We start from the raw sequence: 140,200 nt of genomic DNA on the forward strand, positions 1-140,200 counted from the left end.
GTTTTACCTAAAATTACACGTACTTATCTCAAAGGTAGGCTAAAGAAAAATGTGTATTGTAATGATTTGATGAAAATTACTTAATAGCAGGACATAAACTGAGTACTCCTGAACTCAATTCATCATATCTGTTATATATATTTGTTTACGATAAACCTCTGGTGATGATGTTACTACATAGAGTAAGTCATTAATATAAATAACCGTAACGGAAAAAGGAATAACATTCTAAAATGGAGTTATTCATCATACATAATTATAGAAGTGTACAGGAATATTTTGAAAGAGAATAAGTGGTGAAAAAAATGGTTGTTTTATTTTATTTTTATTTTTTTTGTTGATTTGTTGCTGTGATTTTGTTTGGGTTTTTTTGTTGTTGTTGTTTTATTTGTTCCTTCTTTCTTTTTTGGTTGTTGTTTTTTTTTTGATGTTTCAAAAACGTCATTTCTTTAATGAATAATTAAGATCTGTTTTCAATTTCATCTATGTTCACATACAATATTACATTATTAAAATATGAATACAATTCAAAGAAATAACACAGCCATTCTAAAATAATAATAATAATTTTAGACATTTTAATCTTATAAACTGAAAAACTATTCGCTGATATCGCTGATCTACTATTATTTGTATTGTTAGTGTTTTGTGGGATGTGTGTGTGCGTGCGTGCGTGCGTGTCTGTGCGTGGTATTGTTTTTTATTTAATGGTTTTTTGTTGTTGTTTTTTAGGGGGGTGCTATAGATAAACAAAAGTACAAAAAGGTTGTAAAGGTTGAAAATTTGTTACCTGGAATATAAAACTATATATAAATATATCAATGGATGATAAATAACAACCAATACTTCACTTTCCTCGTTTAATAAAATTCGTCTAAGGTCATCATACAAAGAACATTCAACAAGAACGTGAGATTCAGATTCAATAGTACAACATAAGGGTCACTTTCTGTTATGTAAATCTACACGTCTAAATTCGAATAGGTCCAACACCACATCTGAATTTATTCAGAAGCTGCTCTTTTTTGTGGTGTTAAAAGCAATTAACAATATTTTTCATGACCAAATTGTGATTTGTACAATTTTTTATTACATCTACCAGAGGAACCTACGTGGCTATTAATACCTACAAAACAATCCTTATAGAAACATGTTCTATTGATGCTTTAGCATTTGCCCGAATTGCCGATCATTCAAAGCCAAAATGCGTGATCGGTAATTAGTAATACTGCCTCTGCAGTACAAAAGAGGTTGCTGGAATAAAAACGCATCACGTTCTCGTGTATTGAAATACGCCTCCATATAGCCACACTGCATCCAATCACGCTTCACACAATAGAATCGTATAACCTTGAACAAACTACGCCAATAGATTTGCTCTTTGCTTTTACTAACATCGGAAAAAAGTGTCCATAACATCAAACATTGAGGTAAACTACACCATCGAACAGCTAAAATGTCGTTATTTACGTCATACGTTGAGCAAAAGTCGCTTTATACATTAAAGATATAGAGAGAACTTGACCGGGGGGAATTGAAAGTGTCCGCGTAAGACAAAAGTCGCTTAATACCCGTGGTCGCATGGGCAAGTTAGGCTGTTTTTTGTGTTTTGGGAGAATCTTAAACAAAATAATTCAGATCATTGCAATCAATATTATAACGATTAAAAGAAACAAAATTTTGATTGAGGACGTGTTCCTTATATCAAGACATACATCATGAGAATTCTTGGTGTTCGAACCAACCCAGATATCAAATGCTGATGTACTGGGTGAGCTTTGTCGTTTTCCATTGTCTGTATTATATTAAGAGAGAGCTTTGAAACAATATTTTCAGATAAGGAAATGTCCAGGTTCACTTATGTTATTTTATATATATGCCTATATTAAAGCAAATATTACTTGACCAGTATGTACAAGAGTGGCGTGAAACCAATGAAAATAAACCAAAACTTAAATTTCACAGTTCGTTTAAGACAGAATTTTCTTATGAAAAATATTTGACTTTAGTAGAAAAAAGTTCCTATTCACAAACAATGCCTTAATTTAGATTGTCGTCGCATATTTTAGAAGTAGGAAAATTGTAGATATGTTGGAATTGATAGAAATGATCGTATCTGTAAATTGTGTAGTATTCATGTTGAAAACGAGCATCATTTTTTTACTCTGTTGTCCTATTTAAAGAGAGCTGTGTGGAAAATATTGTATAAACCTTTTTCTTCCCTACTCTAAATGAATTTTATTTTCTTCTTTCAACTTAAAATAAGAAAAAACTAAGAAATGTTTCAAAATCTACTTCATGTGCTATGAAATTAAGAGCAGAATTGCTTGCAAATATGGCTGGTCCTTAAAACAGATATAAAGTTAGCTGTTTAATTATTTTCAAATTATATAAATATTGTTAAATCGATCGTTTGTTGTATATACATGTATGTTTTGTGTGTTATATTTATATTGTATATAGTTCTGTTGTCTTGGCCATCATGAAAATTGTTGTAAATGGCTAAAGTCACTTTTCATACCGATTTAGCCAAATAAACTGTATATACTCGCATGACAGTTATTATTTGACCGCTAATACATTTTTTAAATAGTGAACAGTTTTAAACTGTGACATACTTTTTGGCTATATTGAAATTTGTTTTTGAATTTTACAGAGTTACAGAGCAATGTAAATGAAACTTTGAGTAATAGTTAGTTACGGCCCCACGTTGGGCGCCAAATGTTACAGGTTGAGAAAAATGTGCAGACTGACCGGGACTTGAACCCGGGACCCTTGAAATACCGTACCGCGGCTTTACCGACTGAGCTATTTGGCCACTTACACATTATTTCTTTTAATAATAAACAGTTCAAAACCGTAACATGCGGAAGAGATTTTTTTTACAGTTAGCAGTTTTAATTATCGTAATCGAAATGTATCCTTAATGGCAACCGCACAATCGATACATGTCATAGCATGTCACATGTCATAGCAAAAAATTGTAGCATAATTGTCAGTCTATTTTTGGAAAAAAAAGTTCCAGTTTTAAAAGTACACCCTTCATTTCAACTACGTTTTCTACTCATTTATATTATGTGGTGAAAATATTACCATTTAAAGTACTTTTATCTTAATTGCCTACTGTGCTTTAATTTGAAAGGGGAAACCAACAATGTGGTTTGTAAACATTTATATAGAAAATACAGAAAAAATAATAGAGATAGAAAATGATATAAAAAAATACATGAATTTTTATGGAAGAGAAAAAGAAATCAAATTATGATAGAAAATCAAAAAATAAATGTTAGTATAAAAGATACAGTACAGACCAGCTTTTTTATAAAGATAACTTGAATGTTCAAAGAATAAAAAGGAACGAAATTAAATTGTAGTACTTTTTACTAGACAAATTAGTTTCAACGAAACCAAAGCAATGATGATAAGTAAGTATTCATATACATTTAAGCTTTCATTTATCAATTTTATTTACGACAGTATGTCCTCGCAACATACATTTTCAATTGAACAAAAGTAACAGTAGTGTTGGCACTGTGTGAGTACTAATTTCAGTTTTGTTATTTTGGGTCACCTTTAAGCGTTGCATTTTTAATTTGATACATACCTTAAAAATAGCAATAAAAAGTATCAGAAACCAATTTCGTTAGGAAATGAAACCCTTCTGTTTTTAGTTTCCTTATCCCCTTTTTATATGGTAACATTTTATACTTAATTAGCAAACAGCATGATTTATAGGCCATCGTGAGAGCATTTCGGCTAACAAAAATGCTATCACCTGAAATAGCCACTATTAAACCGCAGCAGAGACAGCAGATAATAAATTTAGCATTTTGATATTTATTCCAGAAAATGTTTGTGACTATAATCATCCGATGGTTATATATTTGTATGGTATCGTCTGCGACCATTAATCGTTCGATACGGCAAATCTCCGATGTACTGTTTGGAAGAAATGACGGTCCGTGCTTTGTGAGAAATTCTGACCGTCAGATTAACTCAAGATCTTTGAAGGAAAGTCTAAAAGACTTAAAATCAAGAGCACAGGGATTGCAATATGAAGCTGAAAATTTTCAAAATATTGTAAGTAAATTGTTCTAAATTTTAAATAATTAATTCTAAATTAATCGTAGCATAAATCAAACTTTCTGCAAAATGATTTTTACCGTGGATATAATATTTGTAAAAACATATTCATGAATAATATATTAAGTAATATTTCATGAAAAGTTATGTAACGTATCAATAATGATTTTAACCTTTTTCAAATTTAGTACAAAATGAATATTATTCTAGTCACTTAAAAAAGTTTAATATTTAAATACAAAATAAATGGATATTCTGTTTTAAAGTTGAAATATCAAAATAAATCTTAAATGTCAGTGCTCCATCTCCTTAACATAAAGCAATGTTAAATGTATCTATCACTAGCTCGACTATTTGAAGAATAGAGAGAGCTATTGTACTTATCAAGACGTCAACGCCAGCGTCACACTTTGGTTAAGTTTTTACGTTCAAGTTGATATCTCCAAAAATACTGAATTAAATGCATTGAAACTTCTCAGCAAACTTATTTTAGAGCATAATTAGAGGTCCATGTCCAAGGCCCATAACTCATACATTATGACCCTTTTTCAACTTAAAAAATTTCACATTATCCAGTCTTGTTATATTATCAAACACTGAGAATAGTCTTGCGCTGGCTGCTTACAGCTCTTGTTTTACTTCGTACTTAAACTAATGGATCATTTATCATTTTAGCTGGCACATCGTAATTCTTTTTCGAACAGAACGAGGCAATATTTAAAGCAAATACATTGGATTAGGGATATCGAGAATCTTAGTGTTAGCGAAGAAATAGCAGATTTAAGCAAGGTAAAAAATAAGAATAGAAATTATACTTGATTACATTTGCAGACAAGTGAAAGAAAAACGAACACAATTTACTATCTTAAATATAAATTCAAAAGCATGGAAGTCTTAAATATAAATTCAAAAGCATGGAAGTCGGTAAAGACACATTATGCCTCAGAAACCGGTATTTTAGTTAGGTGATTATCGCCTACATAATATAGCGATGACTGTCAAATTCTTTGTCTTGAAAGTAGTTTATATGTTTTAACAAAGTAATATTTTGACTTTCAAACAAAATACTAAATCTCTATAACTGTACTAATACCAAAAAGAAACAGAAACAAAAGATGGGTTAGGCAACTGGCCAATGAGTAACATTTTGTAAACTATAACAGGTCATCAAGATTTCAAAATAAAAAGCTTTTGAGAATAAAAACAAAGCCATTTCTGGGGCATAATGGGCCATTACGGATGATACCATTAGCAATCGCCTAATGTTGAAAAACACTTTCATAAGAAGCGACGCTCATCGATTTTATTGTATCGGTGTTAAATATAAAAGAAGGGAAAATAAGAAGCAATGCAACCGTATAAAAAGTATATCTCAATATAAACAAGAACAAGTGTACGTGTTTTTTTAAGACTGATAACGAACTCTTGAATATACATGTAATGCAATCATATCTATATTAAATGTTTTCAGCTGGAGGAAGCCTTTAAATTACATTACGATTTACTATATATTCTTGGGGTGTACATCAAAGAAGAAAAATCCAGCAAAATTGTTTCCATTTCAAGTGAAGAAGTCACAGTAGAACGATTAAACGAATATGAGAAATTTCATTACCAATTAATGTGCAGTCTACAATCAACGATTCAAACTACAGGAAATGATGTCATCAATGGAGTAAATAGGGATATTCTTCATCCAATTTTTATAAACGTTTTATCTGGTGGTTCACTCTATTCCGTATATATAGCTATATATATTACACTGCAAGACAGTATTGCATTGGTGGATTATTTGAGCAAATTTTATGACGTCATGTATAAAATATTAGTAAGCAATAACTAGTGCAAAAGCATACTTGAAATTAAAGATATACAGTAACAGTTCTCAAAGTAAATATTTTGGAAAATATTATTAATTGCAGCAAGGTCTCTTGTTAATACATGTATAAAATAAACATGTTTTGACTTCACACAAAGTAGATATATTATGTTTAAAGTTCTACACTATAGGTGGTCACAATACGAATGTTTTATTGTCATTAAAGAAACCGGCAGGTTTTTTTTTGTCGTTTTTTTTTTTAAAGACCAATTTCGCTTGACATTTAATAGGAAAAGCAGCTACCCATACATAGTTGTTATTCGTCTTTTAATCAAATTAGGAATGTCATAGATTTTAAAAAATTCTGTGATTAAAATATTATGCCTCAGAATTCAGTATTTTCTTCTTCTTTAGAAAGGGCATTCAATTATTTACAGCAATACTTAATGAGCGAGTGAAAAATTTCCTTGATACAAACGGCCTTTTAAATGAGGACCAGGCAGGGTTTCGAACCGGTTATTCAACCACTGACCATATCTTCTCTCTAAAATTTCTCATTGATAAATTTAAGTCACAGAAAAAGAAATTATTTGTTTCATTCATTGATTTTTCTTCTGCGTTCGATAAAGTTTGGCGGGCGGGATTATGGTGTAAATTACGAAATATAGGAGTACAGGGAAAATTATACCAGATTATATTTAACATGTACCAGAACATAAAATCCTGTGTTTCAAAGGATGACCTAGTTTCAATGTTTTTCGACAGCACGTTCGGCGTAAGGCAAGGCGAAAATCTTTCCCCGATTCTCTTCTCTATTTACTTAAACGATCTGGAACAATCTCTCTCAAGGAATAATGATGGTATTGTCTTAGAATTAAATGATAATGAAATTCAGTTATTTATTAAATTATTTGTACTTCTGTACGCGGACGACACCGCTATAATGAGCGATGATGAGGCTAAATTTCAAAACTTATTAAACGATTTTTATGAATATTGCAATAAATGGAAATTAACAATAAATATGAACAAGACTAAAATTATAATATTTGGAACTAATAAACCAGATAGATACAAGTTTTTTTCAAAGATGAACCTATAGAAATAGTAAAGGAATTTAAATACCTAGGAATTTTGTTCTTTTCGTCTGGAAGTTTTCTTTGCGCTCGAAAATCTATAGCTAGCCAGGCTAAGAAGGCTATGCATCTCCTATACACTAGAATATTTAACCTTGACCTACCAATTGATCTGCAGATTAAATTATTTGACCAGACAATAGTACCCATTCTTACATATAATTGTGAGGTGTGGGGAATAGAAAACCTTGATCTTATAGAAAGGGTTCATACAGAATTTTTGCGAAAAATAACAAAAAGTAAACGAAGCACCCCGCTTTCCTTCCTATATGGGGACTTGGGGAGAGTTCCACTAGAAATTGTAATCAAGTCACGAATTATCCAATTTTGGTGCAAACTCTTAGCAGGAAAAACAGAAAAGATCGCGAGAAAATGCTATGAATATATGCTCCACTCAAATTCAAGTTTTAAGTGGATCGATACTGTTAAATCAATATTAGATTCCACGGGATATACCTATATTTGGCTTAACCAAAAGACTGTAAACTTAAAAAATATACATCATTTAGTTAAACATACACTGACAGACCAGTTTATCCAGAAATGGCACGGTCCAATGCTACAATCAGCTAAATGTTCAAATTATAAGTTGTTTAAAAGAGAATTAAAACTTGTACTTTAAAATCTTACCCCAAAATCTTCGTTTAAATTTATTCCATTTAAGATCAGGAAATAACAGGCTCCCTATTGAAACTGGGTCATGGCCAAATCCAAAAATTCCGTACGATCAAAGGAAATGTCCTTTTTGCACACAGTGCGATATTGGTGATATTTTTCACTATATCCTCCGCTGTCCACTTTTTGATAGTGAAAGAAAGCGATTTATTAAGCCATACTTCTATAGGCATCCAAACGTGATTAAGTTCGCAGAATTATTTTCCTCAGATTCAGAAACAATCTTGACACCATTAGCCATAATGGCCGGAAAAGTCATAAAATACTTTAATCTAATTCGATAGTCAAACCTTACTAGCGCCTTTTCAAAAAGTAAAGAGATACTGGTGCCACAGCTTTTTGAAACTTAATTTCAAAATAAAAAAAAAAGGAAAGAAAAAATTCCGTCTCGCGGATATAGGTCACAGACTACACGCGCATTAGTCTGTAAATATAAAAATAGGAGCGTTGCCTTACGTAACGCTTCATCGACATAACAAGACAAATTGAGATAATAATAAAAATCGTTCGGTGTACATTAATTTCGTTTCAATCAACTTTTCTCCGCCTATAAGTTTTTTTTATTTTATCATTTTTGAATCAATTTGTTATATTTGAATATAATAATTTTCTCACACTTTCTCGTAGCCTGAAGTTATATACAAAAGAAGAAACTTTAAATCAACTTTTCCTTTTCTTTATGAAAGGATCCTCACTTTTCTAAAATGCGATCTTTGCTAGCCTACTTTGTCCTATTTTTTACCCGAATTTAATTGTTTCATAATTTTTGAAATGTATCGTGTTGTCACTTTTTGTGAATTGATGAAAAATAAAGATATTTTGACTTTGACTTGACTTTGAGTAAGAATGTCATAGATTTTAAAAAAAATCTGTGATTAAAATATTATGCCTCAGAATTCAGTATTTTCTTCTTCTTTAGAAAGGGCATTTATATGAGTTTTATAACGTTTAAATAATGGTTAACAACATTTTAGGTGATTATTGCCTGCATAATATAGCGATGAATGTGAAATTCTTTGTCTTTAAAGCAGTTAAATGTTTAAACATAGAAACTTTTTGACTTTCAAACAAATTATTAAATCTCAATAACTGTACTAATTGCAAAAAAAGGAACATGACAAATGATAGTTTAGGTAACTGGCCAATGAGTTACTTTTTGTAAACTTTAATAGGACACCAACATAAACAGGCTTTTTTAGAAATAGAAATAAAAGCATTTCTGGGGCGTAATCTGCTTTTAAGTTTTGTAATGTATTTAACGTTTCTAAAATATGGAGGATAATAGATAAAAAAAAAGCATTTAATGAATATCGTCTGAATTAGAATTTTCAATACAATTTCTTGTATTAAAAGGAAAATAATTGTATCTATTCAACGAAGATAATTATAAACATTTTAAGTATGAAATTTAAAAAATCGTGTTATATCAATAGTAAAAAGCGAAATGTCATATAAAATACTAAACGCAACAGTTGTTATTTTTTAATGTCTCATAATAGCACAAAATTTAATATTCAAGTTAGTTTATACAAATTTATTTTAGTTTGATCGTGTTAGAAGCTATAAGCTTATTAATACACTCTCGAATCCGTACCTGGAACCAACCAGTACTAAGCAATGAATGTAAAGTATCTTGCTCAAGGAAACAACAGCTTGCACCTGACAGGATTTGAACCCACGCGGTCAGCATTTCTTAAATTACTAGTCCGACGCGTCAACCACTCGGCCACGCCTCCACTCAATATTCAAGTTCAAGACCCTTGTAGACGCTTAGACAATGTACGATAATTTGATTATTCAATTTTTGACAATTTGTCAGCCAACTGCCGTAAAAGTAGCTATGAATAGCTCGCCACTATGATAAAAATAACTTAAATATAAAAAGAAAACGCAATTGCAGCTGTGGTGTAGATGTAAGCATACTGGACCGGCAATCCGGAGAAATCTTGACAAAAAATATGGAAAATCTATGGAAAATTTCAAAATAAATGCTGACTGAATATCGGACTGACCTTGGTACACACTGGCCGCAAACGGTAGAGTCTGTTGCCGTCAACAAGCTAAAGGTTAAGAGAGCGGTCACTACCATTTCAAAATTTCGTTAATTATTTAAATAAAAGAGCGATAATGTAAAAGATATCACTACCATTTCTAAATGTCATTAATTGTTTAACTACTATTCTGCCGAAATTATTATAACTCATATGCATGTTAAAATAAAGCATTTGTGTAACAAAAATGACAATGTTCGCTTGTTGTAATAAATTCACAGAATCTTGTATAATTTATCTGATACTTCCTCTATCAAAAACTCTTTTCGAATAACTTAAGGCCTCAACAGACGGTAGGATTTAGTTGTACAGCACTAATTAGAGATAAGATGTACAATTTTCAAAGCAATACAACACTTGCATTCAGACGGTAATTCTACACTGTAGGAATCATCTGAGGTTTCCCTAAAAATTTGGATCCCTTTACATTGACCCTTTACATACTTTACTCACTAAATACTTTTTTCGCCATGAGTAATGATTGAAACATCTCCATTTAAAGAAATGAAAATATTTTTTTTTAATGTGAAGCCTGACCGAGACTCAAACCTGGGACCCTCGGAATACCGTACTGCGGCTCTACTGACTAAGCTATCCGGCCTCCTACAAACTACCTCCCCTCCCCTAATTAGAGAACAGTTCAATACCGTGATATAATCATTTTCGGAACAATTTGGGATTCGAACATACCACAACATACCACAACTTTGGGTCTCCTGAAGAGTTTTTCAACATCATTTTTACCCCACATCTATGTTTACCTTTAAGCCATACTTGTTCTGGAATTTCATTCATTACACCCATTATCAGGACATAATTTGGCAATCTGTTACTTGTCATTCTGGGCGGTCTGTAGAAATCTGTATCCGACAAGATTTTCAAAATAAAACATGTCCTATCCCTTACATCTAGACTTAAGGTTTCCGAATTCAAGAAATAGTAGCCTTCACACATTAAGATTTGCCTGTACATCTTAGTTTTAATTGGTGTTGTACTTCAAAATCCTACCGTCTGTTGAGGCCTTTAGTTTTACGGGTTTTTTTATATTCTGTATACAGAGTAAGTATATCTCAAGTAGACAACGTATAACACTTTAATGAGAAATAAGATTCACAAGTGTGTTCTATGACTACACGTTTAGTACTGGAGATAAACTCTTAATAAAGTTTCCTTTTAAAAGGAAAGGCTTGCTCAGTTGTGCCATCATCCCAACCCTTTAAAATTGTTTTTTTTTTTTTTTTTGTTTTAATTTCTTATCACAATTTTTTTAATTACGGTATTTGTATATCATAAAGGGTTTATTTAGTTTTTTGTAAAAACGAATATTTTTTTGTCAAAAACGATTTGAAATCTATTCTCCATTGTATAAAACTGATAAAGAAAATAATCAATCGTAAAAATACAAACATTGGCTCTCCCACGTGGAGATCTATCTATCATACTGAAGGGAAACAAGTGTGCGCATTTTATTTCCACTTTTTTCGCAGAGAGAGTCATTCGTTTTGGCAGTTGCTAATTTCATTTATATGGCAGCTTTATAGACAAGTAAATGCACTAAAAGACTTCGTTACGTGGTACCAATTAATAAGCTTGTTTCAACTATGTTACACCTAAAATATCTATGTACAACACAGGATGCGCTATCTGTAGATCAGCATGTGGTAAGGTTAATGATATGCATGGGCTATTTTTAGATTACCTCACCAAGACGTTGTAAAAGACTCAGTAGATCTAAATATAACTCGATCATGCACGAATATTCTGTGTGATTCGGTCACGATCTTTTGGTAAGCAGGACCGCCCTTTGGAGACGGAATACTACTACAGTAACCATTTTCTATTGTATAAAACTAATTAAGCCAAAAACCAATAAAAGAAACTAACTTTTGCGTCTTGAAAAAGAATTGAAACGGAACAATTTCGTTTATAATTTATTTCTTCCTTCTACTTACGCTTTAAACCGATAAATCAAGTAAAAATAGAAATCCTATTTATATAAACAAACTGGGATTACCGAAGTAACTAAAATAGCTTAGATTTCCGTAATATTACTTTGTCTGACGGAATCGCCCGAATTGTCACGATTGCAATCGGAACTGCCTCGGCTATTATCATTAATCCGAAGAGTGACGGAAAGGGCCGAAAAGTTGCGATTGACACGATTGCAGCGGAAAAAGATTGGTTTCCCGTTCAATCATGCACTAACAAATGTAAGCAGGAAACCACCTAACCGGAACAACTTTTCCAAAACAAATGGCTTAAGATTTGCCTGTACATCTTAGTTTTAATTGGTGTTGTACTTCAAAATCCTACCGTCTGTTGAGGCCTTTAGTTTTACGTTTTTTAATATTCTGTATACAGAGTAAGTATATCTCAAGTAGACAACGTATAACACTTTAATGAGAAATAAGATTCACAAGTGTGTTCTATGACTACACGTTTAGTACTGGAGATAAACTCTTAATAAAGTTTCCTTTTAAAAGGAAAGGCTTACTCAGTTGTGCCGTCATCCCAACCCTTTAAAATTGTTTTTTTTTGTTTCAATTTATTATCACAATTTTTTTAATTACGGTATTTGTATATCATAAAGGGTTTATTTAGTTTTTTTTGTAAAAACGAATATTTTTTTGGTCAAAGACGATTTGAAATATATTCTCCATTGTATAAAACTAATAAAGAAAATAATCAATCGTAAAAATACTAACATTGGCTCTCCCACGCGGAGATCTATCTATCATACTGAAGGGAAACAAGTGTGCGCATTTTATTTCCACTTTTTTCGCAGAGAGAGTCATTCGTTTTGGCAGTTGCTAATTTCATTTATATAGCAGCTTTATAGACAAGTAAATGCACTAAAAGACTTCGTTACGTGGTACCAATTAATAAGCATGTATCAACTATGTTACACCTAAAATATCTATGGACAACACAGGATGCGCTATCTGTAGATCAGCACGTGGTAAGGTTAATGATATGCATGGGCTATTTTTAGATTACCTCACCAAGACGTTGTAAAAGACTCAGTAGATCTAAATATAACTCGATCATGCACGAATATTCTTTGTGATTCGGTCACGATCTTTTGGTAAGCAGGACCGCCCTTTGGAGACGGAATACTACTACAGTAACCATTCTCTATTGTATAAAACTAATTAAGCCAAAAACCAATAACAGAAACTAACTTTTGCGTCTTGAAAAAGAATTGAAACGGAACAATTTCGTTTATAATTTATTTCTTCCTTCTACTTACGCTTTAAACCGATAAATCAAGTAAAAATAGAAATACTATTTATATAAACAAACTGGGATTACCGAAGTAACTAAAATAGCTAAGATTTCCGTAATATTACTTTGTCTGACGGAATCGCCCGAATTGTCACGATTGCAATCGGAACTGCCTCGGCTATTATCATTAATCCGAAGAGTGACGGAAAGGGCCGAAAAGTTGCGATTGACACGATTGCAGCGGAAAAAGATTGGTTTCCCGTTCAATCATGCACTAACAAATGTAAGCAGGAAACCACCTAACCGGAACAACTTTTCCAAAACAAATGGCTTGCAGCCGTGGCTGTGGCTGCAAGCCAAAAAGAACTGTTGTACTACTTTCTACGCATGCACATGTATACATTTATAAACAGTTTCATATAACATCTCCCTTCTTTTAATAAAAGAATTTGATTGTATATCTTAACAAACAGATATTAAACATTAGAATATGTTTTAAATATTCTAACATTGATAATATTATTGAATCCTTTTATTAGAAATCAGTAAATAGCTATTTCATGTATAAATGTAATTGAAAGCTATCGTTACAAACTAATCTATTCGTTTACACAATGATCGTTTCTCAGATATAACCATCAGTCAGTTAACTTCTGATAAGTATCATTCTGATAACGAGTACTAGGCTTTACAAATCTCCCAGACAGTGTTACATAATTACCACAAGTTGCGCTTGCCAGTGGTTTTGTGTTAACAGAAGGGTCACTATTTTGTGGGAAACTGTTATCAGGTAATTTGATTTTGTGTGTGCATGGTGAATCAAGTTCATTAGGGAGAAAATCGGTCACTTGATTTTCTTGTGTTTTAATTAGAATTTTTCTATTGCGACAGTAAATTGTGCCATTTTGTGTCTGTAGATTGTATGACCATTCTCCATTCTTTGAAGTAATCTTTCCTGGTACCCATTTTTTACCAAACTGAATATGAATTGGGCCATTTGCTTGAAGTGGACTTAGATTTTATGTGTTTTTATCAAAGTAATATTTTTGTTTTAACTTACTTTTTGCATTTTTGTTTTAACCACTGATGGACTAATTGTCTGGGGTTGAAGCCTTTTTCAGATATTGGAACTACAGACTTTGTCCTTCGTCCCATTAACAGATGATTTGGGGTCTAACCCTATTCTAAAGGTATGTTTCTGTATTTTTAAATACATATACATGGGTCTTGCCTTGAGTCTTTTGCCTTAGTTAAGGTTTTTCTTGGCAATTGAAACACCCGTTTCAGCCAATCCGTTTGACCTCTTATGATAGGACAATGACTTTACTATGATGTTTTTAAATCCCCATGACTTCGCGAACTCACCAAATTGTGCTGTCGAAAATGACGGTCAATTATCAGTTTTTGTATCACAGTAGTTGCATGCGTATCTGGCAAATAGTCAATTTCAAAGAATCGACTATAATAGTCAATTGTTAGCAAGTAATTCTTACCATTAGGAGTTAAAATATCTGTGCTAATTTTCTGCCACAGTCTTTCAGGTAACTCGTGACTATATAATTAGCGGTTCATTTGCATTGGAATTACGTTGCGATAGGTATTACACTGTAAAACAAATTCTGTGATTTGCTTAATCATGCCTGGCCAAAAGAAATTTTCTTTGGCCTCATTTTTGGAGAACCTATTACGCTTATAGCTTTGACCTTGGACTGGTCTGGTTTAAGACCATCCTTGTTTATTACATGAGCGAAAAATGGTACTTCTTGTAATCCAATTTTGCATCTATCTGGGTTTAATTTGACACCCTTTCACGTGCTTGCTCAAGCACGTGCTTTAGATTTTTATCATGTTCTTTCTGCGACCGACTACAAAAATATCGTCGACTGTTTCTGTTACGACCGATAGCCCTTCGAGAATTTCGCTTATTTTCTTCATAAATAAGCAACCGGATACCGATATACCAAATGGAAGTCTGAGCCATCTATATCTTCCGTATGCGTGTAAATGTGAACGTTTGTCAAGCTTTAAGCTCCAATATGCATGCTTTATATCAAGAATACTGAACATTGATGCGCCCTTCAATTTTGATGTAATGTCTTCTCACGTTGGTTTTAGGAAATGCGGTCTACGTATTGCCTCTTTTCAAGACATATTTGTAATGCCTCAGTTTTTGGCTTTTCTACAACGACAAAGGAATTAACCCAATTAGTAAGCTCATTGACTTTTGTGATTATCTTGTCTTTAATCATTCTGTCAAGCTCTGATTTTACACGTGCTCTTCAGGCATCGGGTATTCTACGTGGTGGGTTAATAGTCGGTACTGCTTTTTCTTTTAAGTGCAAACAGCACAAACAATACCAGAAAATAGGTCACTGTATTCATTCATGACTGTTTTTCTGGTCAGAAAATATTCATTTTTATCATCAGGCAGGGAGTGTTCTACAGGAAATGTGAGCTTAATTAGGTTTAGCTGCAATGACGTTTGTAAGCCTAAGAGAGGGGATGATTGATTTCTATCTACGACATAAAATATGTTTAATAAGATCAACAAGGAAATGCGACGTTCAAAACTTTGCAGTCACTGACTTATTCCTAAATAACAGGTCAACATGACTGTTCCCCAGATTGACCGTGTTTTGCCTATATATGAGGTTAATTTGCAATCAGGGGGCTCAAGCGGAGTGTTAAAATTCAGTTTTTGAAATTGTTGCTTGCGCAGAATGTTTTCTTTATTTCAATATAAACGCACACACATATATATATATTATTCTGAGAAAGAAAATGTGTTTAAACATACGATAAATAATAATAAATAAATGCATACATGGTATGATGGCAAAATTTTGAAGAAATATGTATACGTAAAATATATTATTTCTTAAAATAAAAAGGCATAATGATCATTTAAACATTTCAATAACTGTATCATTTAAGTATGATAAATAATCATTTACGATTTTTCCAACATTCACACAACTTTAAATGGTAAAAAAAATTGCATTTGTGTGATACTTGTATTACTATTCGAAAAATAATTTCTAATTCTTTTCATATATATACTGTGCTCCTCTTAGTTCACGGTACTTAACGCTTTCAACCCAGAAAGAAAACAACAAAGCAAACTTATGGTACAAAAATTGTCATTTGCTATAACATATAGGTATTTTCTGCTGTATGTCACAAGGAAACAACAATATATTCAGTCAAAGTCAATTTTAATGGACCAAACGATGACCATATGTTAGCCATTTTGAAAACAGCATGTCATCATTTAAATCGCGGTAATGGTGTTACATTTAAGTTTTTTCATTTTTCAGTTAAAATTTCTAATGTTATTTTGCTTGATTTTAAATATTAAAATTTTCATTACTTTGTAACTCAAAATTTATTTTTCAACAAACAAGAACATTTAGAAAATGATGATTGTATCAGACATACGCACAAATTTAATGGATTATTGTTGCTTTTTGCAGAAATTTGTAAAATGTTGTTCTCTTTTACGTAAAAATCAAGAGAATTAAAATATTTTGCACAAAAACCATGTTGTTTAGGTGTATGAATGAAATATGTAAATTCTGACCAATTTTGACACTGGTCTCATGAAAATATGTCATTACCGTGAAAAAAGTGTTGACGCGGAATTAGTGATGTTGAGTATATAACTAGTAATTAAATATCTAAAAATTTAAGTCAGTGTTTACGATACTGTTTTGAAAAAAACATCAAATGGTTTAAAGACATACTTGTATCATAGTTTGGGGACCTTTCCTATTTAAAAGTGTCAGAGTTAAATCGTATACATATACATGCACAGTGCGGTAACTGGAGTGCAGGTATCAGTTACCCGCACTCAAGATCATGCCCGTTGATTGGCTCATATTTGCTGGGGTTTACATATTGTGACGGCAGAGAAAGGGAAAGCGGGAGAAATATCATATTCAGATGCTCGTTCATTGGTAACTTCTTAACTACGCCCCCTCGTACAAATCAGATAGCGTCGTGTTTCGATGCTCATTCTATTACTATGCTCATCCTTGAATAAAATATTTTTATCACAGAAATATATTGAAATCTTTGAAATTCTCACTGAATATGACTAATTTGAATTAAAGAATGAATAAACTATGTATGTGAAGCTGCGTTCCCTATTAAAGGTCGAGTTACGTTTGTTCTTTCTTAAAAAGAAATTATTATTATTATCACTATATAATCATGTTGTTATGTAAAATTTTTAACATGACATATCTTTTTGTGTATAGTCAAAACAGGTTTACTTTATATCTACAAAAAAGAGACTTTGTAGCAATTATCAATATTTTCTAATATCAAATTTTAGCATAGTATATCTTTTATGTTTGTAATATAAACCATTTGAATTGATAACAAATTATACACTATTTATACCATATCTTTTGTAAATGCACGTAGTTTGCACATAAATGGAATTTCAAGCAAAATTATACGTTTGCTTAGTTGAAAAAGTAACCATTTATTCGCTTACAATAACCTTTTCAAGACGTCCATCCAGCTCTTTGTCTAACAGTTTGATCTACAAGTATATCAATGGCATGATCATTCAACCTGAAATATATAAGTAAAAAAACTACTACAAAGTAAATAAATTATATAAATTTTTGTTATAGTTATTACAGTATAAACTATGAATAACTATTAATTCATTTAAAGATTGATAAAATGAATTGATTGGGACAATTCTCCGCAATGAACAATGAAAAAACACGGTGTTGAATAATTCAACCTGCTTCAATGTTGCTATACATGTGTTTGTCTAATCATTGCTAATTAACAAACCATCCAGACAGGAAAAGATAGGTGACCATTTCCTGTGTGTGTTACAGGGTAAGAAAAATGTGCAGCCTGACAAGAGTTTGAACCCGGAACCCCCGGAATACCGTACCATGGCATTTATCGACTGATTTATCGATTTATCGGCAGCTTAAACATTTGTTTTTGAACAGTGAACACTTTTGAACCGTGACATTCTTTTTGCGCATAACCTTAATACTTGCACAGAATGTTTGCAGCACTGCCAGTGTCAATTTAAAATGATATTGGGCATTTGTTTGGGCCAAGACAAATTTCGGTTTTAACACAGTCTTGAGAAAATATAAGCTAGTACTCATCGTGTTAATTGAGAATCGATCAACTGCATTGCACAATTGTTCTTCAATGTCACTATTTCCCCCTATTTGATTGACACTTATACGTAGCATTTTTCTAAGAGTTGCACTGCATTGAAAAGTGATTCAGTGTGTTACACTTGGAGCATGTAGCCCCCTTTGCCAGACGGATTGTTTGCTGGTCATGTCGCGTGCCACAACGTCCACAAACATTTTGTGATCCATGTCCTTACATCCTTCCCTTCTTTGTTGGTCCATTTGCTGAGTGTTTCGTCCATACTGTCTCTTGGTCCTTACAGTGTCAATTGGTTGATGCGCGGCTGTCCCACTGTCGACATCTGTTTTTGGTAATATTGGTAAATTTTCGCAATTTGTATTGCCTTGTCTTATGCTAATTTTTCAACTTCATTTCTTAGTTTTTTTTACATACTGTGGAACTATTACATCCAAATACAATTCTGTCAATTCTGAGGTTTTCATTTTTGTCTGTGAACTGGCAATCTGTGACTTTGTTTCTTAGCCTTGTCACGAAAGTGTCAATTGAGTCACTTCCTTTTATTTTATTCATAAACTGATATCTTGCAAATATCAGATTAAGTTTTGGTTGCACGCGATCCTTGATAGGTGTTTGATCCTTGATAGGTGCACCATAATAGGTGTTTGCTTTTTGGCGTCTTCTGCACTTAAGTCCCATGCTCGGTACACTTCTCGGGTATGCTTTCATCACTAATCTATAGCAATAAATATGAAACTTTTCCTTCTTCTGATTTCGTTTTAAGTGGTCCAGAAAATATAAGTGCAACGTTTAATTTTAATTTTTGCCAGTGTTCTATTAAATTTGAGCTTTGGAAGTTCATTGCTGGGCGTGGAATGCCACTAAGATCCATTCTGATTGTTTTTGTTTAATTCGTTGTTAACTATAATATTACAATATAAAATTTATTTACAATCTTTTCATCAAATATTTTAAACATTCAGCAATATTTTTGACACCATGTAATATTATGTTGTTCTGTATGTGAGTATATCACAAGTAGACAACGTATAACTCTAATAAGAGACACAAGTGTGTTCTATGACTACAAGTTTAATACTGGAGATAAACTCTTAACAAGAACTGTTGTACTACTTTCTAAGCATGCGCAGGTATACATTTATATAAACAGTCTCATATTACACCTAGAATCGAACGTTATTTTCTGAAATGCAAAAAGCAAGTGAATATTACATGTATTTATTCAAACTTCCAAACTCTTTCGTATAACGCATGTTCAATACAGTATTCCACCTATTTATTTATTTATTCTTTGTGTATTCTATTTATTTATTTTTGTATTACTATTATTCTCTTTTTTTAGTAAGTACATGAAATACCATTACAGTTTAAGAATAAAAAATGTATACACCCCTATTAAATGGTGGCTCAAAATGATGAGGAAAATGTTCTACTGGGCATGGCATTCTTCGATTTATAAAAACGGATATTTTACCTATTAAACCTATGCTTAGCTTCTTCAGCTTTAATGAGGTCGATGGCTCTACAATGGAAGTGTCTAGGACTCTCATTTAAACAGATCACAACAATGTGAAAAGTCACTGTTTAGTAGGAGTGTTATAGCACGGATTAATATTACATTATTTTGAAATTGAACTTATGATGTTACCCTAATAATAAATTTCAAGTACCTGTTTTTTATATAAAATATGTAAATTTTCCGCGGATTATTAATTGCCGTTGCGGACAAATAGTCTGTACCTGTAAAAAATGAATTAGATATTTGTATTAAACAAGTATTTTTTTCAAAATAAACTTTAAATTTCCAAAATCGGATAATAAATGGAAAAGCTATATGGTATTTTCATTGAGGTGTGGTTTCAGGAAAAACCATAGCACGTTAGATCATGTTTTCACTCTTAACTTTCTTGTAGAGTTATTGAAATCACAAAAGAGTAAATTATTTGTGGGATTTATCGATTTTTCTCGTGCTTTTGATAATTTGCCGCGTGCTCAATTATTTCAGAAATAAATAAATACAGGAATAAATGGAAAAATTTTAAGAATAGTTCGTAATATGTACGACGGCATCAAATCTTGTGTACAATTGAATAATAATGTCTCGTGTGAATGTGGGGTACGTCAGGGGGAAATCTTTCCCCTCTGATGTTTTCCCACTTCTTAAACGATCTTTTGGAACATTTAGAAGCGAAAGGTAACACCGGTTTAACATTACAGTATGCGGAAGATGAAATTACTTATAATTTAACTATTCTGGCTCTCTTATTTGCAGACGACACCATCATACTAGCTAAAACGGCGCATGAATTCCAAAAATGTTTAAATGATTTTGATTTGTACTGTAAAACATGGAAACTCCAGATAAATACACAGAAAACAAAAGTTATGGTCTTTGGGTCAAATAGACGCGGCACCCGAAATATGAATTTTTCTATTAATAATGAAATACTCGAGATTACTGACGAGTATAAATACCTAGGTGTTGTATTTAGCCAATCAGGAAAATACAAAAAAGCGCGTGACCATTTAATATCACAGAGTAGGAAAGCAATGCACCTTCTGTATAAACGTATATTTAACCTAAATCTTCCTATTGATCTACAACTTAAGCTGTTTGATAATACAATTTTGCCTATATTAACATGTTCGTGTGAAGTTTGGAGAATAGAAAACAATACAGATACAGAGAAAGTCCACTTAGAATTCCTTAGAAAAATTACAAACTCAAGAAAAAGTACCCCGGCTTATATGCTTTATGGTGAAACGGGTAGATATCCAATAGACATAATTTAATATTCAAAGCAGAATCATAAAGTTTTGGAATAAAATTATACATAGCGATCAAAATAAGTATTCAAGTATTATTTATAACATAATGGTTCATAGTGAACACCTATTTAGATGGTCAGAATTTGTTAAGAATATTTTGAACAATACAGGTCACTCATATTTGTTTTTGAATCAATCTTCCATAACTTCCAAAAGTATACATATGTCTTAATTAAACAAGTACTCGTAGACCAGTTTATCGCTGACTGGAATGCAAAATTACATGTATCAAACAAAGGTAAACTGTATTATCTTTTCAAACAGCAGCACAAACGTAAATATCTTACAATTTTACCAAGACAGTTTTACTTACCACTTCTGAAATTTCGTACGTCAAATCATAGATTGCCGGTAGAATTACTCCGTTATAACAATACTCCATATAATGAAAGAATTTGTATTCTAGAATGCCAAACACTAAGTGATGAATATCATGCAATTATGTCGTGTAAATTGTTTCGAAATAAAAGGAAACAATTGATTCCAGAGTATTATTATAAGAATCCAAATGTCATCAAGTATAATCAACTTCTTAACACTACACATTTTGAAACACTAAAAATGTTAAGCTTATTCGTTTCACAGGTGCTAGTTGCATTGATTTGACCTAAAATGTGTTTGACCTTGTTATTTATACAATAAAATATCAATATATTAAAAAAAAAAAAAGAAAAAAAAAAATTTTTTTTTCACTGTTATATTATTATAGACAAGGTATGCAACATTCAGGTACGAAAATTATGGGTACGTCGGTTATCTGTGTTAAAATTTTTCACCGGGCGGTAATATCGTCGGATTTTTGCATGGAATCAATGCACAATATATTTTTCTATTACAATTTACTATTTACAGATCCCCAATTAACCACTAGTTAATGTTTTAAAGCCCGAAAGTAAGAAATCACCCAGGTCCGAAAGATGAGACCGTCATGACATGTACATTGTAAGCTGGTATTTACGCTTGAAATACATCAACAAAGAGATCAAACGGGTCGAACTCACTTGCAAACAACTGGATTTTACATACTTTTAAATGGTTTTATCCTCCACGAGTGGCACTAAGTCCTATGTGCCCGTATTTTAAGAAAAATTCTACAAGTATAAGGTAATTCCTAAATCGGAAGTGTTCTCCCGCAACACGTGCTTGGTTCCCTGTTCCGCTCTTTGTCAATGTATGTGAAACGGAAGCCGGAGAATACTTCCGGCGGGAATTACCTTCTAAAAATATCGTCTACATGTAGGATATTTCTTTAAATACAGGCTCATAGGACTAAGTTTGACTCGTGGAGGATAAAACCATTTAAAAGTATGTAAAATCCAGTTGTTTGCATGTGAGTTCGACCCGTTTGATCTCTTTGTTGATGTATTTCAAGCGTAAATACCAGGCTACAATGTACATGTCATGACGGTCTCATCTTTCGGACCTGGGTGATTTCTTACTTTCGGGCTTTAAAACATTAACTAGTGGTTAATTGGGGATCTGTAAATAGTAAATTGTAATAGAAAAATATATTGTGCATTGATTCCATGCAAAAATCCGACGATATTACCGCCCGGTAAAAAATTTTAACACAGATAACCGGCGTACCCATAATTTTCGTACCTGAATGTTGCATACCTTGTCTATAATAATATAACAGTGAAAATTTTTTTTTTTTTTTTTTTTTTTTTTTTAATATATTGATATTTTATTGTATAAATAACAAGGTCAAACACATTTTAGGTCATATCAATGCAACTAGCACCTGTGATTCGTTTCACATATCATGAAAAACTATAACTGATATTTACGTATCATATAAAATTATCGTTGTTTTGCTCATGTCTACTATGTCAAATTGCTTTACGATACAGTTTCTAGTCAATGGCATACCTTATTTCGTCACGTTTTCCCCGTGAGCTAATTCTCCCAACATTATTTATTACTCTTCATGCTTTACCCGTGACTCAATTCTCCTAACCTACTTATACGACACAAACACGGGCTCGATCGTCTGCACTATTAATACCAATGACATATTTTACTATTGTTGTTATTTTTTCATCTCTGTTAAATTAATTTTGCTCATTGTAAAAAAAGAAAACGAATAATATTAACAGTTGATAAAAGATATTTATATTTGTGTAAGGAAAAAGGTGTCAATAACTTTTTTCACTGGTATCCCGTCATTCTGTTAGTAATATCCAGTACATGTATTTATTTTATAGTAACTGGTACGCTTAATTTCTTATAGTACTAATCATTTTGGTTTAACCCACATGTGTTAAAATAGTATAGTACTTTTGTAATGTCTGTTGTCATGTAATTGTGACCATTGACCAAATAAAAGGATTTTGTTGTTGTTTGTTGTTGTTGTTGTAAAGTAGGTATCCGTTACGAACGGGCATGGTAAATTATTGATAGTTAAATGGGAGTGTCCGATCCCTGTAATAATAGTAACTGCTATGTTGAAAATGTAATTATCACACATATTAGAAGGCAGACAAATAGAACTGTAAGATCCATTCGATTAATATCAGAGTTACTTTTCTTTGGAAATGTAATATCTTTAAAAAATCTTATTCACAAAATGGTTTCAGAGATCTCCTTTCGTAGACATTTTAGTAAAGGAATAAATCGTCCTTAAACTGCATGTTATTATGGAAAAAAACGGTCGAAAACAATATGTATAAATATTCTGGGAGTTCATTTTGTCCATTTCGAAAGATGTGAAACAAAGAACAAAGCTATGAAAGTTTTATAAAGCAAAGAGACATGGAAATAAGTATATGTAGGAAATGAGATTGTAAATTACTTGTTTTTCTTCTTTTTTTAAATGCTTTAAAGGGCAAAATTGCCTTTTTCTCTGGTAGAATTTATATCACATGTGTGTAACATTATAAAAAATGTACGTTGTGTTAGCAAAATAAATGTAAGATTATTGGTATCAATTTATTCAGGAAAATATACATCAACACATTCTTTATTGTGACATATATCAACTTGCATATAAAACACACAAAAAATGCAACAAAAATTTATATTATATATATTAAGTGGTATGGTTAATGTTACACTAGGATTGCCCATTAAGCTGAAAGCATATTTCCAGTGTGGCCCAATTACTGTAATATTAATATCATATCAACACACAAAATTACATAAATATAAATCATATATGAATAATATTATGAAATGACAAAAATGATATATTTTTGCAAACATTGACTACAATCAAGTCACATTTATCGATATAATTAGACAAATACATTGTACACAATCAAACTAAAAGAATTCCGTGTCAACTAATACATTGTCAAATACAACATCAAGTTACAAAACAACAGTTTTATACTAAACATATTTTTCACTTTTTGTCATTTTCATTGTTAAAGTTTAACTTTCGTTTTAAATGTATGAATATTTTCGTTTGACTTAATGCTGTCTGGTAAAGAATTCCAGATTTTTGTGGCATTGTAGAAAAACGTGTGTGCAACATGAGAATCATTTTGTGGTGAAACGAAATTAAAATTACTAGATCTCAGATTTGTTTCTCTACTTATCTTTAAATAAGAAGAGTTTTTTTGTTAAAGTGTGGTAAAGGCTTAACTGCCTAACATTTAATATTTCAATTTATTTTAACCCGTACTTATAATTCGTGTTGGTGTTTTTATATAATTTGCTGATGATTGTTTAAATTCTAATGATGGAATATTCTTTGATCGAAACATTTTTTCTTTCTCAAGAAAGCATATTATTCAGTATATATATTTTATTTTCAAATGTTTTGATAAATTTGTTTCTAGATACTAGTAAGTATTCAAATCGGTTTGTTTAGGTGGCCTAATGTTCCAACAATCATATAGGTTTATTCCGTAGCAAAAGTATCTCAACAAATAAACAGTCATTTGTGTTGTATGACAAATCGTGTCTTTCATAAAAAGAAATATCATTTCTAATGCACATACATACTATTACTATTGCGGTCATTTTAGTACAGTATATTTTCGAAAGTTAATTTCGCCATCAAACACACTAGAGTCCAGCCAAGTTTCTGATATGGAAAATTGAGGTTGCAATGCAGTTATCAGCTATTGTTTTCGGTTCAGACATTTTCGGAATTATGGATCTAACGTTTAAATTAATGAAATAGAGACCTTTGTTATTGAAGCACTTGAATTAACAAGCCTGGTTTTTATGGCGATGTGATTTACAAACTTCGTAAGATTTTGGGTCATGGTAATTTTTCTGCTATTTTTACTAAAATTATTAAACGTTTTATTAAAAGAGGTTATGACCCTACTATTTTAAGACACTTTGCATGCTTAGTGTTCAACCCTTTTACAGTTGAACACTTCGATTTCCTCTTTTGATTACATCTGACGGACCAAGTGGGAGACTCTATGATGGACACTTCTTAAAGCCCTTTTGGACTGAATTGTCTTAATGTTCGTCTTCTGCCTTGCTTCGTCGGTCCCTTGTAGGTAATTGTCTTGTTGCTCTGTCTTCCTTTAGGACATTGAATACTTTTGTTATGGTCATTGGGTTTACTTTTGTATGTTTCTGCATTATCATTTTGGTGTTTTACTTATGTAACCTTTTATAACCGTAACAACTGTTAGAATTTCACTTGGCGGGGATTCATTTTATTTACACTGTCTCGTTTATAGGAACATGGTGGGGCTAAGAGCGAGGTTTGGTGCACTCCCAAGCAGTAATTGTGCTGCTGACCGTTCCAAGGCGGCGCCCCTCTGTGTTCCTCAGATGTATGTCTATGTTGTTTCATACTGTTTTGGTGACACTTTTGCTTGTGTCCCTTGTTGTTTTCTCGTCTACGGTAAGTATCTTCCCCTTTGCCCCTAATTTTTATTTCTTTATTTTTACCCCCTCCCCGGGTCTCCCTGTCCTCTTCCCCTGTGCCCTTTGGCTTTGTGGGCCTATTATTCAATCATTTATTTGTTTTCTTTGAATTCCTTATCAGTTACAAATTATTTCCTATTGTTCAATCATTTGATCATTTGTTTGTTTTCTTTGAATTCCTTATCAGTTACAAATTATTTATCATTTTAGTGATTAACATGTCCGTGCTCTGTCTTGTGTCCTATCCTGTTTTTGTTTGGGGTCCGCCTTGGCTCCTTGCCAATGGTTCTTTTTGCTGGGTCGTATGGGTTGCGTTCATTCCTTGTTGATCTTGTTTATCATATTTTTTAAAACGTTGTCCTGAGACGTCTGTTGTGGTTCGTTAATAACTGTCGGTTCTGGGATTTCATTTTGAATAATTTCGTCTTCGAAGAAAGAGACTGAAAAGCATAAACACAACGTTAGTACCAATAACTTTAGGAACCCTGCAATGTTATGTATAATGTCGGGTCCACTCTAGCACTCTTAATGTGCCATCTGGACATACATATGTCACACTAAACTAAGCGACATCACTTGGCAGCGCAAGGAGAATTTTCATTGTCTGGTAATTTGACCGGGTTAGAAGTGTGCCTTGAATATATATAAAATGATATAGAATTTACTGAAAATAAAATATTCTTTCTGTAGCAAAATGTAATTTAGCAAATAAAACGTTCTCTGCCATTTCTTCGGCTGTATTCTTTTTGCTCGAAGTAAATTGTTGATAATGTGATTATGAATTTACCATATGAATAAGAATACACCGCTTCTACAACAAAATCTGTAAAACTTTGATCCGCTGTGTTTTTCTATTGAACGGAAACATTTTGAACGCACATATAAAAAAGATCATCATAAAATTCTTCATGGTATTCATATTATTCCGTAAAGATTCATTTGATATAGATGATATTTACATCTTCAGACTTGTGTTCTCCTACGCTCTCGATAAATATATATTTACGTCGAAATTTTAAGGTTTTTTTGTAATTAAGATCCGTGAACCGATTAAGCTATGAGGGCTGGTTACTTAGGTATGCTTATATCATGGACATAATTGTCAATTTAAAGTCCGTGCTTACATCATCGATGACAAAAAAAAATCTAATTGACTGCCGTACAGTGACTTACTTTCGGCCCAAAATTCATAGCTTTGGCTAATACATCGCGGCACTCGCAGGTAGGTAAATTATCATTACATTGTGATTCAAAATTAACCCTTTAAGGGAATGACTGGTGACATGTCCGGCCGGGTTCATACTCGAAAGTGGAAGCTGCTTTCTGTGCCTTAACGAACGGATGAACCCTCATTTTAGTTCCTGTAGACTACAGAAAGGCATACAGAGTCTGACAATAATAAAAGTTAACGATACCTGAAATTTATCCCGAGACCACATTATAATTTAGTGACAAATTGTTCTATGGAGAATAAAAATCAAGTTGCTTGTAGCACTGTGGAGCCTTTCTCAAAGCGAATGTAAATGGTGGTATTCTACCAAGAAGAAAATCGTTATAATTAGTAGTCTGAAGCCTATTGGTTGTTTCCCTTAATAGTTCTTCAATTTGGAGGTACGTCATCAGAAAGACGGACGTGTATTGAAAAACAACAACATTCATGGAAAAGACAGTTTACTTAAATTACTTGTACTAAAGTGTTAGTGTAATAATGGAGTGAAAGAAAATTGAATAAATTTTATTACTCTTTTTTGAATTTATTTATCTTAATATCACAAAAATGGCCGTATTTTTTCAAATTAGATCTAGTTCCTGGTTCAAAATTTATATATTTTTGTGCTTATATACCTGTATAAAAAGTGAACATTATTTGAACAAATTTGCTGTTCACATAGAAGGCGGGGAGCGAGTAGCAAGAGATGTTGCACAGCTACATGGATTTAGACATTTAGGACAGGTAATAAACTATTTGTTTATTAAATAATGTAGTGATAGTTTGTTTATATATCAAAATCAGAGTATGATATAGAGTCACAGTACCTGTGCTCGACCAGCCCAGTGCTCGACCAATACTTCTATTTGTGTATGATTAATGCATAAAAGTGGAAAAACCCTGGGAATTTGTTTGTGCTTTTTGTACCTGACCTGTAACCTCTACACCATGTACAAGTACTCCAACTTTGGTAGAAGATTGGCCATTTTGCAAACAATATTTAACAGTACAAAAATACATTTCTATATTTAAAGTAGCAGTAAAACTATTTAAAACACTGAAATAATGGTAATTTAGGGCAAATGTGGACAATACTTTGTAAAATTGCCTTTACTCTAATGATTCCAATTGATTTCCATAGGAAAGGTGCTTAAAAATTATCAAAACCCTGCTGTCCATAAAAGGCAGGGGCTATGAACATGTAAACAAATATGGCGGCTGTACAGAATCAAATCGGGAACACACCACTAAAAGCGTAGACCATTTGTATATTACACCAAGTATCACACTTAAATATGTTTGCAGAGTGATTTTAGTAAAAAAATATGAGAATAAGTAATTCAAAACGCCCCAGTATATGTAAATTCCAAAACTCTTATAAACACTTTATTTGTCAATGTATAGCACTTTCTTCGTATCATATTTACTCTCATATTTACATCTATAGACACTAAAACATAATTTTTTAAAAATATTTTTGTAATAGAATTGTTGAACATAAAAAATTATATCTGTTTTTATAAAATAAAAGTTCTGATAGAGATAAAACCACCTGGTCGAGCACTGGTTGGGTTGCCTGAAAAATATAGTGGTTTTATACCCTAGATACAACTCCGTGGTAAATTGTATCCTGATCTGTGTAATTAAAAAGCTTTAGCTTATTGTGAGTTTATAAGGGCCAGCTTTGTTACAAAAATAAGTTTCCCAGCAAACTTTTTGTTCTGAAAGAGTTTTTACGTGATTTTGTAAAAAACTGGTTGAGCACTGGTACGGTGACTCTAATATGAAATTAGGCAAAGCCTATGAACAGGGAAGTCAGTTTTAAAAGAATTTGTTAATTTTTCTGTTTTAGAGGTGTCATTCTGTATTTCCTGCACTGCCTCCATTTTCACTCAATGATTATTATTGATCCATAAATTTGCGATTGTTCGTTATCTGAATACCCTGTCTATTATCTTTGAGTTACATTTAAAAATGGTGGCGCCCAACTGGTATCTATAGATGGAAACCGAAAATAAGCTATTTCCGTGAAAATAAGGTTGCGGCTACAAAAATAAGATTTATTTTTGAAATAGTGCATTTATCTGTTTAAATAATTAGGCAGAGCAACAGATAAGGTGCGTATTTACGCAATTAATTTTATAAAATACGCAATTGATTTTTTAACAATGTGTGTATCAAAACCCATTTAAAAAAATAAAATACGCAATTGTCTTAAAAACCAGTGCGTATTGTCATTTTCATCACCGCAAAATTAATTTGTCGTACACTCGTAGTTTTGGACAAATTATAACGATATGCATGCTATCCGAATATTCCAGAATCAATGCTAACTAATCAACGGTCTTCGACGGTCCTGGGTCTCCAAAGACCTACTAAGCTATACCAATAAAGCATGAGACTGTCGATTGTCTACTCAGGTCGATGGTCTTTACAGACCGGCAGAGACTGTTGATTTTGCGGAGACCGTCAATAAGTAGGTCCCGTTTGTATCAATAGACGCTTTGAAAGCAATATGGCATGGTACAAAAGGGAAAATGATTTGAAACAAAACAGTCGTAAATAATAAAAAATCAGTCAGAAAACGAACTTGTTTAAAAAATATTATGAAATATAACATGAGCATTTTATATAAAAAATAAAACAATTGTGAAAAGTTCTCATATGAGCGGCGTCACGACAAAACCAACATAATGCGTTTGCAACCAGCATGGATCAAGACCAGCCTGCGCATCCGCGCAGTCTGATCAGGATCCATGCTGTTTGCTATTATTTTCTCTACTTGTAAAAGGGTTGTTAAGCGAACAGCATGGATCCTGATCAGACTGCATGGATGCGCAGGCTGGTCTGGATCCATGCTGGTCTCAAACGCACTATGTTGGTTTTGTCGTGACGCGGCTCATATTATCTTTTTAAAACAGTTTAAATTTTATTGATATTGAAACCATAAATTCATATCTTCATAATTGAATACCAATTGATCTTGAAATCATAGGGTATCGAGTTTTGGAATACCCAATTAAATGGAGCCAATACCCAATTCCAAAGGAAATGATGGAGTAATACCCAATTCACTTTTAAAGCTTTTCTGTTGCTCTGAATTAGGTTAATTATATATTTATGCATTCTTTTAATGATATTGCAGCAAAATAAAATTGCAGAACCCAAAAAATATCTAAGAAAGTGCAGTTTGAGCCGAAAATACATACATACCAAAATAGCTCAAATTGCTGTGAAAAGCGAAAATAAGATTGGGTCTACGAAAATAAGATTTATTTTTGATATAATGTATTCAAAACTTATTTTTGTTGTTATTAAATGATTTGTATGAATAAAATAATAAAGATTGAAATGTTTTGTAATGAAATATTAGACATTTGTGCAGCAAATATGGTAGGATGGCAAAAATAAGACATGTTAGTAAATAATTAATACCTGTATGAAGATAATATATTTTTATGAAAATACTACATGTACGAATATAAGATCTGCAAACAATTAAACATGTATGAATTGATATTCGTACACAAATAACTGAGAATATGATCTATACGAAACAACAAACGTCTGATATTTCATTACAAAACATTTCATTCTTTATTATTTCATTCATACAAATCATTTAGGTATGTTGCTAGGTATTTCATGCACTGCTTACGTTTTTAATTGGAACACCTCTACAATTTGTTTAAGCCAAAAAATTGGGATTGTTCCATTATCAGAACACCTTGCCGAATACATACATGTATGTAACATAGAGTTACATTAAAATAGTAACATCCAGATACACAATGTAGAAATGACACTGAAAAATTGATTGATAGGTATTGAAATACATATATTTTTAACGGGTTTTTAGCTCGACTATTCGAAGAATATGAGAGCTATTGTAGTCGCCCCGGCGTCGGCATCCGCGTCGGCGTCTGCGTTGGTTAAAGTTTTTTGTAAAGTCAAATATCTCAATTATTACTTGAGATGTTCAATTGAAACTTACAATACTTATTTATAGTAACAAGGTACATCAGATTGACAAGTTGGATAACTCTGCCTACAATATTGACAGAATTATGCCCCTTTTTAACTTAGAAATTTTGGTTAAAGTTTTTTGTAAAGTCAAATATCTCAATTATTGCTTGAGATGTTCAATTGAAACTTACAATACTTATTTATTGTAACAATGTACATCAGATTGACAAGTTGGATAACTCTGCCTACAATATTGACAGAATTATGCCCCTTTTTAACTTAGAAATTTTGGTTAAAGTTTTTTGTAAAGTCAAATATCTCAATTATTGCTCGAGATATTAAATTGAAACTTACATTACTTATTTATAGTAACAAGGTACATCAGATTGACAAGTTGGATAACTCTGCCTACAATATTGACAGAATTATGCCCCTTTGGAACTTAGAAATTTTTTGGTTAAGGTTTTTTTGTAAAGTCAAATATCTCAATTATTGCTTGAGATATTCAATTGAAATTTAAAATACTTTTTTATAGTAACAATGTACATCGGTTTGCAAAATTGCATAACTCTGCCTGCAATATTTGCAGAATTATTTGCCCCTTTGAAACTTAGAAATTTTTGTTAAAGGTTAAAGGTCTTCAAAGATATTTACTTGAAACTTTACACATGCACTTAGGGTCATAATTGGAGGGTCATAATTGTATGTCACTGACCAAGTTCCATATCTCCATCTTGCATTAAGGCTGATTCATATCCCCTTTCTACTTAGTCTCTTGGTTAATGTTTACATGCAAGTTTTACATATCTCAATAACTATTAAAGATATTTATTTAAAACTTCTCATATGCAATTAGGGTCATAATTGTAGGTCACTGACAAAGATCCATAATTCTATCTTGCATTTAGGCTGATTTTTCTCCCCTTTTTTCAACTTAGAAATTCATGGTAAAGTTTTGCTTGTAAGCTGTTATCTCAATAACTACTTAAGGGTTTGTGTTTTTTTGGGACAATTTTATGCATTCATGATAACAAAGCAGTGATTTACTTGATAAAACATCTTAATAACAAGCCTTTGTACCTTTTCTGTCAAATTTATGTATTCATAGGTAATTAGTATTATTATACTCAATAAAACACCCTTGTTACATTTCCTTCCGAATAGTCAAGGCAATACTGCATAATTAAACTCTCTCTAAGGCCTATAACATGAATTTATAAAAAAAAATTAGCCCTTTTGTGAACTTAAAAAAATATACATTATCGAGGCTCTTTTACTATCAAGCACTTAGAATAGTCGAGCGTGCTGTCCTACCGACAGCTCTTGTTAGTCCCCTACCGGTTTACCGGAGGGGACTTTAGGTTTACCCTCCGTCCGTCTGTCTGTCAGTCCGTCCTTCCGTCCGTCCGTTAGCAATTTGGTTTCCGGAGCATAACTTAAGTTCTATTTGGCCCACAATGTTCAAACTTCATAGGATGATTGCCCATATTGGTTAGAAGACCCCTATTGATTTTTGGGTCAAAAGGTCAAAGGTCAAGGTCACTATGACCTTAAAACTGAAAACAGTTTCCGGAGCATAACTTAAGTTCCAATTGACCCACAATGTTCATACTTCATAGGATGATTGTCCATATTAGGTAGAAGACCCCTATTGATTTTGGGGTCAAAAGGTCAAAGGTCAAGGTCACTATGACCTTAAAACTGAAAACAGTTTCCGGAGCATAACTTAACTTCCATTCGACCCACAATGTTCAAACTTCATAGGATGATTGTCCATATTGGGTAGAAGACCCCTATTGATTTTGGGGTCACAAGTTCAAAGGTCAAGGTCACTATTTCCTTGATACTGAAAACAGTTTCCGGAAAATAACTTAAGTTCCAATTGACCCACAATGTTCAAACTTCATAGGATGATTGTCCATATTGGGTAGAAGATACCTATTGATTTTGGGGTCAAAAGGTCAAAGGTCAAGGTCACTATGACCTTAAAACTGAAAACAGTTTCCGGAGCATAACTTAAGTTCTATTCGACCCACAGTGTTCAAACTTCATAGGATGATTGTCCATATTGGGTAAAAGACCCCTATTGATTTTTGGGTCACAAGGTCAAAGGTCAAAGTCACTTATTACCTTGATACTGAAAACAGTTTCCGGAGCATAACTTAAGTTCCAATTGACCCACAATGTTCAAACTTCATAGGATGATTGTCCATATTGGGTAGAAGACCCCTATTGATTTTGGGGTCACAAGGTCAAAGGTCAAGGTCACTATTACCTTGATTCTGGAAACAGTTTCCGGAGCATAACTTAAGTTCCATTTGGCCCACAGTGTTCAAACAGCATAGGATGATTGTCCATATTGGGTAGAAGACCCCTATTGATTTTGGGGTCAAGGGTCAAGGTCACTATATCCTTAAAACTGAAAACAGTTTCTGGAGCATAACTTAAGTTCCATTTGGCCCACAATATTCAAACTTCATAGGATGATTGTCCATATTGGGCAAAAGACCCTTATTGATTTTGGGGTCACTAGGTCAAAGGTCAAGGTAACATTTACCTTAAAACCAAAAACAGTTTCCGGAGCATAACGGAAGTTCCATTTGGCCCACAATATTCAAACTTCATAGGATGATTGTCCATATAAGGTAGAAGACCCCTATTGATTTTGGGGTCACAAGGTCAAAGGTTCAGTTCATTATTAATAACTTAAGTATTAATCAACCTACAGCTGTAAAATTTTATAGGATGAACAGCGAATTCCCATGTCTTACAAATGCTTCATCCTTACTAAAAAAACAACACTTTCGGGCATATAATGCTCCGCCTAGCGGTGCTCTTGTTCTTATCTTCCTATGTTGAAAATTCAGGTTGCTATGGCAACAAATAGACTGAATATCAAGATTTCTGATTCTAGTTTTTAAGTTTTTTCACTATAAGTTCTTTTTAGTCCCCTACCGGTTTACCGGAGGGGACTTTAGGTTTACCGTCCATCTGTCTGTCCGTCTGTTCGTCCGTACGTCAGTCCGTCTGTCCACAAAACTGGATCCCGCGATAACGCAAAAAGTACTGAAAATATTTTAATGAAACTTGATATATGGATAGATGGCAGTATGGAGATTATGCACGTCTTTTTCTTTTCTTCCTATGTTGAAAATTCTGGTTGCTATGGCAACAAATACACTGAAAATATGGCAAATTTTACACATAACCTGGATCCCGCGATAACGCAAAAAGTACTGAAAATATGTTTATGAAACTTGACATATGGGTAGATGGCAGTCTTGAGATTATGCACGTCCTTTTCTGTTCTTTCTATTTTGAAATTTCTGGTTGCTATGGCAACATATAGGCGGAAAATATGGCAAATTTTACACATAAACTGGATCCAGTGATAACACAAAAAGTACTGAAAATATGTTTATGAATTTGACATATGGGTAGATGGCAGTATGGAAATTATGCACATCCTTTTCTTATCTTCCTATGTTGAAAATTCTGGTTGCTATGGCAACAAATAGACTGAATTTCAAGATTTCTGATTCTAGTTTTTAAGTTTTTTCACTATAAGTTCTTTAGTTCTTAAGGTATTTTCTTCAAACTTTAAAATATAAGTTGCTTGTCATCAACCACATCATATGTGACAAGGTTTACAACTCTAGCACAAAATTTATCAGAATTACCTCCCTTGAACTTAAAATTTTCATGAAAAAATCATTGTTTCTTTAATAACTTCTTTTTCTGAATGTATCTACTTCAAACTTCATATAAATGTTTCTTATTGTCACTCAACATTTATGAGTGTTCAATACTCTAGCAAGACTATTTCCAGAATTATGCCCCTTTTTAACTTAAACTTTTTTTTGAGAAAATTGGTAATTTTTACTCCAACTTCTTCAATCATGATAGGATTTTAAAAATGTTATATTTTGATAACAGGGATGTTTAAAAAATAACTTTAGAGTGTCCTTCAGTCCGTCTGTCTGTACATAAAAACTGTTTCCTGTGATCACTTTTAAAGAACTTTTTCAACAAATTTACTTAAAATAGGAACCTATTTAGTGAATGGCCAATGGCCCTTCAAAATGTTGCTTTGGCTCTTACCGGTAGGGGACTTATGGATTGCTTGCAATACTATGATAATTGCTTGTTTATTTTATTTCCACTAAGATATTCTATCGTAGTCATGTGTCTCACTGTTTATGTTTATGCAGTTTGTATCTAGTTCATTCAAAACTGCAAATGCCATGTTTTCATGGGTTTAAAATTAATGAGTGTAGTTTGTAAACGAGCTCTAGCATCGAGGAGCCAAAACGTTTCAAAGTCCAAAACGTAAAAATAGGAGGTTAAGTCAGAAGGTGGAATAATCTGAAATTAGCGATAGGTGCAGAAAATGACTGCATTACATATATGGCAAAGTTCCTGTTTACACTTTACAACATAAATTACAGCATTAAAACAAGTATTTAATTGAATTTCCAACCTCGTTTGAATGAAATTACCCTTACACATATGAGCCGTGTCATGACAAAACCAACATAATGGGTTTGCCACCAGCATGGATCCAGACCAGCCTGCGCATCCGTGCAGTCTGATCAGGATCCACGCTGTTCGCTTACAGACCCTATAACAAGTAAAGAAACTGCTAGCGAACAGCATGGATGCTGATCAGACTGTGCGGATGGGCAGGCTGGTCTGGATCCATGCTGGTCGTAAACGCATTACTTTGGTTTTGTCATGACGTGGCTCATATCATAACTTCAGAAAAACCGTCCTGTATCAAGAACGATGATAAGGCCATAATTTGGATGTTTTGATAAACGTCATAATGTGGTACTTATAATAACCCGGATTGTCTGTTTTCAGATTAAGAAAAGTCAAAATATGCATATTTTAAGTGATATTTTGATTTCTTACAACTACAATGTATTACATATATGTATGTCTTACATGTATGTTGGCGAATGATGTAATAGTTTTTCTGTCGTTGATTGACTGCTAAATGACCAATGAAAAGGCATCATTTTGTGTTTTTGTTAGTATGCAAATTTTGATGGTAGTCTGCGCATATATGAATACTAATTAATGAGGTAATTGGTCACTATACATTTATACAGCTCTATTAAATCAAGTCATGTATGAACCAAAATTACAATGACCATGCCGCCCACGTCTTTGTCCTTATAAATATATGACCTATGAATTTGCTCCTGTAAAATATGCATTTCATTATCATTATAGTGGCATAGTCCTAGAAGTTTTTAATGCAAATGCATTTAATAAGAAGAACAATTGACACAGAAAAAAAACAAACTTGTCTCTGGCATGGTAACGAACCACCAGTGACCTTTGTATGGCCAGATTCGCAAACTTTCGAAATTCTATTCTTAGAGTAATTATTTGTTTAATAACATATTCTTTATTCTATAACTTAATTATTTAAGAAAGAAAACATACCCAGTCATAAGTAATGTGATATTAGATTTTATTGTTATTTATAGCAAAATCTATAACTTCAACAGTATCTTTGTTACTTAAAACCCAACCAAAAAATAGAATAATAATGATAATATCTAGAATATACACTGCACTTGGCAAGTGTTTTTACATTTTGTAAATATACAATTGAATATGCATGTATTAAAGAGTTTAAACTTACATGTTCACATGTTTTGTAATTGTGTGCTCTTAATTTCAAAACTTTAAATTTTGGTTTTTGTGACAAATTTTTGTGAAGGCATTCAGTAAGAAAAACATTTAGGTATGTTTATTTACTATGGAAGATTACTTTGATTGTAAGAGAGACTGTATGCCCTGGAGTGAGGATATTGATTGCTTCCCGGTGTGCTGTCATAGCATTTATCATGGGTGACAAAACATGAAACACTTCTAATAAAATAAAAATCTATAGAATAGTCTCTTTTGCCTTCCAAAACAAGTACCGTAAAATTCCTATTAAACGCCCCCGGGGGCTAAACATTTTCCAAAAGGGGGGCTATTATTACAACACGTTTTTCCTAAATCCAAAAATCATTGAAAATAGATTTAGTGTAACATGGGTTGGTAATAACATTTAAATGTGTTAAGATTTTAAAGTTCATGTGATACATTTTTGTGTTTACTATGAAATGAAATGGATTCTGAAGGATTTGAATAAAATTACGGATTTATTAAAGAGTTCACCACTCATGAGCAGATTTTTTTCCATATCAAAAAGCCTGGGGGGGCTTTTATTAGGGGAGGGGCGTTTATTAGGAATTTTACGGTACATGTAATACTGTACATGCATATTGTCTAGTAAAGTAATAAAGGTCCTTCCTATTGAATAAATGCCCCCCCACTTCCTCTCTGAATTGATTCAGAAGTTCAAGTCCTGGCTATTCTGGTATTCTGGTAAGGAGGGTGGAGTTAGGAATGTAGTGGTGCATTATAGTTCACTGATTGTTGTTTTTTAGGGTTTTTTTTTTGTTGTTATCAATCCAGGTTTTGATATAATCAGTGTTTGTCGAGTATAATGACCTTAGTTGTATTCTTATGTTATACAGAATTTGTTTTTGTTTGATTGCGTAGGACATCATATGCACAAGCTAAAACTAAGTGGTTATGTTAACACGTCCGATTACAAATTTAAGGATTGCTGGTGTGTGGGCTTAAACCCAGTGTCATATGGGGCAAGCCATTGTTTCTGTGAGCAAGAAACTTTACACTCATGGCTCAGTTACACTGGTTGGTTTCAGGAACTGACTCGAGAGTGTTTCAGTAAACTAATTATAGCTTCCAAAACAATCAAATTGAAATAAATTATCAAATTGAAATAAATTAGTGTAAACTCAACTAAGACATGCTCTTGAAACATTTCCTGGAATAAAGCAGTCTTTACCAATCAGTGTAAGTTTTATGCTTATGGAAACAACGGCTTGCACCTGACAGAGCCATCAATCCTAGTCTGATGTGTTAAACACACAGCCAAGCCGCCACTTCTCAAATGATGTTATTGACTAATGTTATATAATTATGGTACCTTCCTCAGTTAATATATAATGCATGATGGTTAATATTGGGTTGCTTGTCCTGGGCAATTATCTACTGGTAAGTACTAATTTATTGTTACTTATCAGGTGTTATTAAACACATTTATTTTTTGTTCCTTGTACTTTCAGATCGGCACACTTGAAGATCATTATTTGTTTGAACATGAACATGTTCACCGTAGATCTGCAGAAAGGAGTGAGGAACACCATCAAAAACTGTCATCACACCCTCAGGTAAGCTGCTCATTTGTCACTAAGGTTGAATACAACTAAATTCAATGCACCCGTGCCCTATAGATTTTTAGCTCACCTGAGCATATGCTCAGGGTGAGCTATTAGGATCACTCTTCGTCCGTCGTCTGTCGTACGTCGTCCGTTGTCCGTTCACACTTTTCAAACGACATCTCCTCTGAAACCATAAGGCAGATCATAATGAAACTTCACAGGGATGTTCCTTGTGTGAAGCCTTAACAAAGTTGTTCAAAGAATTCCATTCCATGCAGAACTCTGGTTGCCATGGCAACCAAAAGAAAAAACTTTAAACATCTTCTTCTAGATAACCCAAAGAGCTAGAGCTTAGATATTTGGCATGAAACATCTTCTAGTGAGTGTCTACCAAGATTGTTCAAATAAAAGCCCTGGGGTCAAAATTGGCCCCGTCCCAGGGGTCATTGATTTTCCCTATATACATAGAGTAAAAAGTTAAAAATCTTCTATTAAAGAACCCAAAGAGCTAGAGCTGAGATATTTAGCATGAAACATGTTCTAATGGATGTCTACCAAGTTTGTTCAAATAAAAGCCCTTGGGTTAAAATTGGCCCTGCCAGGGGGAGGGAGGGGCAAAAGTCATTGTTATTCATAATTTGTGTATAGTAAAATCTTAACATCATGAAATATCTTCTAATGGGTGTCTTCAAAGTTTGTTCAAATAAAAGCCCTTTGGTTTAAACTGGCCCGGCCCTGAGGGCCTATGTTCAGGTGAGCGACCCCAGGGCCATCATGGCCCTCTTGTTTTTTGTCTTTTTTTGTTTGTCAGTTCTAAATAAAGACTGTCATGCACTAAAAAGAGGCCTGTGTAATTAGTCAGTCTACAGTTAACTCAGTGTTAATATATCACTGTCCTTGAGTTAGCAGTGAGCTAGCTGATCTAGTAATACAGGGAACACTGAAACTGTCAGACATGTTAGTCTTTACTATTATGTGTATGTGTATGAGTTCTTAGCACTGGTTAGGCTTCAGTTCTATATCTGTGAGTGCACAGCACTGTTCTGCCTTCAATACAATATCTGTGAGTTCTTAGCACTGGTCACTGTAGAAAATGTTGAAGAGTTCTCAGCACTGTTCCGCCTTCAATACAATATCTGTGAGTTCTTAGCACTGGTCAGCATTCAATACAATATCTGTGAGTTCATAGCACTGGTAGTTGTATAATATTAAATTGTGAGTTCTTATCACTGGTCAGATTTCAAAACTACATCTGTTAACTGAAACAATTTGCTTTATATATGCAAGTCATAGCATCAAATGATATATTTTATTGGCTCTAATCAATTCTAAATGCAGCACAAAAATGTTTTTTGTCCGTTATTTGACAATTACTGGGATCAGAAATATGTATGCACTGGTTAAGTATATATATCTTGGGAAAACATAATCATGTTATGAATAAATGCTTGAACTTTTCTGCTTATTGAAATTCAAATCATCCAATAGGCTGATAAGAAATGTCACTGTTGCATAGAATTTTATCAGTGACATGGAGTCCCGGAGGAATATTTGGTCTTTGGCAAAATTAGAAATACTGGCTGTTATGAAGTTGGACATTTGTTGGAAAAATTGAAAATGGGGAAAGGTTTTGATGGTAATATCATTTAGGCTGATTGAAAGCTTTTTGGTGATGTAGAAAAATTTGTCAATTAAAAAATCAAGGGATATTTTATTTTTGCATAATTTTGCCAGGATAATATAAACCCCATAACACACAAGAATCTAGTGCCCGCCAATTGAATTGATTTTTTTTTTATTGCAAACTTGGTATGATTTTTTTACGATCAAGTCAATATTAATTGGTGACGGTTTATTCCATGTATGTAAACAAAATGGTGTCTTCAGTCAATACTGTCAATACTTCTTTATTTAGAGTAGAGACTGTCATCTTAATTAATTATTGATAGTTGTTTTATTGTAGTGCAATAAATGAAGGAAGTATATATTTAGCCTTTATGAATTATTAATACTAGAGTCATTATTTTACGGTTTTCTATTCTTAGATTCATGGTTCATTAAGTTCATATCGTAACATTAAAGAGAGGAAAACTTTGGTCTCTTTAAGGTAATTGTCTTCAAGGTATATAACAACTTTTGTGACACTTTCCAGTTTCCAAGACATTGTTATTCTTCTTTGAAGATATGTTAATTAGAAAAGACCCATTCCAAATTTATTTTTTTCCATTATAATTTCATGAGTATTAAGTCAAATTTCAAAATCTGGCTTTTGTCAAGTTTCAGTCATTCTGCATTATAAGCTTGAAAAATGTCCAAATTACGCAACGGACCTGTTTCAAATATGACAGGAAAAACCTGTATAAAAATGAATGATTTACCACACATTTTCTTTATTAAATCTATGTATTTAACTTGGAAAAACATTTTATAGTTTTTCTTATCATTGATTAATGTTATCTGACATACATGTAGCAGAGAGTAATAGTGAATTTGTACTTTTTATAAACCTTCCTTGAAAGGAAAAAAACTTGCCAAATTGTCCTAAAGATTATCTCCTTTAAAAAAACAACAATCAAATTAATTTATTAAATCATCTCCCTTTTAAGATTTATATTAGATTCATTTGTACTCAAATTTTAGATATTATTAAAATTTATATTTGTATTCTGAAGATATACACAATTGGAGGGTTTACCGCAAAACTGCAGTAACTGATATAAAATAAAGAAGGACTTGTGACAGTTTTGCAGACAACCTTCAACATACATGCAGATCAGAGATTAACATTAATGATTATTCTTACCCGGAGATACATGTATCTATTTTTAGGGATAATTTCAAGATAACATTGTGCTGACTGAATAGAGAACAGTGCAGACCATGATCAAAGGGCATGAATCTTGGTCTGCACTGGTTGCAAGGATAAATTGTGTACCCTTCAGCAGTCTAGATGTAAAAAAAAGCTAACTAAAACATTTAAAGTGGCCTTAAGATTTGATTTTCTTCAGGTAAAACAATGCTGTGTAGTGTCAAACTAAGTAATTCAGCAATTTTATCTTTGATAAGTGCATAATATCACTGTAAGACTTCCTTAAAACAGCGTCAAGAGAGCTTTTTATAATGTGAAAGTTACGTTTGTTTCTAAAAATAGAATATCGGTAAACAAATCTACCGCCCTACAAATTTAAATATATAGAACTGACTGGCAGATTAGAGATATCTAGGGGTTTCCTTAGTGTTTATGTATTTTATCGACGGAAAATTTCATTTTCCATTTTTATTCCTTTGATTTGACATTTATGTGAAAGATTGATCAGAAATTAACATATTTAACCTTCAGAAAAACAGAAGGTGGCTTTAAACATTATGGCTCAACATAAAGATTTATACCTTTTTTTTGGTACCAGTCTGAGGTTATTAATAAAAAGACAAATTATCTGCCCCTTGTTAAAATTGATCGCAGTAATTATTTCCTCTTTATTTTAGAATGCTACATTTTCGTCATGTTTTATTTTAGAATGCTACATTTTTGTCATGTTTTAGTGTAAGAAGGAGAGATAAAAAGTTAACATATTTAACAATCGTGAGAGATCTGCATGTAAATACAATGAAAATAGTGCTCAAATGTTGTCATTACACAATGTTAATTATTGCAGTTTAAAGAGAACAAGGTGTAATTTAGTTGAAATATTCTCTTTGCAGTGACAATGAATGTGTCATTTTTATTGTGAAGTTATGTCACTTTCATGGCGGCTGTCTGTAGAATTCTTACTAGAGGTTGAACACTACTAAATGATTTCCTTCCCAATTTTATTACAAAGCAGCTCAACAACAATTTAACTCTTGTAAGTGGATAACAGCATGTATTTTGTTCAGAAGGCTGATACAATTTAAGCAAATAGGTTTATATTAAATAGGAGTACTTGTCACGATTAGCAAAAATGCAAACCATTTCTATAAAAACAATGATTAGATAACCATGTAAAACATTTAAAGACCGTATTGAAAGAATTCTTAGATTTTAAACTTTTATGAGAAGATAGCACATTTTGTTCGTATTTTGTTATTGACAAGAAGTACAAAACATATATTTGATTATGGAATACCATTGTCTGTTAGGACCATACCGTTCATAATAACATAGCATGCAATCGGAAAAAATACAACTAAAATACAAACAAAATGTCATATCTTATCATAAATATAAAACAAAAGTAATGTTTAAAACCATTATACATGTACTAAAAACCTTGGTTTCCGGTTAGTTAATTTTCTAACTGGGTTTTTGGCTTAAAACCGACCAAGGCCATTTAAATGAATAAGCATGGCACTCCTTATATAAAAGTGCATAAAATTATGATCATTGGAAGATAAACAAGGAACTACAATATCTACAGTAAAGCATGTTTATCATTGGTGACTGACAACTTCTTATAAAATTTATCATTTACAAAAGATTTTGTTCTTCCATGTCCTTTCCTTATTCGACTATACCCCCAGCAGAGCTATTCAAAAAGTGTCTTCAAGTTGTTAAATTAGGGTTTAAATTTTCCTTCTTTGCCTTTGTAAAAAAATTGCACAACTCGCCAAAATGTCTTTTGTCTTTTGCTAAAGTGTTTAATGTTTATCTTTAACAGTAAGGCACTCTGATTAACAATATATATATATATGAAGACATATTCGTTAACTAGTCAAAATATATTGATGTGCCAAACCTAGATTCTGAGATATGATTGTTCTGGGTCAGAATCTCGTGGAGGGGAGATATTGCCAATATACAAAAAAATGGCACAATATCTCATTACTTCAGTACAATTGGTTGGACCAAAATAATTTGTTACCAACTTCTCTGAAAATATTTTGAATGATTGTAATATGAACAACTGATGGTAAAATGTGTTAAACTTTACAGGGGAGTGGTGGCGTAGTGTTTTAGATGTCTGCCTCTCAACCCAGGGATGATGGGTTCGACCCCTTATTGGGTCACAACCATGTTTTTTCATCTGACACGAGTACTGGTTGGTTCAAGAAAGCGGACTTGAAAGTGATAAATATAAATTCGCAATCAAGCTTAAAAATATGATTAAACCAATGGCTTATAATATGCTATTTATGGTTTTATGCCAAATCTAATACATTTTGTACTGAATTGAATTGAAAAAACTAAAGAATAAGCTATGCACATTATGTTACCTTAGTGCAGTAATGGGTTAACTCCTTATATAATTCAATACAAGTTAACCCGTTACTGCACTAAGGTGACAATAAGTTTTGCAAATGAATATATCACGACTAGACTGTTTAAAGTGATAATTTAAGGAAATGATACCTTATTAAAGTGCAATTAGTGGACCTAATTGACGGGAAAAATGCACCAAGTATTGTAATCAATTTTGCAAGGACATCAAATGCTACCTTTCTTGTAAATGATGCTTCTTTTGATAATGCATGCTATTAAAAGTCTGTTTAATGACCTGTGAAAAACAACTTGACTGATTAGGGAAAAAACATTGCCTGTAAATTTAATAGGAGCTTTTTAGTTTACATTGTATGGTTAGCAGACAAATATAGCTTTATATCTATATTTGTCTTTTAGAAAATGTGTTTGTTATTAGTTTGGTATTATCATATTTATTTAATTTTGCTTACAAAGCAAGTTCTTACAACTTCTATATTCACTTACGAGTCCTCTTCCTGGAACCAACCAGTATTGGTGTCATATGAACAAACATGGTCACAACCCTATTAGGGCTCAAACCCATGATCCCTGGGTTGAGATGCAGACACTTTAACCACTAGGCCACCGCTTTTAATTAAATCTCTGAATTCAGCAGAAAGTGTTGACGGAAAAATGCACCAAATGTCACTGACAAAAGAGAATCATATACTCTGGAACGAGATGGAAAAATTTACAAATCTTTGCTGACAAAAGAAAACGCAAAGGGAAAACAATGTAACAATGCTGAAAAAGTATTTACAATCAGTATAACAATAACTTAATTTGTAAATATTTTAACAGAAAACAGAAAATTTTCAATTGTCTCATATTTTCGCGACCCAAAATTTTTTAATGATAAAAATTCTTCCACGAAAGTGATTAATTTAAGTTGCAAGAGCTTGTTTTGCAATCAAGCTTAAATACATATGTTTAAACCAACAAAAAACTATTTACATTTATGAAAAAGTTCTGTAATATAAAGATTATGAATGAAAAATACTTGCAGAAATGTTGATACGAGTGGTGATGAAGACAATTTTGTCACATTGATTTTTAATATGATTTTTTTTTTTTGAAGAAAAATATTAAATAGCAATACCACAAAGAAATTTTTACATCAATCTTGAAAAAATTTCATGAATATTTTATTGTAGTTTTTATTTTGGAATTTTTATGAGAATTTATTGTTTGGTTCTAATTGCTTGGTGCATGCTGGGAAATTGATAATATCATGAAATTACTGGTATTAGTTTGTCTTCTTTATATTCAAGTTTACCTTCATGTGGGAATTTTCTAGGAAACAATTTTCCCCATCGCAAAGGTTGAGCCATTGAGCCTGCTGGCTGCAACTGTCAATTTGTCTAATTGTAACCAGTGCAGACAAGTAGATCAGCAGGCACATCCATGTCATCTGATAAGGATCTGCACTACATGTTTGTTATACAGTACATTCTAACAGGCTTCACACTATTCTACCTATCAAACAGATTGAACAGTCAAGTGCATGATTACACAATATATACACAGCATTAAAAAGGAATGCTTACACGCGTCATATGAGCCGCGTCACAACAAATCCAACATAGTGCGTTTGCGACCAGCATGGATCCAGACCAGCCTGGGCATCCGCGCAGTCTGATCAGGATCCATGCTGTTCGCTATCAGTTTCTCTACTTGTAAAAGTGTTCGTAAGTGAACAGCATGGATCCTGATCAGACTGCGCGGATGCGCAGGCTGGTCTGGATCCATGCTGGTCGCAAACGCACTATGTTGGTTTTGTCGTGACGCGGCTCATATGATGTCAGGTATTACTAAATATCATCACTAAACCAAATGACATCAGGAAAATTACTTCTACGCTCAATCATAGTCCAACATATTCTTATCAATTTTCTTTTTTATTAGCTTGTTAGAATGGAAATAAACATTAATTTTTTCTTGCATTTTAGTATAATAATGCACATTTTATTGTTCAAATGCTTTGCAATTGATCACTCACTCAGGCCAGTATCAGCATTCGTGATTATATTCCTACACATTTGAACTCCAACGTACATTATTCTGCAATAATGCTCTGAAAATTGATATCTATTTCCTAAGAATATTGTTTGAAAATTACACTGAGAATGATCTATGATTTTGTCCCAATTGAAAGATGGAGTGAGTTCCATGTATGACGTTAAAGCTGCATAATGCTCCAGATGAGCCAAAATATTTGAAGAAAATCAAACTTTAGAAAAATGTACTAGGATTTTAATGAAAGAAAAGAGATTCAAGATTCAAGGAACAATTTATATGTTTTGTGCGATTAATGTGAAAAATCACTGCCGGTACTTGAATAATTTATTTTTTGTTATTCTGGAGGAAGTGGAATTTAATCTTTTTTAAGTTTAAACTTTTATATATAAGTAGAAGGCTATATTAGCATTAAATTTTATGAATTAAGAATTAAATCTTTCTTCCTGTTTATTTAAGTGTTTAATAGTCTGCCCTCCTTGAAAGGTTTTAATTGTGGCTGCCATAGGTGTGGCATTTTGAGATCCCAACAATATCTACATTAACTAAATCTCAGAAAGTCTGTGTATGAAAAAGTAATGTTTGTTGTAGAAAAGTATTTAAGTTCCACCTTTTAATGTAAAAGTTTACAGATTAAAGTTAGTTTAAAGGTTTTAATATTAGCTATGTGGGTACCAGTTGTAAACCAGTCTACTTGGATATGATGGAATTTCATTTATCCAGCTATGGAAGGCCACAGGTGTAATATATACCTTGGAAAATGGTAGTATTGACAAAGTGTTTAAAGTGCTGGTCTCTGAATGCCTCTTAATCCAAGGGATTGTTGGTTCAAGCCTCATTGGGGTCATGAGCTTCACTGGGGTCACGAGCCTTACTTGAGTCACGTCTGCGTTTCTTCATGTAACACCACTGCACTGAAAATATCTGTCATAATTATGTTGCAGCTAGTATTGAAATATCCATCCCTGAAGGTACCTGACAAGGCTTGTTGAGTTGCCTCCTGTGGGTAGGTGCGAGAGGGTCTGAACCACAAACATTTATGAGATATTTTTTCTGGTATATTCTGTCATTATTTTCAATGTTTTACCTCAGTAAAAAAATTTTTTCATGGAAATTGATATCATTTCATCCATAACTATTTTCTTACTACACATGGGTAGAAATATGCTGATAAATACTGTAAAATCAGTTATTAATTGCACATTACATGTAAATTATTTATTACCTTCCTTAAAATCTAAATACATTTCTCTCAAGTTTGATTCTCTTGAAATATTTTGGCTCATCTGGAGACATGCTGAGCTTTAAGAAACAGGCTAGAAAAACAGTCAAACATCCAACTTGGATTACTCATGTTACTTGCAACTTGAAGTACATTTTTGTTTTTGTTTATTTAAACAACAGTCAAGTAAGATATTAATCTTGTATAAATATCGAACCATGCAGTACATACAATGTTTTAATTTTGCTTAATGTTATTTGTATGGACGAATAGGATGTGTGAATCGGTTGATTGAATCAAGTTGTTTTTTGTTTCTGTTGATTTGTTTTGGTGATTTATGATGTATTAACTTCCTTGCGGATTTCATAATATTAAGGGAGAATATTTCTTTTGAAATTCAGGTTACAGAGCAAACTGATCTCTCAGTTTAGAAAATTAATAACTTTCTTATATTCAAAATTTTTTCACATTAATCTTATCTTTTTATTTATTTATTTTATTTTTTTCATTTCCCTGAAAGTCTAAAGAACACTAATTAATCAGAGATAATAACATATATAACCAGTTATTAACCTACTTCTATAACAAATTCCGATAAATAGTCTCTATCCAATGAAATTTTCTTTAAAATCACGCAGTTTTCACTTAAACCTGCTGATTATACTTCCCAAATTAGCAATTTTAGTCCATTCAAAGTTGAAGGGATTGAATATATCGAAATAAAACTAACATTTGTACCAACATTGTAACACCAACAGATTACACAAATGTACAGACTGGGCTAGCTCCACCCTGGTAGCAAATCCTCATCTCCTTAGATTCCAGCAGGTTTAAAGCTGCATGCCTCCAGATGAGTAAAAATATTTCAAAAAAATCAAACTTGAGAAAAATGTACTAAGATGTAAGGAAAAGTAAAAAGTTTCAAGATTCAAGTAATGTTTTACATATTATGTGCGATTAATGACTGATATTTCAGTATTTACAACTATATTTCTACTGTGTTACTAACGCAGTATAGGCTATTTATGCATGTTTTGACCACTATTTGGTAATTTACATGGTTTTTGAGTGCCGATGATAATATGTAAATTGCTTCCTTTTGGTTAATTCACATTACACATTCAAATACATTTTCAAAATTTTCATGAAATTATTATCCCCCGCCGATAGATCGAGGGATATTGTTTTGGCGTTGTCCGTCCGTCTTTCCGTCCGTCCACACTCACAGGAGAGTAATTATGTGGCTAGAGGGACAATTTTAAAAATAAGGTAACTGTTCTTTCTCTTTGATGTCATTCATTCCGTAATGCCTTTATGTGGCTATTTTCTTTTGTGTGGCTAAAAAGAACAATAGAGAGAACAATAGAGTAGCCACATAATTACTCTCCTGTTAGAACGTCCGTCCGTCCGTCCATCCATCCATCCGTCCGTCCGAATTTCGTTTCCGGACTAGTTCTCTGCAACTACTGGCTGGAATTCAACGAAACTTTATGGGAATCTTCAATACCAAGAGGAGATGCGCATATCGTCGGCTTGTTCCGGTCCGACACTTTAACTCAGAGTTATGGCCCTTGATTAGTTATGCAGTATGCATATAGAGTAAAAATCGTTTCCGCGCTACATCTCTGCAACTACTGGCTGGAATTCAACGAAACTTTATGGGAACCTTTAAAATCAAGAGGAGATGCGCATATCCTCGCCTTGTTCCGGTCAGACACTTTAACTCAGAGTTATGGCCCTTGATTAGTTATGCAGTATGCATATAGAGTAAAAATCGTTTCCGCGCTACTTCTCTGCAACTTCTGGCTGGAATTCAATGAAACTTTATGGGAACCTTCAATACCAAAAGGAGATGCCCATATTGTCGCCTTGTTCCAGTCAGACACTTTAACTTAGAGTTATGGCCCTTGATTAGTTATGCAGTATGCATATAGAGCAAAAATCATTTTTACGCGCTACTTCTCTGCAACAACTGGCTGGAATTCAACAAAACTTTATGGGAACCTTCAATATCCAGAGAAGATGAGCATATCATGACCTTGTTCGGGTCACACTTTAACTCAGAGTTATGGCTCTTGATTAGTTATGCAGTATGCATATAGAGCAAAAATCGTTCCCGCGCTACTTCTCTGCAACTACTGGCTGGAATTCAACAAAACTTTATGGGAACCTTCAATACCAAGAGAAGATGCGCATATCATTACCTTGTTTGGGTCAGACATTTTAACTCAGAGTTATGGCCCTTGATAAGTTATGCAGTATACTACCAGAGCAATAATTGTTTCCGTGCTACTTCTCTGTAACTACTGGCTGGAATTCAAAGAAACTTTATGGGATACGAAGAGGAGATGTGCATATAGTCGCCTTGTTCCGGTCAGACACTATAACTCAGATTTATGGCCCTTGAATAGTTATGCAGTATGCATACATCTCATTGGCATTTCCAGATATTACTATTTAACACAGAGTTATGGCTCTGTTATTGCCCTGAATATTTATCAAGTTCAAAGAATGTTACTGTTTATGCCATGATAAATATATAAATAAAGCCTTATGTCTTCAGTTGTTATGTTAGTAATAACCAGTACTTGGCGGGGGGGGATATAAATTCAACGAATTTGCTTGTTAACCCTGGAGGCGTGCTGCTTTAAAGGGTTAATTGAGGTGGAAGCCTTTAGCTCCCCCTCTTTGAAAGTTTTTTTGCCATGGTCGTCAAAAATGAAAAAAAAACTACAAACCTTTCATAAATTAGCTTAAATGGCAACCACACAAATAAAATAGTTATTCAGTACATGATATTTAAGTGGAACCCAGTAGAAGCAGCAGACGGAACTTCGTTTCACAGTCAATTATTCTAGGTTTCTGTTTTTAATTTAATCAAGTTGTTTTATCTCTGATGCTGTATTTTGAAAAGATTTTTTGTTGTTTATTCAGATTAAGATATTTAGAAGATTAAGTTTGGGGAACAGAAAATGTCTTGAAAAAAAATCATGAGGTCATTAGATCACAATCATCAATGTCTGACTTTCATATTACATGCAGTACATAAGTTTTTATCATATAAATGTAAAAGGTTACCATTAGGTTTTTAATTTGAAAATCCTGGTTATTTTGATTGGCAAAGAGGGATGTTGAGGTGGTCGAGCATTCAGACAGGCATCAAACGGGTGGTTTTAAGTCGATAACTACAAGTTAGGAGTGAGATATTGTAATCAAACTTGGTACATTGTATGTACATGTACTCATGTAGCAAGCTTATGTGAAGAGGACACTTAGGATTACTAAAGGACTTTGGCTCCCTAGGATCAAGGTCAAAGTCACTGTTACTATAAATAGAAAAATGGTTCCCGGTTTTAAAAACTGGTTTAATGGCATTACCATGTTTCCTAATTTACTTAAAAAAGCTTTTGATTTGAGTTTTACATTTTAGGTTGTTAAGTGGAATCAATTTATATATGTTATACATTTATGTATATAACATATTTTCAGACCATGTTTTATTTTTAGCTCGACTTTTCTATGAAAAGGGGAGCTATCCTACTCGCCCCGGCGTCGGCGTCGGCGTTGGCGTCACACCTTGGTTAAGTTTTTCGTACCACCCCACTTTATTTCAGAAGTATTACAAGTATGGCTTTGAAACTTACCATACTTGTTCACCATCATAACCTCCATCTACAGACAAGAGTACATAACTCTGTCAAGGTTTTTGACAGAATTATGGCCCTTTTTTGACTTAGAAAGTGTATTGAGCTTGGTTAAGTTTTTTGTACCACCTCACTTTATTTCAAAACCATTGGAGGTATTGCTTTGAAACTGACCATACTTGTTTACCATCACGACCTTCATCAACAGACAAGAGGACATAACTCTGTCAAGGTTTTTGACAGAATTATGCCCCTTTTTGACTTAGAAAATACATTGAATATGGGTAAAATCCACTTATTGCCTTAACCCTTTGAGATATTGCTTTGAAACTTTTAATGCTATTTCACATCATTACCCCCATCTGTACGCAAGAGAAGGTAACTCTGTCAAGGATTTGTTTTAAAAATTAAGGCCTTTTATCGACTTAGAATCTTGGTTAAGTTTTTAGTACCAGTCCACTTTTTGACTGAACTGTTTGAGATATTAATTTGAAAGTTGGAATACTTGTTTACAATCATGATTCCCAAACATGTCCAGGAGAAGGTAATTCTGTCAAATCTATATATTATGCTGATTGTACAAAAATATACTGCTTCCTTGGCATAGATTTCTTGAAAAATTATGTTATTATGTCATTTACCAAGGTGTTCTGAGTGACGTAAAAATACCTTATTCTCTCAAAGTGGGTTTAATACTATTAAATTTATTTAAGGCTCAACTCAGTTTTTTTTTCTTTCTTACCAGCCCTCTTTTGACTTAAACATTTCAAACTTTGCTGCAGTGTTCAAGGGTATCACACAATTCAGTAAAATAATTCTTCACTAAATATCTTAATGCTCATGGCCATTGTTCACTTTAAAAATACAGAGATTCTTGTATTGCCTTTTACTGCAAAAACTTTTTTTATTGGCAAGCAATAAAAAAGTCGAGCGCGCTGTCTTACGGACAGCTCTTGTTGTCAATTGTAAAGGCTGCAATTTGTTTTTAAGCTTTTAAATTAATTAAAGCTGTGAATGTTGAAAGTTAAAATGTTAAAATGATTTTATTTTACAGATTTTTTAAGTCATTACTTGTTGGTAACAAAAACTGTGTACATTGTACTTAATATATTCAAGTGCTTTATGAAGAGGCATAATTATGTGGTAAAAAAAACATGACTCATAGGGACTTCAAGAAATGTTTTTTTTTAACAGTACAAGATTCGTTATAAGCTAACTTCCTGTAGAAACCAGGTAAAACATTGAATCAAAGGTGTGAAATGTTGTTTCATAATGTAGTAAAAAAGTTGTCGACAGAAATTTCACAAATATCCTGTTACATGGTTATTGTAAAACATATGTTGTTGTCCAAGTTACAAAGTCACTACAACAGATATGTATGTAACCACACTAAGGGAAAGCGAGGCATTTGCCTTGGTTAAAATTTGAGAAGTTAATTAATTAGTAGGTCGAAAAATAAGTAATAGAAAAGACACAAGCCTTGGCCTATTCATAAATTAAATGAAATGTATTTCAATTTTTTTTTCAAAAAACATAAAAATTTTCTTGTTTGTTTTCCAAAATATAAATGTAAGATTTACTAAAATGGTATAAATATGATTAGATTCAGAATGACAAAAAGCTTGTCGTAGAGTGCTAAAAGCCCACCACAGATGTTCTAGGTAAAAAAAAAAAACACCCTAATTTGCCTTGGTCAAAAAACAGGTCTGGCTTCACCATTGAACTGAAAATAATCCATCTTAAAATAAACTACTACTCTTGAAGTGATGTTCTGTTATTTCATGTATATACTAGGCAATATGTCCGTCCTGTATACAGAAGCAACACAAGACAAAAAATTATCTCAGAATCTTACATTGTCAAAATATTTTGACTGTAAACTGCTGAGTTTCAGATAAAAATCTTTTGTATCTTTATAAATCTTGTATATTTTTCTCTTTTCCTCTGTTTTTTTTTGTTGTTGCTATTTTGTATTAAGTAAGCAACATCTTTATATTTAATCTTAGTTATAAAATATGCCTAAGAAAAATTAAATTGTACATGATTGAATACGAAACCGACATAACTCCAAAAAATTGTAATGAGCAATTAAGTTACAACACTTTTATAATATGCAGTTAAAACCTAGATTTCTGTACATTGGTATATTTTCTCTTCTTTTTGGGTTGATCCAGTCAAACCTGTGTGAAAGACAACCTGTGAATTAAGATCACCTTCAAATAAAGACCACTCTTCAACAAACTTTCATTGATTGATGATAAAATAAAACACAGTAGGCTCAAAATAAATTAAACATAGTATTAATGTAAAGCTCAAAATAAAGACCTCTTTATTAATAAAGGCCATTTTCAGTCTCTATTTTGTGTTTTGGATGGCCTTTGTTTACAGGTTTGCCTGTACAAGAAAAAACAAACAACATTTTGCTTTCTATCCAGTTATGCTTTTAAACATTTTAGAGAAATAAACATCTCTGAATTAAAAGGCATGCTTTTACTGTTTTAAAGGAAATTAAAATTTGTAATAAATGCAAATTTTATCATTTGCGACTGATTCACTTTTAGTGAATACATTATGCACAAATTAGAGAGAAACTTTGTTCTTTTTAGTGGGAGGAAAATCCTGTTATTTATCTGCCTCCTTAAACTTTCTGCAACAATTATTTCTACCCATGCGACCAGTGCAGACCAAGATCTGTTCGCATCCATGTCATCTGATCATTGTCTTTCAAGAAAAATAATAAATAGTGTATCCTGTTCGAAAGATTGTCAAGTCCATTTAAGATGTTATTAGCCTTGTAAAGTTAGTTAGCAATTATTTTAGATATATATTAGTAAATAAGTACATGTAAGTAAATAACTGTTTAATGGGGCTTACACAAATGATTTCCCAGTCTCCCATGTTGGACTAAGATAATTAGGTTAAGCCCTTCGAATTATGACAATTGTAATCTTTATTCTAAGGTATTTATGAATAGATAGATTTTTGAAGCGGAAGAGATTAATAATATCTGTCATATGTTGTGGTTTGTTACTGCCCAATGAACGGGTCCCCTCGGGATGGATTTTTCAGTCCAAACCAAAACATATGACAGATAAATCTCTTCCATTCCACTTAAGGGCAGGTTCCTGAAGAACGGGTAATATTTATCCAGCATCTGTAATGGTTTTTTCTCATTGAAATTATTGTCAGATTAACTCCAAGTTTGCTTTGTAGCATCTCCATTGTGACCATGTACCCCTAGGTTTCCCTTTTTTAGTATCTGGCATGCCTCCAGATTCATGCTAATTTTCATGAAATATATAAGAATGTATTTAATAGTAAAATATTGTGAAGTGAACGAAGAAAATAATTTACACATTGCAAACAGCATTTGAAATTCATGTAATTATAAATGAACAGATGCCAAAATAAACAAAACTAGACCTTACAGTGTTATTAACGCAGTAGAAATATATGGTTATAAATACAGAAAATCAGTCCTTAATCGCCCATGACATGTGAATTTTAACTACTTGAATCTTAAATCTTTTTACTATTATTAAAATCTTAGTACATTTTCCCAAAGTTTAAATTTCTTGAAATATTTTGACTCATCTGGATGCATGCAGCTTTAAGTGTCACAAGAGCTAAAGATAGGCAAACATTTAAAACCTTTTTGGATGGATCATCATTAAACTTGGACTCTATTATAAATTTTTAAAGAAATGAAGATGTTAAATAAAAAAAATGGAAACAGAGCTTTATTTACGAATTTACAGGTTTTTATTATTTATATATTTATAGGTAAACTGGTTTGAACAACAAACATTATTGACCAGAAAAAAGAGAGACTTTCTTCCGATCAAGGTTGACACTTCCGAACTTTTGAAATCCAATCATGTACATAGAAACCGACGTGAAGTGAACCGGCAGGACGTAACATTTAATGATGAGTTGTACAGCAAAATGTGGTACTTTGTAAGTATCTTTTATTGACAAATACTGTAATACCTGGCATAACATACTTTTGTTAGGGCACCCCCCTCCCCCCCTGTTTACAGTTATTGTGGTGGCATGGCCGAGTGGTTAAAGCGTCGGACTAGTAATCTAATGATTGCTGGCCACGTCAGGGACAAGGCGTTGTTTCAGTGAGCAAGAAACTTCACCCTCATTGCTTAGTAATGGTTGGTTCCAGGAACAGATTTTGGAGTGTTTCAATAAGCTTTCAACACAATTGAACTAAAATAAATTCATATAAACTTATGCTCCCACTTAAAGGGGTGGGGGCATAAAAATTTCCCGTTATCTGTTAATTCATCACATTGTCTTTCCTTAGACTGACACAACAGTGGAGCAGGGTGGAATCCATGTCTAACAGACTAATTTAAAGTTTCATTTTTTTGTAAGATTTTGATAAATGGGGCAATTCCCAAAACTCAAAAGAGTGTCTTTTTCCAGATTTTATATGCTATAGTTCTGGTTAATTTTGTGTTAGTAATGAACTCAGGACTTCAGGCATGTCACATCTGTCCAATTTTGAAATATTATTAAAAAAATATCTGTGGATTTCATCCTATTTATGTTATTGACTAAACAGTTGATAATTACTGACAGCAGAAAGAAAATTGGGGAGACAAATAATGGGGATAAAAAGCCGATATAATTGAAACCGTCAGTTATTTAGTTTCTTGATGAAATGTCAATAAACAGCTAGATTTTCTCTCATTTTCTGATAATACCATTTAAATTTGTTTTTTTTCCTGGAGGTGTTTTGTCCATATGAGAAATGAAATGTCACGGAGTGAGAACAATGTGCTTCCTGACACGGAATCGAAGTTCAGGGACCCTCACTGCCCATTTTGCAGATGCCTGGCCACTTACACAATTTCTCCCCCAATTTGAATAATTAGTTTTCAGAACTGAGGCATAAATTTACCAAAAATCTTGTATGAGGGTGTAAGCTTGTAAGGTAAAGATTTTTTTTATTTTATCAATTTTGCGTTTATTACTTACTAATCAGATCACATGACTCTGGTTTGTTTATAGAATGGAGGCGGGTTGAACCACACAGATATGAATGTAAAAGGGGCGTGGGCTAAAGGCGTCACTGGAAAGGATGTTGTCATAACAATTTTAGACGATGGTTTGGAGAGAACACACGATGACCTCAAAGATAACTATGTAAGTTGATTTACCTTTACACTATATAATGGACTTACCCTGCTTTTGATTTTGGAATGTTCCATTGTCAATGTAAGGGATGTTTTTAGCTCACCTGTCACAAAGTGACAGGGTGAGCTTTTGTGATCACTTTTCGTCCGGCCGTTGTCCGTCCGTCCGTAAACTTTTACTTTAAATGACATCTGCTCATAAACCACTAAGCCAATTTCATCCAAACTTCACAGGAATGTTCCTTTGGTGGTCACCTTTAAAATTTTTACAAAGAATTTAATTCCATGCAGAACTCTGGTTGCCAATTGGCAACCAAAAGAAAAAACTTAAAATATCTTCTTTTAAAAAAACCAAAGAGCTAGAGCTTAGATATTTGGCATGAAACATCTTCTAGTGAGTGTCTACCAAGTTTGTTCAAATAAAAGCCCAGGGGTCAAAATTGGCCCCGCCCTAGGGGGTCATTGATTTTCCCTATATGCATATAGTAAAAAATTAAAAAATCTTCTTTTAAAGAACCCAAAGAGCTAGAGCTAAGATATTTAGCATGAAACATCTTCTAAAGAGTGTCTACCAAGTTTGTTCAAATAAAAGCCCTGGGGTCAAAATTGGCCCGCCCCAGGGGGTCATTGATTTTCCATATATGCATAATTATAGTAAAAACTTAAAAAATCTTCTTTTAAAGAACTCAAAGAGCTAGAGCTAAGATATTTAGCATGAAACATGTTCTAATGGGTGACTACCAAGTTTGTTCAAATAAAAGCCCTGGGGTCAAAATTGGGGTCGATGATTTTCCCTATATGAATATAGTAAAAACTTAAAAATCTTCTTTTAAGGACCCAAAGAGCTAGAGTTAAGATATTTAGCATGAAACAAGTTCTAATGGATGTCTACCAAATTTGTTCAAATAAGAGCCCTGGGGTCAAAATTGGCCGAATAGCTAGAGTTTAGATATTAAGCATGAAACATCTTCTAGTAAGTGTCTACAAAGATTGTTCAAATAAAAGCCCTGGGGTCAAAACTGGCCCTGCCCCAGGGGTGTCATTGTTTTTAACTATATGTGTACAGTAAAAACTTAAAAAATCTCCTTTTAAAAAACCCAAAGAGCTAGAGCTTAGATGTTTAGCATGAAACATCTTCTTATGGGTGTCTACCAAGTTTGTTCAAATAAAAGCCCTTGGGTTAAAATTGGCCCTGCGGGGGGTGGGGGGGGGGGGGGAGAAAGGAAAGGGGGGCGAGATCATTGTTTTTCATTATATGTGTGTAGTAAAAACTTAACATCATGAAACATCTTCTAATTGGTGTCTTCCAAGTTTGTTCAAATAAAAGCTCTGGGGTTTAAACTGGCCCCGCTCCGGGGGACCTATATACAGGTGAGCGACCTCAGGGCCATCATGGCCCTCTTGTTTTAGTGTGTGTGTGTATTTGAGTTTACTTACACTCGCCACTGGTTCCCCATATGGGCAAGTCCTCCAGAAGAGTATATTTAGTCATTTTAGGTTTTTGGAGGAAAGAGCAAGAGCAGATACAGAAAGATGCCCCAATTCCAGAAGCTTCTCATTGTTTTTTTTGAAAATTTGTTACCTCATCTAGAGGCATGAGGATTTTTGTAATAATTGTAAACAAATTAAAGTGGAGATAAAGTGCTCCACCTATGACAAGTATGTACTTTTATATAAAATAAGACTGTATTTAAAATATTGAAGTACAAAAGTCTATTAAAAAAAAAACCCATAAAATTTCAAATTACATTTACCAAACAGGGCACTTTAAGTGCAATGATAATATGCCAAAGATAGTAAAGGAATATAATCGGAATTAAGTTGAAGTTTTTTGTGTGTGTTTCCTAGTAAATGGTTAAATGCTTTTTACACAATAAATAGAGGATATTGAATGAGTGTAAGTTTATAAATGAATTTATTAAAAAAAGTTGAATAAAGTTATATTCTATTCTATTGATATCACATATCCAAAATAAAGAGTGTTTAAAGCGAAAAAGAATAATTTTTCAATGACGCCCCTATAGTGTAACGCTATCATTTACCGCGTCTTTACACTATGTCTGTATAACGCAAATGACGTCACATCAAAATGTATGCACGGCTGTGAATACCGTTTTTACGGAGTCGCAAAAGCGGCACTGGTATGTGATAAAGATGATTAATGTGACAACAACTGAGGGAGTAAATGATTGAAATTTTTGCACACAAGTTTTCGGTCCAGCCCTTCATCAAAAAGGTACACACATCCAGAAAAAAAAAATTCAGTCCTTTCATGTCAAAACATCTCATCGGAGTCCCTTTAAGTTGTCAGTTTGTTTTTGTATCACTATGAAAATAACAGTTAAGTTAAATGGAGATGTTAAATTTTGATGTACACCCTGACACCCCAGATAAGTTTATTTGACAACAGGAATATTTCATCAAAAGGATGCACAGAGACTTTTTTCAATTTTCCACTTTCATTCAAATTTCACTGAAGTTTTGAAACATAATATAACTCTCATTTTCAAAGATTGTTTATTCTCCAAAGACGAAGTTTGTTTTGACTACAAAGTGAAAAGAAATGATTTTGTTACTACTATTTATTTATCCCTTTTAGTGTTAAATTTGTATGAAAGACTTGATTAATGTCCTGCTTTGAATATTAATGTAAGCATTTTACAATTTTAAGGGCATTGCATTGGTCTACCTGTTAAGGTGTCTGCCTCTCAACACAGGCATTGTGGATATGAGCCCTACAGGTGGGGGCTGGGGGTGATCATAAAAATGTTTCTTCATATGACACAAACACTAGAGGGCTCTATGAAGCTGATTCAAGGGTCACAGGTTCAAAAAAACTATAAGTTTTCTTCATTATCAAGATTAATTTACACTTTTACAGTGTTTTTAGGGTCCAATTTGGGGCTGAAATTTGGCTCCATTTCCCTCTTTAAGAATTTTCTTTCCCTTTAAAAAATCTCCTCCAATTTCCCTTCTGCATGGGCCCAGTGACCATTTCCATAAAAGTGGAAAAAAAGACACTGAATAAGTAATTTTTAAACTAATGGGGAATTATTAGATCCGGTATTTGAAAGCTAAAACTAAACAGCTTACAATGTTACTTCAAAGCAAATTGTACTTCTGCATTATCAATTAGACTTTTTTTATCATTATTTTTAATTACCTTTCAAATTTAATGTGTTTGTGTGTGGAAACTCCATAACTTTTCAATAGCTTTATGGCATTTAACTAATTGATTTTGATAGGTTTTTCTACTTTAAACAATTTTTAGAGGACTTAATGGCTGACATTAGTGATTTCTTTCTCTTATCTAAGTGGGTTCCAACCCGAGCTGTGCCATGACAAAACCAACATTATGGGTTTGCGACCAGCATGGAAATAGACCAGCCTGCGCATCCGTGCAGTCTGATCAGGATTCATGCTGTTCGCTATCAGTTTCTCTACTTGTAAATTTAAAGGGTTTGTAAGCGAACAGCATGGATCCTGATCAGACTGCGCAGATGCGCAGGCTGGTCTGGATCCATGCTGGTCGCAAACCCTTTATGTTGGTTTTGTTGTGACGTGGCTCATTTTTTGATTTTCCAATAATTAAACAAAGAGACTTTAAAAAGATAGGAAAATTTAACAAGTTGGTCTATGATGGTCTATGCTGGTCTATGATGTTGACAATGTTGGTTTGCCTAAAAAGTAAAAAAAATAAATAAAATAAACCAAAATTTATTATAATGATAGTTAATAATTTTCTGGACAATTCCAGTTGAAAATTATTACATTAAGTTTGTTCAACCGTATTATGTCAAAATTGTCATCAAAACGATAAAACTATTTCCAATGTTAAAAAATATTTAAGCCTATTGTGAACCGGTTTACCATTCCAGATTGGTCAACTGATGAATATCATCATAATTTATATGTGACTTGTTCACTCATTTTATACAGACTGGTTTACTTCAAAGTGATTAAGTTACTTACTTTCTCTAGACTGGATCACTTACATGATACAAACTGGTCCTCTAATTTCAAACAGACTGGTTTACTGACTTGCTTCCTTTAGACTGGTTCACTTGATTAAGGCCGCTATTCCATTTATACGTGATCAGTGGTCCGCGTCCGTCATCCGCATCCGTTACCGATTCGCTAATCAAAGAATATGTTGAATCTATTCCTTTTATCCGTTTACCATCCGCTTCCGCGACGGCATCCGCGACGTTTCGCAGGTTGAGCGATTTTTAACGGACGCGGACAGTCACTGACATGTTTCATCCCTACAAAATGCCTCGAACGAAACTAAATACTTTATCGATTTCAAAAGAAAATACTAAAGAAGTCACCAAAATAGTCTGGGAGAACCTATAAGTTTATGATGCAGCAATGACAGATTAAAAAAAAAACAACATCTGGTCTTCGGTTGCTAAAGAGATGTTATTTGAAAACCTAACTGATATTCAATGTTTGTTACCTAATTCTTTGATGTTACAACTGTTTTTGGTATTAGAATGAAATTATATCATATTCTACAAATAAGTATCCTCTGTTCGCTATACTTCAATTAAAAATATAGAGAAAATAACGTACCTATGGAATAAAACCCACGGACATGCCCGGACACGGATCACTGACGCGGGTCACGGATCACGTACTAATGGAATAACGGCCTTATACAGAGTAGTTTACTGAGGTATTTGCTGTTGACAGAATGATACAAGCTTGTTCTTATACAAACTTACTTTTACCAATTAACTTAATTGGTTCTTTAGACTGAATAACTAACCTACAAGAGACTGGTTAACTAATTGCCAGAACTTCCTAAGGAACAGCTCATGTTTATTATTTCAAGAGCTAGGGAACTGAATTATCTTAAAAATTAAAAATTGAAAAAAAAATATAGATGTCAATTTAAAAAACGGGACATTTTCTCTTCCTTCGTGCAGGCTGTCAATTGTTATACATTTTGTAATAATTTAACAAATTGGGACAAATAATCGTCAAAGGAACAAATAGATTATATTGTCACCTTAGTGTAATAACTAGATAACTCCTGTTAAATTTAGAAGGACTTTACCCTTTACTGCACTAAGGTGACAATATATAGTTAGAAAAAATATTAAGAATCACATAGATAAAATAGCATTTTATAGGAATATGTGACCATAACATCTAGTAACAAAGTGAACTATTTCTTGTATTCTTCTACATATGGTAATACAGTGTTATTATGCAAGTGGTATGGTGTGAAGTGAGATAGTAATTTGCTAGCTACGGGATATTCTAGTAATGAAATGTCTGGGGGTATCACTGTAATTGCGTCAGTTTCGTTCATTTCCTGTCTGCAAGGCCCTTTGCAAGATAAATTGCAAATTTTACGTCAATAAACTGGCTCTGGCAAATAACTGGATATATTTCTGTTAATTAGATGTAAACAACTAAAAAAATCTTTCATATGTATCTATATTTAAACATCTAGTTAAAGGAATAGAATAATTTGTTCCATTCTGTTCTAACATTTTTAAGGATAGAATAGAATAGAACATAACAGAATAGAATAGAATAGTACAGAACAGAACAGAATGAATTTTTGTCCTATTCTATTCTAACATTGTTAATTGTCCAGTAAAGGGTTACATGTTCCATGACTTATAAATCGCAGTAGTATATAAAATCTCCTCATAAAGTTAAATGACTTTTTTTAGTCTGTTATAAAATGAAACTGTGGTACATTACAGTTGACACATTCTGTTTTTTATCAACAATTTAGTGTATACAAAACTCAAATAAAATAAATCAATTTTTTATTGCCAACTATTAAGATGGTTATCTTAATTTGTGATAAATATTGAATGACAAAAGTACATGTAGCTAAAGGGCTAAAGCCTTATCTAAATAGTACATGTAACAAGTTGGTCACCCATTAAGATTTAAAGTTTGTTAGTTGAAAAACAAACTTGTTTATTTGAGACAGAAAATGTTCATGTACAATTGCATTACATCTAAATAACAGATATAACATTGTTTTTTATGCTCCCCGAAAAATTTCGGGGGAGCATATAGTCGGCGCCTTGTCCGTCTGTCCGTCTGTCCGTCCGTCCGTCTGTCCGTCTGTCCGTCCGATGTCTTGTCCGGAGCATAACTTGAAAACCCTTGGAGATAATTTGTTGAAACTTCATACAGTGGTAGAGGGCTTGAGGGGGAGTGCAGTGTCAAAGAACCATAACTCTATTTTGCCCGGTTTTTGAATTATCTCCCCTTATAGAAAAATCTTGTCCGGGGCATAACTCTAAAACTATAAGAGATATCAACATGAAACTTTGTAGGTGAATAGATCTCAATGTGTAGATGTGCAGTGCATAAGAACAATAACTCTTTTTGTCCTAATTTTGGAGTTATTGCCCTTTGTTTATTTTAATACTTTAAACTTTGTCCGGAGCATAACTTGAAAACCCTTGGAGATAATTTGTTGAAACTTCATACAGTGGTAGAGGGCTTGAGGGGGAGTGCAGTGTCAAAGAACCATAACTCTATTTTGCCCGGTTTTTGAATTATCTCCCCTTATAGAAAAATCTTGTCCGGGGCATAACTCTAAAACTATAAGAGATATCAACATGAAACTTTGTAGGTGAATAGATCTCAATGTGTAGATGTGCAGTGCATAAGAACAATAACTCTTTTTGTCCTAATTTTGGAGTTATTGCCCTTTGTTTATTTTAATACTTTAAACTTTGTCCGGAGCATAACTTGAAAACCCTTGGAGATAATTTGTTGAAACTTCATACAGTGGTAGAGGGCATTGAGGGGGAGTGCAGTGTCAAAGAACCATAACTCTATTTTGCCCGGTTTTTGAATTATCTCCCCTTGTAGAAAAATCTTGTCCGGGGCATAACTCTAAAACTATAAGAGATATCAACATGAAACTTTGTAGGTGAATAGATCTCAATGGATAGATGTGCAGTGCAAAAGAACCATAACTCTGTTAAGCCTTATTTTTGAATAATCTCCCCTTTTAGAAAAATCTTGTCCAGGACATAGCTGTAAAACTATAAGAGATATCAACATGAAACTTTGTAGGTAGATAAATCTCAATGGGTAGATGTGCAGTGCACAAGAATCATAACTCTACCTTGCCTAATTCTGGAGTTATTGCCCTTTGTTTATTTTTACTTTTTGAATTGTCCAGGACATAACTCGGGAAATCATAAGAAATATCATCAAGAAACTTTGTAAGTTGATAGATCACATTGATTAGAAGTGCAGTGCAAAAAACTGTAACAGCCTTGCCTAATTTTGGAATTATTGCACTTTGAACTTTTTCCACGGACATAACTCTGAAACTACAAGAGGTGTACTTTCCTGTGTCCAAAACCTATTCGGGGAGCATCACCCGGCTCAAACCGGGCTCTTGTAATGTTTAGGTTTTCTAAGTAAACAGTGAGATAAAAAGTGACAGGGGAAAAAACACAGTTAAAACATTTAAACCAGTTTTTCATAACAAAATATCTTCACAAATCAGCAACAAATTTTACGTTTTCCAAGATAAGATTAGAGATTATACTTCAGGCTGTATAAATCTTGTAAATCTGTCAGAAGTTTTTGTCAATGAGCTTGTGGTTTCATGCTCTTAGAAAGAAGGTTATTTTGTTTTGTTTTTTGGTTGGGTTTTACATTGCACCAACACATATATTGCGACTTTTCAGCGTAATACTGGTGGAGGAAGACCTCAGGTGCCACTCAGTGCATTATTTCAGGCACAAACAGGCACCGAAGTAGAACCACTGACTTTGCCCTTTACTGCTGTAGGTTCGAATCCCATCTGAGGATCTATAAATATGTTTTATTGAGAAAGGTATCATGATTGATTTACTCAGGTGCCTAATGGCTGGGAATAATGCATGGAGATATCCAAGGGTCTTACTTTTCATACTGTTTGGCACTCATACTCGTCAAGGAGATATATGACTTATCTGTCTTTGAGAGAGTTGTATAAACATTATTTGAGCCGTGTCATGACAAAACCAACATAATGGGTTTGCGACCAGCATGGATCCAGACCAGCCTGCGCATTCGCGCAGTCTGATCAGGATCCATGCTGTTCACTATCAGTTTCTCTACTTGTTATATGGTTTGTAAGCGACCAGCATGGATCCTGATCAGACTGCGTGGATGCGCAGGCTGGTCTGGATCCATGCTGGTCGCAAACCCATTATGTTGGTTTTGTTATGACACGGTTCATTTATGTTTTAATTAAACTTGATTCGGTTAACTTTTTTGCTGAATATAAGATTTAGTTGTGTATCTCGAAAATCATTTCTTGTTTGTAGGCAAATATAATTGTAACCCTGCTAGAACTGTAAATGATAAGCCATTGTCATCTGTATTATTAAAGAAATATTCTCGTCCATGCAGCTTGACCAAGATCTATACTGACCAGCTTCAAATTGTCATCTTAACATCCCTATAATTGATAATGAACAGTTCTGAAAATGGAAGCTGGGCAAGTCCATTTAAGAAATTTAGTAGGTTAACTGGATTTTACTTGTAATATATAATTTAAAATGACAAATAACAAGCAAAATATTTTACCATGAATATGCTTTGTTTTGAGATTATTTTTTTTTACCAAATTGATGTGATGTTTTGCCTCTGCTCGAATATAAAAAAAACAAAAATGAAGAATATTGCTCATTTGTTTAATTTTCTTTTTTGTTTGCCAAATATAGAAGAGTGTGAATGTTTAAGTAATGTTTTACAAGAACAGGAAATAATCATAGAGAAGGCTCTCTTGGTTAACACTTGTCTTAACTCTGTTCATACAAGGTTGCAACCAGGTGACAACATCTGTTGTTTGTACACTAAACAGCAAAAGAAAGTACGCACTTTATATTTAGGGTAAACAGGTTGTAAAAATTTTCTTACTGCCACCAGGGAACCCATGGGTTATAAAAGGTTATCAAAGGTTATAAAATTTTTTATCAGCTTAAACTCTGATCTCAGGTATTTGATTGGTCACAAACTGCCAAAGAAAAAATTGAAACAAAATACCCTGGTAGAGTGAATTCATTGGCAAACTGTAAATAAATATCAAGTTGTTATGACAGTTTATTAAATTGTTATACAGAATCAAATTTTTGATCTGTTCCCTGAGTGCTTACACTCTTGCTGGTAAGTGTAAAAATCTCTACTGTCCATGCAAAACTACCACTCTTAAAATGCCAAGTACAAAAGTAACATGATGTCTTAAACTTGCTGAGAACAGTTCTAATAACAAGCACATCAAAGGCAGAGTGATAAAAAATCTAAATCTGGTTTTATGAGAAAAAGAAGCAAAAATTTTAATGGAAGTCCATTATCTGCTATAATCGAGGGAGTTGTAATTGCTTGTGTCGGCTTCTCGTGCAGAGCCATTCTTTCCCTTTCCATAATGTCACTGTCAATAAAACTTTAAAATATGAAAACAACAAAATTTTAAAGCTGTAAAAACAGTATTAATGTGAAATTATTTTCAGTTTTATGGTGGATTGTTAAGTAAGTTTCTTGCAACATCATTTTGGAGTGTCTGCTTGCTGATGCTAAAAGTTAATCATTGATAAAGCAGGTCACAGTGTGGACCCCAGTTAGAGCTCAAATCCATAGCTTCTGGCTTTGAAGGTTGATAGACCTTATTAACTAAGCCATGGTTTCTCTCAAATTCTTTTTGACATGATAATAAAACCAATACTTTTGTTAAATGATCAGTCAGTTGGTCTGGATACTAAATAAAACTTAGACCCATAGCTTCTGACTGAAGGTTTGAGAGACCTGAACAATTATGCCATGGCTCCTCTCAAATTCTTTTTCCCATCTAAAATTTTTTCAGCCTTGATATTGAAATGTGATGATACCTACTGTATTATGGAGAACAGAAAAAAACACTGAAGAACAAATATACTTAGTTGCTTTAAATATAAAATACTTATAAATAAATACATAAATATTCACTAAGTACTATAAAACACAATTCTTAGAAGCAATTATCTTGCATAAAAAAGAATGTTTCTTAAAAACAATTGTGAATTAACACAGTACATTAACCCCACTTAACTTTGTTAAAAAACATGACCTTTCAAAGAAAGGATGCATTCGTTGTAAAGTAATTATTAGAAAAAGAGAAATCACAAGGCTTCCCCTCATGTAGAATTGGTTAATCAGCTTTAAAGTCCCATACTTCAAGTTCAAGTGTAAGTGTTAAGTGTACATGTAAAAATCAAAATAATCTAGCATTTTGCCTTTTATTTATAAATCACATAATAAAATAATCGAAAACCCACATGACCCACACATTTTTTTTTATTGAGATGACCAAGTAGAAATTTTGTGGGGAAGGGAGACCCCCTCGAGAGCCATGAAGATAATATGTCAGATTCTCTCTCTATATATTTATATAAATTGTTTAATTGATTAAGCCTGTAACTGACATACAATGAAAACTATAACATCTCTGTTGCCTTGGAAGCAATTTTATAAGCAGTATTGAATCTGTAATGCTGAAGTACAGTAATCAAAGTTCCTGAAGGACCAGAAAAATAGACCAATACTCAGATTAAAAATATGGGGAGACTTTTTACGTCAGCAACACCTTACAAATGTGATCTGATATGGATGTGGGCATATTCATTCTGGGGAGAGGGACAGTTTGCATAAATTTGATGGTTTAGAAATTAAGGACAATGAGAGGGAGGGAGTTAGTAAGTGTGCAAGGGAGGGAGGGAGAATGCAAGTGAAGGAGGATGTGAGGGAGAGTGTGAGTGTGAAAGGGAGAGTGTGCAAGTGAGGGAGGTAAATGGTAGACACTAAAAATAAGTGGAAATAGAAAAAAATATATAGGTGCAGCATCTCTTTTAAAAGTCATTATTGTCCTTTAAAGAATCTTTTGACTCAGATTCCCCTTAGTTCAGTGGCCTTTTCTTGGATATTAAATGAAACCATAGAAGTAACATCATTATAACTGTATTGAGATCTATTTCTGATAAAAGTCTTTTGTAGAGCAACACAAAAGAAAATAATAGTTAGAGTATTCAAGAAGCGATCCTTAAGGTTCTTGTAAATAATCATAAAAAAATAATAATCAGAACAATAAATTAGTAGCTACTGAAGAAAAGATACAATTTTCTGCGAACTGAGAAAAAAATCATAGGCACTGTAAAAACGTAGAAGCTTTTGATTTTATAGGCATGAAAATGGTTGAAACACAAGTTGTTTCATTATTTTATAAACCTGATTTTGATTCAGATTTAATCTGGGAGGCCATTGTGTTTTGTGAATAATTATTATTATATATCCTTATAAAGTACATGTAATTAATTAATTTTAGAAAATTTGAAAATGCAAAAATTTATTTTCTTATAGAGGCATGCTGTTTTAAAATCAAAACTGAAATATTGCAAGACATCTAAAGTGTGGTTGATGAACATGTTAAAGGAACTCCACTGAGGTCCAAAGGCCTAAAAACATAAAAGTTGAAAATTTTAAGTATTTAAAATGGAAAAATCTGCATAGGATAAAAAAAATACTCAGAATTAAAATAAAAATCAATTTTGAGCAGTTCCTAGCTGGATTTGAGTGAAAAGTGTCGCATTACTTTTCATTTTTAAGTTATTTTGCACAATAAAAATTATTATTCTTGAAAATCTAGGTTATGGAATGACATAAAAATTAGAACACAAGTTATTGGCCCAAACATTCATAAAATGGCACACAAATCTCAGAAAAAAAATTCCAGTCCCGTCATGTTAAAAATCCTCAGTCGCGTTTCTTTAACATTATTTTGTTATTTTCATTGTGATCATTTTTGACATTATTTTGTTATTTTCATTTTGATCATTTTTGACATTATTTTGTTATTTTTATTTTGATCGTTTTTGTTTTCAGGATCCCTATGCAAGTTATGATGTCAATGGACATAAACCAGATCCTATGCCTAGATATGACTACACAAATGAGAACAGGTAAATTATTCTATTTATAGCTTTTCCAGTGGGAGATTGAGGACAAAGGCAAGGGCATTAAGAGGGAGACGGTAGGGTTAAATGGAAATAGTTGACTAATATGTACTCAGGTGGCAGACTTTTTGGTTCAAACATGCATTGTATTTATTTAAGCTCGTTTGTAAAACAAGTTTTTGCAACTTGTATTAATCACTTTGAGTCTGCTTCCAGGAACCAGCCAGTATTGGTGTCATATGAAGAAACATGGTCATGACCCAATTAGCGCTCGAACCCATGATCCCTGGGTTGAGAGGGAGACACCTTAACCACTAGACCAATGCTCCCCTGGAAGACCTTTAAGGGAAAGAATCACATTTTGATTAGGAAATCAGAGGAATATTGAGGAACAGTACTAGACATTTATTTTATTATTCTATATAAACATTACAGTATATTTTCCAAGACATGAGAGAAGTACCTCTATCTTCAAGGTTAAATCTTTTTACCTGCTGACAATGATATTGATTAGCTTTTGTCACCAGTATAGAGCCAGGCCAGCCTGAACATTAGTGTAGTTTGACCAGCCTCTAAATACTGTTAGTAGCTGAATTTTTGTGTCGCCTCTACGGAGTAGTGGCGACATATAGGGATCACTTCTCCGTCGTCTGTCTGTCCGTCTGTCTGTCTGTCTGTCCGTCTGTCCGTCCGTCCGTCACAAAACTTGTCCGGACTACCCCTCATAAACTACTGGTGCAATTTCATCCAAACTTTACAGGAATGATCAGTATCAAGTCTAGTTGTGCATATTGTCAGCATTTTCCGGTTCAATGATTTTTGTCAGAGTTATGGCCCTTTAATAATTTTTAATTTTAAAGTTTGTCCGGACTACTTCTCTTATACCACTAATGCAATTTCAATGAAACTTTACAGGATTGATCTGTAGCTCAAGTCCTTGCGCATATTGCACGGGTTTTCCGGTTGAATGATTTTTGGCCGAGTTATGGCCCTTTGATAAAAAGGTGTTTTTTTTTCTGTGTGTTGCCAGATACACAAAAGCTTGTCCGGACTACTCCTCATAAACTACTGGTGCAATTTCATCCAAACTTTACAGGAATGATCAGTACCAAGTCTAGTTGTGCATATTGTCAGCATTTTCCGGTTCAATGATTTTTGTCAGAGTTATGGCCCTTTAATAATTTTTAATTTTAAAGTTTGTCCGGACTACTTCTCTTATACCACTAATGCAATTTCAATGAAACTTTACAGGATTGATCTGTAGCTCAAGTCCTTGCGCATATTGCACGGGTTTTCCGGTTGAATGATTTTTGGCTGAGTTATGGCCCTTTGATAAAAAGGTGTTTTTTTCTGTGTGTTGCCAGATACACAAAAGCTTGTCCGGACTACTCCTCATAAGCTACTGGTGCAATTTTATCCAAACTTTACATGATTGATCAGTACTTAGTCTAGTTGTGCACTGTCCGTCTGTCTGTCCGTCTGTCACAAAATTTGTCCCAACATGAAATTGGCCATTATGAGGCGACACATGTGATTACTGATCGCTCTTGTTGTATTTTGTTGATGAAATTCTAATCTTGGCAAATCTGTTCTATAAATTCATCAAGTAAAAGGGTGTAGAATCCTCAAATTTTATTATTTACCTTGCTTTAAATACAATGTAGTCACTTTCACTGCAATGTCGGTTACCCACGTAGCATTACATGTAATCAACTGATAAATGTTAATGGTTCAGCCATGGGTATCGAACGCTGATACAAGCAAATATCTTGGAAACCAGCAAATATTTTTTTAATAGATAGCGGTGAACAGAGGCAAATAAAATTCTTTGTCATATTTGTCATGAGAAAAAACTCTGGACAATTATATTACGATTAATAGGAACCGAGGGAATATATCTGTCATCGAGATAAAATACTCAATATGTAACAAATATATATCGTTTATGCAGTGATGACTGGCTGAGATAATGTTACAATAGTAACTTGTAGAGCACAAACAAAATATATTGAATAATTTATTACATCCATTATTTTGTTACCATCATTATTTAGTTGCAGGGAATATTCGTAATATGTGTATTTTATTTGTATTATGTAATGTATGGAATAAAACATGTATATCAATGGATTGGTGCATAAACAGATGTAAGTTCTTCATGATGCAAAATGAGTTACAGCTGTTTTGCGCCAAACCCACGATATGACCTAGTATTACCAAAAAAAAATGTTAAACCCGATCTTTTCAGAGAGAAATTTTGGGGACATCAAGGTGAAAATCTAAGGTTGGTCAGCCAAATGTATAGAGCCTGGTCAGGTTGCACGGGTATTGTAGGCTGGCCTGTGACTATATTCAATCACTTTCCTTACCAGCAGCGTATTCGCTAAGCTGGCTGGATAGAATTTCATAGGAAGGTGAAATATCTTACAAAATCATTTGTTTTCTTATGCAAAAAAAAGATATATAGTCTAACTCTGTATAATCGGCGCAACTATATTACCAACATACTCTCAGTATTTTGACATGTGCGGTCATGTATACAGTGAAGTTAAAAATCTTTGACCTCATTCAATAAAAAATGTAATGATTAGTCGAATTGGTTCTGTTTCACACAAATTATTAATTATTATAATTATTCATTAAATTCAATGTACACAAATAGGAAACATTAAGTACGCTGATAATACGCAGTCCGATGCTATACATGTATTATATAGTGGCTCCTTTTCTTTTAGATGCTACAGGTCAAGTGGTACTGTGTTTATTAATTTTTTCTTATCAAGTTTGTGGTTAAAGGCTCTTTTGTTCCAAAACAAGGTCATAGTGCTGATGAGAGAAACTTCTCTATAATTAAAATGTAGTTCTATAGTAATGTATAGTTACAAAATTTGAACTGTCATTTAATTAAGTGCAGTCCAAAGTCCATAAAAAAGGTTTTGGTTTTTTTTTGGTTTCTTTTCTTTTTTATGAAAATAAGTTATGAATTAAATCTAACAATAAACAAGTTAACAAATTGTTGACTTATCAACTGAAATGTTCAGAGGAAATTAGGACTAATCAAGGTGCACCTTCCCTTTGTGGCTGAGGGGTTGCCTTTACGGGTTGAGGCATCAAAATTGCAGCCACCATTTAACCCTGTGTGATTGTTAGAAGTCAATAAATTGGCTCGAATTTTTGGAATCTATGCATCCCTTAGCTCCAGCAGATGAGGTTGTTTTGACCTCTGGTGTTGCTTCGAAAGTTGTAACACCCGAGGTTTGTCAAAATTATCTTTCCTGTTTAGGCACCATATGACCTCAACTGTGTTGGTGTGCTGTTAAACCAAACCAAACAAAAAACAAACTCTAGGTGCACCTCGTATTATTACAAGATTAGGCAAGCACTAGATTAGAACCATTGTGCTTTACTAAACTTATCTTACATGAAATGATTCAAAGTGCCGTGATGGGGGTCAATTCTAAAATGGTGTGGGGCTAGTGATTCCAAGTAAAAAACCTTAACCACTTATTTTAAGGTGTAAGCAGACACCTGAATAGAACCACTATCATTCTGTTAGTTGGCTGGATTATAGCTCCTTTATACGAAATAATCTTAAATTGAGTTAAACTACTAGACCAATAATGTCCCTGTTTCACAATTTATAACAAATGAATATGTTAAAACTAACCTTTTTTGTAATGGTACATAGTACAGGTACGGTAATTATATTGTGTTTTAGTACTTGAAAAAAGATAAATTTAAATGACTACACTTGTCAAATACAGGAAAACAGATAAAAGTTGATAGTGATGTTTCTGTTAGCACTTTGATTTGGTTATTTCTCTCTTTTACAATCTACACAGAGATTTGGTGGTTAACTAAGTTAAGAAGGTAACTCCTCTAGACTCACCTGAAAATTTGGTTGTACCATAGATCCCCATTTTGATAGGGAATATAAATTAAGTTATCTCCCAAGTGTAAAGAAATACAGTGTAATCATTGCAGAACAGCCCTATAGAGACCAATAAGCTCTTTGCAACAGCAATATCAATTCTTCCCTTTGCAAGACTTTACAACATTATTTAATTTCTACGGAGCAGTACCTCTGAACAACAATCAAAGTTTTTTGTTTCCCAAAGGACATAAATCATCTCCAGGACGCCAGCAGGACAGACACCTTATTTCCGGGACAGTCCCGGATGTCAGGGACATTATGGCATGTGTGACAAAGATTGTTGCTTTGCAGAGATTATACTGTAGTTGTTGTGATCCTTACCATTTTTACACTTTTGGGAAAATTGTGGCCAGTTTATGTCTGCAATTACATGTAATTATATTGTGAAAAAGAATAAAATTTCAAACATTGTTGTATATGGTGCTATTTTCTTATTTGATTTCGCAGACATGGAACCAGATGTGCTGGGGAGGTTTCTGCCAAGGCAAACAATACAAAATGTGTGGTGGGCGTGGCTTATAACTCTAAAATTGGAGGTAATGAATTATTCAAAACATCGTATTATATTTCATTATATACTTATAAATGAAATATTGATTAAATGAAAGGCATTTTTTCATTTTCTGTATTTTTACTATAAAACTTAGTTTTTCACTGCAATAAAATATATTTTCCATATTTTCACTAATGTCTTGCCGGACTACATGTACTTTCTGCTAAATTCAGCCAATACACAAAATTTAAGGGGAAATTTTCAAAATTGTAATGTCAAAAAAGAGAAAAATGTAAACAATATACAAAAAAAATCAAGTTTTTTTATAACTACAAAATTTATTTTCATCTTGTGGTATGAAAATTATCCTATTTCACTTGTGGAAACTGCCACTCATGAAATATATATTTTCATAGCACTTGGTGAAAATAAATCCTGTATTTATAGAAAAAAACTTAAATAGTATCCTCTAAATGAATATGAAACGAAGAAGAAAGAAATATTTACATGCATATTATTGCCAGGAAGCATTTTACATTGAAAACAATAAATAGCATGAATGTTATTGTGAGACAGCATGTTAAATTTGTGTTTTTGTAAAATGTAGATTTATTTGGTCATTAAGGCATGTGAAGAAAAGCTGTTCACTGAGTTTCATGTTATCCTGACATGTAATTTTGTAGAATCTGTGAAAGCTAATCGTGTGTGTGTGTGTGCATGCATGTGCATGAAAAAGTAAGCAAACATTCGCCCTGGCCCCATATGCATGAGTAGCCATTGGTTTTCTTTTTACTTTCAGCAGTATATATCAGTATGTCAGTCATACACTGTCCTGACAGTGACCTGATAGGTCTTTCTAGATTTTATTTTTCAGTGATTACCTCTACATTCTCCACAAGTAATTATTAACTCTCCTATAATGCAAATGAACAGCAGAGGATAAATGCCTATACAAATATTTCCTTGAATGTGTCACAGACAAACAATAGATAGTCTGTGATAAGTTTTATGTATATGTATATGACTAGTCTGTGATCACTATATAATACTATATATATATATATATATTACGTGATATAACTTGATTGTGATGGAAAGCTTGAAATTTATTTGGGCCATGCTCTCTCAAGTCTGGTTTATGGAAATGACACAGTTTAGGTTTCATATGTAGAAACATGGTCTAAAGTCTAGGAGGGCTCAAACCAAATATCCCTGTGATTGTGACTGGAATTCTTTTATTTTTCTTCGTCATCATAATAAAGTGCATACTTACCTAGAGTACCTATTTACCAGATATTAAAAGATTTCATAAACCAAATGTTAATAAAGATTTCCGTATTGAATATTTTAGGTGTTCGTATGTTAGATGGTGATGTGTACGATGCCGTCGAAGCAACGTCTCTCAGTCATAATCGTAGTCACATTGATATTTACTCTGCCAGCTGGGGACCGGACGACGACGGTCGAGTGGTCGACGGACCGGGACAGCTGGCAAAAAAGGCGTTCATGGATGGAGTTAGATTGGTATAAATATTTATTATTGTTTTTATAGGAAGACTGCTTGGTCATTATTAGATTCTGGGGATTTAGGACACATTGTTGTTGATTTGTAATGAAGTACATACTTGCTTGCGATTTCAGTGTTCAAAATAAAGTAGACCAAAGCCCCTGTTAACTGTATGTAAATCATATTTTTGGCCATTCTATATTCATCTTACTTAGGTTTTCTAAAATATACGTAGAAATTTCATTTCTTAAATTCATACTAAATATTCATGTTTAAAATTTATGTGAAATATTATATCTAAATTCATGTAAAAAAATTAATGAGAACAAATTTTGTTTTTATAATTTATTTGAAAAGGATTATGTATAACTTACTTTGACTTTTGAGTAGGAACAATGCAGTGCTGTATCAAGAAACCATGTGGCTATGAGGCTAAGAATCATGGGTTCAAATTTTTGAAAAAGAAAATGTTGAAAACCATGTTTCCTTTCCAAGACTGGTATTGATTTGTCCAGAAAGTGGACTGTTACGCAAATAAGATAAAAAAAAATGGCTGATCTGTATAAACCGAGTAAAACAGATTGGTTTTAACAAAAAACAACAGTACTGTATACTTAATCTGAGATTGAAATATCACTGTTTTAGTCAATTGCATTGGACATGATGTGAATTGACATGTAGGGAAGTTGTTGAACACATGTAAAGAATCATTTCATATGACTTTATAATTACATATCAAGTCACATGACTTTATAATTATAGATCAAGTCACATGACTGATAATTATAAACATGTGTAAAGAATCAAGTCACATGACTAAATGATTATTTTAAACAAGACACACAACTTTATTTTTACAAACACTTGTAAAGAATCAAGATACATGATTTTATGATTATAAAGGAGAAAATGGTGAATACACATGTATTTTGAATATTGCTGATTATCATGCTTTGAGTGTACAAAATTTTAGGGACGGAATGGGAAAGGATCTATATTTGTGTGGGCGTCGGGAAACGGTGGCAACCAGAAAGATAGTTGTAACTGTGACGGTTACACAAATAGTATATTTACCCTGTCAATTAGTAGTATATCGCAACAAGGCAAGAAGCCATGGTACCTGGAGGAGTGTTCCTCGACACTCGCCACCACGTACAGTAGCGGAACTTACAGCGAGAAACAGATTGTAAGTGGCGTAGGCGACACAAAATCTTGCGTGTTACGTTGTTTGTGCTATACTGGATTACATAAGGATTTGGAGATATGGAAATCACAATGAAGAAGAAAATATGACATTTTGCGTAGAGATTAGTGCTTTGTTAAATTGATTCACACCAATTTTTTTTCTCACTTTTTTCAATGTTTCTGGTTTTTAAAATTCACTCGACTGTTAAGAATAAGAACAGAATTTTCGTGGCATTTTTGTGCTTTCCAATGTTTCCAAAACTTATGTAAACCAGTGTAAGTGTTGTCAGAAGAAAATTTTGTTTTGTCATAGAATATTGTATACATGTTTCATATCCAACAGGGTCGTAATGGCAAAGGTGCAATATTTGTCTGGGCGAGCGGAAATGGTGGGCGGCAACACGATAGCTGTAGTTGCGATGGGTACACAAATAGCATATACACACTGAGCATTAGCGGTGTTTCTCAGCGCATAACTAAGCCATTTTATCTTGAAGAATGCGCATCCACTCTCGCCACAACATTTTCAAGTGGTGGGGGTGCTGAGAAAAAGATCGTAAGTTCGAAACCCTGCACTGTCGTCGGCAGGTTGTGGGTCTTCACGGGTTGCTATAAAAATCTACTTCTCTAATCTGTGTTTCCTTTTCGCTGTTTTTTATAATCAGTTGTACATTATAACATTCTCACCTGTTAATAAATTAACTATTTTTCCGTCACTTTTGCTAACAAAAAAAAATTTTCACCTAACACACAGAGCAATTTCCCTAATGTATCCAGTACTATAATATAATAGTAAATTATAGTAGTATAATTTATTTTTGAATAGTATATAGTGATTATTTATAGATATTTCTTGGTTTATAGAGAGTGGGAAAGAATTCTAGACTTTTTAATGCAGCTTTTTCCTTGTGGGATAACTTCTTGAGATGATTCTTACAGATTTTTGATAGAATTTAAGTTAGAATTTTAGACCAGAAATAAAGGATTTTGTACATTCTTTGCAAGTTAAATTAAGATACTGTAATGGTATTTATGTTAAGAATTTTGCATTTTTGCATTATGTTCTTTGAAAAGAAAAAAAAGCTTATTTAACATGTAATCGGTCTAGATTATAGCTAAATATAATCAGTTTTATAAATATTTTAATCAGTAATCAAATTAGGATTGAAGTTAAACTAGAATACTATTGTAACTCATTTATTTAAATTTTAATCCTGAAACCCCTATATTTATTTTATAGAAAATGTTCAGCTTTTAATTTGGAACAGCCTATTGTAACTACTGAATTTATGAGACGGATTTGCCCAGCTTTTAATTTGGAACAGCCCGTTCATTATCTTAGTAACTCTAAAATTGAGCTTTCCAAAAGTATAGAGCCTGGTCAAACTGCAATAAAAGTGCAGGCTGGCCTGGCTCTGTACTGGTGGCAATGGCCAATCATTAATGATTTCAGTAGGTTAAAGCAGTATGCCTTCAGATGATCCAAAATATTTCAAGAAAAATCAAACTTGAGAAAAATGTACTGAAATTGTAAGAATTCAAGTAATAATTTACATTGTTATGTGCAATAAATGACTGATTTTGAAGTATTTATCCCCATATTTCTATGGCAATTGTCACGCAGTAAGGGCTATTTTTGCATATTTTGAGGTCCTTTTTGGTAATTTACAGGATTTTAAATGCCATTTGCAATGTGCAAATTGTATTTTGTGTTCACTTTTAAACAAAAGTTTGTATGAATTTGGAGGCATGCTTCTTTAAACGGATTTTTCAGTATCAAAACACTAAAATTTCACTAGCAAGCAACAGTGTAAAGAATTACCAGATTGCGTGGAATGACTATATATATATATATGACATAAAAAGTGAATATGTAATAGCTAAAAACAGTCAGAGAATTAAGGATTGAGTTACAACAGTATTCTTATGAACCTACATTGTACCAAAAAATATATAAGAATATTGCATAGTTTATACTGGGCATCTTTGGTCAGCCATATATATGTTAAAATTATAATTGTATTGACACGGTGGCTTAGTCATTTAAGAGTCACTGGCATTGAAGCAGATGGCCTAGACTACTTGTTTTATCATTCAAAAAATATTAGCCAAATACTTTAATGTACAAAAGCTATTTATACTTTTAATAATTAACCTTAATAAATGAAAATCACTATAAGGAAGAATGGGTCAATGACAGATCAAGGGGTGAATTTTAAGCACTGTCTTGAAAGAACTTTAAAATGAAAAAAAACATTGTTACATAGCACCATTGAGATGTCATAATTTGTTGCCATTTCTCCAACAGCAACTATAATTGAATGTTTCAAAACTGACTCTTTGCATTGCTCTTGCATCTATCATCACAAACTCTTAAGTCATTACCTTAGTGCAATAACTGGTTAACTTCTATTAAATTTAGAAGGATTTAACCCATTACTGCACTATGGTGTCAAATTATAGCATTTGTCAGATTTTCTTCTACAGCATCTGTTACAGGCTGATACTGCTTGCGTTCTCAGTTTCAACAATATTGCATTGCTAAATGATAACATATAATCCGCAACCAGGAAGTGTACTGGTAAAGCTTGGGCCACTTCAAGTCTGTATCCACTCTTCCACTTGTTTTGTTAAGTCTGAATGAGATTCCTGATTCTCTGGAAAACCGATTCCTGGATTCTTGACCTGGCATTCCAGTTGCTTCCACAGGAATTCCTGTCATCTCTTGTTCCAGAATTACTGATTCTTGCTCTGGAATTACTGATTCTTGCTCTGGAATTTCTAAATCTTTTAATAATAGAATATAATGTTAATATGGAATACAAATTGTAATGTTTATGAGAAATATAAAATATGTTTATGAGGAACACAACATATAATGTTTATGAGGAATATAAAATATAATGTTTATGAGAAACACAACATATAATGTTTATGAGGAATATAAAATATAATGTTTATGAGAAACACAACATATAATGTTTATGAGGAATATAAAATATAATGCTTATGAGGAATACAACATATAATGTTTATGAGGAATATAAAATATAATGTTTATGAGAAACACAACATATAATGTTTATGAGGAATATAAAATGTAATGCTTATGAGGAATACAACATATAATGTTTATGAGGAATATAAAATATGTTTATGAGGAACACAACATATAACATTTATGAGGAATACAAAATGTAATGTTTATGAGGAATTCACTAACTTCTTTATGAGGAAAGTAAAAACTGTAGAAATGAAATAAAATTATTTGTCTAAAGTTACAATAAGTTTTCCTTCTTTTCCTTTCTATCCTGATAAGACCTAATTTTTTCCTTCTACAATGTGATTTTCCCTTTACAATTTTGCTTTTCCTTCTGCTAAGGACTCTGTCCCTTTTCTTCCTAAATATGAAAGAGGCACAGAATTTATGAATTGATCTTTTCTGTGGTGGTATGGTTTTAAAATGCTGATTTCATAGTGAGTGTATTTGTTTTTCCCTAAATTTTTCTTTAAATCTTGCACTGGGGGTGAGTCAAGGTGATGTTCTGCCTTGCATGTTATTTGATCTATTTAAAAAAAATTTTTCAGAATCTGATATTTCTTCTCTTGAAAGGTTGGTGTGTGTACGTGTGTGTGTGTGAAGTGAAATAATTTGTTGTGAAAATTGAAAAGGTGACTGGAATACTTGTATTTAATTTTGTTATGAGCACAATATGGGACAATGAGATTTTTAGAAAAAAATTGCTTTTAATATTTTGATTTGTAATAGTAAATAGTCATGATGAGCATTTATGTTGAATTAATGTGAAATACCTTAATATACACATAGACTAGCGTTGTTTTTAATTTGCAGGCTTGTATTTGAGGTTTGGATATTCTGGTAGTACAAACATTTGTTCATAGAAAATATTTTCTTTTTTCAGGAAAAATTTAATATGTAATTTATTCTAGGTTAAATGGGTCACATCTTACTTTAAGTTAAAAAAGTGTCCTTAAAATATATTTGTTTGTAGTATATAAGATATTTATTCTGAATGAAACTGTAAAAAAGATTTTGAAGGAACTCCACTGAGGTCCAAAAAGCCTGAAAACTTAAAATTTGATTATCTTTCATGTATCAACTTAGGCATTTTAAACTGAAAACTATGCACAAAGAAATGAAGTAGTACACTCAGAATTGCATTGAAAGTCACAATGTGTGTGTAATTCTTAGCGTGATTTTAATTAAAAGTGTTTAAAAGCTTGACATTTTGCGTCAGTTTCCACAATTTTAATAATTATCACAGAAAAACAGAGTGAGCGAACGATCTAAAGTTTTGATTTAAAGTTGTTTTTTTCTATATCTACAATAAATGTTACACAAATCACCCCAAAAATTATCCTGTCCAGTCATGTTTAAAAACCTCAGTGGAGTTCCTTTAATGAAACCTCAGTGGAGTCCCTTTAATGAAACCTCAGTTGAGTCCCTTTAATGAAACTTCAGTGGAGTCCCTTTAATGAAACCTCAGTGGAGTCCCGTTAATGAAATCACCACATCTTGTTCCTTATACTCTGTTGCTTACTTTATATGATGGCAAAACCTGATCTTGTAATATTAAAAGATATAAGCATTGCTTATTGCAAACTAGCCAATCAGAATTCTTGCTTAATTTGCCAATAAGCATATTTGCTTTTAAGTATAAGTAACAAATATATTTTGTATATATAAGAGTATCAAATAATATCTGCAAATTTATGTACAATAGTTAAATGTTTTATATTACTAACAATTTTTTTTTCTGTTGATACCAACCCTGGTTCAAAGTGTAAAATGTGGTATTTGTTGGCAGATAGTAATGAAATAATTGCTCTAAAAGATAAATTGATTAGTGATTTTTATTGACAGGTATTGTAAGTATAGAGATTATTTTGCAGTGATCTTTAGAAGTCTTGAATATAACGGGAAGTTATTATTCATAATTACTTATAATAGGGAATAATTTTACACATTTTGTCATGTATGAAGGTATAAGATAAAAATACAGACAGACCTGTCTTAAGGAGCACTTTTGTATAAAGTTCATTGATCACATTCTGAAAAAAGGGTAAAGCTGACCTGGTAGAATATCAAGATTATTTAAAAAGAAAACAAATTTGTACAAGTTCATTGTCTTGTAAATTTCCATGCTCGGGAGTTTGTAATATTAAAAGATATAAGTGTAACTGTTACTTAATGCAAATTTTTAATACATTTAGTATAAGAAAACATGAGCAGATATTCAACTGCTGCATTTGTGTAAAGAATTGCCTTAAATTTGGAACAGTCCATTCAAAGTTTAAAACTGCATTCCTCCAGATAAGCCAAAATATTTTATAATTAAGTTTTGTGTCTCGGGTAAGGTGACTGTCAGGCTTCTTCCAAAGAAATTTGCAACATTTTCTGACTGAGCACTAACAATATTATTATAGAACTTATTTTCAGAAAATGTTACAAATAATCCCTTTTAGTGCAGCTTTCTAGCTGTTGAACAAGTTCATAATGATTGTCTTAATGGAAATGAGATATGTTTTTTGGTTGCCTAGGTTACCGTTGATCTTCACAACAAGTGCACAGAGACTCATACAGGAACCTCAGCATCGGCACCACTGGCAGCTGGTATCATTGCCCTCATATTAGAAGTCAAGTAAGTTCTTTCATAGAAGTCAAATAAGTGTTGCCAAAAGTCAAGAAAGTGATCTAAAAAAAAAGCTCTAATATTAGAAGTCGAGTAAGTGCTCTAATAGTAGAAGTAAAGGAAGTGATTAAATGTAAAAAGCTCTAATATTAGAAGTCAAGTAATTACACTAATATAAGAAGTCGAGTAAGTGCTCTTATATAAGAAGTAAAGTAAGTGATTAAATATAAAAAGCTGTAATATTAGAAGTCAAGTAATTGCTCTAATATAAGTCATCTGGTAAGTGCTCTTATATTAGAAGTCTTGTTAATGCTATAATTATTATAAATAAAGGAAGTGCACTAATATTAGAAGTCTTGTTAATGCTATAATTATTATAAATAAAGGAAGTGCTCTTATATTAGAAGTCTTGTTAATGCTATAATTATTATGAATAAAGGAAGTGCTCTTATATTAGAAGTCTTTTTAATGCTATAATTATTATAAATAAAGGAAGTGCACTAATATTAGAAGTCTTGTTAATGCTATAACTATTATAAATAAAAGAAGTGCTCTTATATTAGAAGTCTTGTTAATGCTATAATTATTATGAATAAAGGAAGTGCTCTTATATTAGAAGTCTTGTTAATGCTTTAATTATTATAAATAAAGGAAGTGCACTAATATTAGAAGTTTCTTATAATAGAAATGGAATACTCTTATATTAGAAGTCAGGTGCTAATCCATGTTACTTTAACAAACACAAAAAATCAAAGTTTGTTGGTGCATTACAAGTACTATTGTTTATATTTCAGTCCATCACTGACATGGAGAGATGTGCAGTATATAACGCTGATGACCGCCAGACCCTTGCCTGATGGTCAATGGGTGACGAATGGAGTGGGCAGACAAGGTAATTTAATCTTGTAAAAATAAAAAGAATAGTGCATGGTTCAAATAAACTCTATAGTTATGGACAATATGGGTGGTCCTGGTCAAAAGGATTTGGAAACATTTCAAAGAACTGTATATAGTATCTTAATGTTTCATATATCAAACTTGTACTTAGAAAATGTAACTATCATATCCCTTTGTCTTTGTTAGTCACTGAATATCTAAGAGCAAGGTAATTTCTGTAAGTGGCATAAGCCCATCAATATAGCTGCTATTTTCAAATTATTAAACTATTTCTATTGTAGTAAAGCAGCTAGTGTTCAGAGTTAGAATATTTCTATTGTGGCATATGCAATGAAGCAGCTAGTTTTCTAAGCTTTAACATATTGTTTCAGTGAGTTTGAGATATGGGTATGGTTTAATGGATGCTACAGCTATGGTTGAGTTGGCAGAGAAATGGACTGTAGTGCCTACACAACATATCTGTGAGGTACAGTCAGGGAGGGTCAGTGTGGAAAAGAACAAAATGTAAGACTTTTTCTTCAATCACATGTAACATTTTTGGGGTCAGATTTTCAATAATTTTTTAATATGATTATTAGAAATTTTAAGGAGCTGGGAACCACCAGATTTAATAACTCTTGCTATACTGGCATGCGAGCAGTTCCCGTACAGAAGCAGTACCCGTATTTTTCATTTAAACGCTTGATTTTTACTTGCATTCATCAAAAATTCATTTCAAATCAAGCAGATACATAAACGAGACAAAATCTAAGTGTCAGTTCGGCAGTACGTATATAAAGTCTCATTTTAAATCACTTTCACCTGTGCGTCGTCAAAAACGTGACCTTGTTTTCTCTGGGGGATTCCGTCCTTGCGCGCATGCGCAAAAATACTTACACGTGAGGCTTGTTAAAGGGTTTTTTCCACTAATACCACCTGTTTACAAATAAGTAGGCAATGTGATGAAAAACTTGTTTAATTAGCAGAATGTTGACCAATATTACTATATATAATAATTTTATGGCTTTGATGCGTAAAATATCATGCATACAAGCATGCTATTGCCTGTAAATGCGTTGGGGTAACGGTACCGGGTAATAGATACCCGCGTTTAGTCACCGCTCTATTTCCCTGAATTACATCTATTTTATCTTTTAGATAATGGTCTGTTCAACAATTGTAAATGAAAAAATAGGTCCGATATAATAAAAATTGTATAATTATAATGGGTTAGATTTTATGTACGGGAACTACTTCTCTTCATACAAAATAATTGATAATTTCGGTACCCCCATATGAGGCCTCATAACTAAGGGTTATTCTATGTTTAGAACATGATGGAATTTCCATGATTTGTGTGACGAGCTGAATATTGGTGTGTAACATTCAAATTTTGGTGAGTGAGCGTAATAAAAAATAATGTTTAAGTAACTACGATTTTTGTACGGGAACTGCTCGCATGCCAGTACACAGTGATAAAACATTATTATTGTTATTTGACGTGTTACAGCACAATTCCTGACTCGGGATACGAGGAGATGTTGGACACGGACGCATGTGCCGGAAACACCAACGAAATTAACTTTCTCGAGCATGTACAAGCTAAAATAACTTTGAAAAGTAAGCGTCGTGGAGACATTGTCATTCATCTGACCTCACCATCTGGCACGAGATCAACTATTCTGCCACAGAGACCAAATGATGGAGACAGGTTAGTATTTAGTTTGATATTGTGCTTAAGAGATTAGTCAATATGTTTCAAGTTAAAGATATACTATGCTCATCCTTGAGTAAAATATTTAGATCACAGAAATTTATTGAAATCTATGAAATTCTTACTGAATATGTCTAAATTTGAATTTAAAAATGAATAAACTATGTATAGGAAGCTGAGTTACATATTTCAGGTCAACTATAATTGGTCCTTTCTTAAAAAAAACTGCCAGTTTTATTAATGTCACTATACATTCATATTGTGATCACATGTAGTGTGTAGAGTTTAAACATAACATATCTACTTTGTGTAAGGAATTGATGATGTAAATGAAAGACATGTTGTTGACTTTAACAAAAATTTATATGGTGAATATTTCATTAAATTTTTGATAGATAGTAATTGCTGTATTTTAAATGGGAGAAACTATACCACAAATGATTTTACGTTTGTCTCGACTCAGGGGAAATCTGTAGTAGACTACATTATTATTCCTTATGAACATCTTGATAACTACCAAGAATTTAATGCTATTAGACCTACTGAACTACTAAGCAGAAATGTATCTGAACTAGGTATAGAACCTCGTATTATACCGGATCATTCTGTTATTTCATGTATTTGTAAAATAAGTCAATTGAATAATATATATAGAGGTTGTAGTGATAATGGGTAAAGTCAGAATGTGTTTATATTTACTATGAGACTGTGTAGTAATTATCAATATTTTCTCAATTGAAATTTGAGCATTGTATATCTTTAAGCCAATTATAGTGGGTGTCTTTATAAAGTTTATTATAAATTTGAATGAGATCTGATTCTGATAAGCTTTACACTATGCCCGTCGTAAACAAACTGAATGCTCAAGTTTGCTATTGCATAATGTAAATGGTTAGAAAAAGGGAAAAGAAATGTTTACATTACATGGCAAATGATGTCAAAGATGTGATGTCAATGAATCATATGATGTCATGAAAATTACTTCTCCACTCAATGCATGAGTAGTTCATCTTTTTGTAGTGAATTTCTTGTCAGAATGGAAATTGTTATCAATTTTTCTTCTGTTGAACATGTAGTACAAAAATGCATGGTCTATCGTTCAAATGCTTTGTAAGCTATGACTCAGATTTACGAGCCTTTGTGATAATTCTACAGCACATTTTAACTTGAACTATGTATAATTATGTCTCCCCCACCTCGGGGGGAGACATATTGTTTTTGCCCTGTCCGTCCGTCCGTCCGTCCGTCAGTCCGTCCGTCCATTCTTCGTTTCCGGACGATAACTAGAGTTCCTTTTGACCTACAGCTCTCAAACTTCATAGGATGAATGGTCTTATTGAGCAGATGATCCCTATTGTTTTTGGGGTCAGTAGTTCAAAGGTCAAGGTCACAGTGACCGTTGGTCAATTTCTCGTTTCCGGATGATAACTAGAGTTCCTTTTGACCAAAAGCCCTCAAACTTCATAGGATGATTGGTCTTATAGAGCTGATGATCCCTATTGTTTTTGGGGTCAGTAGGTCAAGGTCAAGGTCACACTGACCGTTGGTCAATTTCTCGTTTCCGGATGATAACTAGAGTTCCTTTAGACCTACAGACCTCAAACTTCATAGGATGATTGGTCTTATAGAGCTGATGATCCCTATTGTTTTTGGGGTCAGTAGGTCAAAGGTCAAGGTCACACTGACCGTTGGTCAATTTCTCGTTTCCGGATGATAACTAGAGTTCCTTTAGACCTACAGACCTCAAACTTCATAGGATGATTGGTCTTATTGAGCAGATGATCCCTATTGTTTTTGGGGTCAGTAGTTCAAAGGTCAAGGTCACAGTGACCGTTGGTCAATTTCTCGTTTCCGGATGATAACTAGAGTTCCTTTTGACCTACAGCCCTCAAACTTCATAGGATGATTGGTCTTATAGAGCAGATGATCCCTATTGTTTTGGGGTCAGTAGGTCAAAGGTCAAGGTCACAGTGACCGTTGGTCAATTTCTCATTTCCGGATGATAACTAGAGTTCCTTTTGACCTACAACCCTCAAACTTCATAGGATGATTGTCTTATTAATCAAATGATCCCTATTGTTTTAATGGTCAGTAGGTCAAAGGTCAAGGTCACAGCGACCGTTGGTTAATTTCTCCTTTCCGGATGATAACTAGAGTTCCTTTAGACCTACAACCCTCAAACTTCATAGGATGATTGGTCTTATTGAGCAGATGATCCCTCTTGTTTATGGGGTCAGTAGGTCAAAGGTTAAGGTCACAGTGACCATTGGTCATTTTCTCATTTCCACAGTGGGGGAGACATGCGCTTTTTTACAAAAGCATCCTCTAGTTCTACAATAACATGCTTGAAATTTAATATCTACATGACTGTAGATCTTGTATTTCCTTGTTTATTTTAGAGTCTGGTAATAATGTGTCATGCCCATCTGGTGTGTGAAAATTATCTACTAGTGAAAGTGTCTGCTGCCAGACTTGTTTGACAATGTAATTTGTCAAGTTTGTATGTTGGATAATTTATTTCTGTGAAATGACACTTAAATTGTGATGATATTGTGATGATATTCAAGGCGGAATTTGAGCCGCATCATGACAAAACCAACGTTATGCATTTGCAACCAGCATGGATCCAGACCAGCCTGCGCATCCGCGCTGTCTGATCAGGATTCATGCTGTTGGCTTACAAACCTTTTAACAAGTAGAGAAACTGATAGCGAACAGCATGGATCCTGATCAGACTCCGTGGATGTGCAGGCTGGTCTGGATCCATGCTGGTCGCAAACCCATTATGTTGGTTTTGTCGTGACGCGGCTCATTTTTATTTGTTTTGTTTTACAGAGTGAAAGGTTTCAATAATTGGCAGTTCTTGTCTGTGCATTTCTGGGGGGAGAATCCTGTTGGCCGATGGAAACTAGAAATAGAGGTACAGAAAAACAGCCGTGGCTACATCGGTGGAAGTAGTTATTCCGGTACGTAAAATATCCCTCTGATAAAGAAAGCAAGTGATTTTTTTTCTTATGTGTATAAATGTATAGTGTTAAATGAATGAAGTCACAAATCTGTGAAAGGTAATGTATATCCTGGTCTTAGTGGTTAAAAAATGTATACTTTGTTGATTTGCAACCATTTATAGAGCCAGACCAGCCTGCACATTAGTGCAGTCTCTATACTAGTGTTGGTAGCTCAATTTGAAACTGAAATCTCTTAAACTTTCAATGGACTCTTCCAAAATTAAAGTTTGGCAAATCCATTTCACAAATTAAGGAGGTTAAAGGTTAATTATTACTTTTTTTCACAGGTTTACAATCTACCAATGACCTGATTGACTGGAATTTGAGTCTGTATGGAACAGAGGAGAATCCTGTGAACCTAGTGAACCCGACGCCTCCTACTGGCCCAACTAAACCAGTTTCCCCAACAACAAAGGGGGTAAGTTTCATATCACTGAGATCTTAGATCAGATTTCTTTTGATTTTTTAAGTTTGCTTAATATGATTGCTTGATAAAACCTGTAAACTTTTACTTTTTGCAGTATTGTATTTTTACCAATAACAGAATATTAATATTTTCTTATGGGATATAACTAAGGCATCAGAGTAAGATGTTCTATGCTACGCTAACTGAAGCATCTTTTACACAGATTGATTCAATACTTTCTCTTTTTTTGCACTTTGTCTGATGCAAAGGAAGGTTGGTGGTTCAACTGAGGTCCCTGCTTGTGTCTGAAATCATGCACAGAGGGACCAGGAGGTCTGTCTTCCTTCACCAGTAAAGCAGGAAAGTTGCTGTATAGCCTTTACAGTGCTAGTGTGACTTAAAACTCCAACAAAATAAACGAGCAAACAAAATCTGGTCAAAATCCATCCAATTATTACAAAAATAATCAGTAAAAAAAAATTCTCAAGAGTGATTCCCACATGTTTATGGACTTATAATACCATAAGAATTGGTCACTCAAATGAAGCTTAATTAAAAAGGTTATAATAAAAAAAGATAAGAAAACAATTTCAAATGATATTCTTGGCAAGTAAAATAATTTACTACTACAAATTGTTTTAAATAGTCTTACAGTCTAATAATTTTAGTAACACTTCTGTATACAGTGTAGTACTGTTTGCAAACTCCTGTAGACTAATTTTGTAAATTGCACATAAAACACTTGTTCTATGAAAGAACTAGAAAAAGTATCGAAACACAAGGGTATCTGATTTGTATCACGAGGCTTGTGCCAAGTATAAATCAGATCAGTAACTGTTTTGATGTTATTTCTCTTTGATATCATAGGCAAAAATAAAAACATGTTCCCTGTCATCAAAATATGAAACCACAGATTAAATGAGCCAATGCATGCGGATCTGATTATGATCCTTTTCCATGTTATCATGATAAGTAAACCCTACAAAAAAAATGTAGCTAATCAATGATCATGCTATATTTTAATCCTGACAGACAGTGTGGTTAAACTGGAGTGTGAGTAACTAATACCTGCACTCCAGTAAACTCACTGTGCAACTGTGCATTTTTTGTATACAATTTAACACTGATACATTTTCAAGAGAAAGGTCCCCAAACTTATAATGATACAAGAAAGGAATAGTATAAAGGGTTCAATATAAAACTGTCATCAATGTCAGTTTTTTTTTTGCCATTGTAATAACAAAACCTTTTTATTTAACTTTTTAAAGGCCATATCATAACGGATCCTTTGTATTAAGGTATTTATAGGCCGTTTTTATAGCTTAGCTATTTACAGGCCTTTGTCATAACCAAACCTTTGTATTGAGTTATTTATAGGCCTTTTTCCACACGAAACCTTTGTTTTTTAGCTATTTTTAGGCCATTTCCATAACAAAACCTTTGTTTTAGCTATTTTTAGGCCTTTTTCATAACAAAACTATAGTATTAGCTATTTTTCGATCTTTTTCATAACAAAACCTTTGTTTTAGCTACTTTTCAGCCTTTTTCATAACAAAACCTTTATTTTTAGTTAATTGAATTTATTGTAGATTAATATAGGACAAATCATTTGGTGGGAACCTTTATAATTTAATTTAATCTTTCGTTTTTAACTTATTTCTTTCTACAGGCATCGGATGACCTAAACGGCCCTAAAACGGACAATTCTTTCCTGGATAGTGTTTATAGCATTCTTATCCCTGGGCTATCTCATAAACATAAACAAAAAGGCCATCCTATGCTTAGAAGGCCTTGAGAGCAAAATTCATACAAAAAAGACACTTTAATGATGTATTAGAATATCCCACCAAACTTAACATTTTATGTACTTAGAGTGTTTTCTTTCTACAAATTTTCTATGCTTAAGTCTTCACTATATTATGATATATATATATCCCACCAATTTTAACTTTTATGTACTTAAGGTGACAACAGACACTTTCCGTGGTACTCACATAAATGTAATTTAAACCAAGTTATTTTAGTAATAATTGTTATTTATTTAATCTTTATGCATTAAATGTCGCTGATCAGCATAAAAAATAACATATTTGAAAAAAAATGCTTTTGTAAATGATTGATTTTGAATAAAAATCCTAAAATTTTAAATCGTCATATCAAAGTCATTTTTTATTTTTTTGTCATCAAACTTTTGGAAAATAACCTTACTTATATTATCTGGGGAACAGTGTCTCAAATGTTTTCTATCTTTTCTCAAAAAAAATATTACGTAACGTCAAACATTTTATGCGACTTTTTTCACCATACATATTACGTAATTCAAGATAATTAAGTCGCTGATTGAGCAAACAAAAATCCCTGACACGGTTCCCTCCGTAAATGAATTTCCTTTCATGTGCTTTAAACCGCATGTTAATTGCTTGATTATTAAAAAAGTTATGCCGATTCAAAGTTAGTCCGACCCGCATCAAACGAAGTGTCATAAATCGGCTGTTCTCTCTCGGACCCCTACGTTTCACGCTAAATAATTGCATAATACACAAATATCGCACCAGAGAGAGTCACAAGTTGCGGTAACATACTCTAACAACATTTTATGACCCAGTTACATCTGACCAATTAAAAAGCTGCTGATTAATATCAGTTTATAGCCGAAATTTCTTCAATTCTTAACGTGATTTACTGTTCGTCTGGTATCTTTCGCACATGTCACGTGACTATCGATAAAATTTGAGGCACTCAGTGGGGGGAAATGGAACGCATTTGCGCACCGCTAGAGGGGTATTTAATTGTTTCCTTTTTGAAGTTTATTATTATTATCATCAGCATTATTATTGTATTATACCAGTGTCACTCTGCCTGTGTATTCGTGTATGAAATTCCGTTAAAATATAAAATAAAATAACAAAAAACTGAGCTTCTGACAGTCTTTTAAAGTCCATGGTAGATGTACAAATAAGAACAGGATATTATATATTCTTTCCACCAAATTGATAATGCTTCACATATTTTAATAGAAATAAAAGGTATTACTCGATCATTATGATATGGCCTTCTTGACTTCTATTATGAATATCATCTATGCACGGCATAGAGATCCAGTTTCTACCGGGATAGACAATAAATTCCATACTTTGTCCCAGATTTATTAGTACTGTGTCCGATTTACTGGCGAACAATTTATTTTCACTGAAAATATATTTTAATATCTTTTTTTTATTCATAGAGAAATAATCATCCTTAGACAATCTAAAATGGTTTAGAAATTTGTCAGGTACACCTTACCACAAGTCATATAGGCGTTCACATAAAAATGTTGTCTGTTTTTGTTGTTGTTTTACTCGACATTGATAGAAAACGAGGTTGAATGTAAAGTAAGCCCTTGAATCCGTACAAAAGTCTATCAACTCAATGTAATATCTATCAGATTAACGGGACAGACAAATTATTTTCACACATTATGGATATTTTAGCAACTACATTTTTATTCAACCCCGTATTTCAAAGTATAGTTCTAATAAATATGTCCTCTTAGCTGGCGATCTGAACTCACGTATTGCAGAATTATCTGATTTCATCCCATCTGATTCTTTCTTAAATGATCATTTTAACATTGACGACGAATCGGTGTCTTTCTTTGATAAATATAAAGTATTAGAGGAATTATCAATTCCTCTACGTAGATTGTCAAGTGACAAAAGAATGAATAATCATGGCATTCAATTGATCGAACTCTGTAGGAGCAATAACATTTTTGTTGTTAATGGTAGATTTGAAACTGATAGGCCCGCAAATTTAACTTTCAGGGATAAATCAATTATTGACTATCTCATGGCGAGTGTTGATGCATTTAAACTTATATCTGACTTTAAAGTTATAGAAACAGACTCGCTTTTTTCCGATGGACACAACGCGTTATATTGGACATTAAGTAACTTTGACACTAATTTTGACAAATCATATAAGAATGAAAATAAATCGCAAACTAAATCAAAACCGAAATGGCGAGAAGAGCAAAGCGACAACTTTGTAACAAATATTGACACTAATCATTTATCATACATACAACAGCTGTGTAACTCAACTAGTGCTCAGAATGTAAATGGAAATATAGAACTTATAACAACAGAACTTCAATTACTGTTTGAAAATTCATCAACCAAAACATTTCCACCATTGACTCGTAAAACATACCATAAGAATAACAAGAATAAGCCTTGGTTTGGACCGAAATGCCACAAAGCACGAAAAAATTATCACGATGCTAAAATTAGATATAACTTAAATAAAACAGACGATAATAAGTTGCGCTTAAAAAATAGCAGCAAGCAATATAAAAGAACAATGAACTATTACATAAACAAATTTAAACATGATAACTCATACAAGCTAAGAAAAATGCAAACCAAAAACACAAAACAATACTGGAATTTTCTAAAATCTATTAATCCAAAATCAGGTAGTAAGCCATCTCCCTCTATCAACGAGTTTTACGAGTACTTTAAAAATGTAAATAGTAATCCACATAATGATACACATATTAATTTAGATCAAACATTTATAGATAATTCAAATGTCTATTTAAATAAAGTCATAACGCAGGAAGAAATTCTAATTTGTATCAACAAATTAAATAATGGCAAGGCCTCGAGTCCTTCTGACAGTATAACAAATGAATATATTAAGAGTACAAAATCTATTCTTTTACCCATCTATGAACGTCTTTTTAACATAATTCTTGATTACGGACATTTACCGCCTGTTTGGCTGGAAGGCTGGATATATCCAATTTATAAAAATAAAGGAGAATCGAAAAGCACTAATTCTTACAGACCAATAACAATATTATCATGTCTTGGTAAATTATTCACTGCTGTCCTAAATTCAAGGCTTAACAATTATATGGAAGAATTCAATCTCCTAAATGAAGCACAAGCAGGTTTTAGAAATGGCTACTCTTGCTCGGACCACTTATTTACATTGCATACATTAATTGAAATTTTAAAGAAGCGTAAACAAAAACTATTCTGCGGATTTATTGATTTCTCTAAATGTTTTGATACTATCTGGCGTTTTGGGCTATGGCATAAATTACTTCAATATTTTATTAATGGTAAAGTTTTTCAAGTTATTTTCAATATGTACAATAATATCAAGTCCTGCGTTGTACATTTAGGAGAAACATCTCAATTTTTTACTTCAGTAGCTATTTTAACAATCAACGCAGCATGTATCTTAATAACGTTCACTTAGTTGATAACGAAAACAGTTTTGAAAGCTTAATAAATTCAACAAATGTGCACAAACTGTTGAATCTTTGTAAATTTATCCGTATAGTCTTGGCAAAATTTTAATTATATAGCATCCAACATGTTTATGATAATAGTTTTACAGACTTACCCTTTTTCTCGCCAAAATAATCCATAAAGATACTTCTGCAATACTTGAATACATATATACTCAGTGTGAGAACTTCCTCATATTGAGCGCGCGCATATCTATTTATATCTTTCGCCAATTATAAATTATCCGTTATAATGCTACCTGATTGAATTTTACCCGAAACAGCGTAATTAAATTACAAACTTATCGCTTCAAAACTCTTTCAAAAATATACTTATTTTATTTATTTTGTTTATTATTATTATTATTATTATTATTATTATTACTATTTTCCAATAGTGGTAATAATAACAATAATAATAAATACACCAAGGTCAAGATCTATATTGAAGCGTGACATACAGTAATCAAGGGAGAATCTCAAAATTATATTTGAACGTAAAGTTTTATTTATAACTTGATTGAAAATCTCTTAGCACATTCTTTTTTATATGTGTTTTTTTTGTTTTTGTTTTTATTAATATTTCTTGTTTTTCTTATCAAGATGAACTGTTAAATTATCTAGAATTAAGAATATCCGAATTTCCCCCCCCCCCCCCCCCCAGAAAACACACTGTAATAATTCACTTCACCATATTGTTTACATTATAGGAAAAAAATATATTGTGCAAAATTATGTATGTTTACTGCTGGAAAACTAATGTATTATATATGTGTTATATTAGAAAATCCTCATATTGTACAAATGTGCTTGAGTGAATAAAGATATCTGTCTGTCTGTCTGTCTGGTTGTGCGATTTGCCGCTATGCTTAATTATTTATGTTACGTACATTGGCCGACAATTTCTTAATTTATAAAAAAGGCTAAATGTTGAGATATTCATAAAAGATGTACGGTAGTTGTACGATACATGTATTACGAGAAGTATGGACCTGTAATTCACGGATATATGGAACTACCGATTTCCCTCATTGATGCCTCAACAGGGGGCGGAGCGTTATCGATAATCGACAGGTTACGCGAGTAGCAGTTACAAATAGTATAGGTACCGTTTTAAAACGTTTAAAAACACATTTTTTGGACTAACTGCTTCCAAAATTAAATCACGAATGTGTTCAGAAAAGGTTGATAAATCTACTTAGCAAAAAATCTCATTTTAGGTATTTTCAGTGATAATTGACTCCGTTGTCACCTTAAGATGTATTTTTTTGCTACAAATTTTCTATACTTTACTGTATTATAAAAGACAAAAAACTATTTGTCTCACAAACTCCAGTATTATTGTTATTGATAGTGGTATTACATCTTATATGAAATAAATGATTGACGCATGAATTGTTTTGAATTTATGCTCTTCAATATTGGAGGAATAAAAGATATAAGTTAGTCCAAGGAAATATTTAAACAAGCATTTTTACAAAGTAATAAGATTATTCTTTTCACAGTGATTTAACTGAATTAACTTCATCAAATTTTAACTTTTATAAGATCTCAGTCACTTCATCACCACAGAGTTAACTTTCTTTGTTGAGTATAGTGTCCAGTAAGAAACTATTTATTTGTATGCAGTAGTTTAAAGTCAAGAATATGTTTTCTAAGTGTATTTGATTTATCAGGCCAATTATCCTATAAGTCCAATTATCCTACAAGGCCTATCATCCTGCAAGGCCAATTCTTAAGTGAGAAAATGTCCGGTGTAATAGATATTCTCTGGAACCCGGCAAATGTGAGTTTTTCCCCAGAACAAACAATCTTTTACTGTTACAACTTGGTTCATTGTTCTGATAATAAGTGAAATTGGTGGATCACTCTATTTTGAAGGGAAGTGCATCATAAAGCTGTAGCGGTAAAAGTTTGTTTGTACCCAATTATTAGATTGGGAAAAAAAGACATAATTGAGCCATGTCACAACAAAACCAACATAATGGGTTTGCGACCAGCATGGATCCAGACCAGCCTGCGCATCCGCGCAGTCTGATCAGGATCTGTGCTGTTCGCTTACAAACCCTATAACAAGTAGAGAAACTGATAGCGAACAGCATGGATCCTGATCAGACTGCACAGATGTGCAGGCTGGTCTGGATCCATGCTGGTCGCAAACGCATTATGTTGGTTTTGTCGTGACGCGGCTCATATTTGCCAAGTTCCAGATAACATCTGTTCTCTTGGCAGATCACTTTTTGTTTAAGAGGTAGAAAAATAAGATCTCTTTGAATTAATACCACTTTTATCCACATCCCAAATGACCGGAAAATAATTAAAATCAAAGTAATGAAACATTCTTATAAAGCTATCTGTGGCAATTGATTAGTTCGAATGAAAATAGCGACATGGTAACATGTTGTTTGTTCAAATGAGCGAATTCTTTGAAGTTAATTTGATATCATTTACCATATAAAAAGCCCTTACCCACGGAAGCTGTCACGGAAAAGCAGGTAACATTTTCATCATTTATGTTACTTACTCTAATAAAGCAGCATGAAGACCTACCTAACTTCTGAGGGCAACATAATGTCTGTTTCCTCTGGTGTTCTCCCTTAAAATATAAGATCCGTGTCAGAACATACTATGGGGTCTTTTTAGCTTAAATGGTAAAGGTGGCGGATTACCAATCACCTGCCCTGTCTTTCACCGTTGCAGCAGTTTCAGTTTTGCCATGGCTATTGAATTCTTTGAAGTGAAAAATGCTACTGTACAATCAGAAATTTTCTCAAGAAATTATTTGTTCCCATTTAATTCACAATTATAGCAAAAATGAATGTTTTTTGGGGTTTTTTTTGTAAATATTTTCCAGGTGTGAGTTAAACAGCACTGACTGGTTCCAGTTTTTAAAGTTTAATTAAAATGTCACCCTGGCAGCCATATTGGTTATAAAGATACATGTGTGTGTACATGAATTATGTTTTATTTGCCAAATTACAATGGGGATTGAGTTAAATTAAGAATAAATTAAATGATTCTGTGGCTTAAGGTGCCTCAGGTGCTTCTTGTGCCTCAGGTGTTTCTTGTGCCTCAGGCACTTCTTGTGCCTTTGATGCTTGTTGTGCCTCAGGTGTTTCTTGTGCGTCAGATGCTTCTAGTGCCTGACAGGTGCTTTTTTGTGCCTCAGATGCTTCTAGTGCCTCAGGTGCTTTTTTGTGCCTCAGGGGCTTCTAGTGCCTGTGGTGCTCCTTTTGCCTCAGGTGCTTTTGTCTCAGGTGCTTCTAGTGTCTCAGATGCTTCTAGTACCTCATGGGTGCTTCTAATATATCAGGTGCTTCTTGTGCCTCAGGTGCTTCTTGTGCCTTAGGTGTCTCTTGCACCTGAAATGAGATAATGGTATCGGAGTGGTTCTTCCTCACTGGGGCTCTTCCTTTAAGAAAGCTAAAAAGATGCTATTGTTATTTCAAAGTTGAAACATGGCTTTAAATCAAAATTTCAAATTAGCAATAAGGAAAAAAGAAAGAAAATTTTTATATAAGATATTTCAAATAAATTGCAGCTGGCAATATTTGGACAACAACACTGGAAACAGACATTCCTTGATTAAAGTTAGGTCCAAAGTCCTTCTCTTGGCCAGAATATTTTAGGCTATAGTAATCATTGCTATGATTTGGGTAGGGAGATACTTATAAAATATGACACTACATTCTTCCAGAGGGCTTGATCTAACCTCCTGCATTTTGCTTAACATATTTTGGCTAATTTAGTGTTTGAATCACCTTCCTCAGGCTAGATATTGCTGATATTTGTATTGCAGATTGTTATATTGCAGATTTAGTATTGCAGATAAAGTATTGCAGATTAAATATTGCAGATCTGTATTGCAGATTTAGTATTGCAGATTTGTATTGCAGATTTAGTATTGCAGATATTTAATGGGCTTGTTGAAAGTTTGTACATCAAAGTTGAATGATGGTTATGTTATTAATCACTGAACTGTAAATTATATTACACTATTGTATCTAAATGTTATGTTAATTTTGAAAAATCTGATTGTTATAAATATTTTTATGGGTATTTCTTTCTCTTACTGTATTTCAATTAAGTTCAGAAAAGTAGCAATTATTTTCATCAATTTTTATAAAATTTGTTGTTGTTTGTTTGAATTTGACTGAACCTTACTTTAAAGCATATTATAATGGCCTTTATTCCACTCCAAAGTATGACAGTATGGACATTTTACTCTCAAGTGTGAAAATATGGACTATATTTCACTCAAAAGTGTTACAATTTTATGGTTTACACAGAATTTATTTTAGTTTGATTGTATTGGAAGCTATAAGCTTATTATTTTAATGTGAGATAACGTTATAAAAAAAGATTTGTACAATAATGTTGTCAACTCAATTAATTGTAAAAATGAATTCTCATCTCTAATCATAAGGTACCCATTTACAAAATATATTCTCTGTGTGGGTACTGTACAAATGGTTAAGTTAAGCCTAGGTCACAAATAAAAAAATGCCGCCGGGTGACTTCTGTTTCTCCAAAATATCGCAATATCGGCCGGCGGCAGTGATTATCGGACGGCAGCAGCTGAAAATTTTGCTCATCGGGCCGGCGCCTTCGAGTTTTATGTAATACTTAAAAGCTAACGGCGGCCGGACGATAATTTTTGGGGTCACTGAGTATAAATATCATGGAGCGGACATCGCTCGGTGGCCGGGCGGCTACCGGTTGATGATTTTTTGATCGGGCGATTTTTTGTTCTACTAAAACACCGTCCGATTTAAAAGGCGTCCGGGCGAACATCAGTCGGGCCCCGCCCGGTGCCTGAATAGAGACAAGTAGTCAAACGATTATTGCCCGGTACCCGGACGATTCATGTACAGGCACCGGGCGGTCATCGTTTTGTCATCCGGCGACCGGGCTGCTTGTGTTTGTTGTAATTTTAGCTTGAAGAAGTTGTTATCGCCTCAAAAATATATTTGTGAATTTCTTTTGAATACTAGTAAACATGAATTTTTTCTTCAATGTCCATGCGAATGTCTGATTGATTTTCGACTTCTACGGCCTCGATACTTGCCGTTGGTGACTCGGTGTCAACAACACGGACCATCTCCTTGGCCTTCACCTTGGCTTTGGCAGCTGACTTCTTTGCTGGCGTAATTACAAATGGCTGATTTATAAAGGATGTCATTAAATGTAAAATCATTGTCGCTCGGCGCCCGCGCGGCAACCGTCCGATTCACTTTTAAATCGCACAGGCGCCATACGGACATCGGGCAAGGTATCAGATTTAAAATCGCCCGGCATCCACGACATCAAAAAATCTGCCGATTTTATAAAAATTGTTTAATCGGACGGCGCCCGTTTTATTTGTGACCTAGGCATTAGCGATTCTGAAATACGGAAATTGCTAAAATATCCTCTAACGTAAATATCGACCAACCTGTCTTTCAATTCTACCCTTGTACGATTTGTTTATATTTCCTCATGCAAAATGTCTAGAATTTTAAAGTCACTAACTTTTCACCAAACAAAAATATCCACTTATACAGTCATTGAACAGTTTTTTCATAGGAAATGAAAGCTTGCATTTTGGTAAATCTGCATGGAGAAGACGTATTATGTTAACTGAGTATGATGATATTGTGCAGCATCTTTCATTCACAGTATTTATTTAAATTTCTGTACTTTACCCTTAACCATGTCTAGCTTCTGTTTTTTGGAACTGTCCGGAAGTTAACAGTATAGAGCCTGGTCTGAGTCAGCTTGAATGTACAGGCTGGCCTGGCTCTATACTAGCCAAAAAGGCTGATCACTTTCGGTTCCTGCAGATTAAGGGTTAATATGAGCCGCGTCATGACAAAACCAACGTAATGCGTTTGCCACCAGCATGGATCCAGACCAGCCTGCGCATCCCCGCAGTCTGATCAGGATCCATGCTGTTCGCTGTCTGTTTCTCCACTTGTAATAGAGTTGGTAAGCAAACAGCATAGATCCTGATCAAACTGCGCGGATGCGCAGGCTGGTCTGGATCCTTGCTGGTCGCAAACCCACTATGTTGGTTTTGTCGTGATGCGGCTCATACAGATATCTGATAATTGTGATGATTGAAAAGCAGTTTATTTGTTGACCATTGGTTTATATCCAAAAGTGCTTGGCTAGCATGGCACCACGGTGGACTTGAGTCCCCCCCCCATTTTGTTCTCTCAAATGGTGAAAAAATGCCTTATTTAAGCCCCCAACACTTGTTTTTGTTTGAGAAATGCTGTTAAAAAAAGTGACCTCTTTTTCGGCGCAGCCCCCCAACCAAAAGATACATCAGGGGGTTGCAAGAAGGGGGATGTGCCCCCTTCTGTTTAGGGGGTTTGAAGGGGGGCGGAGTCCCCCTCATCGCCAAGAAAATTTTGGACTTGTGAGAGGCTATAAATGACCCCAGATTGATCATAAGGTAACGTGTAACCAACGCTGAAAAGCATTTGACTCTATCTCAATCCATTGAGAAGTTGCAGCACTTTGAAATCAATTTTGATGGAAAAAATCAACGCAAAATAGTGATTTTTGGCAATTTTGAGATGTCCCCTCATTGCCATGGTAACAGAAAATTTAAGCCTGAGCATGTTGTTGCAAGGGCAATGGTCCAGTCAACATTTGTGCCAAGTTTGATTAGTGTTGAAGCAGTTTTTATAGTATATTAGCAATTTGAACTTGTAACGGGAGACTTTTCAATGAAAACAGCCATTTTTCACAAAATGCTCATGAAGTAATGGGTTAAGAAATAAAATACACTCTGTGCATTTTGTGCATTATTTCTGGGACAACAAAGAGCCCTCAGGTTAGACAGACATCTGTGATCCTTGCTGGGAAATCAGTGAATGGCCTCATTTGTATTATTGTCACTTACAACTGAATGAAAACTAATGTGGTAATGCCTAATTATTAGCTTGATCATATATTGTATAAATTCATGGAAGTTTGTTCTTTATTAAGAAATTAATCCTAGATGTTCACTTTAATAATTATTTTATTTCTTCAGATTTTTGAATTATTGTAAATTTTTATTTATATTTGTTGTGTAATGGCGAATATTTTATATTGTCAGATATATATTTCTAGTATTGAATACAATGTTCATGTATTTCTCTTATAGAAAGAGTTGTTGTTTATAGCCATGCATTTACCTATTGGTTATAGTTTGTTAGTCAGCATTAATGAACTTAAACCTGTCTGGCCAGGCACAGCTGGGCGACAAAATTAATGGAATAAATGCTGACTTAAAAACAAACACTTACCTTCTAAATGGTTGAAATTATGTTTTGAACATTTTACTCTGAGCAAGAATGATACTGGATAGTTTTAAATGACATTTTTTGGTAGATTACATAAACTTAATGCACCACGGAATTTGAAAGACGGAACTTGATTCCGTTGGACAAAATATCATTTCAACCACATAGCTTGCAAATTTGGAGTCTGTAACATCTTGGATACTAAGAATATAAACCTTTTGTTCAGGAAGATACATTTAAATCTAAAAGGCAGTTATAGAATTAGTAATTGGAAGCTTGTTGAGCCAGAAAATACTAATTATTCTGAATTTTTGATACTGTATCAGTTTCCAAAAAAAAGCACTCATTGGCCATATTGCTGAATCAGACTTGCTTTTTTGCCATAAGTAAAGTTATAAAGACTTAGTATATTTAGCTAACTGCTATTTTTATTATTATTTCATATTCAAATCTGCTTTTTTTACATGAAGAACACCTAACATGCTCTAAATCCATTTTATAATATTATAATAATATTATAAAACACAGTGTGCCTTTTCTACAGAAGAAAAAACATATTTGTTTCTAAGGCTTGAAGTGCCTATAATTAATTTTTTTTGTTCAAGGTGTAAGACTTTGCGTGGATTTATGTACAGATAAGTATGAGGTGCATACATGTATTGCTTTACCAAGGCAGCTAAAATGTCACCATATGTCCTGTCTAAAAAATTGTGACAAGGTTTATAACTAGCACCTTTATTTCAAGAATTATTTCACCTTTTGATTCAAACTTTTGCTTTCAAAATATAATAAAGATGTACTTGATTGACCTTTAACCTTTGTTATATTTTAGCCATGCCACAGCCAGTGTTTGAATGGTTGTTCCGGTCCTGGTGCACAACAGTGTACTGCTTGCAAAAACTACCAAATTCAGGATTCTGGGTAATTATTTTATTTATTTATTTTTTTTTTTTTTTGTTTTTTTTTAAATGAGAAATGATTTTTGTTGAAATGGACATTATCATACTCTTTCTCTTTTTTTTGCAAAAAAAAGAAATTCTAAATTATAAAACTTATGGTCGCACTAATACAACTACAGTTTGAAAAGTCTTTCGTCTGAGGAAAAAGAATGCATGCATAAATATGTCAAGAAGTGGCCTAGTGATTCATTTGGGTTTAAGCACTACTTTTGTCACTATAATAATTATGACGTTGTATGAAAAAATTCTGGTTGTTTCACTGGACCGGTTCAAGCTGAATTAATATGTGTTTCTTTCTTTAAATTACAATTAAGAAAAAACCTTGAAGCTTGAAATTAAAGTAAAGATACTTTTGTTATAGCAATTATCACACAAACTACAATGCATAAGTGTAATAAGGCCATGTAATAAAATTGAATATTGACCCCCAAAATGGCTGCCTCTTTTGTCAAGGGATGTCAATATTGTAAAAAATCAGGAACTATCTATTTGAATTATATTTGAATATTTCTAGGATGTGTGTTGAATCTTGTCCGAATGAGTACTATGCAGATATCTATCAGTGCAAGCATTGCAGCGACCCCTGTGAAACCTGTACATATGTCTCCACAAAGCAGGTGATGTGTCTGAAATGTAAGCCTGGCTACCTACTGATTGAGGGCAAGGGAACCTGCGAGAAAGCTTGTGATAAAGGTTACTATAAAGGTATGTCATCTGGGTTTTTTTTTACTGTTTTCTGAGAATTTACCAGGAACCAGCTTTATTAACTTGGCTGGGAACCAGTCTTGTAATGTTTGTTTTCTAAATGATCTATGCAGATTCTACTCAGATTCAACAAGAGCTGCAGGTGATAAAAATATAATTAGAAATTGATGACCAGTCTCAAATCCTGACATCTGATTGGATGTTTCAAATCACACTTTTGAAATTACCAATGATAGTGCTGCATTGGTAGACTGGTTTCCAAATCTTAGATTCTTACTGTCAAATTGTAATTAGTCTCGTAAAATAATTGTACTTAAATGGTTGGTGTTTGTCTCACAGCTGATTTGGAAACCATTTGAGATTAGGAGTTTGTCACTTGTGGAGAAATTGGTAATTACTGGTTAGTTATCCAGTAAAGTCGATTAAGGTGGATCGACCACCAAGATGTGACAAGAATTGTGTAAAGTTGGTGTAAAAACCAGTCACACAAACAGATTTAAAGCTAAAGCAATGCACAACTGTTAAGGTTGAGGGTCAACGACCAACAAGTAAGCAGATAATGCAACAATTCCTATGAAACTTTTATGTAACATTTACATAACTTTTACATGATTATTAGGTTTGTGACCATTATTATTTTGCATGCTACTAAATGTGTATAATAACAGTAACATTTAATTGTTGTTTGAATTGAAATGTGTTGTTAACTGGTATCTTTATACAAGGGTAATTGAAATGTGTATTTATTTCTTGGTCACCTTTTATCATTTCACCTAAAAGAAAGATTTTGTTCTATTTATCTCTTTTGCTAAAAATTTCATTTAATCAAATTAAAACTGCCAGCAAAATTTTAGGTCAGTTGAAAAGTGTAAACGGTTATAAAAAATCATTGTCGTAGGTTGTTTCCTGCAATTTGCTTTGTTGTTTATGTTTGCTTCGTGTGGCTGAATTATTCAGTTGTTGATTTTTTTTTATTTTTGTGATAATTTTTAAACCAAGTCCTGTTTTACGCGCTTGTTTTTGAAATGGCAAGAAATTGATTCCCAATAGAGAGGTATGAAGATTTTACATTTATCCCATATAACAAGGAGACATGCAGCATGTTGACCACAACACTGTTATTACCTGAAACTTTTTAAATGATCTCTTTTATTATATTTCTTTATTGTATAAAAAGCTCTTTAAAATTTTGAATTTTGCAAAAAAAATATTCTTAATGTACAGGAGCAATGGTATTTCAAAATGATACCTAAAGGAACGCATCTGAGGTCCAAAAACACAAAATTTGAAACTCTAACATAGATCAATTGGGGTCCTTAAAATGGCAAAATAAACAAATGATGTTAAAGAATTAAATTGATGATTGATTTTTGTGCAATTCTAATAGCCCGATTTTTGTAAAAGTGTATAATAATAAATACTTTTCAGTTTTTGGCCATTTTACACAAATTTTAAATGATTATTCTAGAAAAACAGAGTGAGGATATAAACACAAGCTAATTGTCCAGACCTACATCAAATGGTACTTAAATCTCGAAAAAAGTATTTCCAGCCCTGTACAACATCATAAAATCTTCATAAAACTTATAAAACTTTATAAAAGTTCATTGGAGTCACTTTAACATGTTCAAACATTTTCTTTATTGCATGTGTTTTTGAAACGAAATCAAATGAATTGTGTATCCATACAGTTTCTGTACCTCAATATTTTGTATCTAATATGTAATGACTCTATTATGCTTTTTGTGCCCCCACGTTAGTGGCGGGCATTTAGATTTACCCTTGTCCGTCCGTCCGTCCGTCCTTCCGTCCGTCCTTCCGTCCGTCCTTCCGTCCGTTCACTATTGTGTCCGTTAGTGGCGGGCATTTAGATTTACCCTTGTCCGTCCGTCCGTCCGTCCTTCCGTCCGTCCGTTCACTATTGTGTCGCACGTAACTTAAAAAGTATTTGACCTAGAGTCATGAAACTTTACAGGAATGTTGATCAGCATGTGTAGTTGTGCACTTGGGTATTTTCGTCTGGACATTTTTAGTATTTTCAGAGTTATTGCCCTTGACTTAGTAAAATTTTGCAATTTTCAACTTGTGTCGCATGTAACTCAAAAAGTTTTTGACCTAGAGTCATGAAACTTTACAGGAATGTTGATCAGCATGTGTAGTTTGTGCACCTGGGTATTTTTCATGTGGATATTTTTAGTATTTTCAGAGTTATTGCCCCTTGACTTAGTAAATTTTGCAATTTTCAACTTGTGTCGCACGTAACTCAAAAAGAATTTGACCTAGAGTCATGAAACTTTACAGGAATGTTGATCAGCATGTGCAGTTGTGCACCTGGGTATTTTCATGTGGCTATTTTTAGTATTTTCAGAGTTATTGCCCTTGACTTAGTAAAATTTTGCAATTTTCAACTTGTGTCGCATGTAACTAAAAAAATATTTGACCTAGAGTCATGAAACTTTACAGGAATGTTGATCAGCATGTGTAGTTGTGCACCTGGGTATTTTCATGTGGATATTTTAAGTATTTTCAGAGTTATTGCCCTTGACTTAGTAAAATTTCGCAATTTTCAACTTGTGTCGCACGTAACTCAAAAAGAATTTGACCTAGAGTCATGAAACTTTACAGGAATGTTGATCAGCATGTGTAGTTGTGCACCTGGGTATTTTCATGTGGATATTTTTAGTATTTTCAGAGTTATTGCCCTTGACTTATTAAAATTTCGCAATTTTCAACATGTGTCGCACGTAACTCAAAAAGTATTTGACCTAGAGTCATGTAACGTTACAGAAATATTGATCAGCATGTGCAGTTGTGCACTAGGTATTTTCGTCTGGATTTATTTAGTGTTTTTAGAGTTATTGCCCTTCACTTAGAAATTTTTTGCAATTTTCAACTTGGATTTGACATAGTCATTAAACCTTAAGGGCAGGTTGCTCAGCATATTTTAGATTTGCACCTGGGGTTTTGCTTGTGGATTTATCAAATATTTGTAGAGTTACTTCCCTTGACTTAGTAAAAAGATTGAGAGAACAGTGGCGCGGTGGGGGCACCCGTGTCCTATGGACACATTTCTAGTTATGTTTCATTTAAGACCAAAACTCATGATACAAATTCTTCGCATGACAGTCATTTTGAAAATATATTTTGTTTAATGTCTTGAAATTTCAGAAGCAAAAACTGCATCTATTTAAAACTTCCTTTATGGTGTGTAAATATGGCTTCCTTGGCCGAGTCGATAAGGTTGTCGACTTCAAATCACTTGCCCCTTACTGCTGTGGGTTCAAATCTTATCAAGGACTTTGGATTCTTTTATGTCCGAAGCTATCCTGACAGCTAGCTTGTAGAAGGTCAATGGTCCTACTTGGATGATCACTCATGCTAGAAAATAAAGGGTCCACTGGTTAAGCTGGTAATTCCCCCATATAAACTTTACACTGTCTGTATCACTTAAATTAATTTTTTTTTAAATAATCTGGGAAAACTTGCATGCTCATTTTCTTCAGCTCACCTTTGATTGAAAAAAACACTGTTGCTTGGTGTGCAGATATATGCACCATTTCCATGATTGACTGTCTCCCATAAAATGCACTATCTATCTGCTCATAAATTTTGAACTGTCTATTGTTAATTTTAGGATTTTAGGGAATATCAAAATGTTTTGCTATAAAGAAACTTTTGCTCTACTCAGGACTTATTTTGTACTTTGCCTGCTTTATAAAATATAGAACATGGCAGTCTTGTTTAAAGGTATAGCATTTCAAAATGCTTAAATTTAGCATGAAACCGTTCAGAACCTACTCACATTGCCCAGAAATAAAGGTTAGCCTGGTACCAGCTCAGGTAGCATTGACCTGGTACCAGCTCAAGTAGTATTGGCCTGGTACCAGCTCAGATAGCATTGGCTTGGTACCAGCTCAGGTACCATTGGCCTGGTACCCGCTTAGGTAACATTAGCCTGGGACCAGGTCAGGTAACATTTGCCTGGTACCAGCTCAGGTAGCATTGGCCTGGGACCAGCTCAGGTAGCATTGGCCTGAAATTTGTTGATTAGGGTCTTTAATGTTTTACTTCATCAAAAACAAGTCTGGTCTGTAATTACATTGTATACTTGTTACATAGACAAAATGAAAATTTCTTACAAAAAAAAATCACACAAAAAAATCATAAATTTTGTGTTGTAGATGATAAAATGCATCATTGTCGTGTATGTAGTGGCGTGTGCGACGAATGTCTTGACAATAAGAATAAATGTACAGCGTGTAGGAGTGGCCAGGTGCTAGAGAAAGATACATGTGTACCAGAAAGGGAGCCCTGTCCAGCAGGTAGTGTTATATAGCTTACAGAATATAATTATGACGCGTCATGACAAAACCAACATAATGGGTTTGCGACCAGCATGGATCCAGACCAGCCTGCTCATCCGCGCAGTCTGATCAGGATCCATGCTGTTCGCTTACAAACCCTATTACAAGTAGAGAAACTGATAGCGAACAGCATGGATCCTGATCAGACTGCACGGAGGCGCAGGCTGGTCTGGATCCATGCTGGTCGCAAACCCACTATGTTGGTTTTGTCATGACGCGGCTCATATATAGAATAACTTTAAAATGTCTTCACAGAACTGAACATACGTTTAATTTAGACTTGTACCTTGTACATCATCAGTAATACAGTTCTATTTAGAAATATAACATCTACATAACAGATACAACAATCATGATTTAATTCATATTATAAATCTATACTAGTAACAAGAAACATATATGGAATATAAATGGAGAGATATAGAAAAAGATGAGTGAGCAGTTAAAATACTTAAAAACATTCAAAAATTAATATTGATATTACAGTATATAGGTAGAGCAGGAGTAACTGTAGTCCTGTTTCACTGGGCTATATTTTAATCAATGAAAGGAAGGGATGGGGGATCAATGAAAGGTTGATAAATGATTTAAGTTACTAGATGCAAATCACTTGCCTCTCATTCATTCATGTGCAGAAAAGTCATTTATGATTCTATCCAGGTGCCACCATGTATCCTATATACATTATAATAGATGTAAGTTTCTATTCCCTGTTAAAGTTGTTATTGTTGTTTTATTGTTTGATAGGGACTTTCCAGTCACTAGGAGGATGTAAGACTTGTCCAGAAGGATGTTTTAGCTGTACAAGCTATTCAAACTGCACATGTTGTAATAAAGGGAGGTAAGTCATATTTGCTTATGTTAATAAAGGGAGGTAATTTGTGTGTAGCAACGGGAGAAGATTATCTGTCATTATCTGTTTGCAATAAAAGGTATTGCCAAGATAATGAACTGCTGCATAGAAGAAAAGGACATGAATTTTCTTGGTTCATACCCCACCATAAAATCTTGGGGTGACTATTTGGTCAATACTTTGTCGATTTGACCCTAAGACTCAACAAGCAGTGAATATAAGAAGAAGATATTTTCATTTTAATGAATATTGATTATATTTCATTGAGACATGATAGTTTTCAGTTATTCTCACTCTAGAGTTAATGAAGATATCGTTAGTTTTGAAGCAAAACATGCTTTTATATTCATTAACAAAAGCTCTTTAATTTTCATTTTATTACATTTGATTGAAAATCGCATGATTTACATGTGTAAGATTTGAGAAATGTTGATTTTTGCAATGCGTTTCACAGTTTGACTAACAATGAGTAGTATGGAATATATTCATCATATAAAAACCAGTCTTTTGATGACTTAACACATGGGTTAAAAATAATGGTGCCAACACATAGGATAAAAAGATAAAGGTGTTAACACATGGGATAAATAAATAAATGTGCCAACACATACGATAAATAAATAAATGTGCTAACACATAGGATAAATAAGTAAAGGTGCTAACACTTATGATACATAAGTGAAGGTGCTCACACATAGGATAAATAAATAAAGGTGCTAACACATAGGATAAATAAATAGAGGTGCTAACACATATGATACATAAGTGATGATGCTCACACATAGGATAAATAAATGAAGGTGTGTGTTGTTTTATTTCAGTTATTTACAGAATGGAAGTTGTGTACATAGCTGTGATAGTGGATTCCAACCTCTACATGTAAACTACAGCTCAATGTTTGTCTTTCAACAATGCCAGCAGTGTGGAAATGGTAAAATAGTTTTATTTACTTGTAGATCAATCCTTTTGTCCTATATAGTTTGTATATTGGTTTGGAATTTTTAAATTGGAATAGAACCTGTTTGACATTTGATGTGTTGCGTGCAAGACCCATTACCTTAAAGGTCAAGGTCACAGCAAGAGACAGAAAAATAAAGGTCAAGGTCACAGCATGATACAGAAAATATATTTGTCATATAGTCTGAAGTTTTTGTGTTTGGTTCATATCATCTCTATGCATTACGGGATCTCAAAATTACTGTTATTCTTAAGAAGATGATGTCATGTGCAAGACCCAGGTCCTTGGATCAGAAGTCAAGGTCACAAAAAAAGATTTTTGAAAATTGAAATAAGCTTCAAATGATGTCATTACCTTAGTTGCTTGGCATTTATTGTTTTAATTCCAATGAAAAATTGTGTTAAAAAGTGGAAATGTGAAACCTTTACTCAGGTTAGTGATAATTGGGCCCCTGTGTCCTTTATTGTTTAAATGGTGTATCCCTGCATGATTGTAAGAGGGCCACTAAATGGAATCGAATTACTGGAGCTTATGCATTTCTTAGCTCCAGCAGGTGAGGTGGTTCTGACCCCTGGTGTTGCTTTTAAGTTTGTAACACCCGAGGTTAGCCAAAGTCGTAATTTTTTGTTTTTTCCATATGATCTAAATTGTGTTAGTGCACCATAAAACCAAACCAAACCAATTTTAACAAAATAATTAATGTAAGGAATTTTTGTATATTTCAGAATGCAATGTCTGTCCGGCTGGATTTAAGTACATCAAAGGTGTATGCATACAACAAAACAATTGTCCGGATGGGACATACTTCCAGTGGAACTCTATGGTAACAACCTATCTGTTATACTGAATAACAAAATTTCATACTGATAAGTATTCAGGTTAAAAATTTCTTACTGTATAAGATTTGATGGATTTGTTGTTAAGATGCTTAAATATACATTGTAATAGGAATGTTCAGTGCAGTAAGACCAGTAATGTATAATTGTGCTGTAAAACCTAAAACAACAATGTTTAAATTTACCAATTTCAAGAAAAATTACAAGATACATTGTATTGTGTTATATACATTGATGATTGTATTGTGTTTTTAATCTATAAGTAGAAACCAGTAATAAAATTGAATATATATATTGTTTTCTTTCTTTGTTTTATTTCAGTCATGTAAGAAATGCAACACAAGTTGTCGGGCTTGTATAGGACCGAGTAACACAGACTGTTTATCATGCTATCCACCATCGGGATACAATAATTTATTACGTAAATGTATGAGATGTTGCTCAGAAAACGAACATAACTCCAAATATAAAGACTGCTGTCATTGTATAGAAGATGGTAAGTAAATAGAGTTTCTCCGGAAGTAAACATATTTTGGGTTATCACAGCTAATCCGGGGGTCCAAACAAACACTTTTACAAAATTTTTTACACTTTGAAAATATTTTTAGCGCTACAGGTTGACAAATCTATTGTGAATGGGTAGTGCATTGTGAAGCTATAATGGTAAAAGTTTGTTTGTACCGGAGGATTATCTTGCAAAAACCAAGATTTGCCAAGTTACATATTACAACTATTAATGTTACTTTTTCAACTGTTCCGATTTATGAATGTAAAGTGGTACTGTTTCTTTTACTTTAGTAATGAATCTTTCTTATGTTAAACAGTCTTGACTTCCTGTTTCTGTCATGTATGTCTCAAAAACATCATGTAAGTCCTAGAAGTGTCATTACGTTCATTCAAGCGTAAAATGGTGAATGTTCGGGTAAAAAAATTTGTTTAAAACTTTTCATTTGTCATTAATGTTTTCAGTTTTATGATTAAAGTCATTCGAATGATCAATATTTGTTTGTTTGGATTTTACGTCACATTGACACAGTATAGGTCATATTGCGACATTCCAGCTTTACTGGTGGTGGAAGACCTCAGGTGCCCCTCCGTGCATTATTTCAGGCATGAACGGGCACCTGAGTAGAACCACCAATGTTCCGTTAGCTAGCTGGATAGCTTCCTCACATGAAAGAAGCCAAAGTACCTGTCGGGATTCGAACCCACAGCGGTAAGGGGCAAGTGGTTTGAAGTCAACGACCTTAACCACTCGGCCACGGAAGCCCCATGAATTATCAATAACCTTAGTAAGTGACCTACAGACATATTAATAAAAGACCCTTACAGTCTCATTTGGTACTTAAGATTCTTTCATGTGTGGCAGCTATGTAGCGCCAGCTGATGAAAGGTTGGTGGTTCTACTCTAAAAAAAGATGTGCCTGAAATAATGCAAAAGGGTCAACTGAGGTCTTACCCCAACAGTTGCAATATGACCTTGACAGTGTTGGTGTGACAAAGAAACCCAAAGAAAATAAACTCACAAAACAGAAGATAAATTAATGTCTTTGCTGTCATTTTGTTTCTTCACTGTTATTTTATATTACAGGTAAATGTGAGATAAAGTCTCGACCACGATTGCAAGCTGAACAGTTGTACAGTGTGGCAACAGTTATTATAGTTCTTCTTGTGATTGTTATATGTGCTTTAGCTATCTTTGCTGTCGTAGCCATTGTAATAAGCTGCCGAAAACAAAAAGACCATCCAGATGTTCAATATAGACAATTAAGAAATAATGAAAATGAGTTTGAAAATGATACTGAGGAGGCATGATAAACAGCCATCTGTAGCTTATATCAAGTGTGATAAACACAAAATTAAAATTTTAGTATAGTGATAAACATTGTCTTTATGACATAATAAAGTGATAAACATTGTGTTTAGTTACAACAAGGCAATAAACACTTCTTTATCTCTCCAAAAAGTGAAGCACAACAAAAACGTGATAAACATGCATTCAGTGTTAAATGAAAATGATAAACATACATTCTATGTCATAAACATGTGTTTATGTTCTAACTTAGTGATAAACATGTATTTAGTGTTTTTTTCAAGATAAAGATAAACATGCTTTAATGTAAAATATGCATAGATTTTGTATTATTACAAAGATTGCCAAACTTAATTGTGCCACATCTTACTAACAATTATTAAAAGTGCTATGGAAGATGCTAAGGTAAATCAGGATGATATTTGGTTTATACAGAATTTATTTTAGTTTGATTGTGTAGGAAGCTATATGCTTATAGACACACTTTCGAATCCGTTCCTGGAACCAACCAGTACTGAGCAATGAGTGTAAAGTTTCTTGCTCAAGGAAACAACGACTTGCCCCTGACGGGGGTTGAACCCATGGATGATATTTATGTCTGTTTACTAAGCTAGATCAACATAATGGTCATTCAATTTGTCTGTTAACCAAGCTAGTCCAGGTTGGCCATTAGGTCTGTTAACCAAACTACTCCAGGTTGACCATTAGGTCTGTTAACCAAGCTAGTCCAGGTTGACCATTAGGTCTGTTAACCAAACTAGTCCAGGTTGACCGTTAGGTCTGTTAACCAAGCTAGACAGGTTTGACAATTACGCCTGTTAACTAAAGCATGTCATGGTGAAGTTCATTCATTAGGTCTGTTAACCAAGCTAGGACAAGGTGATGGTCATTGATTTGGTCTGTTAACCAAGCTAGGTCAGGGTCATGGCCATGTGTTTGGTCCAATTACAAGCTAGGTCAGATTGAAGTTATTCATTAGGTCTGTTGGTTAATTAAGTAATGTCAGGATGATCGTCAGTCACTGTTCTAAGAAATATCTAAACTAAAGTTTTTTGACAAATGATAATTCGGTATAAGGCAACTGCTTTTGATGTAAATCAAATTGTGGCCATGTTGCAAAGGAGTGCTTGTTTGGAATTAAAGGCTTTAAATGTTCACTGTAACACATTCATAATTGTTCATATGTGCTAAACACTTAAGATTTGCAAAAGATAAGTATGGTTAATTACCTAGAATTATACTGATTTAATCAAATAAATCAAAGAAATTGAGCAGGTATATCTTCTCTGCAGAGGCTGAAAAAAGACAATAACTAAATAAAATCATTTATCATTTTGTTGTCATCATAATTAATTGCCAAAGTACCATTTATTTTTTATCAAAATAACTTTTCTTGGAAAATTGTTAAAGTACTTAAAAGCAAGTTGTACATTTCTTTAGAAATTTTCTTTTACTGACTTTCACTTAAAAAGTGTTAAGATTTCGTACGTTTCAATGACTAGTCAGGGAAGACTAGTTCAAATGTTAATCTACAAATAATCATCAACAGTTTGTGTATTTTCAGTATCTGAAAACTTGAAATCAAATCATTAGATAAAACAAGTGGCTTTTAAAATTGTAAAAACTTTACTGTATGTTTCCGTTATCATATCATAATTATTATGTAAAGAAGCTTGAGGAACAAACATTTTATGTTGAATAAACTGAACTTTCTAATGATCAAATGTGGGATATGTGAAATATTTCACCAGAATTCTCTTTATTTGACAGTGAGTTTGTTGTATTATAATTTATGCTTGCATTTTGTATGTACTGTTTCAAATGTTAGACATTTTGATTTGTATTAGTAAAGCAATTTTCATGAAGGCTTATAAATAGGACTTGATTTGCATTTAGATGTATGATTTATGTAGCTTAAAATTGCTGCTTTCTTGGAATTATAATATTGTATTTTAGTTTTTTTTGGTATTTTACGGTTTCGTGGATTAAATGAAGAATCTAGTCTTTTACCTTTGAAGTTGAGTTTCCTGATTATGAAATTGCAACTGCCCATTGTTTTTTGAAGGGGTTTTGATTTTAAATCGTCAAAAAGAATAAACTGAATAAATTCTGGTCATACTTATCGAATGTGTTGATATGCTTTTCTGCAAACTGTAAAATCAACTATTTTTCCAGGCAAACATTTCGCAATAAAGTAATCACAAACTTTTTCTGATAATGCATATATACAAATGGTGAGAAAAACAATAAAGTGTTACTTGCATGTAATATCTAATATTGAACTACACAATTTTTAGAAATATTTGGATGAGCACAAAGCTAGAGAATGCATATTTTACAAGCCACCAGGCCAGTCCCATATGACTTTCTCATCTTTGTAGGAGACAAAAGTTAAATCTAGAGTTAGCAATTGGATAAAAATAATTGGTAGAGAATAGTTATATTTTGTAAATATTGTGCATTCAAGTCAAAAACATACAAAGTTCAATGTTAAGTACAATATGAATGTATATCGTAGGTTAAATTTCACAGAATGTAAACCAGAATTTCATGTTGATCGAAATGGTTTTCCGAAGCAAAGAATAGGAAAGGGGAGTGATGTTTAGTTATTGTTTAGTGTACATTAACTGTACATAATTATGTCATTTTCATATTAACATTCATTTTTCGTTTTATAAGAAAGAGAAGTTTAAGGGATAAAAATAACTTCAATATATCTTTTAATTAAACTGTGATCTCATTTTGAACAAAGTGTTAAATAATTATAATATTGAATTTTCAAACAATACAGAAAATAATGTTCCACTTATCCACAGTTGACTACAAAAATATTTTTAAAATTAAAGAACTTGATCATTGAGCAATGTTAAATCAAAAACTGCTTGTAGGGTTTAGTTCTAAACGGTTTTAACTAATATGACATAAATATGGAGTTACAACCATTTAGCATCAATCCCTAAATTTGTTAATATTTTTTCTGGTATACATTACCCCAGATATTATCTTGCATAGAATCTGTAAATATACATTTAATGATGATGATTTTATTTTTTATTTTATTTTTTTGCACTTTTTTTTTGCATTTTTTTTTCTCCAAACTTTTCTTTACACCTTAATCATCTTACTGAAGATAACTTAAAACCAGGATTCCTCAATATGTATCAGTCAGTACCTTAGCTATTGCATAAATCCATAAATCTTATTTTTTCTTTATTATTAATTATTATTTAAAGTTTTTTTTATAAGATTGATTATACAAAGCACAAATTATTTTAGAATCTCTTTTGGACATTTTGAACAATATTTTCAAACTTTAAAAAATGATTGTAACATTGTATTTCATTGGATAAACGTTATGTTAATATATTCTTTATACACGACTGCTGTAAATTTTTAACTCAATTTTCATTAATCCTTAATTGTACAAGAATTGTGCAGCATTGTAAAATCTTGGAAGAAAGCTTTTTGACAGGTTATATGGTCATGTGTAAATTTTTATTTGCTATATAACCTGAACTGCTATCACCTTACAACTGTTAATGTTAGGCCATATAACATGTCAAAAAATTTCCATGTCTTTCTAAATAATATCATTATGCATTATTGTAGCCATTTGTTTATTCAAGAGAAATGCATCCTGTAATATATGTCTGGTTAGCTACAAAATGTATGTAGCGAAAAAATAGAGGATATTGAATGAGTGTAGTTAAATACTAAATTTATTGAACGAGTTGAATAAAATCATATTATGCGAGCCTCTGGCGAGCATAATATTGTTTTATTCAACGAGTTCAATAAATTTTGTATTGAATCTACACAAATATAATATTCTTTTTATCACATATATAAAATAAGAACAGTAAACTGTTAAAATGAGTAATTTTTCAATGAAGTTTTATAGTGTAACGCTAACATGAGCCGCTTTAACGCTATGTTTCTATATAGCGCAAATGACGTCACGTCAAAGTGTTATTACACTAGTGTAATATCGTTTTTATTAAATGGCTTTATTACACTCCTGCGCCGCGGTTTATGTGATAAGTATCATTATGTCCTATGTATACCCATATGATTATATTTTCATCATTAATTTAGAGGTTGATCCTTTCATATTTCATGGTATGGTTATGTTATTTAGAACATACCATATAAACTAAAAGTTCATGGTATGGTAGTGTTTTTTTTATAAAATAAAAATATTCATATGACTGTCATTGTATGGATATATTTTTTGAGAGCATTTGGTATGGTATTGTTTGATATTAATAACATTATTCATTTAACAATCATGGTATGGTAGTGTAATTTTGGAAATGATTTGAATTACAGTTACAGTATGGTAGGGTTATTGTAATTTGAAATGGCCCATCGTGGTATATAATTTATATTGTCATGTACTGTAAGCATTCTTGTGGAAACCATTGTATGGTTAGTTCTTTTTGTGTAAAGAATGCATTATAGCATTGGAATGGTATGGTATTGGTTTTTATTATGTAAACATTGTCATGGTTTTTGAGGGACCAGTACATTAACTGGTTAGAATAATACGTTTTTTTATTACTAGGTTAATTTTGTATTCTAAATGATCAAAAGACTTTAGAAGAATCAGTGTATAAGTGTATTTGAAGATATACCATTGTCTTTGATTTTTATCTCACTTGTCTGTTACTGTACGTTGAGTACAAAATGGTTGGCAATTTATTGCAAAACTTTTGAACATAGCTTTTAACAATTTGTAGCAAGTTTGATATGTGCTAGGCCTAATTTCAAAAATTGTATGATTGTTTTTTTTTAAATATTTACTTCAATCGTAAAATAAATTTTGATAATTATGTTGTACATTTTGCAGTGTGGAGAGATATGTATTTTTTTTATGATATGCATAGTCACATATTTGAATTGTTGCTGTTTTGTACAAAGAATGATGCTAAAATAACTGTATATTTGAAGAAGAAGAAAAAAGAAATGAAAAATAAAATGCCATTGAAATCCATCCCATTTTAAATCATTTATTTGTTTTGTGTGCATGTTTGTGTGATGGAAAATTGGAATTTAACATTAAAGAATTCTTAAAGGTATGATATCATGTGTGGAGGAATTTGAGTGAAAAGACTTAATGTAACTTTGGTTAAAAACTAGCTTTTGAGATTGTTTGTTTATATACTTGTAATTGTACCTAATTACTCATTATTTCATCATTTTAATTTAAGGAAAAAGAATCATTTCAGATTTTTTTCTTTGGTTTCATTTTTACTTTTTTGCAAAATAAACTCTGAATACCCATTCAGGCATAGTATTACAAGTGTTATATCTAAATAACCTTGACATTTAAATATTCAGTAAATTTATTCCTTAAATTATCTCCCTTTATATATTATGACATCATATTTTGACATCATTCACAAAGATTAGATGTGGTATGTGTTTCCCTTTAAAATCATGTAACTATGCATTTTCTTTTGACAATACATGTGTGTTATTTATTAGTTTTATAATTATAAGTCTATATTTAAGATAAATCAACCTTTAAGCTGTTTTATTTGCATTGTGTGCTTGCCCTGTTTAGTCTATCAATATAAAAATGCTTTGTTTTTTTATAGGGATTTCAGTGTCTTAAAGCAGCTCGCCTCCAGATTCATGCTTATTTTCATGAAAATTTGAAAATGTATTTAAACAGTATAATATTGTGAAGTAACCAAAAGAATGCAATTTACACATTATCAATGGCACTTACAACCCATGTAAATTACCATAAAGAGGTCAAAATATGCAAAAATAGCCCTTACTGCGTTAGTAACGCAGTAGAAATATAGTTATAAATACTGAAAAATCGGTCATTAATCGCACATAACATGTAAATTATTACTAGAATTTTGAATCTTTATACTTTTCCTAAAATCTTAGTACATTTTTCTCAGGTTTGATTTTATCGAAATATTTTTGCTCATCTGGAGGCATGCAGCTTTAATATTGAAATTAAGCATCAAACATACCATATTAGAGTCTAATACGACAGCATATTTCCACAGCTTGGTGTGAAAGTGTCGTAATTCCTTCTTAATTTAATATGAGTTACAGCCCTTTCGCACCAAGCCCTAAATTTGCTCGCTGGAAAGAGACTGTATAGGTTGTAAAGATATGTATTATAGCTGCAAGTGTTTATTGTTTAGGAGACATTGCAAATTTATCTTTTATACATACCCTACCAAAAAAGTGTAATAGACAGGTCCAATGTAATAAGTTGGAACAGTCAAAGGGATTTAAACTGGTAAAAGGATGTGTGGGCTAGTGATCATTATGTCTGCAGCTAGTAACCCAGAAATAGTGGGTTCATGTCTTAACCCTGAACTTGCTGAATATTTTAAATGGACTTGTCCCACTTCCATTTTTGGGACTGTCCTTTATCAATTTTAGGGATATCAATTTGAATATTTAAAATTTGTCAGCCAACAGTATAGAGCCTGGTCAGACTGCACGGTAGTGCAGGCTGGCCTGGCTCTATACTGGTGGCAAAGACTTAATGCTTTCGGGTCCAGCACTTAAAGGGTTAATTACACCACACACTTTGTCAATTAAACTCCGCGCCTAAATCGGAAATGACATAACACCAGTACCAGTAGGTTGTAGGTAACTATCTCGAAAGTGGTTCAATTAACCCTTTCACTGCCATAGGGACGGCTTAAGCCGTCCCTGTTATTTTCGGCGTATTTGCCATATGGACGGCTTTAGCCGTTTCTATAATAATAATAGTAATAATAATAAATTAATAATAATAATAAAAAAATAATAATAAATATAAAGAAAATTATACCATCGACAATAATTATTATTATACTAACAATTTTGGAAACATATATAATTATTATCCCCCGCCGAAAATTTAGGCGGAGGATATAGTAATAGTCTCCGTCCGTCCGTCCGTCCTTCCGTCCGAAATTTTTGTCCGGAGCATATCTCTAAAAGTATTTGAGTTATCAACTTGAAACTTCATAGGTGGATAGACCTCATCGAGGAGGAGTGCAGTGCACAAGAATGATAACTCTACCTTGCATGATTTTTGAGTTATTGCCCTTTGTTATTTTTCAAAATTGATTTTTGTCCAGAGCATAACTCCAAAAGCCTATGAGATATTAACATGAAACTTCATAGGTGCATAGATCTCACTCAGGAGGTGTGCAGTGCACGAGAATGATAACTCTTCCTTTCATAATTTTTGAGTTATTGCCCTTTGTTATTTTTCATACCTAATTTTTCACCTGAGTGGAGCATAACTCAAAAAGTGTTTGAGATATCAACATGAAATGTCATAGAAGGATAGATCTTATTGAGGAGAAATGTTGTGCGCAAAAATGATAACTCTTCCCTATACAATTTTTGAGTTATTGCCCTTTGTTGTTTTTTTCATGCTATTTTGTCCAGAGCTTATCTGAAAAAGTATTTGAGGCATCATCTTGAAACTTCATAGGTGGATGGATCTCATTGAGGAGGAATGCAGTGATAAAGAATGATAACTCTGCCCTGCATTATTTTTGAGTTATTGCCCTTTGTTATTTTTCAAAATTAATTTTTGTCCAGAGCATAACTCAAAAAGCCTTTGAGATATCAAAATGAAACTTCACAGGTGCATAGATCTCACTCAGGAGGTGTGCACTGCACAAGAATGATAACTGTACCTTTTATAATTTTTGAGTAATTGCCCTTTGTTATTTTTCATACTTAATTTTTCAATTCAATTTTTTTCTAAAAAAGTATTTGAGGTATCAACTTGAAACTTCATAGGTGGATAGATTTAACTGAGAAGGGATGCAGCACACAAGGATGATAACCTACCCTGCATTATTTTTCAGTTATTGCCCTTTGTTATTTTCAGCCATCAGTATTCACATAGGTTTCAAATCTGTAATCACTATAGCCATCAGTTTTCATTACCAAAAGACCTCTTAAAATGGAATTATTCTGCTCTACTACATATACATTCTTCCAATGAGCAAACACATTCGGCGGGGGATGGCCATGTTGACATGGCTCTTGTTATAATACTAATAACAAACAATAATAATTATATTAATTAATAATATAGTAATTTCCTAGAAAATCCTCTGGCAAATAGGTGATCAATAAAACAATAACCCTCTGGCAGCGAAAGGGTTAAACTTCAAACTTTTATCACGTTATAGCTAAAATGATAGTTTTTAAAGAGAACATAAGATAAAATGATAGTTTCAAAAGAGAACATAAGATAAAATGATAGTTTTAAAAGAGAACATAAGATACATCTTTTTTTTTCAAAGCATCATCTAGATCCTAAAATAAAAGATGTAAATCTCATTTTTAGCAGATTCCTATAGCAGACCAGTCAAAATAATATAAGCCGCGTCATGACAAAACCAACAGTGTGTTTGCGACCAGCATGGATCCAGACAAGCCTGCGCAGATGCGCAGGCTTTTCAGGATTCATGCTGGTCGCAAACATACTATGTTGGTTTTGTCATGATGCGGCTCAAATGTCTTTCTTGAATCAAGAATTTCCGTAAATGTGTTTCATGTGTTTCATTAATATGTGAACTGTGATAGAGTGTTTTCCATGTGTATGTATAATTACTTTTGTTGATTTACATTTTGATAAAGATTTTTTTGTCATATTTTGTTTGTTTGTTTATTTGTTGTTTCCCCCATCATTAAAAACCTCTCTGGAATTAATATCTTTAGAGTTCAGTTACTTTCTTTACACGCACTGCTTACAAAAACAACCTGATAAATCTTTTAAGACTTTTTAAAAATGAGCAATTTTAATTTGCATAAAAGTATTTTTCATTGGTAGTTCAACTTAAATGCATTGCAACTTCATAAAAAAGTTTCAGACCAGTGAGTCCATATTTAAGGGTTTGCCTGGTTTGAAAGATGTTGCCATTTCATGTCTGCATTCTAAATCTTTAAATAAGGGGTTTGAACAGAAGCTTCTTAGAAACAGTGCTTCTTAGAACCACTAAGTTGTATAAACAATGTTTTCAATTTAGCATGAATGTTTCTGTGTTAAAAATGCCAACATGAGTTTATTTCGTGGTGAGTCTGAAAGTGTATTACCAAAAAAAAAACATTTAAAGATAACATAGAAATATATGTATAATATATAATGTATATGGATATGAGATGACTGGTTTCAATAGGATAATTGTTTAACTTTTTTAAAGTTAATAAATGTCTTGTTTCATCATTTTGTAAAATTCTACAAACTTGTTTTTTATTGTCATTGTTTATACATGCACAAAAAAATGAAAAAAATAAAAGACGTCTATTTCTGTAAATTTATTTTATTTATTATTTTTGAAAACGGGCGAAAGATATACAAGTGTATTTTGGTGAAGAACATGTTGAGTTGCATGTCAACTAAAACTGGTTATGCCCATATGTTGATGTTCCATCATTACTAGCAGAGGTAAATCTCATATACCCATCTATTGTAAATAGTTTGTTTTATTAATTTTACTAGCAGAGGTAAATCTCATATACCCATCTATTGTAAATAGTTTGTTTTATTAATTTTGAAACTATTTTGAAACTGGTTAAAAGCACGGATTTATATTACAATATAAATCCGTGGTAAAAGGTATCCTAGTGCATATTCGTGAAGAATATGTCGAGTTGCAAGTCAAAAACTTGTATGGTCACACGGTGATTTTCCATCATTGCTAGCAGAGGATAAAAGCGCATATACCTCTCTATGCTTCATTGCATACATAAACTTGAACCCAAGACTATAATCTGCAAGCTGCATTTAATATTTCTCACAGGACAAACACCCCTGAAATGCTCTAAACATGATACAACGAAGATTAGAGTTCAAGGCCTTTAACCCTTTCCCCCATGAGCATATTTTGAAAAATGGCCATTTTCACTGAAAAGCCTCCTGTTACAAGTTCAAACTGCTATGAAACTATGAAAAATGCTTCAATACTTATCAAACTTGGCACAAATGTTGACTGGACCATTGCCTTTGTAACGACATGCTCAGTCTTAAATTTCCTGTTACCATGGCAACGAGGGGACATCTCAAAATTGCCAAAAATCACTATTTTGCCTCGATTTTTTCCATCAAAATTTATTTCAAAGTGCTGCAACTTCTCAAGGGATTGAGATAGAGTCCTAAAAGGCTTTTCAGCGTTGGTTAAACGTTACATTATGATCGACCTCGGGTCATTTTTAGCCTCTCACAAGTCCAAAATTTTCTTGGCGATGAGGGGGACTCCGCCCCCTTCAAACCCCTCTAACAGAAGGGGGCACATCCCCCTTCTGGCAACCCCCTGATGTATCTTTTGGATGGGGGGCGGCGCCGAAAAAGTGCTCATTTTATTTTAGCAACATTTCTTCAAACAAAAAACTTATGTTTGGGGCCCAAATAGGACAATTTTTCACTATTTGAGGCCTAAAAAAAAGGGGGGGGGTCGAAAGTGCGTTGTTTCGCGTATATATGTGGTAAAGGGTTAACAAAAAATGATGAAAAACTTTGGAATCACCTAAAAACTAGTTTTCCATGTTAACATGTGGTCTTTCACCTAATTTTGGTGAAAAAATTGTTCTTTTGTAACATTTATATTTTTTTTAGTTAACCCTTTCCCCCATGAGCATATTTTGAAAAAATGGCCATTTTCACTGAAAAGCCTCCTTGTTACAAGTTCAAACTGCTATGAAACTATGAAAAATGCTTCAATACTTATCAACTTGGCACAAATGTTGACTGGACCATTGCCTTTGTAACGACATGCTCAGTCTTAAATTTCCTGTTACCATGGCAACGAGGGGACATCTCAAAATTGCCAAAAATCACTATTTTGCCTCGATTTTTTCCATCAAAATTATTTCAAATGCTGCAACTTCTCAAGGGATTGAGATAGAGTCCTAAAAGGCTTTTCAGCGTTGGTTAAACGTTACATTATGATCGACCTCGGGTCATTTTTAGCCTCTCACAAGTCCAAAATTTTCTTGGCGATGAGGGGGACTCCGCCCCCTTCAAACCCCTCTAACAGAAGGGGGCACATCCCCCTTCTGGCAACCCCCTGATGTATCTTTTGGATGGGGGGCGGCGCCGAAAAAGTGCTCATTTTATTTTAGCAACATTTCTCAAACAAAAACTTATGTTTGGGGCCCAAATAGGACAATTTTTCACTATTTGAGGCCTAAAAAAGGGGGGGGGGGTCGAAAGTGCGTTGTTTCGCGTATATATGTGGTAAAGGTTAACAAAAAATGATGAAAAACTTTTGGAATCACCTAAAAACTAGTTTTTCCATGTTAACATGTGGTCTTTCACCTAATTTTGGTGAAAAATTGTTTCTTTTTGTAACATTTATATTTTTTTTAGTTAAACCCTTTCCCCCATGAGCATATTTTGAAAAAATGGCCATTTTCACTGAAAAGCCTCCTGTTACAAGTTCAAACTGCTATGAAACTATGAAAAATGCTTCAATACTTATCAAACTTGGCACAAATGTTGACTGAACCATTGCCTTTGTAACGACATGCTCAGTCTTAAATTTCCTGTTACCATGGCAACGAGGGGACATGTCAAAATTGCCAAAAATCACTATTTTGTGTTGATTTTTTTCCATCAAAATGGTTTTCAAAGTGCTGCAACTTCTCAAGGATTGAGATAGAGTCAAAGGCTTTTCAGCGTTGGTTAAACGTTACATTATGATCGACCTCGGGTCATTTTTAGCCTCTCACAAGTCCAAAATTTTCTTGGCGATGAGGGGGACTCCGCCCCCCTTCAAACCCCCCTAACAGAAGGGGGCACATCCCCTTCTGGCAACCCCCTGATGTATCTTTTGGATGGGGGCGGCGCCGAAAAAGTGCTCATTTTTTTTAGCAACATTTCTCAAACAAAAACTTATGTTTGGGGCCCAAATAGGACAATTTTTCACTATTTGAGGCCTAAAAAAGGGGGGGTCGAAAGTGCGTTGTTTCGCGTATATATGTGGTAAAGGGTTAATAAGCACTTGGCCACTTAGTAATAAAAACAATGCAATATAGTCACTCACAAAAAAATGTGCATATGAATTTGGCATCATTTTTAAAATTATTTGATCTCTGGTACCATGATTTAGCCTATTTAATTACCTACCATTATCTAGTAAGCGGTATGAATTGTTTCCACACTTTGTGATACATGTTGTAGTTGTGTAATACTGTAAACAACGTTTTAAATGATTTGCGTATTGATATGACCAAGCAATACTTCATCTGAGCCGCGTCACTACAAAACCAACATGATGGGTTCGCTTACAAACCCAATAACAAGTAGAGAAACTGATAGCGAACAACATGGATCCTAATCAGACTGCGCGGATGCGCAGGCTGGTCTGGAACCATGCTGGTCGCAAACCCATTATGTTGGTTTTGTCATGACGCGGCTCATCTCTTGACTCGACTCCTCTGTTTGTCACCTCAGTCCTATTGTGCGTATTTGAATCATCTTTGTAAAAGCATCGTGGGGTCAAAATTGATTTATGGGAGCTAGCAGTATGCTGTGCAAATTGAATGGAATTACAATACGTCAATCTATGATCGAGATGTCGTAAGTATGGGGTTATATCGTCAACCCGGTTTCACGTGCTCACAAAGATCAGGATCAAGTGATCCTGTTTTACTTTCATTACCTTATGAAAGTAAGATTGATCATATTTTGCTAGATTAAATAGTACATAAAACAATATAAAAATGCTTATTTGCAAAGAGACAGGTTTACTTTAGAATAACATGGACGAATAACACTAAAAATATCTATTTTAGGATCAATATCAATATTTGGATCAACAGTAAAATGTTCATACCATATCTTGTAAATTAACCATAAATGAATTCTAAATTTCTATAAGCATGCTGTTTAAAGATTATTTTTTTATCGACATCATACTTAATATTTAATCTATGAGGATATACATGTACATGCAATGGAGGGGATATTTAATTTTGATTTTGATCTCGATCCTGATCCTTGAATATTCTTAACTAGTGAATACGCGGCATGGTGGCTATACCCGATATAGACGGAAACATAACAACAAAATTAATCATTACATTTGATAAACCTCAAATTAATTCACAATTATTATATTAAAATCTACATTATTACCACATGTGTGTAATTTTCATTTTGTTGTTACACGTTTTGACTTTGACTTGACGAAACTATGAATTGATCTACCACTGTAGATATCAGATATTTGTTGTACGACATTTACAACGGCTGTGTAAAAGACAATTTTGTTACATAAAATTATTCAGTGATAGGTTTCCAAACTATTCTTTTTTCTAAAACAGAAATGTCAAGATCTTAGATATTGGGAAATTTATCGAGGTCAGATGCCCTCTACTTTACAAACTTTGAATAAATTATTCCTCTTGGTCAAACTGATCATACCAAAGATTACGTTCGTGTCACAGAGTAGGAAAAAACGTTTTAACTTCTTTATGGAATTTGAAACGCCCCCCCCCCCCTACACATCACTGTATCATAATCTAGTGAGCCTCTATGCTTCTAAAATAATTATTCAAGCCGGAAAATGGCCCTGCGAACTTTTTATTTACCTTTCCATATGCCAAAGTGACTTATATAGACCTACTGCAATCTCTTGCTTGTATATAATGATATAGGTTTTCAAAAATTAGTTGTTACACAATCGTATATTAATTTATATGTGTGTGCATATTTGCAACAAATCATCAACTAGTGTTTGTATTTTCCAAGTGCTAGCTGACAAGTAATTTAACTATACACGTTTATTTCAAAGCTAAGAAACATATTATATAAAATTACCAACAAAATGATAGAAAAATTGAAACCCATTCCATTGATCGTACATTGACCATTACATAAAGAACAATATTTGAAGTGTATAAAGTTACATATCTGCTGCCTGTATGTTACAAAACTGTTGTTTAATTTTGAAGAAAAAACAACAACAAAAATATATATACTTCCAAAATACTAGTATAGCCACATGCACGAAATGTGTTTAGTAACACACATGTAATATCGAACATAAAATTATGGTAGCAACATTATTTTATAGCTTTGTTCCCTTTAAGAAAAGCCATTTGAAAATTCGACATCATCAACATTTTTGGATCAATAGAGAAAATAGGGAGTCCCTAAATAACGTCCAAAAAGGCAAAATTGAATATGCTACATTGAGCATGTTTATGTAAGACGAGGTAAGTTTTAAAGCTCATTGATAAGTTTTTATTCTGTATAAACATGCGTAATACAAATTGTTTTTCTTTACATTTGTTATATTATAAAATTCAAAAAAGAAAGAAAACTAGTCGTACTTTAGTTAGGCAGCTTATCTTATTAATCCCCTTCCGCGTAGCGGTAAGGGGAGTATAGGAATGGCCTACGTCTGTCAGTCCGGACGTCCGCCTGTCCGTAACACTTTCGTGTCCGCTCCATAACTTTTAAACCGCTGATTTTTTTAAAATAACTTGCCACAAGTGATCACCATAATGAGACGATGTGCAAAGCGCAAGGTCACACTCAAAGGTCAAATGTTAAAATGTCTTCACTTCATAATAAAAAGTGTACATTTCGTGTCCGCTCCATAACTTTTAAACTGCTACATTTTTTTAGAAATTAAATACCATAATGAGACGATGTGCAGAGCGCAATAAGTGGGTTGCTACCCCCAAAGTCAAGGTCACACTTAAAGGTCAAATGTTAAAAAGTCTTCATTTCATAATAAAAAGTCTACAATTCGTGTCCCCTCCATAACTTTTTAACAGGCGAAGTTTTTAGAAAATAACGTGGCACGATTGATCACCATCATAAGAACGTGTGCAGAGTGCAATAATTGGTTTGCCACCCTCATTGTCAAGGTCACACTTAAAGGCCAAATGTATAAAAGTCTACATTTTGTGTCCCCTCCATAACTTTAAAACCTCTAGGTTTTTTTTAAAAAGCTTGGCACAAGTGATCACCATTATGAGACAATGTGCAGAGCACAATAATTGGGTTGCTGTCCCTAAGGTCAAGGTCACACTTAAAGGTCAAGTGTTAAAAAGTATACATTTTGTGTCCGCTCCATAACTTAAACCGCTGAAAAGTTTTTTTTTAAATAACTTTGCACGAGTGATGACCATTATGAGACGATGTGCAAAGCACAATAATTGAATTGCTACACCCAAGGTCAAGGCCACACTTACAGGTCAAATGTTAGAAAGCCTACATTCCGTGTCTGCCCATAACATTTAATTAAGCCGCTGCAATGTTTTAAGATAACTTGGCAAAATGATCACCATTATGACACTATTAGCAGAGTACAATAATCAAGTCACAACCCTGAAGGTCAGGGTTACACTCAAAGGTCCAATGTAAAAACATCTATTTTTCATGTCCACTATATAACTTATTGACAATTCAAAGGTTTTAAAATTACTTGGCACAAATGATCACCGCCATGACACAATCTGCAGAGCTCAGCAACCAGGCTTGCTACCCCCAAGGTCAAGGTTATATGTTCTCCATAACTTTTTTTACTTTATGGAAGATTTTAAATAACATGGCACAAATAATCACCATCATGAGACTATGTGCTTATGATATGCATGGCATAACATCAAGGTCATGGCTGGTAAAAGGTCAAGAAGTACACATTCATGTTTACTGCGGAAGGAGATTTAGTTGTCCTTCAGACTGCCTTGTTTATATTTTAACATCCGTGTACAATTACAACATTCGAAAAATAATGTTACTTTACACGTGCACTCTACACATCGTACATTTTATCCTATACACTTAAAGGCCACGAACATGCTTTGATTCAATGTCCAGTTACAGTTTCCAAAAAATTTTACTCATGCATGGCCGTATAGCTTTGCGAAGTCATCTTTTTCTTCGGTAGAGTTTTGGCACAGATATAGTGGTCTATTATTTTGCATGGAAGTCACATGCTATAACATAGCGCTTTCAAATAGTATACAAAAATGTACCGAAATTATCAGAAATCATCAGCTATGAATAGCGCACTACAGTAGTCAAATAGCATAATGTTTTCTGCCATTCCATTCAGCCAAACATAAATAATTTATAGTCATTGTACGTCGTTGAGAAGACACAGGACATCGGCAGATGTTTGAAGAACCAATGCTACGTAGCCCGGGGTTCTATGATATCATGGTACTTAACGTTTATTAGAAAATATTCAGATATATATATATCATACATGGATAAGATTTTCCTTCTATTTAATCAGTGAACCTTTTCCAAAACTGTTTGTCAAAAAATTATTTCGAAAGATCCAAATAAAATGACATTTTTTAAACTATTTCCAATGTCTGCCATTTTGGGTAATTTCAGAGGAGGTTACTATGGTATCACGGTAGTCCCTAAAAATGGAAGGATAGATGGGTCAAAATCTTCAAGTTAAGGACGTTTTCGGGAGTTTTCATATAGACATATACATATAGGCAAAATTAAAACTGTTTAATAGAATTTCTTTAAACTTGGCATGTTGTTAGAATATGATAACAGAAACATTTTAAGCGAGAAAAAATGGGGGTCACCGTTCTCGTTTTTGGGTTATCTGCCCCTGAATCAGAATTTTCTACTTATTTGAGGTCATTTCAAGGGCAGATAACTTATACATACTTAAACGAATTCTTGATTTTACCTCTGGATTATGTTTTTTCTTTTTATTGTTGAGTACAATACATAATAACAAGCAATTCCTTATATCGTTTCTGTTATTTTTTTCAATGAAAATAAAGATACTTTAAATTCTTAAAGAATAGGGCGTTTTTAAGAAAAATACACAGGTAAAAAGAAAATGTGGAAAAAAAATTACCCACTCTAAATTTGTTCTTGAAATTTTGCAGATTGACTAAAAGGAAGGTAAGCTTCATGAAAATAAGAAAATAAGTGTATTGTTTCCCTTCATTGTAAATTATCTGCCCTTGAATTTAACGAAAAACTCGAATTCAAGGGCAGATAACTCGAAAATGAGTACGGTGACCCCAATTTTCGCTGAAAATGTTTCTGTTATCATATTCTAACAACATGCCAAGTTTAAATAAATTCTATAGAACAGTTTTAATTTTGGCTATATGTCTATACTGGGACATAAGATATGTCCCAGGTCTATATGAAAACTCCCAAAAACGTCCTTAAGTTGTGTAAAACTTCCAACAGTTGTGTAAAACTTCCAACAGTTAACTTGCTATAACATTTAAAAACATTTAAGGAAAATAGTAGTAAAATACGACGATTTTATAAAATATGTTTCTTGTCACAAATACATTCATTATTTAACAGAGGCAGATGAAAATGAATTGAGTGTGTCAGTTTTAAAAATATTAGCATCATCGTGTGTTGTTTTTATTAGCAGTCACAGAAAATGTAAATACCGTGATATCAAAGAACCCGTGATATCATAGGAACCGAGTATATACGTGTAAGACGGGAAATCCGCATGTTTTCTACAACTCGGAGTTCAAACTCCCCGCAGCGGTTACTTCCCCTGATCAGTACAGTACAATTCTGCCAAGGGAGGTAATCACTGTGAGGAGTTTGCTCGGAGTTACGTTTTTAAAGCTTGCGTGAAGTTAGCTGCCGGCCGGTGTCTGGCGAAAGCCGAGGAGAGTGGCCCTATAAAGTAGGCAGAGTCGACAAGGATGGTGTATTAGGGTGCACTTCATATTATTTTAGTCATTCGCCTTTGTTATATTTGATGATACATGTATTTTTTTTGTCCAGAGCATAACTCGCTTAGCATTTGAGATATGAACTTCATTGGTGGACAGATCTCATTGTTAAAGCGTGCAGTAGCTCTACCTTCCAAATGTTTAAAGATATACTGCGCTCAATTATGAGTGAAATATTTTAATCACAGAATCTTATCGTTATCTATATAAAATTCTTACTGAATATGTTAAATTTCAAAACGATGTATGGGAAGCTACATGTACATTTCCTATTACAAATAAAGGAAACTGGGTCTTTTCTTAAAAAATCCATTTTTTTTTTTAAGTCAAAACATGTTTATTTTATATTTACAAAGAGACTTTGTAACAATCATTTCTTATATCAAATTTGAGCATTTTAAGCGTATGTAAAAAGTTACAACTTTGTTCATAACGGCAAAATGACGTCAACATTTGAACAAAAGGCGTACGGAAATGATGTCATTTAATGCACTTGAGTAAGACAGGTCTTTCTAGCATAAGTGGAAACAAGTTCTAAAGTCATGTCTGGTATGCTAACTTGAAACTTCATTACCTGCTAGATTTCATTAAAGAGGAGTGCAATACATAAGTATAAAAACTCTTCATTTCATTCTTTCAAAGTAACGTTATTTGTCAGCCGAATCTAGATGAAAGTAGTCTGGCATGACACCAGTGAAAATACCGAAAAATATATGTTTCACTGCAGTGAAAAATAATACTTTACAGTGAAAATACGGAAAATGAAAATACGCATTTTATTAATTCAATATTTCACAATATTCCATTTATAAGTATATAATGTAAATGTAATGTTATATTTCCTAGTAATGACTAAATATTCTCTAGCTGGGACTATACATGACTGTTATCGTAAGTCCAAGCAGAGAATATTATAATCGTGGTCCTAGAACTGAATGAGATATTCCTTAAAAGATCTATATTTAGTAAATGTTAGCTTTTTATACATGGTCTTTTTATAAGTGTCTTGTTTTATCAACATAAAACGTTCTGTTTAAATTTATCCTGGCTGAGTCATGTTTCATGGAAACTATGTCTCGGTGCGTAAGACAAAAGAAAAGTATTAGTAGTCTGATACCGTTGAACTCATTCAAGTACATACATGACGAAGCAGAGTTTCTTCCCCTCTATTAATTAATTTCCGTAATTTTCCGGAATTTTCGTCTGAAAAAATTTAAAGGGAAAATGAATCGTTCTTAATTCTTGTCATGTACAGATAATGAAATCGTTGTTTAAAATATATTCATAGTCTCCTAAATATGCAGTTTTCAGTGACTTTTTTCAGTAGTTATTCTGCTTTTAAGAGAAATCCCACATGTGATGTCATCTCCGTTAGGTGTTTAATATGGCGGCGCGAATCGTCCGTAAATCACGTGACCATTCAGCTATTGTAAGCGCAATATCCAGGTATGTGTGTTTGTCTCAGAAAAAACGCAATTTTCTGCATTGATTCGTATGAATCGTATTTTTTGTCTTTGCCATTTATTGAATTAATATTTCATGATTATAATGAAACCATCCAAACATGTGTAAATTGCCGGTTTCGGTCCTTAAATCCTTTTTCCTCGGTAGCTAAATCCAGCATGGCGTCACATGGGAAACAAAATAACAGGAATGTTATTGTTTGTTAAAACGTGCTAGATATACGTTCAAATGAGAGAAACACTATTATTGATATAGGTTTTCTTCGTGTAATTTCGGACAAGTCGTCTGTGTAACTTGCTTTTATCAGTGTAAATAATTTTCATGCGACAAAATTTCTTTACCCCACCCACTTGACCGGTTAACAGACTACATAAAATTCAACAATCTTCCAATATCTTGTCCCTATAATTGTGAATATAGATTAAAATTGATGTAAAAGTGGTATAAAAGTATTTTAAGTCCGTCAAAATAATACATTGATTAGTGCTTTATGTTTAATTATTAGTGATAAGTGTCGGAATATATTTCATCATTTATAAGAATAGATTGAAAATGACACCATGACGAGCAGGCTGCATGGAAAAAGAATTTATATAACATGTATAATTGAGAAGAGACTGCAAATTAACAAGAGGAATATTTTGTTTGCAAATTAACAGGATATTTTCCTTACGTTAGGCAGTACTGCATGCTCGCGGCAATTAAGTTGAATTAACTAATAATAGAACATATCAAATTAAGGTGTGGAAACTGGATTAAGAATAATGTTTGTTCAATTAATGAATATTTGTTAAGCATTAATATGGTCACTAGTTTACCATGTGGTAATTTTAATGTGCTTTGGGGTACATGTTCGTTTGTTTATGACTGCCGACACAGATTAAATACTTAGTCCATGCAATAAAACATTTCTGGTAGCAGCAAGGATTCTGTCATCATTTTCCAAGGTTTGGCACCTTTAGCGACGTCATTTTGTTAGTGCTACTTGGATAAAAGCCGGACAGTCGGACCAATCCTGAATAAAAAATCGTCGGACCTAATCAAAATTTATCGGACATGTCCGTCGGACCGATGTATTTCGGGAAGTCTGAGTAACTTAATGATTTCAATGGGTCTCTGTGTTTTTTCTGCTAGCATGTTTTCGCTTTTGAAATTGGTAAACGCAAATATTCAATGACCAAGTCGGACGAGTCCCAAGTCATTGTCACTGTAAACTTGGGTGTACTCCAAACAATAAGAAATTGGGACAAGTCATTGTTTTATAGTGTTCATAAGACACTGTTAAAGGATGTAGACATTGTTGTAGGCACTTCTTCTGAAGAACCTTTTTTTAACCTTTTTCAGATTGTTTGTATATAGAGTATTGTAAATACTGTATAGAATGAAGAATACAGGTGGCTCCGGCCGGAGCAAGTCCGCTAAGGACAAGGGAAGCGGTAAATCCGCACAGACACACATACAAAACACAGCCAAGTCGGAGGGACCTCCGATGAAAACAATGCAGGTATAATGTTATATAATGGTATAATATTTTTGGTTATTTTTTCTGCACAATAATTAGTTAGTTTCTTACCCAGCAGTTGTGCTAAAAAAAGACTTGTGACCAAGGCTAACCAAACTTGATAATAGAACCATTTGTATTGACCTTGATTCCTGAAACTTAATATTTAGAAGCACATTGATGAATTCTATCTGCCATACTCGTGGCGTCCGTGACCAAGTGGTTAAGGTTGTTACTCAAAACCACTTGCCCCTCACCGCTGTTGGGATTAAATCCTGACAGGAATTTTGAATTCTTTCAAGTGAGGAAGCTATCCAGCTAGCTTACGGAAAGTCAGTGGTTCTACTCAAATGCCTATTTGTGCCTGAAATAATTATTCAATAATTAAGAAATTAAATGAAACATATTTTCTTTATGTTATTAATATGATCAAAAATATTTGTCATTAGCCAGTATGTTGAATGTTGTTAATTTCATTTGCAGCCGACTGCAGAACAGCTTGCTTTGAACAATTTGATCCACAGTAAAGATTCTACAGCTGAAGATGCAGATCTAAAAGATAAAATCAAACAGGTATTTATATTTCTTAACTAAAGTGATGGAGGAAGGGGGTGGAGGACATCTCCCTTCACTAGAAATATTGAATGTAAGAACTGTGTGTATGATTGGGATAGAATTTGTCGTGGATACTGGATATAACCGTTAATTATTGAGAAATTGGTTTTAGTGGAATGAATATTTGTTAATATCTTTCATTAAAAACATGTTATGGTATGTTGATCATTTGTGAAGCAAATACTTTCTAAACATTATACCAAGTCTTCATCCATGAAAAACTTGTTCTGTTGTCAGGCGAAGAAAGATGGTCATGATTTTTGAATGCTTAAACTTGGGACTATTTGGTTGAGAGCAGGGTTTTTTTTTCCAGGATTTTGGGAACATGACCTATACTCATGGAAATGGGAAATTCAGTGATGTTTTGTTAAAAATTGGGAAAAAATGCATGAATTAAATCTTGCAGTGATTAAAATTTTAAATGAAAGCAAAGAATCACTGTCTAGGATGACATCTTCAAACATTTAAGCGCCTTCACAGTGAAGAAGCCCATATTTTCAAAGATTTTACAATTTATTATTCAATATTTATATTTTGTAACTTTCAATTGGGAATTTTTTCCTGTGGATCGGGAAAATAATATACTATTTTCAATCGCGAATTTCGGCTATAAAATAAGCCAAAAATTTCCCTGGAGAGGGACACTTTTTAAAGGGTTGGACCACTACACCTGTTGAATTATTTTTGTCCTAACAGCTGGATGATATCAATCATATTATTAAATGTTTACCTTGTTTGTTGCAGATAATGGATTTGACTTTCTGTTCACAAGAGAAGGCAGAGATAGCTCTGTATGACAGTAAGAATGACATGGATAAAGCTGTCAACCAAGTGTTAGAGGGAGGCTCTGATGAGGTAAATCTTCCTATAACATTATATGTAAATGACGTGATATCACTTGAAAAAGTAGGAGAAACACTGCACCATTTCACTTGTTGGGTTTTAAACATATATATTTTACAAGAGAGTTATGATTCTTAACAGATGGTGTCCTGCTCTTTATTGTACCTCACAGATATAAACCTGTTGCTCTAGTATTAATTTTCACTTACAGGGCCCTCGATCAACCAAATCTGCGGCCGATATTCGGCCGCAGTCCCCCACCAAAATAGTATGTTTTTTTCCCCCTAACAGAGGTAAAAATTCCCCCTCAAAACATATAAAGTGTTAAAGAGAAAAATTAAAACTAATGTTGTTTTTGAAAATTAAAATCCATCTATTTGAGCGGAATATCGTACAGTAACGTTACATGTCTGCACGTTTCCGTTTGTTTTTTCCCCCAAAATCTACCGTCACATTTTGGCCTTTCATCCTGTAAAAATGCTAAAATTTCAACAGAAATATGCAGAAAAAAATCACAATTCCCATCAACAATTTGATTTCAAATTGTTTATTCATGAAATCATTTTTTTTGTCTTCAAAATGTTACATCAACCACGGTAAATTTTGCCGTGAATTACAAACTTGTAAGTTTTGTTTTCATGATACTTTATTAAATAACTGATGAAAAACGATCTTATAATAAACAATCAATTTAATTTTATATAATCTACATCAGAAACAACTAGAATTGTGGATGTGTAAACAGAAAACAAACAAATTTTCATTTGTCACATATTTTCGCGAGGCCGATTTTTATGCCCCCACAGAGTGGGAGCATATAGCGTTGCACTTGTCCGTCCGAGTGTCCGTCCGTCCGTCTGTCCGTCCGTCCGTACGTCTGTCCGTCTGTCCCGAAATCTTGTGAACGCAACTCCTCTTAAACCGGATGGCAGATTTTGCTTAAACTAACAGGGATGAACAACCTTAATGTGTTGATGGTAGTAAAGGAAGGAATTTTTGCTGTGACCAAATTTAACAGAATTATGGCCCTTTGTTGATTTTTTCACTATACACTATGTAGAAATTTTGTGAACTCAACTCCTATTAAACCGGATGGCAGATTTTGCTTAAACTTCCACGGATGAACAACCTTAATGTGTAGATGGTAGTAAAGGAAGGAATTTTTGCTGCGACCAAATTTAACAGAATTATGGCCCTTTGTTGATTTTTTCACTATATACTATGTAGAAATTTTGTGAACGCAACTCCTCTTAAACCGGATGGCAGATTTTGCTTAAACTTCCAGGGATGAACAACCTTAATGTGTAGATGGTAGTAAAGGAAGGAATTTTTGCTGCGACCAAATTTAAGAGAATTATGGCCCTTTGTTGATTTTTTCACTATATACTATGTAGAAATTTTGTGAACGCAACACCTCTTAAACCGGATGGCAGATTTTGCTTAAACTTCCAGGGATGAACAACCTTAATGTGTAGATGGAAGTAAAGGAAGGAATTTTTGCTGCGACCAAATTTAACAGAATTATGGCCCTTTATTGATTTTTTCACTATATACTATGTAGAAATCTTGTGAACGCAACTCCTCTTAAACCGGATGGCAGATTTTGCTTAAACTTCCAGGGATGAACAACCTTAATGTGTAGATGGTAGTAAAGGAAGGAATTTTTGCTGCAACCAAAGTAAAGAGATTTATGGCCCTTTGTTGATTTTTTCACTATATACTCTGTAGAAATTTTGTGAACGCAACTCCTCTTAAACCGGATGGCAGATTTTGCTTAAACTTCCAGGGATGAACAACCTTAATGTGTAGATGGTAGTAAAGGAATGAATTTTTGCTGCAACTAAATTTAACAGAATTATGGCCCTTTGTTGATTTTTAGTTTTCAACTTGTGGCACATGTAGTCCAAAAAATATTTGACCTAGAGTCATAAGATTGACAGAACAGTGGCGTGTGGGGGCATCCGTGTCCTTTGGACACATTTCTAGTTTACGAATGTTTTACAAAGTCAAGAAAAGGAAGCTTTGTCTTATTAAAAGGTGTGTTAGAACACTAGAAATGTAGTGTATGAATAGAATTTACTTTAGGTCCATGTATTGTTCATATTAGTGGAAATGGAGACATTTGTCTGAATGTGTTTCTAAATAATTAGGGGGGAGGGAATCATACAGAAAGCTAAGCAGCATAAAGATCTGATGGTGTAAGGTGTTAAATTTTTCTTCAAATCTTATCAATCACTTCTGAACAGTTTAGTGTTACCTATTATGGATTTTTTATAAAAAATAATATGCATGTAAATAAAAAACAGCTGATATTTAAATAAGTGTATTTGATAATAAAAGAAAAGAGAAAAATTCCCCCCATACACTAAAATTCCCCCTGCTGAGGGTAGCGACCCGCTTCCCCCAAATTGGATTGAGGGCCCTGACTTAGTTATACTCATTGGTGAAAATTCAATCATGGCTATTGTTTTACTATGAAGTACTCTGAATAGTAGAGCATGCTGTCAAGTCTCGCAAGTCTTTAAAAGTTTTACATGTATGATGCATCTTATTATGTCAGACCCATCAAACTATGGTAATATTAATTGTAAACCTAATTAAATTAATCAGAGTGAGTGGCGAGAGTCTGGCAAGAAGAAAAAGAAACAAAAGCCAGAGCCCACCCCAGCACCCACAGAAAATCACAATGACACCAAACCCGACAGACGAGATAATAGAGACAGAAATGAACGAGATAATCGTGACAGAAACAAAGAGGAGAAGGAAAATGGCGAGCGTAATTTTCGTGAACAGTCGGACAATTATCGGCAGCGTGCCCGTCGTAATGACAACAGACCTCCAAGGTTATCACGGGGTCGTGGCAGACCGGACAGAGCTGGAGACAGACCAGAACGTGGTGAAGAGGAGAATGAAAAGGATGATAATCGTGACAGGGGATTTGATCGTGGCAGGGGTCGTGGACGAGGGTTTGGTCCACGGCGTGGAAGAGGTGGTGGCAGTGGAGGAGGGGGTGGAGGGTAAGTAAAAGCAAACTAGTTTCCCTAATTTTGATAATCTTTGTAAAAGCAATAAGATTCATTGTATTTGACTGCATCATTAAATTATTATGCAGATAGCTTATTTGAAATAAACATTTCATTTAAGATAATTGATTAATGAAGTTAGTTATTAAATTCAACATATTGCTATACACAGTTTAGAACTTATGCCAATGTTTTCCTTACAATTTTCAATATATTGCATGTCATTATTCGAAGAACATTGAACAGCGAATGAGTGATACTGTTGCATTGATTTTTGAAACACCCAATACCGGAATTCAGTAACATGTATGTTAACAGCAGTGCTATCAATCATATTTCAAAATCAAAATAAAATTTGTATTTTACATTGCAGGACTTTCCGACCAAATAGAGGTTTTGAAAATAAGAATTCCCAGTTTGACAATGGTCCACAGATAGATACATGGACTAATGAAACAGCTGTGATAGGCGAGAAAGAACCAAAAAGTAAGTTTATACCCATGTTAAGTTTTGTTTTACTCATATACTCAAGAATGGATAAATGAACCTACTTCCTGTTTTTTGTAAGTAATGCACAAGGTTAAATAAAATATATAGGTTCTCAAAAAGGTACACGGATCGGATGTAGCAGGTGCTTGTAATAGCAAGACTTGTTTCACATTGAATTGTATAGGCTTGCAAGACAGGGTACACATTGAATTGTATAGGCTGACAAGACGGGGTGCTTGTAATAGCAAGACTTGTTTCACATTGAATTGTATAGGCTTGCAAGACAGGGTACACATTGAATTGTATAGGCTGACAAGACGGGGTACACATTGAATTGTATAGGCTTGCAAGACAGGGTACACATTGAATTGTATAGGCTGACAAGATGGGGTACACATTGAATTGTATAGGCTGACAAGACGGGGTACACATTGAATTGTATAGGCTGACAAGACAAGAGTACACATTGAATTGTATAGGCTGACAAGACAGGGTACACATTGAATTGTATGGGTGCACATTGAATTGTATAGGCTTGCAAGTCAGGGTACACATTGAATTGTATAGGCTTGCAAGACAGGGTACACATTGAATTGTATAGGCTTGCAAGACAGGGTACACATTGAATTGTATAGGCAAGCAAGACAGGGTACATTGATTTCATTTATCCACTGTGGTACTTGTTTCTAATGTTTGTAGCAGTAAATAGTGCACATCCATACTGTCTGACCAGGCTTAGTACTGTTATTAGCTGAATAATATTTGTATTTTGATATTGAACTCCCAATAAAATCTATAAGTACTGATCAAGACGGGACAAATTATTTTAACAAATTCCGCAGGCTTGAGTTTAATTAATACTCTGTAAACATTTAAGTTAATTTGCAATACAGAAATGATAGATTAATTTCTTTACATTCTTTCCAATTAAAAAATATATTGTTATATATATATATATATTTACAGTATCTAACTGGGGTGATTCAAAAGAAGACTGGAATGAGGATATAGATAGCTGGACTGGAAGTGTATGTTATACTATTTTAATATTTTCTTTGGGATTGTGATTTTTGCATAATTTAATCTTGCATTGTTAATATAATGGTACATAATTATGCCCCCATTTCCAAGAAAAGGGGGTATATTGCTTTGCACTTGTCCGTCCGTCGGTCCGTAGACCAAATGGTTTCCGAGTGATAACTAAAGAACCCTTAGGCCTAAGAACTTTAAACTTGGTATGGTGATTGGTCATGACAAGTAGATGACCCCTATTGATTTTGGGGTCAAGGGGTCAAAGGTCAAGGTCACATTGACCTTGTAAGCAAAAACGGTTTCCGATCAATAACTAAAGAACCTTAAGGCCTAGGAACTTCAAACTTGGTATGGTGATTTGTCATGATCAGTTGATGACCCCTATTGATTTTGGGGTCAAAGGGTCAAAGGTCAAGGTCACATTGACCTTGTAAGCAAAAACGGTTTCCGATCAATAAGTAAAGAACCTTAAGGCCTAGGAACTTCAAACTTGGTATGGTGATTGGTCATGATCAGTAGATGACCCCTATTGATTTTGGGGTCAAGGGGTCAAAGGTCAAGGTCACATTGACTTCTTGGGTAAAAACGGTTTCCGATCAATAACAAAAAAACCCTTAGGCCTAGGAACTTCAAACTTGGTATGGTGATTGGTTATGACCAGCAGATGACCCCTATTGATTTTGGGGTCGAGGGGTCAAAGGTCAAGGTCACATTGACCTTGTAGGTAAAAACGGTTTCCGATCAATAACGAAAGAACCCTTAGGCCTAGGGACTTTAAACTTGATATGGTGATTGGTCATGATCAGTAGATGACCCCTATTGATTTTGGGGTTAAGGGGTCAAAGGTCAAGGTCACATTGACCTTGTAGGTAAAAATGGTTTCCGATCAATAACGAAAGAACCCTTAGGCCTAGGGACTTCAAACTTGATATGGTGATTGGTCATGATCGGTAGATGACCCCTATTGATTTTGGAGTCAAGGGGTCAAAGGTCAAGGTCACATTGACCTCTAAGGTAAAAACAGTTTTAATCAATAACGAAAGAACCCTTAGGCCTAGGAACTTCAAACTTGGTATGGTAATTGGTCATGATCAGTAGATGACCCCTATTGATTTTGGGGTCAAGGGGTCAAAGGTCAAGGTCACATTGACCTCTTAGGTAAAAGCAGTTTCCGATCAATAACTAAAGAACCCTTAGGCCTAGGAACTTCAAACTTGGTATGGTGATTGGTCATGACCAGCAGATGACCCCTACTGATTTTTGGGTTAAGGGGTCAAAGGGCAAGGTCACATCGACCTTGTAGGTAAAAATGCTTTCCGATCAATAACGAAAGAACCCTTAGGCCTAGGGACTTTAAACTTGATATGGTGATTGGTCATGATCAGTAGATGACCCCTATTTATTTTGGGGTTAAGGGGTCAAAGGTCAAGGTCACATTGACCTTGTAGGTAAAAATGGTTTACGAGTCATAACTAAAAACGCTTAGGCCTCGGAACTTCAAACTTTGTATGATGATTGGTGGTGACCAGCAGATGACCCCTATTGAGTTTTGGGTCAAGGGGTCAAAGGTCAAGGTCACATTGACCTTGCAAGTAAAAACGGTTTCTGATCAATAACTTAAGAACGCTTAGGCCTAGGAACTTGAAACTTGGTATGGTGATTTTTCATGACCAGCAGATTACCCCTTTCGATTTTGGGATCAAGGGGTCAAAGGTCAAGGTCACATTGACCTTGTAAGTAAAAACGGTTTCTGATCAATAACTAAAGAACGCTTCGGCCTAGGAACTTCAAACTTGGCATAGTGATTGGTCATGATCAGCAGATGACCCCTATTGATTTTGGGGTCAAAGGTCAAGGTCACATTGACCTTGTATGTTAAAACGGTTTCGGATCAATAATAAAAGAACCCTTAGGCCTAGGAACTTCTAACTTGGCATGGTGATTAGTCATGACCAGCAAATGACCCCTATTGATTTTGGGGTCAAGGGGTCAAAGGTCAAGGTCACATTGACCTTGTAAGTAAAAACGGTTTCTGATCAATTAACTAAAAATTCTTAGGCCTAGGAACTTCAAACTTTGTATGATGATTGGTCTTGACCAGCAGATGACCCCTATTGAGTTTTGGGTCAAGGGGTCAAAGGTCAAGGTAGATACTTGATAACCCTTATTAATTGTTTGATCACTGGGTCAGAAGTCATGCATAATTACCTTATCACATGAATAATTGGCTGCTGATAGGGGGCATACATGTTTTACAAACATATCTTGTTTACAAGTGGTTTCTTTGAGATGTAAATTCAAAGTCTTAAAGATGCACAATTTCTTATTTTTATCATGTCATAAATAAATAAGTTTTAAAGTTTTTATGTTGGGCTTTAAAATTGTAGTAGATTATAAAAAAAAAATGTTAAGAATTTGATTTCCTCTCCTTCAATGTTGCTCTGCTAAGCCATATAATCTAGAGAGAACAGCATTTCTATATGATTTATATGGAATTTCATTGTATAGTAAGCATTTAAAATCAGTCATTTACACCTAATGAAGGATAGAGTGTTGTAATTATATTGAATTGTAAGGGGCTTGAAAAGGTCTTACAAAGAAGTTAATGTAAGAGTTACTTGTTTGAATCATTTTAGTTGGCAGAAACAAAAGTTTTTACAGCCAGTGGCTCATCAGCACCAGAACCAACAAATCCAGTACCGATAGAGTCAAATGCACTCTCCAACACGTATGTTCATTATTGTTTTTTGTGAGAAGATATATTTAATGATTGTATAAGAAAAATTTAGTTAAGAAAATCATTTCTTGCATATATTTGAAAAAATGTCATATGTACATGTATTACACATATTTATCTATATCCTGACCTGTATTTATGTTATAATATAATTATTTTTCTGTGATAAATGTGTCCCAGGTCTGAAAGTCCACAAATTACATATACTGTATGTCTTGGTCTTTTTGTAACTACAAATTAATTCTATGTAAAGATATAGAGGACTATGTTGTTAGAAGCACTACTGAACATAGATTGCAGTCGTTATGATAGATTTTTAAGTTGAAAATTTCTATTTTCAGCATACCTTTGAACTTAACCTAAGTTGTTTTAGATCACTTTAATTGCTGATTAGGAAAATATGAAATGCTTTGAAAAAAAATTAGGCGTCCAGGCCAGATTGGTTAAGGTCAGCGACTCAAACCACTTGCCTGTTATCCCTGACAGTTTGAATGCTGCCCTTTCATGTGAGGAAGCTATCCAGCCGCTTACGGAATGTCACTGGTTCTACTCGGTGTCTTTTTGTGCCTTAAATAATGCACTGTGGTGCGCCTGTGGTCTTCTTCTACCAGTAAAGCTGGAAAGTAGCCATATGACCGTAAATAAGTTGGTATGACATAAACCCAACAAAAAAAATATATTTTAACAAGCATTATTGTCCTGTTTTGCCAGGTTCGATCTCGGAGGATTATACCCAAAACATCTACAAAATGACATGAGTGCCGAGGCAAGCTATATCAGTCAGTTTAACCAGCAGGCGACGGAGTCAATCAAGAATTCTATAGGGGTAAAAAAAATATGTTGTCTTACTGTGATATTTGAGCCGCGTCATGACAAAACCAACATAATGGGTTTGCGACCAGCATGGATCCAGACCAGCCTGCGCAGTCTGATCAGGATCCATGCTGTTTGCTATCAGTTTCTTTACTTGTTATAGGATCTGTAAGCGAACAGCATGGATCCTGATCAGACTGCGCAGTCTGGTCTGGATCCATGCTGGTTGCAAACGCATTACATTGGTTTTGTCGTGATGCGGCTCATTTTACTTCCACTTGTGTATGTGTAGTTAGTGGTACGCCGTCTTTGAATCATGTTGTCCCTTATTGCTGTAGGTTTGAATCCTGTCAGTAACTTGAAACAGTTACATATGTAGAGCCAATCTAGGTATTAGGAGGTCAGCGGAGGTATTTCATCAACATTAAAGCTAAAATGTTTCCACATTAAGAATCAAGTGGGTGTTGATGTGATTTTTAATGATTCGTTTTCTGATTTTGTCTGTAAAATGAATTTAAGTGGATGATAGCAAGGAAGAAAAACAAACAGAAAACAGATGGGGGTTCTTTTAAAAAACTTTACTTTTGGAAAAAAAAATGGAAAATTGAAATTTAAATGACACTTAACCCCTTTTCGCATTAAATTTCTTTAAGCCCAAAAAAAAAAGATTGTTTCAATATTATTAGGGAAAAAATTTCTTAAAA

At 33.4% G+C, this 140,200-nt stretch overlaps 2 protein-coding genes across 5 annotated transcripts; both read left to right on the forward strand.

The window, feature by feature from the left end:
* The first annotated feature begins 27,412 nt into the window (after positions 1–27,412).
* On the forward strand, positions 27,413–112,117 carry LOC132748093 (furin-like protease kpc-1). Of its 4 annotated transcripts, XR_009628210.1 has the most exons (24): positions 27,413–27,768; positions 38,148–38,252; positions 54,127–54,300; positions 55,369–55,503; positions 67,392–67,468; positions 71,844–71,932; positions 73,241–73,413; positions 74,370–74,582; positions 80,144–80,244; positions 81,030–81,127; positions 81,504–81,636; positions 82,622–82,822; positions 85,661–85,791; positions 86,121–86,251; positions 93,986–94,018; positions 99,633–99,721; positions 100,274–100,464; positions 104,646–104,786; positions 105,576–105,669; positions 106,503–106,612; positions 107,365–107,462; positions 107,797–107,971; positions 109,067–110,203; positions 110,245–112,117. XR_009628210.1 is itself a non-coding variant. In XM_060737642.1 (23 exons), exons 1-23 carry the CDS (start codon positions 27,592–27,594, stop codon positions 109,288–109,290), a joined length of 3,093 nt encoding a protein of 1,030 aa, XP_060593625.1. In that variant the 5' UTR covers positions 27,413–27,591; the 3' UTR covers positions 109,291–112,117. The 4 variants fall into 4 exon arrangements, 3 of the variants coding, with proteins under 3 accessions (XP_060593625.1, XP_060593632.1, XP_060593643.1); XM_060737642.1 differs by having other exon boundaries at positions 109,067–112,117; XM_060737649.1 differs by lacking the exon at positions 74,370–74,582 and adding an exon at positions 74,925–75,137 and having other exon boundaries at positions 109,067–112,117.
* A 16,153-nt stretch (positions 112,118–128,270) lies between these two features.
* Positions 128,271–139,549, forward strand: LOC132748117 (ubiquitin-associated protein 2-like; the record flags this gene model as incomplete). The annotated part of the gene is made up of 9 exons (XM_060737667.1): positions 128,271–128,425; positions 129,788–129,947; positions 130,428–130,517; positions 131,304–131,414; positions 134,013–134,419; positions 134,799–134,911; positions 135,881–135,942; positions 138,583–138,674; positions 139,395–139,549. Coding segments are annotated over exons 2-9 (1,153 nt in total), but the record flags the coding sequence as incomplete, so codon positions are not given.
* Positions 139,550–140,200: the final 651 nt, after the last annotated feature.

The sequence above is a fragment of the Ruditapes philippinarum genome, unplaced genomic scaffold (genome assembly GCF_026571515.1).
Source record: "Ruditapes philippinarum isolate M1 unplaced genomic scaffold, ASM2657151v2 ctg2799_1_1_1_1, whole genome shotgun sequence".
Classification (NCBI taxonomy): domain Eukaryota; kingdom Metazoa; phylum Mollusca; class Bivalvia; order Venerida; family Veneridae; genus Ruditapes; species Ruditapes philippinarum.

What these genes read in the sequence shown, in the direction of transcription:
- LOC132748093 (XM_060737642.1), top strand. Translation starts at nt 27,592, where the DNA reads ATGGCCGTATTTTTTCAAATTAGATCTAGTTCCTGGTTCAAAATTTAT. An exon ending in ACAGCAAAATGTGGTACTTT is followed by an intron (nt 54,301 to 55,368) that starts GTAAGTATCTTT and finishes GTTTGTTTATAG; the next exon opens with AATGGAGGCGGGTTGAACCA. An exon ending in AAGGGAGCCCTGTCCAGCAG is followed by an intron (nt 104,787 to 105,575) that starts GTAGTGTTATAT and finishes ATTGTTTGATAG; the next exon opens with GGACTTTCCAGTCACTAGGA.